Raw genomic sequence first — 142,404 nt, 5'->3', positions numbered from 1 at the left:
ACAAAACCTTTCAAATACTTTATTGTTGTGAGAAGTAATGCACATCTTACTTATGGTCACAAAAATCACAACGAAGCTGTCTCGTTATTAAATAATTGTTATTACATAGCAATGAACATGCTTTAGAATGAATAAAATGAATACCAAATTAAATAAATGAGATCTAACATCAAAAATCAGGCACCAAATTTGTCATATTTTTGGTGTCTTATCTGTAAATACATAAAGTTGATGATGTATGTAGCAAAGTAATGGCTGTGAAAATTTTTACAATCAGGAGTAAAATCATGCACAGACTTTCCTGTGGTGTTCAGAACTATTATCTCACCTCATCAATAGTCTAAGTGTTGATGCACTGAACCAGGTAATCCCTTGATAAACTTCTCCACAAGTGACTTTCTTGGCATTAGAATATTTTCTATATTATTCTCAGATGCCATCATTTGTTCACAACAGCATCCATTCTTTATTTCTGTCCGAAAATGACTGACTGCAACATAGACAGAAGTGTCAATATTTTCTTCATACTTTTCAATAAAGGCTCATCTGATCAGAAAACTTCCTAAACAATGTCTTATATTTCTAAAATATCCATCTACAGTACAAAAAATGTTTTTTCTTTTGAACAAAAAATTATGTTCTAGTGTGAACTACTGAAATAATAGGTCTCAACAGTAAAACTGAAGGAGAGGGAAGAAAACAGCCACCCATTTTGGTCCTGCATATAAACTAGATAAAGACACAAAGTACAACATTTTGAGATGTGATCCAGTAAGAAGGCTTCTGGGTAGAAGCTCATAAAGCTAAAATGAAATGGTGTGGCCATATTTAAAGTAAGAATTAAGCAGTATTAGCTACTTTCTGACAAATCTTTACAGAAATATATATCCTATTAATAAGTCATCTTGCCTAAGAGTGTTCCTGCAACTTTCTAGAAAAATTTGTGATGTGTCTTATAAATAAACCAGCGTGTTTTAATGGCAGACATTTGAATGCAAACTTAATGTTTATCTGAGAAAGAACTGGATCTCTTTTATATATGTCGGAATTTCATTTGGGAACTGTTGACAGTCTACAAGTGTTAAGAGAAATTTAACTTAAATGCATAGGGTGCTGTGGCAAGAATCACCCAACCAAGGCCAGAAATTTTGGCTCTTGACTCAGTGCTGGAGATGAACTTCAGTAACACTTTGGAGATCCTGTGTTGTCTTGTTCATCTACTACACCCTTTGCTTCATGCTGGTGATTTAATAATCATAATTATACTCACTGTGATAACTCCCAGTCTTATGATGAATCTATTTGTACGTAACCCTTAGGTTTTGCATAGTTATTGCTCAAAAGTAAAATCTAAATATTAGTGAGGAATAAAATTGTCCCCATTTGTTTCTACCTACTTGTTTCAGTTACTGTAAGCAGCAGAGGGTCTTTCATTAGTTAAAGCAAGCTAGACATCCCAGAAATAGCTTAGTCTTTTTTAAAAATCCTAATTTTTATCCTTCAGATAATTCCTGAAAAGATCCAATACACTCTTCTTTTTATCCAGCAATCTTCTGCTCAGTAAAGGCTTGCAGATTAAGCAGACACACAGGGCTATGAGTATTGCAAACACACTCATTCCATTGTCAGGACTAACTGTGGGTCCATTCCGTAACTCCTCAAACAGCTCCAGACAGCACCCATGATGTGCACCCACCCTTCCACAGCTACATCCTGCTGCAGTTTGGGAGATCTAGCACAGTGAGGACCATCTGCAGATCTGGGCTTGGTATTTTATATACAGTACACATTGGAAATGGCATGGTGGAAGCTGGATAAAGTTGGTTTTGGGTTGGGCTTTGTTTTGTTTTGTTTAGAAAAGCTTGTGATATTATTTACTATCAGTTTTTAATTGGAATAGAAAGTGGCATTTTAGTTTCTGCTAGGAAATGGCAGTGGCTCCCATTCTTTTCCAGCCTCAGTGTAACAATGCAAGGGGTCAGGCTGTAGTTTTCCTTGCCCTGCAGAATTACCACTAGGTCAAATGCCACAGTAGGAAAGTGCACAAGCTCCCAGCCTGCACCTGTGTGTCAGAGAGGCTCGTGGGGGTCTGGACCATCCTGTTATACAAAGTTCCAGCAGTGACTATAGAACAGCATAAAGGCATAATCAATAATGTGACACTTGTAACTGCTGCACACATCTTGGACTTGTTTCCAGCATTGAATGTTTTGAGTTGCAGTGAGTTGCAGTTCTGGGAATGAATGCTGGTGCTGGAACCTCTGCTGCCTCTCCACGGAGGAGATGTTATGAATGCCTCCTCTAAAAGTCAAACATTACATCAATTCTACAGCTTTCTTCACTTGAAAGACAACACCCAGCTTCCACTTTGTTTCTTTTTCCTAATGATCCAGCTAATACTGCCAAGGGATAGGGACTACTTGGCCTATGTCAGCACTTCTCTTAACACTGCAGAAAGCAGAGATTTGCACAACTAACATGTCCAAGTTCCTGTCTGATTTGAGCTACAGCTTTTCTTCCCTGAATGCAACCACTTTCTTTTCTACTGATGGCTGAAAATATTAAGTTTCTGTTTGGAGATTTCTCTTATAAAACTTTTGTCTTGGAAGGGCAGTCTTAATTACTTGAAGAATCAGCTTGTGCTTGCTCTCCTATTGAATGCTGACATAGCAAACTGTTGACATCTGACAGGGCTGGCTGACCCCCAGACAGACTGACTGTGTCTGATCAGTACTTGCTGAATTAAATCATGTTCAGCAAGGCTTCAGCATCTGCTCCTTCTACTTAAATAGCTAAATATCTCCAGTTTTGCATGTCTTAACTTAGAATTACTATACTGTAGCATGTCTCAGTTGTCTCACACAGGGATTTTGCTGTTCAGCAGTGAGTGATAAGGAAATCTCTCATGTGGAACTAAATCCCTCCTTGAATCAGTTTCTTTATTTGCAGTCTTCTGAATAGTGTCATCTACTGGAATTCTTCCAAAAGGATTGTGATCTAGTTGGGAGATTCCTCCATTTTTAAGGCCTGTTCAAGTAGTGAGATGATTTGGGAGGGAAATGTGTCCCTGGTGCATAGAAGACAAAGTGAGCCCAGTTCCACTTACACAAAGCACTAAGGGACCCAAAGAGTGATCAAATGCAGCCATAGGGGTAATATCTTTCTCCAGGTGCCTATGCTCAGCAGTTAAGAAAAAAAATCCTTTTAGTTCCCAGCAACACAATTTGTTCAATTACTGAGGTAAACCTGAAGTAATTGCATGGTGGGTGAAAATAAGAAATTTATAAAGTACTGATCAAATGTGCACAGCATATGTTATCAGAAGCACAGTTGATATGTTTGTGTCTCTTCCAAGTGGACTCTATCAGTAGTATAATCATCTTCTAGACCAGTAAGACTAGTCTTCCCATGATTCGTTAACGATGTTTTATGTGGTGCTTGATTGCATGTTTCTAACAGCACTTTAATTTTAGTGACTCTTTTAGAAAAGCTACTAATACAAAAAGCTTATAAGATATGTAAAGTAATCTACTGAACCATACAAATGAATCTGTGGGACTCAAATGTTGCCATCTTAGATAGGCCATGAGTCAGAATAAAATCTCGTACTACCAGATTTATTATTTTGCAAAGTGTCTATCTGAAAATTACTTTTGAGACTTCATTATACGCACATTTGTTTACCTGTGATCAGCTGAATGGGAAGAGGCAGAAGCCTGTGTTTCAAAAGTGTAGCTGAGACAAGAATCCTGAATCATGGCAGCAAAATGCCTGGCGTGAACCACACTAAACAGCACGACTTAAGGTGGCTCCATTTGGGAAGAGTTGATTCAAATCTCAGGGTCGAAAGATTTGGTCCTTGATGTCCAAATCTGCCACGGCTGTACCAGGAGGTTGTAACAAGCGGGGCCCACGCTCCTCACAGGCTGGCAGGGCAGAGGCTGTGCCCCTTTCCCCCTCAGCCTGCCCTGCCAGGGCTCTCCTGTTGGGACACGCTCAGCCGCTGCATATCTTGCGCACTCCCACTGGCGTTCTGAGCTTCACACCAGCACCTCCCTCCCACTCCAGGATGCTGCACATCACAGGGAATCCATGGGAAGGTGCCAACCAACAACATCCTGCAGCTCTGCTCCGCAGCCTCCTCCGTACGCAGGCCCTGCCAGGCCTCGGCATTGCGCGACCTGATGCGTGGCACGTTGCACAACGAGGCAGGAAAAGGCTGAGATATCATTCCCTCTCTTGCAGCAGCAGTAAATACCACAGCAATAAATAACCACTCTCTCAAGCCACAGTATTCCTTCACATCTCCTCAGCTTCCACATGGGATCAGAAGAATGGTGGCCAGGGGAGATATTGCCCAGCCAAAGCTGCCTGCTAAGTATCCTCTGCAGCACTTTTGAGTACAGATAAGACTCATTATTACATGTTTATGTGCATAATTAATGTGTTTGTCCTCTAGTGTCACTGTTGTAGATCCCATTAGGCTCTTGTGCTTGGTGTTCAACAGTCCTAAATCCTGGTCTTAAGGATTTGAAAGTGAAATTAGATGAGACTCCACACAGTAGAAGGTGCTAAGAAAGGGGCAAGAGAATGACAATCATGCTTGTTTACACAAGCTGATTATTTCTACATGGAATGATTAATTATTAGCATAGAAGGCAAATTACAATCCTGGCAATTCAGTAGAAAGAAAAGAATTTCAGGGTAGGAAAAAAGGAATCTTAATGACAATCATTTGCTGAGAGTTATGAAGTTATCACAATTAGAACAGACAGTTGTCAATTAATCCTGTCATAGCTGCTGTGCTGGTGAGATTCTTTGATGCTGACTGTCTGTGCATGAATAATTACACTTGCATCTTCCAGGGGGTGTGGCTTCCTTCCTGGGTATGTTTTGCTGTGGATCTTTGTGAGCAGGGCCCAGTAAAGTTGGGATTTCAATGCATCCAATTCTTTCTGTGGCACATCTGAATTTCTTATTTCCACTGAAGGGTCAGATTGGGATGACACGATTCCAGCACCCTTGAGGCATCCAGCAAAGATCTTTGTTGAATCCTGTAGAGCTCCAGGGCTTCAGGGCAAAGACAATTGGCCTGTTATCTCTACTGTCTGACAAGAGTGGGATGTGAAATAAGTCAGTTTATTTACTTGGACCACTTTGACCAAGATCTCTGCCCACAAATATGTCACCATTCACCACTGTTGTTTGGAAAGTTCTATATTCCAAGGACAGAAAACCAGAAATATGAGATGTTGCTAAAAATTACCATGCTACGTCAGTGCAAAGTCACACTCTGACTCTGTATGTTCAATAGCTTGAACCAGCAAAAACGCAGGAAATCTTGATAGATGGTCAAATAATTAGTAATTGTTTCCTTTCTCATGGTTTTATGGGACAGGACACGTAATCCTGCCAACTCTGAAAAAAAAGCTGGTTGGTGAACATGAAAAATCAGGTTGCTACAAGGTTTGTGATGGCTATCACAATTAAGCATTGCAATCAGTTATAAAATCATTGAAGCAGACTTAATGTATAGCAGCTAAACTTAAATATTAATTGCTTGGCTGAAATGTTCAGAAAAAGTGAGTGATTTCACGTATTAGCTTCCACAGTTTAACCTGAAACGTCATGGTAGAGTAAAAGGTGACTGGCATTTAATGAAAGTCAGCTCTTCTTATGGTCTATACAGTCAGTCATCAGGGAAGTGAGGCATTCAAAATTGGTCATGTCAGAATTGTGTTCACTGGATATTTAATTCGTATTTTTATTTATAATAATAATAATAATAATAATAATAATAAAGGGGGTGGGGAGAGAGAAAGGAGAATTGTTTGTGAGGAGATTAAAAAGTAACCATGAGGCCAGGCTTTCCTGATATTTGAAATACTACAGGGAGAGCTGATTGCAAAAGAGAACTTGGTGGATTAATTTCTCATGCACACATCTTCTGTGTCCAGTTCTGGACTCTGCAGTACAAGACAGACAAGGAGCTACTGCAGAGAGTCCAGCAGAGGCCACATCAGAAGACTGGAGCATCTCTTTTATGAGGAGACTGAGGAAGCTGGGCCTGTTCAGTCTAGAGAAAGATCAGAGGATATATCAATAATCCATAGCAGTGTCTCAAAGGTGGGCGTCAGAGGATGGTAATATCCAGCAACAGGAGCAAAGGCCATAAACTAAAACACCAAGTTTCACCTCAGCATGAAGAAGAACTTTTTTATGTTGAGGGTGGCAAAGCACTGGAACAGCTGCCCAGAAAGGTCTCCCTATCTGGAGACAGTCAAAACCCACCTGGATATGTCCCTCTGTCACCTGCTCCAGGTGACCCTGCCTTGGCAGGGGGGTTGGACTGGATGATCTCCAGATGCCCCTTCCAACCCTGACTATTCTGTGATTATGTGATCTCCAGCTGTCATCTCAACACACTGCTGAGACTCCTGAACTTACAGCGGATAGTCATGGCAAAGTAAAATCTCCATCAGGGCTGAAAAACTATCTCCTTGTTGTTTGCAATGTGCTTCTCCTAATGCTTTTTAGTGACAGAGTTGAAGCTTCTCCTTACTATCAGGATCTCAATGTGCAGGGATGAATGGATCTCCCAGGACACATCTGTTTGACAGCTCACACACCATCTCCGCAGCACAAGCACTGCTCTTCACACATTTTTCTTTTTGCAGCTGCTGCTGCACAGGAAATTGTACCCACTGAACCAGCCTGGAAGTGTGCAAAGCCTTGATGTCTCCTTATTCTTGAGTTGTTATTACAAGAACTAACGTGTGTAACAATTAAACTGAAAGTTTGAAATAGAAACCGGAAAATTTGTAATCTGCTGCTTACTATTGTGCTACTGAACACAGACAGAGCTTGGCTTGAAAAATGCTCCCAAAAAGCAAAAAACTCTATTAATTTGTGTAATTTGTGTATATAATTTGTGTAATGTAATTTCCACAGTTAACTTCTGGAAGGAACAAGATGTTAAGTCACAACAAGGAAAATGGTGAAAAGCAGTATTACACATTAAATTGGTATGTAAACTCTCTAGTGCTCAGGGATGTTGAACTGTATGCTTAGACAAAGCATTGGAGATACAAATCTCTCTCCCACTAAATCAATAATTTTGGATTTAATCAGAATTTTGTGCACACAATAGTAGCATTTCCAATAAAATATGAATTCTTGGCTTCATAAGAAGCTGCTAGCCATATTTTAATTTCTAGCACTTCTTTATTTATCTATCCACTGAATGGCAAACCAACAATCTTTCTAAAAGTTCATGGTTGGAAAAAACATCCCACCTCATCCATTTATCTATAAATCAGTTGATGTTATTTAGGCAGTAATCTTAAAAGGCTTCCTATTTATCTGAGGAAATATTAGGCCATCTCTCAGGGTGTTTATTACTGCAAATCAAGTTAGTATCAAGCTATTATTATGCTCGCATGTGACACATAGTGGGCTGCTGTATTGACAAATGAATTTAAGCCAACTAAAGTAAACATGGAGTTGCCCCATCACTGTTTGCTATGAACATATGGAATGCTGATTTTCCAGGGAGGTAGAAAATCTACTTGCAGAGATTTTTATTTTTTTTTCTGTTTACCAGACCCAAGAATACTAAAAATACTTTACAGGACATGTCAGATTCCAGGTCTTTCTTTAAGAAACTTACAGCCTAATTTTAGGTGAGCATTAATGAGCAAGAGCAGGAAATCAGTAGGGAAATAATGAGGAATGTAGAACTATAAGCAGAGAAATGGTAAGTTCCATATCCTTGCTTAGTTTGAGTGCTGGATTTAAGCCCAAAATTGTCAGATAAACCATGTCAAGGTTTAGTAAAACCATACAAGGAGTAGTACTTTGGGTTGTCCTATGCCCTTCCATAATGTTACTTGTGGAATAAGGAACTAGCAGGAAAGTATTGGGAGCTTTGGCAAAAGAACCATTGGGATATTGATTGGTAATAATGATAGCACCTCCCAGTTATTTTTCATAACTTCATTTTTTCAAAGCAGAACCTCCCTGAAATATAATCCTTCTCTCATTACCAAGCATTCATGATCTTCCATATTCTACCATGCAAACAGCACAGCCTTTTATGTCCTCCCACAAGCTTACCCTTCATCTTCACTTCCTCCCAGACCAGGTCTTTGTCTCCTACAACCACCCCTGGCGTTATGTCTCCTTTTGTGCTGCCCTCTTTGTTTGACACTACCAGGTGACTGGTATTTGCTTTCCTCATCCAAGAAAACTCTGCCTGCTGTACAAGGGGCTCAAGCCATTATGCTCCATGTTACAGTGTGCTGCTCCTCCAGGTTTCAGGAGTGCTGGTGCAGTCAGAGAGCTCTCAGCACCCAGTACCACCCAGGCCATGCATGGGGGGACCACAGTCCTTTTCATTCAGGTCCTGCTGATATAAACAAAACTTAGTTTAACCATCAACAGAAGCAATGGACTAATTACCGTTCCTTCTAATACTCCTCATTTTTCCCCTCTATATAAATTCAGAACAAACTCCATTATTTTCATACTTCAATCATACTTTCATACTTTCACAGAGGAAGAACAATACATTGCTCATTCTTTGGCTAGTGCTGCCTGTTCATTTCCACTTTTGGGCACCTCTACTCTTCTACCTTTCAAAGCCTTTAGCCTGTTCTCTGAGACTCTGCCTAGTGAAGTGAGGAAACATGATGTTAACTTTCTTACTTTCATAATTGAAGGTATATAGGTGAGAAACAGAACCTACTAAGTACTTATATAATTAAATGAAAGGCATGTTTACCCATTCACTGTAAAACCACTGACACTAATTAAAAAGAAGTCCAAAGCAGAAGATGGTTCATCCTGCCTTAACACCAACAGGTTCTGGTACCTCAGAGAACCCTGGCTGCCTTAGGCAGGTCCCTTAGTGCTCAGTTCTTTAGGGGTCATCTACCACGTGTGTCTGACCCAGGACCAGAACAGCAATGGGATCCCTGAGGATTATATATCTCACCAATGCAGCAGCAGGTTCTGACTGGTTTGGCTGGAAAGGACTCTTGAACCCACTTAGTATGGACAGTCAGGTTATTATTTAGCTGGGTGGTATTGTGGAGCTGTGGGTGTGAGTTTGTGTTTGTCAGAGACAGGTGAGAGTTACCAGCGTAGTCAGTGAAGGATTATATATAAAATACAGCCCATGCAGTCATGCTGCACAAGCTGTACATATCACTGGCAGGAGTGGACGACCTAGAACACTATGTCATAGCACAAATAGACTCTTCTTACAGGGTGTAAATAGCAGTCTTGCTTCCACAGATTTCCACAGCCGGCAAGGACAGAGGTGTCCTTCGGGTGGACTCATAAATAGTGCACCCTCCTCTATCCAAGGCAATATCCCTTTGGGAGAATGAGAAGGTCCAGAAACCCCCTCTGGCTTGGGCTATCTGGAAGAGGGCCCAAAATTAAGCTCTGGGTTTGAGTGTGAGAGGCCAGAGCAGAAGAGACAGAGCTGGCTTTACCAAAGCAGACTGAAATGCCTCCAGCCTAGATCCAGGGAGCTTCTTCAGCATGAGGTTTGCATAGACTCCTAGAGCAACCTGTTCTGGTTCCAGAACTCTGCCTTCTGGTGCAGCACCACGTTCACACGAGCTGTGCACAGCCACAAGGCCTTCTCCCTGCTCTGCTGCTCTGGGATGCCTCCTGTATGGGCACTTCCTTCGGGCCTGCTTGGGTCTCCTATATATTTTTTAAAGGGCCAAAGATCACAGGATCTGGAACACCAAAATGCATAAACAGCACTCAGTTCTTTAAACATTCAAAGCACTATATAAACATTAGTGAAGCCTCATAAGGTGAGGTAGGTAAGCATTATCTCCCTCTCTAGGTGTGGTAAAGTGACTTGGCTGAGGCGGGAGGCTGAGTCACTGGCAGAGCAAGGCTTACCATTCACATCTTTTTGAAATGGTGTCTCCTGGGCTGGCTGGTGAGAGCAGCATGTGGTCAGGCAGCGCAGGCAGCCTGGCACCTCCAACAACCAGCATCCCCACTGACACCATGGGGAGGCCGACTGTGGGGTTGCCATAATCCCCACTCTAAGGGGATTGCAGCTCACCCCAACAACATGGCTTGGAAACCTCTGTGAATTAGATTTCATTGCTAGACTGTCAAAGTTCAGGGTGTCCTCCTCCCTCCCTGTTGGCTGTCCAACATCTCTGAACATCAGAACTTTCCTCACGTTTTTCAGTTCTGGTTTCTTAGTCCAAGGACTTCCTTCCTTTCTTAGTCCTTCCTTTCTGAAACCGAGGTCGGGAACATTCAGGAGCACAAAGCACAAACCGGGAAGCTCTGGTGCTCCCAGCGCTGGCTCACCAGGACACCTGAGGAAACAGCAGCAGTGCTGTGGGATACTGGGGGAAGACAGGGCAAACCCAGCCACTCATGCACAGCAGGTGCTTTCTCGCATCATTTGCAAAAAAACCCCTGAAACCACACTCAAGAGAGTCAATCTGACAAGGAACACTTCCAGATTAGAAATGAGTACCTTCAGTAGGGCTGAGCATCACATGGCAATGCTGCAGCTCACCCAAGGATGTCGGAATGCTTTTATAGACTGTCTTCCCATCTCGGAGAACATTGGCCGGTGGGGAGGGAGAAGAAACCCGGCCCTGAATCCCGCGGAGGGCGGCAGGAGCGCGGCCCCGAGGCCGGCCCGGGAGCGACGCCATGCTCGCCAGGCGCGACGCCACAAACACGGATCCCGGGCCAGGCCGAGCGCTCACGCTGCGGCGGTGAAATCCCCCGGAGAACGTGACGTGCCGGTTTAAGGCTTTTTTTGTTTTGTTTTGTTGTTTTGTTTTCCAGGGCTGCCAGCCAGGCGAGGGGGGCCGGCGAGGGTGCGAGGGCAGGCGGCCCGTCAGCGGCAGCGCCTGTCGGGAGGGCGCAGGGTGGAGTCTCTTACTCACCCCCCGGAGCCACCTCCGGCTTCGGCGAAACCTGTCGAGCAGTTTCCCCCGGTGGCAGGGCGGAGGGCAGGAGGGCGGCGGGAGGAGAGAGGGCGGGAGGAAACGCGCCGCCTCGGAACAGGTTTGTCCTTCTCTACCTGCTGACGTTCGGCCGCCCCAGATGATGGCTGGAAACAAAACCGCCCCGTCAGTGCGAAGGCAGCCTGGAAAAACTGGTCGTGTGAGGGGCGAGGGCAGCATTCCTGGCCGCCGCGCAGGGGATGGCTCATCACCGCGAGGTACCGCGCGGGTATAAAGGGGCCCCGCACGGCCAGGCGCGGCAGAGCGGCGGCCGCGGCACACGGGCGGAGGGGAGAGACCGCGGGCGCCCGGCCCGGGCTGCCGCCGAGCTGCGGCCCCTCAGGAGAACGGCTGGTTTTGTTTCGTTTGTTCTTTTTAAACTTTTTTTTTTTTTTTTTTTTTGGTTGTTTTGCTTTTGGGTCTTTTTTTTTTTTTCTTCTTTCCACTTTGTAAAGAGAGCGTGTTGCCGTCAGGCTCTCTCCCAGCCCCGGCGCGAGGCCGGGGATGCTCGCGGGACGGTGGCCATCAGTAAGTGGCGGCGCTGAGCGAGGCGTGCGGGGCGGGCGTGCGGGGCCGGGCCGGGCGCTGTCCCCGGCCGGGCGCTGTCCCCGGGCGCTGTCGCCGCCCGCCCGCCAGTCCCGTGTGTTCTGTCTCGTCCCCAGGTCCGCCGCGGCGAAAGGAAGAGCCAAGCCCGGGGCAGGAGCGGGCGGAAAGCGCGCCCCCGCCCCGCTGCGCTCCCCGCGGACCCCTCAGCCTCCTTGGTGCAGTGGTTCTTAACAGTTCAACAGTTCTCTAGCATAATTGTGAAATGTTTAGGACCACTTGACCAGCGAGGCCCGGGCATCGGCCGGCAGCGGCGGAGACCTGCAGCGCCCGCGGAGAGAGGCCGGAGGAGCGGCCGGAGCCGGGACCGGGGCCGCAGCCCCTGGACGGGCGGCGGGCGAGGGACGGCCGGGCCCAGCACCGGCCGCGGGTCCCGCAACGGGGATGCAGGAAGGAGCAAAGACAGTGCAAGCGCTTAAAAAAAACATAACTCCCCCCAAAAAAGGTTATTGCGTGTCCTGTGGGAACCGAGGAGTTTAATAACTTAAAAGGAACAGGTAGGATAAATCCTCCTGCTGCTGCTGCTGCAGCTGCTGTCATCTGGCTGTGCTAGAAGTAGGCTGATAAACTTACTGCAAAACCATCTGTTCTCTCCTTTATTCGCACCATACACTCAGATGCACAGATTGAAAAAAAAAAATCAGATTGACTCTCTAGGCTGCATTCTCCAGAGGCTTTCCACTTTTCCTTTGGTAATAATATGCAAGATGTATTCAGTGATAGCATTTCTTTTGTCTTTGAGTGCCCTTTTACTTAGGGCAGCGTAGCCTTTGTCTTGTGCTGTTTTATACTGTATTTTCCGTATGTACACTTATTGCAGGCAGCCAAAGTACATCTGGACTTCGTGTCCTAACTTGGTTGAATTACTTCAGAGGATGTCTGCTTTTAGAACTGTGGCAATGATGGCCTGGCATGAAGGTCTGTGGACTTAATCAAATGGACCTTAGTGAAAATCCTGGATCTTTCAAAATACAGCTGCAGAATTTTGGTATTTTTAAAAGAAGAAGGAAAAAAGTCTGAAGGCTGCAGTTATACAAACAATTTATTTTTCTTATAGAAATGTAGCTTTGTAAATGAGAGGTTCTTCCTACCTTGTGCTCATTTTTCTGACCCGCATCCCAAGTATCAAATTGAAACTAGAAATGTAATAGGTGTATTTTTATTTTTCTTAACTTGCATTCAAATAAAAAAGGCAATAGACTAATTCATAAATTCGAATTTTACTGCTTTAAAATGGACCAGGAAAACTTGGTGGCCTGCCTATATGTATATTTTAAACCTTTAACCCTAACAGTTTGTATACTTGTATTCTCACCATCAGTTCTGTGGAATTCCATTTGCTCCAAAAATGTGCCATCTGGCATGAACATGAGGTGCACAAGTAAATTTGCAGGGGATTCTGCCCTCACTGAAGTCAAGAAGAGTTCTGGTGCCTGCAGTTGAGCTGTGATCTTCAGGAGAAGAGCTTCCAAGAGTAGCTGGAAATATTTGAAGAGTAGGCAGGTCTGATAGGTGAAAATGTTTCTTGGGTACAACTTAGAAAAAGCATGCTTTTTACCTGCTGCTGTAACTCAGAACAAGTTAGACAAGGTTAATTACAGCATAATAGGGTTTAATTTAGCTGGGAATGAGGGTATGGTGGCTGCTAGCAGTGTTTCTCAAACTGCAAGGCTGGCCTCCTTAGGCAAGCTTACACAAGCCCAAGGCAAATGGAAAAACACACTTTGTCTGGGACTTGGCAAATGTAGATCCCCCACATCTATTAATGATGAATTCTCATTTGCCAAGGCAAAAATTGAAATGCTCTCCCAAGGAAAAGATTAACGACCTGTCCCACTTAAGGGTCTGATGATTCAATACCACTCTCTGGGTTCTAATATATGGTGCTCATTATCACAGTGTCTGAGCACCTCCCAAATAGTTAAAAAGTAATACTAGTGTTCTGCACACACAGTTCTCATTAATTTCAGTGGGTGTTGTGGATGTTTAAACAGAGCAGAGCCCTGAAGAGTTGAAAATAGACTTGCAAAACACACTGTGAGTTAGATCCACAGCTGGCTTGAATCGGCACAGCCCTCTTAACTTCTGTGGAGTTACACTGATTTACACTAGCTGGGGTTTGACCCAGTGGTTTTTTTTCTCTCCTGCCTATCTGTAGTTGATAAGTCTGGTCCTCTCAGTTGGCTCTATCCAAGTTGTCCAATGGCTTCAGCAGGAACACTAGCTGTACAAAGTAGAATTTCCTGTTCTGAGGCGATCCTCTTCCCTCTTCTTAGTAGAGCTCAACATGATTGAAGTTTTTTCTCCTGTGTCTGAGTGCAATGTGCCATGAAAAAGTTTGGAAGAAACTTGTTTGATAGGTGTTAAGGAAAGAGTTTAGTTTTTTTAAGGATATTACTAATCATGCAAACCTTTGGGGAGGTTGTGCTTACACAAAGACAGGATTGTACTGGGTTGTCCATGTCCAGATGAACCTCTCCTGATTGCTTATGCAAGCTGATGTTTCATTGTAGTCCATTGCTAAAACTGGGGAGTGTCACAACATGACCAAAATGCCTCTTTTACATGTGCTTTATTCTGTGACATTTTTAAGGTATGGTATCAGATTGACTTCTAACCATTGTTTTTCCTCTCTCAGACTGGGTGAACTCCTGATGACAGGCTTGTAGTTTTCACAAACTGGCAGTAAGCCATGTGGATGAACAAACAAACAAACAAAAATCCCCAACAAATTCGCAATGAAAACCTCTGGGCAAGCAGCCCTTCCTTGTGATATTGTCTAAGCTAAGCAGAGGCCTGAGGGGATGAAGGGAGGAGACTTTTCTGCCAAACTTAGTAAAATGTTGCCCCGCAGTTGCAGAGCGTGCTTTTAGCTCTTACTATTAAAGTCCTAGACAATATTTCAGTTGCTTATCACTGGAATCTTGGCCTTTGGATAATAACACTTAATATTTTTTACTCCCTTTTAAAATGAATAGCAAAGGTATTATGACCAGACTGGAAGGATAGGTGGATTAAACCTTCTGGTTTTGGACTAACCTCTGGACTAAGGAGTAAGGCCTTTCTTACTGTTTGCTCTGCCCAAGAAGAGGAAGTAGCAGCACATTCCTCCCTCCCCACCCTTTTCTGTAGGCTGCTTAATGCTTTGGCAGCATCCAGGAGTTTCAGTGCACACACAAATATGTTGGGTGGGATGCTGATTGGTCAGAGATTCAGGTAGCAACACCGAGTAAAGTATGCATTCAAATCAAATGCACATTTGAATGTAAGAAAGAGCAACCTGGAACACACCTTTCTCGGTAATCTGCTGAATAATGCCCCTCTGCACAGAAGCAGTCTAGATACTGGTGCTACTAGCTCTTGAGTAATGCTGAAATCAGGGCATCCTGGGCACCATACTTAGGCATCATATTCTTGAACAAGACGAGTTGCATCTCTGAACAAGGTAGTTGCATTTCTAGATCTTTTTAAAAGTTCAACAGTAGAAGTTGTTTCATGAAAAACTAATACCAAATAAATAGTATATATAGATATCAACAATAAGCATTCATGGTGCGGGGTTTATGCTTAGCTTCCGGGATTGGACTTGTAGTGTTCACACAATAATTTTCATGCTGAGAGACCACCCATGTACCACTTTTAAGTATCAAAAATTCTTAGGCCTGATCTGACCATTTCCTTTATTGACCTGGGGGACACAAAAGGTTCACTCACTACTGAAGCTTCCAATCTCTAGGCATGAATTAATGACCATTCTTTCAGTCTGTATAAGTTGGTGTATTATCTCCTATTTCTGTGTAGCTCTAACAGCTTACCCCAACTAAGGCAGGTCTTGAAATTATTTCTGCCTGCGAGTAATTGCTCAAAACTGATGATGGAAAATGCAGATAATTTTTGAAAAATGTATTTTCCAAATACAGTTAATTGCCCATATCAACAGTAATAGCATCCTCATAAGATAAATGGGGTGACAAAGTCTGTGCTTGGTAACAATGAAGGCATGATTTCTTTGCTAACTGGTTTGGTTTTGGTTCTTTTCTTAAAGTAAAAAAACTGACAGCCTGTGATTTAGAATTTGCTTGATGCTAATTTTAAAGGTATTCATGGTATCCAGCAGTTTCTGAGAATAAATATTCAGTTTGTGGGAGTCCAGGGTGAGAGAGGTGGTCCTGGGTTAACAGTTGGATTTAATGGCCTCAAAGTCTTTTCCAACCTAAACAATTCTGTGATGATTTGAGTGCTGGTGATCATCTCCCTTAAGCTTACATGGCTTCATATAATCTTTTTTATGTTCTTAGATAGATCCAGCTCATAGATAATATTTTTGGGATGTTTTTAAATGGTATTTGGGAATACCAGTAAAGGAAATGGCTTTTGAAAGTACTAATTTCTGCTAAGCATATTGGCAAGGTGCAGTATCTACTGTTTGAGCTTGCTTTCTTCCCCTCCTTTTTTTGTGACATAGTTGAGACCCATGAGGTGAAGATGTAGCTGTGTTTGTAGCTGGGGTAGTGTTCTGCCAATTTACCTTTTATTGGACACTTGAATAATACCTGAAAAAAAAATTGTAAAAAAATTTTCTAGTTGCCCAAACTAATTATATGGTTAGTGCAGACAAATGGCTATTTTCATGTGTGATTCAACTCATCATCTTAAGCTGTGTGGCTGAACTAAGGGAGTCCCATTCTGCCCTAAAAGTACCTGTTTCTCTTAGTTTGCCAGAAAGTGGGGCAGCATCACTAAATCAGTTATAAGACTTACACACTGTGGACCATGGCAACTTAAACCCCCTGAGAGTCTCTCCTCAGCCTGAGTCCAGTACAAACCTTATAGCTGCTCTGCTCCATCAGTTATGTCCATCTAGTTCCTCAGCTGCCTGGGTTTATGTGAATCACCTTTTTTCTTGCTTCTTGGAGTGCAGCGGGAAGCAATTTTTAGAACAACAGGCTCTAAAATTAGAAATAATTCAGTGACACTTTTATAGTAGCCACATGCAGGAGTACTTGTTCCATAGTAGTTTAACCTTCGCAGTATCGTAAAACAGCTGTAGAGGTGGCTTTGGTGTCAAAATGAAATAAATTTATAATAATGTTTAGTTACCACATTTTGAGAGTCTTACACAGACCTATTCCTGCCAGTAGCATTTTTTTCTGACTCCATAAGATATCTGGACTGGGAGAGCTGGCACAAAACCAAAGCTTTTTTGGGGGGTGGGTTTTTGTTTGATTTTTTTTCCCTAGGAACATTGTGCATAATTGATCTGGGTTAATACCAAAAATGTAGTATGTTGGCCCTTTCTTCACTTCAGGCATTTTAAATCTGTTCTAGCAAATGTTATCTCTGGATTTTGCAGCACAGTCAACCTTATGAACCTGTTCAGTGTTGATGGTTCATTAATTGCTCTGGTATTTCATCCCAACTACCTTCTTAGCTTATTTTGTTAGATTTTTTTCCCCAAAGGCTGCAGCTTCAGGATTTGTGATTTAAAGACAATGAGAATCTTTATTTAAGACAGTCCCTAGCTCCCATTGTGGCAGAAGAGTCTGAAATAGTAATCTGACGACACAGAAATGCTCAGAAACTGGTAAACAAATGGAATTAAAGCCATTTTTACTCTCGTGATTTTTGTTGAAGGGTGGGGATGAATGATTCATTATGTCCTCTTTTTTTCTTTCATTTTCCTAATACTTGGAATCGACAATATTGCATTGTAATAAACCTCTAAAGATGTTCTCTATTAATATTATGACATCCAAACAGAAAGCCAAATCTTTTCTCTTTCACATGGGCTTAAACTCAGAAAAACACCAGTTATTTGTGTACACTGATGGAAGAGAATAAACAGACAGGAGATGCTAAAAATGCTACAATGATCTTTGGATTTGTCATTTCAGGTGAAACCAGGGTTTCCCAATCCCAGATTCTGTCTTGCCCAGTCTGTGTTTTGCTGATCTATTACCAGGTCAGAAGGCTTGGGAAGCTCAATTGATACATGGAAAAATTACTTTTGGTGAGCTATTGAGAAGGGCAGTTCAAATTCTGGCAGCAAGAGAGATGAAAAGTGGTTGCCTTGATGACTCTGTTGCCTGGAGGCAGAATTCATAAGCACCTGGCTCCAGGCAAAGGGGGATTTGTAGGAGGAATAAGTGGCTCTGTGCACCACAGCCTTTCTCTTTCCAATGTGTAGAGCTTCCTTCAGGATTTTTCTTCCCTGAAGATCAGCTTCCTCAGGAGTATGATGACTTCTGTGGATCATGTTCCCTTTAATCTCCCCAATAGATGGCTAAGACATAAAAGGTGGTATAGAACTAGGAGGAGGTCAGATAGGATTTATATTTCAGTTTGATCCTTCCCCCCTCACTGCAGCCTATATGTGAACTTGCCTCATCAGGCCATACTCCACTGTGCCACATTCACACAGCTTGGTGTGGACTCAGCAGAGCTGAGCAGGTTTCTTTGGGACCAGTTTTGGCTTCGTACCTCAGCAGGACAGTGCCAAGTACTAAAGGTCAAAGTCGTGGCATCCCAGGCTCCCTCTAACCAGATTCAGATGCACAATTGTAAAAGGCAGTTTTGTGCTCATGTCAAATTAAAGAATAGTGTTTTATTGTTTCATAGACTCAAAGTTTGTAAGGCCAGAAGAGGATATTCACATGACACCAATTTTAGATGGCATGTGTGAGAGGTTTATCTTCCCAGACATGTCCAAAGGGAGGGCAGAGGGCTGTAGGAAGGCTCCTTGACAGAATCTCCTTTGCTATGGAGGGAGTGTAGAAGACCTGCTTACACCAAATGCATGTCAAGAGGCAGCGTGAATGCCTTCCATTGGGATAATCTAGTTCCTTCTCTTTCATAACACTGCTAATAGGATGTCCTTGGAATATTTATGGTTTGGAGTGGAGCACATCTTTAACAAGGACGTGGTACAATTGAAAAAATAAGGCAATTTCCAGACTCTGTAAAATAAACAGGAGATTGATCACATATAATAATGCTATAGTTATCAGTGAACAGTATTTCTATCACAGAGCCTGTGGACATGGCTCCATGAAGTTATTTATTACTTATTGATCAATAGAAACAAATCCAGAATGTGTTTGCATAAAACTGTATTTATTTTTTTTTAATAGAAAAAGAACTAACCTGGCTTCAGGTGGCCTTCTACTGGGAGCACTTACCAATAGTCTTCTGGGGAGAGTACGTGCAACCTTATATAAACTGGGGTTGTTCCTGACTGTGTACTGGAAATTGAGCAAGATCTATTAAGGAGCTGAAAATAATAGGTTATTGTGGGGCCAGGAGAGCTGCTTTGTTGCCAGAGGAGCTGGAAGCTCTTGCTGTTTGTGGAGCTGATAAATGGTGTCCTGGCAGTGGGTGGATGGGTATCACTGCAGGATTGGTGTGGGGAGGTGCTGGCCTGAGAAAGCAGCCAAGCAATGTGTTTATTGTGCTGTACTCAGTTTGTGCTTGTGTCTGCTTGATAAAATAGATGAAAGGAAGGCAAGAAGGGGATGGATGCACTGGTTTGGGATTTAGGATGAATCTGTTAGGAAAAGGATAGAAAAGGAAGTGTCTTAGGTATTCATTTGTTTTGGGGTCTTTTCCAACAAAGGTTTATCTCTCTCCCCCAGTGAAGCATCCTCCTCTGTGTGGGAATGCTAACTTTTTGCCCTTCATCTTTGCTTCCTCTCTGTTTTTCTCTTTTCCTTCTTTCATCTTCATGCCTCTTCTTCCTAACTGCATTCCCCAAATCCCATTCCACTCTAACCTCTTCCTCTGCTCCCACCTGCCAGAAGAATCACCAGAGGAGAAAGTAACCTTTGTTGCCCAAATCTTTTGCTAGATTTTCCAGGTTAGACCCAGTTATTGTTTAGTTAGCAGAATCAGTGAACCAGAGAGATTGCCTCTCCCAGTTATTGTTTTAGTCTTCTGGAGATGTGTCTGAATTCTGTCCTTCCCCACTGGAAACAAACTTTTCCTTTGTTTGAGTGATCAATTTGCATCTGTTATGTGATGGACTGTTTGGTCTCGATGTGTTTAGCAGAGCCGGCTGAAAGCTTCTCAGTTATGCAGGAAAAAGAACCAAAATTTGACACGTTGTCCTATAAATAAGAATATTGGCCAGGTGTCTTCTGCAATAGGAAAGAAAAATACTGTGAGGGGAGATTCTGGCTTGATGTCCCTACAGCTGTGGAGGAAAAGTGCCTGTATGAGGGCAAAAAAGATCTTTCCTTTTCCACAACAGAATTCTTACCTTCTGGCCTGGCTTTCTAGAGCTTTGGCAAAGGGAATAGAGGCACTGGAGCTTGTGGTCATTCGGCCATGTCTGGTTGCCTGCTGCTCTGGACAACTGCTTGCTTTGTCAGTGGCTGTAGCAGGTCCTGCTCTTTATTTTCCCCCGTATATGTTGACTCCTGGCTCAGAATGGCCCAGAGATACATTGGTAAGCCCACAAGAGCCTCATGTGCCAGTATTTGTAGCTTGAAAATGTCTGGGTCGGAATGGGTACAGAGGGAATGCTTTTCCAGTTTAGGGAGTCATCTGTAGTTTGAACTGTCATATTTTGCAAGAACCTGTCATCACTTTTTGTGTCATAGGCTCTCCAGCAATGTTTTCCATGTGCAAGACTGATTCTCTCACACCCCCTTTCTGTCTTGTTTCACAGAAAACTGCATTGATTCTCCTTTTCTTTCTCAGGCTGTCAGCACCCTGACAGTGATTCAGGTCTTCACCCTTTCTATCCTAGGACAGAGAAAAGACAATATACAGCCAAAAATTCAGTGCCAAAATTTAATAATTAGAAAAAGAAGGGGTTTCTGAAGAAGATCACTCAATTAATTGATTAATTAATCTAGCCCTTGGTTTTAAAACTTCCTTTGTAAAGCACCTTCACGCAGGAGTGGGGTGAGGTGGGGAGAGAAAGAACTATTGATGGTCTGCTGCTTATTCATTGTGACATTGTGGATAGAGAACTGGCTGAATGGCAGGTCTCAAGAGGATTGTGATCAGTGGCACGGAAGATGCTGCTGTGTCCAGTTCTGGAATCCTCAGTACAGGGGAGACATGGAGCTCCTGGACTGGATCCAGTGGAGGGCAATGACAATATTTAAAGGACTGGAGCATCTCTCTTATGGGGAAAGGCTGAGGGAGCTGGGCCTGTTCAGCTTCAAGAAGAAATGACTGAGAGGGGACCTCACCAGTGTATGTAAATATCTGAAGGGAGGGTGTCAAGAGGATGTAGCCAGGCTCTTCTTGGTACTGCTGAGCCATAGGACGAGGTGCAGTGGGCAAAACCTGGAACACAGAAATTACCACCTGAACTTGAGGAATACTTGCACTTCTTTACTGTGCAGGTGACTGAACACTGGAACAGGCTTCCGAGAAAGGCTGTGGAATCGCCCTCACTGGAAATATTCAAAAGCTTTCTGAGCACAATCCTGAGTAACCTGCTCCAGGGGACCCTGCTTCATCAGGGGAGTTGGACCAGATGTCCTCCAGTGGCCGCTTCCAACCGAAACCGTTCTGTGATTCTGCGAAATGTGCTTTTTGTGGGGACCTTTTCTAACGTGCAGAGCGCACGGCTGCACTCCCGCAGTGCCATGCAGACGTTCCCGGTGTCCATCGTGCCGTGTCCCGGACCCCCGAGCGCCCGCGCCCCGCTCGGCGCGTCCCGGCCGGTTCCTGGCGGGGCAGCGCCACCTGCCGGGAGCGCCCTGCACCGGCCGCGGGCGGCCCGGGAACGCCGCGGGGGGAGGGAGGGAGGGAGGGATGGATGGATGGATGGATGGATGGATGGATGGATGGATGGATGGATGGACGGACGGACGGACGGACGGACGGACGGACGGACGGATGGATGGATGGACGGACGGACGGACGGACGGACGGACGGACGGATGGATGGATGGATGGATGGATGGATGGATGGAGGGACGGACGGACGGACGGACGGATGGACGGATGGATGGATGGATGGATGGATGGATGGATGGATGGATGGATGGACGGACGGATGGATAGATGGACGGACGGACGGATGGATAGATGGACGGACGGACGGACGGACGGATGGATGGATGGACGGACGGATGGATAGATGGACGGACGGACAGACGGACGGATGGATGGATGGACGGACGGATGGATACTCACATGTGTCTTTCCCTGGGTTTGGATATACAACACCTCTGGTGTAGTTCTCAAGATTACCACTGTCTTTCAATCCAAAAAGTTGCTACCTGTTGCAGCAAGTGGTATCTGCTCTGAGGAGCCACTTGGTTGATGAAACATAATCATCTGCCCTGTTCTGCACCTCACTGGTCTCTCTTTTTTGGTTGAGAGACACAAATTTCTCTTTTCAAATAAATATATTTTAAAATTTGATTGGGGAAATTGAATCCTTCTGCTTGGATTAATAAGGTGCTTGGCATTGGTTGGGGCCATTAGAAAAATGCACTCAAGACTTGATGTGGAAATAAAATGCACTCCTACTTGAGGTATGAAATAAACCCAGCAATTTCTCCAGTAAGAAAGCTCCACTAATGTGAGCTGAGAAGAGATACAAGATGAGGCTACAGGGAGCTCTCTGTAGCACATTTTTTGACTTTGTTGTTTAGGATATAATCTTCATTGTGTAGGAGAGGATAAGGCAGGGGAGGAAGCTTCACTTCCAGGCTATGCATGGCCAGCAAAGCTGAATCTTTCTGCTGTGGCTCCTTGAATATTCTCATGGTTTTTTGTGATGCTATTTTACCTTTGATGGAAATACGGTTGTGTAGATGCTTGCTTTTAAAGCGAGTCTTTTGTCACAAAGCAGACTGTCCCTGGAAATGCCTCTATGTGCGCCCTGCTGGGGAGATGGGGAACACTTTGATTAAGGCTAGAAGTCAGCGCTGATTTGTTCCCTTTTTCTTTGCCCTCGCCCCCTGCTTGAAGTCTTCCCTAGTTCTCATTTGCTGCCCGGAATTCTCACAGCCCCACGGGAGGGCTTCCCGGAGTCACTCTGCTAATGTGAGAAGGAGGAGGAGGAGGAGGAGGAGGAGACTTGGTCAATGCCAGTTCACGCCCCTTCAGCAGAGCCGAGTTAGCCCGTGGCACCCTGGACTTGGGCAGCGCGGAGATGCTGCCTTGTTAAAGGAACAGGTGATTTTCCTCGCTTCTCATGCTGTTGGTGTGGGCTCGGTAACACAAACCCGTCACGGGAGAGAGCAGAACAATCCTGAGCTCCACTTCTGCGGGAGCGTCCGTCTCCGCCAATCCCTCTGCCAAAGCCACAAGGACACGGAGTCACAGCACCCAGCTGCTGTCAAAAGCTCTTTTTTCTTTGACATCTGTCCCTCGCTGAGGCGGAGTCCTGCGGGCATCTTCTCTTCCCCCGCAGAGGGAGCGGCCGCTGGCGCGGGGCCGGAGCGGGGCCGCTCTCCAGGGTGCTGAACCCCGCCCGCAGCCCCGCTCCGGCCCCGGGAGACGCCGCGGGCTCCCGGCCCTGCCGGCAGCACGGAAAGGGGACCAGACTGGTGCCCGCCCTCCTGAGCTGCACAGCCGTGCCGGGGACTCCCCGGAAGCGTGTCCCGCACCGGGGGAAAAGGCGATTCTAAAGTGGCAGGCAGAGCACAGAAAAAGTATTCCTCACTCCTACCCTCCCCTTTAAAAACCACCCAACCAGACATTGAAAAGGCGGCAGTTGTGGGCTTCGGGATTTATCGCTTTGTTTTTTTGTTTGTTTCTTTGTTTTCCACTCTTCCTACGGGCTATGGCTGCTCAAATGCATCTGGACAGATGTCATTGGAATAGTATTAGAGCCCCAAATGTACAGTGCAAACAGGACACTGCTAATGTGCCTGGGCAGGGTGTTTCACAGAGGAGATGGTAGCTAGGGCTGAGCATAACAAACACGTAGGCAAGCAAGTGTGGGTTAAACTGGCATGATTAGGGTGACAAGAAATTAAACATGAGACCATGGATGGCATACTGTCTCTCTTTATGGCATGCAAATTAGAATGGAAATTAAAAAGCTCGAACACAGAGATCCCCACGCCTCCCAGACACGGACAACTGAGCAAAAGATTGTCTGTAACTGTGTTTCATTAAGCGGTGTCAGGCTTTCCTTCCCCTGACCTTCACCAGTTGTTTACAGGAGGGCTTTCCATCTCCCGTTGGAGAGCAGGGTCACGAAGAGGCAAGAGACCAAGACAGAGCAGACCCGAGACCAGCTCTGAGCTGCCAAGCCCAGGCAGGGACAGGAGGGCCCTTGCACCAAGCTGTTCTACCCAGCCTTCCCTACGAGGCAGGTCATGACTGGGGGCTTACTAAATCCCCTGCTTTGCTCCAGACTTGTGAGATCCACGTTGTGGACTGCATTGCCCTAAGTGCAGCTGGGACACGGTCTAGGCATGGCAGAGAGCCCCTTACTGTGGTGGGAACAGAAGGGGTTCTGTTGGCTGGGCTGGGCCCCGCAGGACAACAGGTGTGGTGAAGAAGAGCTGTTAAGATGAGCAGAGAGCAGAGCTCCAGAAACAGGCGCCCAAGCGCAGAGCTGGAAGGAGAGCTACCCAGAGGCAGGACGGAGCCGGCTAGTCCGACTCGCTTCGGGGACAGAGAGGAAATCTGCCTCCAGGGATGAATTTGGCCACTCTTCTCCGTGCGTTTCCCCGGTCCCTTCTGGTGCAGGCATATCCCTCCTGCGGAGTCACTGCTGAGCCATTGCAGAGCCACCCCGGAGCTGGTACTGGCATCCTCCTAACTGGTGACCAGGAGAGAGCCGGGGGCTTCTCCGAGCAGCTTCCCCCGGGCCCCAGGGGTGTCCCTGGCAGTCAGTCCAGCCCCGCAGCTTCAGCCGGGCATGCTCAGCTCCTGCGGGGTAGCCGCGTCCCCACCTGCGTGTGAACACGCGCGGGGGAAGGCGGGGGCCCGTGTCTGCCTTTCACCCCGGTTTCACCGATACCATCGTTATTTTCTCCGCAGTCTGCAGGGGCTGAAGTTTCCCTTGATGGTCTCAACTGCCCGCCCCGTAGATCAATTAAACCCGGAGCCGGCCTGATCAACATAAAGGGGAGGCCACACAGCAAACAAACAAACCAACCCAAAACAAACGGGCGCCCCCGCGGCTCCCAGGGCCCCCCCCGCGCCCACCGGGCAGCCCGCGGTGGAGAGCGCCCGGGAACGCCCCGAAACCGGCAGCGCCCCGCGGGGAAACAGCTCCCCTTTACCCGCAGGGAGCAGGTCTGGACACCCCCGGAGTCCCCCGGCTGCCCCGCGGGGGTCCCCGAGAGGGACGGGGCCGGGAAAAGCCTCCTCTGGGGCGGCGGGGATGGGGGTCCCCGAGGGGTCCTGCTGCCCGCTCTAAATTCCGGGCCCCGCTTGGTTTGCCTCGGGGCCGGCTTTGAATCGGGCTGCGCCCGCCTCCCCTGGCCTCCCTCCCAGCCCACTTCGCCACCGCTCTCTTTAAAGAACCACTCATTTATCGTGTTTTCCTAATTATGTTTTATTTAGCTATTAATGAGTTATTTGGTGTTCCACTGACTAGGGTTATTCCTGCTCTGCTTTCCTTTCCCTCCCTCCTCCTCTTCCCTCGCTTTGATGTCCTCTTGCATATTACACAAACAAGATCAAAAGGTACTTTTACCACCTCCGCCCACCTCACACAATATTTGTTACGGGAGAAAGTGTGTTTCGGGTCAAAACGCTGGCTTGTTGGAGAGGTGCTACTCAGCTGAAACCGGTGGGAGGGAGGGGAGAATGGGAAGGGGGGGCACAACATCAAGTACATGAACTTTAAAGTGAGCCCTATTACCACGTTATTTAAAGGTCTGATCGTGTCAGGTATAATACTGAAGAAAAATGTTATGTCGGACAAAATGCTTATATTTTCCTGGGATATTAATGAGAAGCTTGCCCTGGGCTATTTCCCCATCTCAGAGGGCAGCAGATGCAGAAAGTCCTTGGGGACTAGATCTTTGAAATTTCATCAGCATTCATGGGTGACCTAGCCTTTTCAAGCACAATGATAGACATGATAAATCATCTTTGCAACGAATTCTAATTATCCTTTATACGGCCAGGTTGCCTCTCAAAAAAAGCAGATATCTAACACTTTTCCATATTGCTTCCAGATTTCAGTGAGGATGTCGAAAGTCTTGTGCCATCCTTCTTCCCTGCTGCTGACCATGTTATGTGACATCAGCCCTAAACCCCTGAGTGTGCTGGAGTCAAACTACTCTATTAAGTTACACGCTTGCCTGTATTGAACTAAATTTAATTCCTTTCCTCTCTTATCCAATGAAATTATGTGGTGCAGTGTAAGATAGGATTAGAAGTATATCATTATAGCAATTAATACTATAATGCCTCCATGATTAGTGTGCTACATTGAATTTCATGGATTTTTGCTCACTCTTGCCTAGATTTCCCTTGGGTCCTCTAGCCCAAACCATTGTATTCTTAGTAAATTAAATGTGAAATCACAGCAATATACTTAATAAATCCACTATCACCTGTATGGTGCATTAATAAAGGGCTCCAGTGTAACCTGTACAGCGTCATCTTGCAGCTTGGGATGTGCACCCTGGGAAGGCCATTTCCCTCGAGGTGGGAGCTAGGAGGTGGGAGGGGTCCCTCCACGGGTCCCTCCCTTCCTGCCCAACTTTCTCTCTGCTTGCAGAGCAGGCCCAGGGGAGCAGGACTGTGGTAGCACAGCACTGCTCACCCCAAAGCAGGGCACAAGGCAGATGGATTGAGGCTTGTGGCTAGCAGGCAGAATGCCTTGCTCCATAGTTATCTGCGGAAGGGAATGCATTGCAATGCAGCAACCTCACACCATGCTTGGGGACTTGGATGAAATCCCCCACCCAGGGAGGTTCAAGCCTTTCCCCACCTCCCCTCAGGGAAGAGGCAGGGGTCTTTAAAGAAGAGCCTGTTTGAAGCAGCCTTGATGGAAATGGGGTTATTTCAGAGGTACAGTAATGGCTGTCTGGTTATCTGCAGCCAGGGCTCTGTGGCAGGGAGATAAGATATTTATTAAGAGACCCGTTTTAATGCTCAGGGATCGCTTTCAGAGGGCCCAAGAAAAATGGACTTTATCTAGTATATTATTATGTACAGTCACCCTGTTGATGTTTTACTTTAGTTTAGACACCATGAATAAAAGGTAATAACTTTCCCTTGAGCTTGTTTATCGGCAAGACACCTGAGGGCAGTGAGGTGGGGAGATATTTGCTTTAATAGGGGTTATTAAAGGGAGACTCTCCAGGATTAGGGGTGAGGTTGGGGTTGCACAGGGATCCTCAGTACCTGACATTCAGGGCATATTTTAGACCCAAACCTCCCTAGGGGCTTTGCCAAAAGTCAAGGAAGAAGGGACTGTGTTGGGGAAGGAAATCACGATGGGCTGTAGGTGGCATGAGGACAGGGAAGGCCTGGGATGTCTTTGAACATGGTGTGAGTGCTTTAAATTTGGTTGCTCTGAAAATGTGGGGGATGGAGACAGATGAGAGACCTTCTCCAGAGCAGGCAATAAGCCTTCCTGGTCTGGCTGAGTTTTTCTCTGCTGTTGAATGTTTCCAAGCCAAGTTGGGAAAGACTCCAGTGAATGGGAAATGACAATTCATGGTTCTGGTGATGGGCATTGCTCTACCTCACACTGAACACCTGAACTGAGTGCCTGGGTGGACACTTTTTATCTGGACTGTTGATGTCCATACCACCATTTTGCTCGAATAGTTTTTCCTTCTGCACGCCTCTTCACCCACTTCTTCCTACTCATTTGGGTATGTGAGACCTTCCAAGCACAGGGATCTTCCGTGGCAGGAGAACATCCCACTTGTGCAGGGGAGGGTTGTGGAAAACTTTGAATGCATAGTGGTGCACAGCAAGACAGGAGGCTGGGACAGAGTTGGTGAGGGGTGAGTCTGGGCAAGGCGGCTGTGGGTTGAGTCCCTGCAGACACCCTTCCCAGATGGGTTCAGGGATCAGCTAACATATTGGTATGTCTCTGGTCTGATAGCTGGACATGAGGAAGGAATGCAGTGAAGAGTCAAACAAATCCTTCCACCTTTGCTGTAAGCATGTCACCACTCCCACGCTCCTCTCCTCCCTCCCAGCATTACTTTAATGCCCGCCTGTTACATGTGTACACCTCCATCCTACAGAGACACCCATTAACCCACTTCCTTCATCTAACACACCGAATCATTGTGAGATGGGAAGACCAGAACAGACAACTGAGTAAATTCAGAATAAACTACGATGTCCTTTCATGGTCACAGAGACTTAAGACTTCTCTCTCTTCTCTCTTCTTTTCTCTGAATTTCCTTTTCTTCCCTCCCTCCCTTCCCCACCCCTCCCCCTTTCCCTCAACTCCGCTTCCCTCCCCACTCCTCATTTCTATCCCTCCTTTCCTCCTTCCCCCCCGCAGCAGCTCCCACCGTCCCGTAGCTCCCTCCCGACGTGCCGGGCTCGGGCAGAGGCAGGATCTCAGCCCTGTCCCGGACGCGGTTGCGGTGGGAGCAGCGGGTCCGGCTCCCCGCTCCCCGCCCAGCAGCAGCCGGCGCGGAGCCGCGATAAATAGATTATTCAACTCCCTTTCACTGCAGGCCATATGAAGCTGGATAATGCTTTTGTCAGGCGGGGATTATTTGTTTAGCGGGAAAATACGCGGGAAGGGATTAGCGCTTTGCCCGGAGCCACGTCCCCGCTTCCATCCATCCCGCCCGCCCCGACGGGACGGGCCGAGACTCAGCGGGGACCCGCGAGCCCTGCCCGGCCCCCAGGCTGGGACATGCGGGGGAGGCGGCGGCCGGAGAGGCGGCCTGCAAGGAGGAGTACCCGATCCGGGAGCAGCCATCGGGCACCTGTGTCTCGGCTCCTCGATGAGGAGGAGCTCGCTCCCTCCTGCCGTCCGCCCCCACTGCAAATACAATTAAGCAGTGGGGAGAAAAGAGGGAGAAGCTTTTTTGAGGAGTGAAAGGTTGCGTCCCTTCCGGAAAGTGCTTTACTCTGCTCCCTCAGGCTTTCCTTATTTTTTTTTTTAATTTTTATTTTTATTTTTTTCCATCTTCCCCTATTTTTTTCCTTTATTTTTGCGCGTCTTTCTTCTCTCCTAAACTGACTTCACTGGCAGCCTTTCCCTCCTTGCGCTCACCCCGGAGGAGGAGGAGAAGGAGAAGGAGGAGGGAAAAAACAACCCACCAACCCAGCCACTAAACCCACCCAGCAGTGGATGGGGGGAGGCAGGAGGCTCGCAGTGCGGGCTCCTGGCCAGCGGGCGGTGGGAGCCCCCTCGCTCGGCGAGCTGATGGCCGGCGGCGGGGGAGCAGGGCGCTGCCGGCCCCGGGCACCCAGCGCAGCGCCGGCCCCGGCCGCGGCCCCGGCGCCTGTGGGGCGCTGAGGGCTCCGCGCTCGCTCGTCAGGCAAGGTGCGCTGAGGGGGGATAAAACGGGAGGGAGAGCGGCGGAGAGCAGCAGAGAGAGGCAGGGAGACTGGCGGGTCTGCCCGGCTGCTGGCTACCTCACCCCGGCGGCGCATCCTGGCAGATGACGGAGTAACTCACCCGCGTCTGGCTTTTTTTTTTTTTTTTTTTCTCTACTCTTTTTCCTCCCCCCCTTCTTTTTTTAAGGGGTGGGAGGTGTCTGCTATTTTATCATTTTTTTCTTCTTCTTCTTCTTTTTTTTTCCCCCCTCTGTGTGCGTGTGTGTATACAAATACATCGCCTCCGCTCACGGAGCAGGATATTTCAAACCCCAAACTATGGCTTTTCAAAAATCGCCCGATACCTCCAACGCTACAAGGAAAAATCCCAGCCTCTTGGAGATAGGAGCCTTGTGCTTGGACTCGGAGATCATCTTCGGCTTCACCAGCCACCTCCTGCGGAGGAAAGGCCGGGTAAGGGGATCTTGCCGCGCTCCGGGAGAGCTGGGGTCCGGAAGGGGGTCGAGGGCCGGCTCACGGGAAGGGGGTGGCAAACTTGGCGGTGCGAAGTTGCGAGCGGCGGTGCCGGGCAGGTTTCAGCACCACGAACAGTCCTGGCGGCTCCGCGGAGCGGCGCGGAGAGGCGCGGGGGAACCGCGCTGCCGGACCCCTCCTGCGGCTTCCTCGTGGGGACCGCGGCACCTTATGTGACCCCGCTTTCAGATGGGGAGTGGTGGCACGGCATCTCGCTATTTCCAGAAGGGTTTTGTAGTTACTAAGAAAAGGAGATTGCTCAGCCCGGTAGCGAGGCTCAGCCCAGCGTCGGCCGGGGAGCCCACCCCTTTACCCCCCGCCCCGTCCAACCCGAGCCTCGGAGCCGCGGGAGGGTTTTGCAGACGTTGTTTGGGCACAGGAAATTTCGGAGCAACTTCCCTGAGAGCAGCAGCATTGCCCCGAGCGGGCGGGAGAAGGGAGCCGAGGCTCAGCGTCCTGGTGCGTGTCTGTGCCAGTCCCGGTTCCCCGCCAGCCCCAAGGGGGACACACGGCAGCTCCCGGGTCCCAGCCCTTGCTCGACGTGTCTCCGCTTTATTCCCGCACCCAAACTTTTCCCGGGCTGCCGGCGGGCGGTGCGGGCAGGCGGGGGGGACACGGTGCAGGGGGGCTCTCTCTGCCCGCGGTGCGGGGCGCGCCTCAGGGCTGTGCGTGTCCCCCACGGCCCCAGCCCTGCCCCAGGGCATGCACCCTTAGGGGTGGGGCCGGTGGGGGGCTTCACACACGTGCTCAGCAGAGCCGGAGGAGTTTAAGCGGCGGCGGAAAGGTGCCTCCTGGAGTGGGATTATTTTTTCCCCCCATATGTATGTGTTTCTCCACTTTTTGTGCTGGGCGATGCCCACTTCTCCACAGACCCTACCCCACGCGCCACCAGCACCCACTCTCGCGGTGGCGGGGAAGGCGCCCAGGGGCCGCCTTGGCATCTCCGGGGAAGCGGCCGCCGTCACCCGGCGCGGCCCCGCGGGGCTCCGGCTCCGGCTGGGGCTGCTCCGTCCCGGCGGGACCGCGGCTTGGCGGCGCCGGCAGGGGGCGCTCTGGTCACAGGGACGGCGGCGGCCGCACCGACCCCGCGGGGCCCGGGCACGTCCCGGCCCCGGCACCGCCGCCCCGGAGCGCGGGGCCGCTCCGTGACTGACAGCGGCGCGCACTCCGCTCCCCGGGGAAAAAAAAAAAAAAAAAACCAAACTAAAAAAAGGGAGTAAAGTGCTAAATATACGAGCTGGAGCGGCAGCCAAGTAGACAATTAGCTGCGAACGTTAATTTCTCCATCTGTCAGGTCAATTTTCGCGTGTAGGAGCATCCCGTCGCGCCCGCCGAGCGGCGCGAGAGTCGGCCCCTCGGGGCCTGTGCCCCGCGGCACCGCGCATCTGCCCGCGGAGGGTGGGCGCCGTATCCCAGCCAGTGCTGGAGTGCAGCAGCCGCGGGGCGCAGCGAGGGGAGCGGACCCCGGCCGGACCCTTGACCCCCGCTGGCAGCCGGTCCGCACCCCCAGCGCCGCTTTTCTGACTCCGCGCCCCGCAGCGGGACTGCACCCCGCGCCCGGCCCTTTTTTCCGACTCCCGAGGAACTTGGGTGTTAAGAGTGTGAAGGAAGCAATGAGTTAATCACACTGATTTTGGCACTATCCCGTAGGATCACTGCGAAATGGCATCTTTCTCTCGCCGCCGCTATCCGAAACCTAAACTCGAACCCCTGCCCGCCCCGGCCGAGGCTCCCCCGCCCCGCTTACTCCACCCCACCCGCCCCCGCCCAGCCCCTCCTCCCCTGCCCTCGGAGCACTTTTCCAGCTTTTTTTTGTCGACGTGCTCCCGTGCTCTGTGTCCTTCCCCGCGCCGCCGTGGGGAGCTCACTCCGCCTCCCTCTCCCATCCCAAACTTCGTTCCCGTCTCAACATGGGAGGCAACATCACGTAGAGCGGCAGCCCGGGCGGCGGGGACCCGGCGCGATCACTGTTGGCACCCCTGACCCCCGCCCCGCCATGGGCGGCCCGGGCCGGCCGCGCCGCCGGGCACCGTGCCGCCCGCACTAGCGGAGCGGGGCAGGGCAGCATCCATCCCCCGCGATCATGCTCGCGGCTGCCGGCAGGAAGGCTCTGGGACCTGATCCCCGGGCGCCGGGGGTAAGTTCCTTCAACGCTCATAACACACATCTCCTCCCCGCGGTTGAGCTTTTTTTTTTTTTTTTTTTTTTTTTTTTTTTTTTTTTTTTTTTTTTTTTTTTTTTTCCACGCGAGGAGGGTGGGAGCAGCTTTCCCTCCGCGTCCCGCGTTGCTGAGCTGCGCTGTCTCCGCAGGTGGCGGAGGGGAGCGCGGTGCGGGAGCTCTCCCCGCGGAAGAAGCCGCCGGCCGCCGCCGAGGAGGAGCGCTGCGCCAGCCGCCCGCCGCCCGAGGGAGCGGGAGCCGCCGCGGGGGCCGAGCCGCGGCCGCTGGAGCGGGTGGCGGCCGGGGGCTGGTGCCGGAGCTGCCAGGCGCAGCTGGCCGAGCTGAGGAGGCAGGCGGCCCGGCTGGCTGCCGGGGGCTGCCCGCCCAACGCCCCGCCGGTAAGTGCAGCGCCCGGCACGGCCGGGGGGTCGCGGGGAGGGAGTGGGGGGCATGGCAGCCTGTCCCCGGCCCGCACGGAGTCACCCGTACGGGTATCCCCAAAGCGCTTGGGAAGGGAGCCTTACGGCAAAGCCGGAGATTTCCGACCCAGGAGGGTTCTTTAAAAGTTCAAGGATTACTCGTCCCGGACTTTCATCAAAAGGCGAAACTGTGCGGCTGGATGCTCACCCGTTGTTACAGCCACAGGCTGACAGTTAAAAATAAAATAGGGAGTTTGGGAAAGAGCCGAGGAGTAGCCGTGCAGGTGCCGTCCGGGACGCGCCCTCGGGGCCGCCCCAGAGCCCCGGTGGCGGGGCAGCAGCTCCCCGTGGCCCTCCGCAGGAGCCGGGGCCGCCCAGCCCTGCTGACACCGCCCCGGGGATGCCGGCTCGGTGTTGCGACTGGGGTTTGCCTTCATCCTTCCAAAGAGAAGCCGCCGGCGGCAGGCGTTCAGCTCCTCCTTCCGAGAAGTGCAGCTGACAAACGAACACTTGTGTCTGTGGCGCTGGAGGAAACTCTGAGTGGGATGATCTTTGAGTGGGCTGTGCTTTTGCCCTCTGGGTGCTTGAACGTGCCTGCCTGGCTGATGGGCTCTCTCCTGTCCTTAATGCCCCTCGGGCAAGCACTGGCTGTGTCATTTTTCTCTAGTTTGTGCTGCACGGTGGCACTAAATAGCTGGTAGGGAATGGAGAAAGTGTTTGAAGATGCCAAGAGGTTCCCTCTAACACAGGATCAGCTTTATTAGCATGCGTTCTAATTGTCTGCACAGTTTTTCCTTTCCGTGTTTGCTTTCTACCTGTCAAGGACTTTATTATCCTTGTCCTTTTTCCTTTGTCAGAGCAGACAGAGCAAAGCTTTTGAAAGGTGAAAAAAAGACAGTCTTGATACAGAGTCTTGCCTAGACATCTGAGGAGATCCTGAGAATTAGCTGATAGGGCACAATGCAACAGAAGACCCTGAGATTCTGTTTCAGGACATACAAAACGTGTGTTGGGGTTTTGATAACATTTGGAAGTAATGTATTGTTTTCTAAACAATGCTTATCTGGATGTTTGCAAGAATGGGGGGGAGGGTCTGAAGAGGAAGCCAAACCCTACTGACCTTCGTTTTCATTCAAAGAGTTCCTGTATGATCTACAGAATTCCCATTGAATCTAAATATAGTTTTGTTTGGAAGTGCATTGTGGAACAGTGTCCGAATGCACAGTGAGGTTTGCATTTTCAGGCCAGATCCAAAGCCTTTTGGAATCGAAAAAGAGGAGTCTCTCTTTTGACTTGCTGGGCTTGGAGTAGGCTCTTATTTCTGTGGTGTAAAAGGTCACGTATCTTATCTCACTGGATTCAGGACTGCTGGACCTTTTGTTTTCTGGATTGCTGCAAATGGTGGAAAGAAGTTTAATTTCCCTGTGAAGTGCCTGAGGTAGGCTGCTTCAATGAGGAGCACAGAAACCCCTGTTCCTGTTGTTGGGGTGGGCCTCTGCCATAAAGAATTGGGTCCTATCTGTGAGCGGATCTCTGCCATGGGAAAAGAAATTCCCAGTGTAGGAGAGTCGGGGGCCTCAGCCAGGTGTTCAGGTGAGGAGACCTGTGAGCAAAAGCCCATTTGTGTGGTCTCCTTCCTGTAAGTCTCGGGGGGACTTCCTTGATAAGCACTTGATGATGGGTAAATTAATCCCCCTTTTCTGCAGGGTTTCAAAGCATGCCTAGGAACGTAATAAAATAGGAGTCACCACAGTGTCGGAACCTCGGCAGACCTGACCACGGAGTAACAGATACCTGGAGTTTACTCACTGTGCAGCATGCAGTAAGGGTTGACGGTTGAAATTTCTTGATAACTGCGTCCTCTGACACTTGTGAGACCTGCAGCCTAATTGCAAACTCAGATTCCCTCTAATCCTGGTGTGATGAGCAGCTCCTCAGGAAGGAGGATGCAATAAGCAGTTGTACTTACTACCTTGTGAGCGTGAAGTAGGTTTAGCAGGAGATGACAGTCAGGGGTTCGGCTACTCAGCTGCTGTGAATTGGCCTTGCAGTGGGAATCTGATGCAATATGCTGGCAGGGTGAGCACTGTGTAATGCTTGTGCCAAAAAGGCAGCTTGCTCGATCCCCCCCCCCCCCCCCCCCTTTCTTGTTTAATTATATAACAAGACATCTGAAAAAGCAGCTCCTCTCTGTAAGAGTTTCATGCCCATACAATTCAAGTCCAAAGTTTCCTACAAGCTCTTCTAATGCACTGTCAAACTAAGCAGCTACTGGATGAGTAAACACCAGAAGGCTGCTGCTTGGAGTATGCTGCTCTCAAAGGATTTACCTCCTTTGCCATAATAGTTAAGAGATCTTTCAGCACAGATTCAGAAAGGTTTCCACACCTGGTTGAAAACCCTTTGGAAAGGTGGGTGGGTGCCTCAGAGATGAAAGAAGGGCTAGTTTCCTGCTGTTGATATCTTTCCTGATGAAAGAGTGGAGGTGTATTCTCATGCGTGGGGCAGCTGACAAGGGATTGAATTCACATTAGAATAGAAAACCAACGTACTGTTTGCAGTCTGCAGGGATAACAAATCTAATTACTTGAGAGGGCTATGATTCATACAGTTTATGTTGCTATCCTTTCAATTAGATGTATTTAAAATATATAAATAATTTAAAGTTTCAGTGCTCAGATGATGTGCATTGATTATAGAATACTGTTAGTTGTTTGTGTCTCTTCAAAGTCCTCCACATCTCTGTGGACAGCTGATAAAAAGATAGACCTCTTTGCTTATGTTAAAACTCTTTAAACAGTCTCCCAAGCACAAGATTTACTGCATCCTACACTCTCAATTCCCTTCATTTTACTGCTGCTGCCTTTACAGTTTTCCACCACAGTGGGGCCTATGTGTGAATCAAAATGTGAGTTTCATTAAGTGTGGATGGAACCAAGCAAAGTTTAATCTGAAATTATCCCAGATTAACATTTTGGTATTGCAGTATTGGCATCAGTTACTGGGTCATGTACTGAACTAATGTAGGAGGGAAAAACAAGGTGTCTTGGTTTATCCATAATTGAAAGTTTTGCAGGCTGTGTCCCTGGACAGTTGGTAATGGGATACAGGATCTCCTACTGCCAGAGTTCTGGCTGGAGGGGAGAGCAGGTCGCTGTGCCTGGAAGTTGTTGCTGTTGGCAGCTGTGGGACCATCCACGGGAAATGAGTTGGTGGTCTGTGTTTCACTCCCTGTTGGCAAATAGCCTTTCACAAACCACAATTACCACTAATTGGCATCATTGTTGGCAGTTTCAGGGAGACACTGAGGACTGAATGGGATGTAGATTAAATTAGTAATAATATGACTTAGCACCTAAATTCTTCATTGTGCTTCACAAATGCTAATTAATCATTTGTGTGATTGCCCTTGTTAGGTAAAACCCAAACACGCTGTCATTTCTGAAGGAGTGTATGTTGGAGTGAGGTGTGTGTCTCCACAAGTAAGTGGAGAGGCAGGGACTGTTCAATGTGAGAGATGTGCTCCTGTAGCTGCATTTCTGGAAGTAAACTCTGCCTCTGGCACAGGCAATAGCCTTAAGGATATATAGCTACTGTAAAATGGTTTTAGCTAATCCCTTATGAGCAGAGGAAAAAAGCTCTCCTGGAGCTCTCCTGTGAGGAATGCACACATGGATGCAACTACATCCTCAGAAGGGATTTATACTAGTGTAAATATTTTGGTTGTAGAAAAGTAATGCTTGTGCCCAGGTCTACTGTATTAGAAGAATTTTTTTATCAGTATTGAAAGGAGGCCAGGACCAGCAGAAGTTCATTTTGAAAGTGATCAGCTTTGATGATCATCTTCCTCCCAGTCCAGGGATTCAGACACTGCATTTCACTTGTCCCCATGCCCCCTCAACCTCAGACACCCCCAGTCTGAGCAGTGTATCCTGCACTTATTGCCATTGGAAGCAGGTGCCAGAGACAACACTAAACAGGGCAGAAACATTCATTTTGTGTTATAGCTTGAGTTCAGGAAGTCCTTGCTGTCTTAGTTTTTAAGAGCTTTTTTTCTTCCCTGTTCTGTTGTTTTGTTTTAAATTTTTATCCCCATTGCATTATCTGCTTTGTGTGTTGTGTGAGGCACACCACTGAATGGCTTCCAAAGGCCCGAAGGACAGAGAAGAGAGTGTGGCTCTGTTGCTGGTGGGGTTGGCAATTTTTTTGTTCCTCAATAGCTAGAAAGTCCTGTATTCCCAGTTGCCAGGTAAGCTGGGTACAAAGGATCCCACTGCCAGCCCTGGTCTGCAGGGAGCCTCAGTGACCAGGACAGGTTGTGCCTTTGTTGCTGATGAACCATGAATCCTTTGAGGGAGCTAAGCAAGCCCTAGCCTGCTGTATCCTTGTCAGGGCTCAGTGTTACACCAGCCAGAGTTGGAGAAATCTCTGGCACTCTGGGAAAAAAGGGAAGATGGCTCTGGTTTAGATGTGCTGTTTACATGGATGTGTCTTACCTGTGCAAGTGCCAGGCAGTGCTGCTGGACTGACCTCCCATCACTCCTCCTTCTGGTCAAAGTGATGGTCTCGTGGTGGCACCGGCACACCTGTGTGTGCTGCTGGTTGCATCGCCTGCAGGGGAGATGAAGAACAGAGTTTTGGGATGAGCAGGCTCTTTCCTGTGGGTTTCTCCTATATGCTAAACAACTCCCCCATGTTTTCACCAGCAGCAGAGCTAGGGAGGGAAGGTTTGGTAGGATGGATGTTCACTGTGTTTGTTTTCCTCATTCTTCTGTATTAATCCCAGCTGTTCCCTCCTTGTCCCAGATGACTCCATAAGAGGCAGCGTCTTCTCTGCAGCTGCACACTGTTTGGTTGACAGTAAGCCAGTACTAGGACATCTGGCTTCTGCCAAACAACTCGTAACACATGGGTACTGCCCAATTTGTCTCATAGTTTGTGGCAGTTGTAGGGACTTGTTCTGAGCCTTCTGCCCCAATTTCAGATCACTTGACAGGTTCAAAAAGCTGTTAAGGAGGGCTGTCAGTAAGAAAGATGGAAAGAAGGACCATGCAGCAGTTCTTATGGCCTTGGAAAACCAGGCTGAGAGGATAGGTACGGGACCGAGGACTGTAGTCTTGATGTGTGAGAGTCAGGGATGCTTTGTAATCCCCAACTTGGCCACTCCTGTTATCAGCAGGAATAGAGGCAAGGAGAGCTGATGTGATCCCTGGCTGCCAGTATCTGTCTCCTCACTGTGCACTGTTGGGTGCTGCAGGAACCTGTGCTGCATGTGGAGGACCCTGGGAGAGGTCTCTGTGTCCTCAGTGTTTGTCTGCAGGCTCATGCTTCCCTGAAAGAACAAGGATTCAGGGCATATGGGGACTTCTTGCAACACTTGAGGTGCATGGGGAATCGGTCTAAGCTTTTAGGAGTAGTCCCTGGCTTCACTGAGTTTTCCTGCCTGTGCCCATTGTTTTCCGTTAGTGTGTCAGTCCTTGCTGCCTAAAACTGGGGAGTCACAATGGTGACACAGCTGAGTCTTGGCTAAGTTTGGGGTCCTCTGTTACTTAGGGGCTCTTCATGTTTTCATGGGAGGTCTTTTTGCAGCTGGGTTGATATGGGTAAGGGGAATTGAGTGGGAGAGCTGTCTCTTACAGATTGCTCTCTAGAGGAATCCAATTTTCATGGCTCTTTACAAGCACTAAATATGCCTTAAAATATTCTATTTTGAACATTTCAAAAAAGCATAAGTGGAAAAGCAATGTCTTCGCTAATAAATATGAAACTACGGGGCATTTTTTTAAGATGCACATTTAATATTTAATTTTGTGAGAGAGACTCTTGCAGAGACTTGGCTGTGGAGTGCTCCAGGCAATGAGCTCAGATGTGGATTTCAGGTAGGTGTGCAGTCTAATAACAGGGTTAGTGACAGCACTGTGTCAGATGTGTTGACACGAGCGGTTCCCAGTCGTTCCCCGTGTGACAGGACAGGCTGCGGAAACTAATTGTAATGAGTTTGCTTTAGATGCTCAGGATTTTCAAGCATGCCCTTTTAAAATACAGGTGAGAGGGATTATCTTGCAGTTTGGATGCTGGAGGCAAGAGACCTTCTCGCTGGGGGATCTGAGGTGGGGGAGTGGGGATTGCACAATTATGTGCAGGTACTGTGGTCTCCTGGGTAGCTGAGGGTAATTAGTGTTTCTCTGGCTCTTTCTCTGGCTAATTCCTTCAGCACCCTGCCCTATTAGGGGAAAGGGAGGAAACACATAAACCATTTCAAAATCCCAGGGGGTGGAAAAGAGCATCTGCTCCTAACATCTGAGGTTACTTTGAACCTGTTGAAATATGTAGTAGCTGCTTTATTGTTTTTGCCAAGAGCTTCCACCTACAGTGATCCCAACCTCTGACTTGTTAACAATGAGGTTGTTGGAGGCAGTAGTCATTCTCCTCCTCTTCCCTGGCTCACAGTAGTTGATAGTGGCTGCTGCTGTGGACCTGACACTGCAGGGTATAAGGAGTGGGGATGACTGAAAACACCAAGATTTTTTTTTTTTTCCCCAAAACCAGGATAACTCACCATCTTCACAGTTGCTACATGTGTCTCCTGCTGCTCAGGTACCCCAGAATAGCTGCTCTCTGTGGGCCTGAGTTGTCCTTGCCACAGTGAAGATGCTGATCTAGGGAAGAGCCAGTCAGTCCCTGGGTTTTCAGCTGGCAGATGAACATTTTTTCATGAAAAGTGAGCAGACATTTTGCTTCATTGTGGTTAGATGAGGAGAATCTCTCCAAAAGTATCTGCATGTCTTATGGAATATTTTTCCATGCCAATGCTGTTGCCTTTCTCAAAATCGGATTACCTTCAGGAACTGGATCTGTTTGGATATTGGTCACACTGAGTATGGCAGGCGGCTGTCCAGCTGAAAGTACTGTATCTGCTCTTTATAATTTACTGGAAATCAGTGGAATTTAACTTGTCTGGTTTTGTCTCCTTGTGCTCTGACTGCAGACCTGCAGCACTGAAATAACTGTTTTGTACTTATGTGTCCAGTATATCCCCAAGTGGAAGGCATCTTTAGGAAGGTGGGAATCCTGTCTATTGCTGGATATGCTTGTGATTGGGACCTGCCTGACTTCTTTTACAAGTGACATGGGGGAGAAAACTTGGGCCTTACTTCAAGGAGAATCATACCTCCTGCTGCCTGTGTTAACTGCAATTGTCCCAATGCAAAATCTGAATTAATCCCTGGCTCTATCACTGAGTTTGTGAGTTTGGGCCAGCAGTTTGATATCCATGGTCTTAATTTCTCCTTTGCTCAGCAAAGAGAAAATGCTTCCATCTTTTGTTCATTTCCAGTAAAAACTTTTTTTGTGGTGGGGACTCTTGCTTGTATGGCATTAAGCATCATCAACTGCTGTTAGTAGAGCTGACTGCTCCTGTAATGTGCATAAGAATATATAACACAGGGACACAGAAAATATTGGACTCTGTGCCTTGCAACTGAACTTTCAGGTCAGGTGTCAGAACGGGGGTCACTGCAACAGCAGAAAGAGCTAAAAAAGCTGGGGACTTCAGGTAAACTGTAAAGTTAGTAATAGGTAGTCCTGCAAATCTGCTAGTTCACCAGGAGGGGAGTGGTGAGGCTGTGGAAGGAGACTGAAGGTCTGTGGTGTGTCCAGTTGAAGTGAGGCTTCAGTAAGCAGCAGGCGTCAGATGAGCTCAGGAAGCAGGGGTTAGAGCTGTGCTGATGGTACCTTAACAGGTTTTATCTGCATACTGCAGAATGCCTCCCTGTGATGGAACTGGAAAGCTGCCTTGTGGAAGTGTGATGTAGCCCTGTAAACTGGGGGCTCTCAGTGGCTTTAGTCCCTCCTACTGCCATTGAAGTCTATGCCAAGTTGTAGTAATTATTAGTTTCTCATTAAAAATATTTTACTTTTAAATGGAAAGAAAGCCAAATTTTATAGAGGAACCTAAGAGCAAAGCTTTAAATTATTATTGCTTTCATTTGGAATATGGTGAGAATATGTCACTTAGCAGGAGTAATATATTCTTCTTTAGGATAAGCTAAGGGAAATGTAAATATTTGGCATGTAGTTCTTTGGATTGATTTTGCTTTGAAGCTGCTTGACCCTTTAAGACATAGCTGGCAGATGTTCATTCTCATGTCAGAGAAAAAATGTTTAGATAAATATATCCACATATTTTAGGCAGCACAGTGCCATTGTTGCGTGCTTGTTTTATCACCAAGAGTTTCACTGCTGTATACATCACCCTAACGTACAGTGAATCAGAGAAATCTCAGCTCTTGCTCACAAAAAGAGGCTTAGGTGAGTACAACCCTCCTCCTTTGAGTCAAGTCTTACAGTTTGCCTTTGATCAGCGTTCCTGGAGTTTGCAAGCTGTGCTGAGTTTCGGCTGGGGCTGGGCTGCTATTACCAAACATCAATACCTGTGCAGGATTGACTGGAGCACTGGGCAGCTGTGGGAAGATGATCAATTTTCGTTTAGCTCTTAGCAAATCTTCCCCTGATGCTGCTGAGGGATTTTACACTGCTGGGTGAATGGGATGGGAGGCCTTCTGTACAAGATTGAAATGTGATACTTCTGGCTAGGCTGGGCATTGACTTGGCTTTCAGCATGAACAGTGAAAGAGAAGCATTAGTCCTGGTTCTCACAGCATTCAAAAGGTTATGTTTAAATGTGTTTCCTGTTTTATTGCAACACACCATTTGTTAGAACATGGTTTGTGTTGCTGTCTGTGTATAAATTGATCAGTGCTGATTATACTGTAAATGGGCAGCATTTGGCTTTGTGTTTGAACTCATTTGGGATGTTAAATGTACTCAGTTTGTATTGTATTCTGTTTTTATTACCTTATGTTGTTCTCACTGTATTGTATGTTCTAGCAAGTATTTACTCCTTTTGGCATTGCTGCTTTTCTCCTAGATCTCAGACTACAGCAGTTTCCTACAGCTTGCATATGGCTTTATAAAGTAAAAATTTCTTTTCAGGGGTTGCCTGGTGCTTTGGCTTCTTATGTGATTCCTGAGGAGTTCAGGGATGTTGTCTAACCCAGGGTATGTCATGTGGCCTTCAGCAGAGTGATGCTGCTGAGTGTTTTGGAGGAGGTGAGACTGCTGAAGTGGTTGAGATCAATGGCACTATGCCAGACTGGTGGCACATGTCCAATTCCCACCCCAAAACAGGAGCTGTCTCCAGAGACTCTGTGGAATGTGGCAGTCTTTACAGTTGTCAGAAGCTTGAGGACTAACAAGTGGCTTGGATGATCAGGACATCTGGCCATCCTTGTTTTAATTGTTCTATTCCTTTTGGGTCACTCATGGTGTTCCCATACTGGTGCATGGCCCTGGGAAACATGGTTCCCAGGAAAGGCTCATCAATGATGAGAAATTTGCTCTACAAAATTTGGCCTTTGAAGGATGGAGGTGAGGGACAAATGTCTTTGCCACTTTAATTTCTGGGCAATACTTGGTGTCACTTCTGTGGTCAGTGAGCAAAAGATGGAAGGTTAGTTTGTCCAAAATTCCCTTTTTAGATGTGCCTTAGACTTAGTATGATCTACAGGTACTGCAGAGCTTTTATAAGCTATCTTGAAAACTGTGCTGTGGGCAAAACGTGGGGCAGGATTTGACCTATAACTATTTTGCCTGTTGCTTGAAATTCAAAGTTAAACCCAGAATCTGCTCTGAAAATGTTCAGGTGTTACTGTAACTCGTGTGACTGTACACTGTGAACTATTTGTTTCTTTCTGTGAAGATTTTGTTGCAAAGGCAGGCAAATACATTTGACATTCCTCCAACAAGCTCTCACAAGGGTAATTTTGTGTGGATGATTGAGTGGCATGGAAACACTGTAAGATACCTTCCTTTTGTGGATTTTGTAAAGAGGAGATACAGTTGAAATAATTCATAATAGGAACAGAATCTCAGCAGACTGCTGAGAGAGCTTCTTTCGGCAATTACCTGTAAGAGTAAAATAAAAAGCATTTATTATTGATATTCACTTTTTACATATGAAGAAATAGTTTTTCTGATACTTTTAATTTTTTATTTGTATGCTCCAAAGGGGCGTAGAGTAAGACAAATGGGTTCAAGGAAGAAAAATATATGAGTTAATACATTCAGTTTACATATTTTTCACTTGATGGATTTATGGTTTTTAATTACATCTTCATGTCTTGCATTGGGATCCCTGGGGGCCCTTTCTGAATTTCATACTTGTACTCTTGTACACATGAGATGCTTTAACCTACCACCTTGTGCAGTCTTACTGCTGCTTGACTGACCTCTGGTGAAGTTACTTGTTATTCGGGTTTAAAATCCGAGACGTCCACAAAGAGCTAAATGATTAGAAGAATATTTGTGCGGTTAAGAGAGTTTCTCATGCTGACGTGTTGTGAAACCCAGGCTGTGAATGGGTTTCTCTGATTTTTGTGTGGAAGGTGGAGTTTGTGCTCAGCATTTGCTCAGTTGATCACAAGGAGCAACACCCTGGCTCAGTTTTACTGGCTCCCTGAGGGCAGTTTGGCAGTGGGAAGTAGTCATGTCTTTGGTAACAACCCTTTGGGGAGCCATGGCTGGGTTTAGGGAAGAGTATTTTCAGCAATACGTCATCCTGAATGTACATCTCCTTACTTCTGTCTCCAGTTACATGCGACACTGGATTTTCATTTCATAGCAGTTTGCATCATGGTTCTTTCATTGAAGTGAAATCAATAACCTGTGTTAACAGGTGGAAAATGAAGCCTGTTTGCTCTGTGCAGTTTCAGTTGATTTACATGGGTGAATTGCAGAGGAAGCCAGACTGCAGAACTGGTCAATGTCTGTATTCCAAATCCATCTCTGTGTGTTGGTATCGTTACCTCTGTCTGCTTTTCTCCAGCACGTCCTCTTCATTTTTCTGTTCAGTGGGAAGATAATTACCTGTTTATGTGTATGTATGTGGAAATAATGCTAGGATCTATTTGTTATAAGTATGTTATTGCTTATTGAAGAGGCAAAACACCCTGGCTGACAACATTAAGGCTCTCCAAAAGAAACTTGCTTTTGGGACTTACAGGGAGTGTGAATATTCAGGCACAACTTGAGCTCCTGCTCTCAGATTTGTGCTGTGTGTCCTTTTATTATTCTGGTCATGACTGCTCATAAGTACATGCTGCTCAAAAGCAAAACAGCTCTGTTTGTGCTGTAAGAATTTAGTTGGGTTTCAGCTTCTTATTGCCAAGTCTTTTGATGACATGAAAGATGTGTTATATGCAGGGTTGGCTTTCCTGCCTGACTCACCCTGAGTTCTTCACTGAGTGTTTTATTCCTGTGGGAGGGTTTTGCTCTTGAGGATTTGGTGCAGTGAGAAGTGTGGAGTAGATAAAGAACTGAGATGCAGAACACTTAACCCTGGGAAGTGAGCACAAGTTAGAACACAAAGGCATTCTCCTCTGAGGTGATTAATTGGAACTTTTTTATTTTCTGTTTACAGTTTTTATTTAAATTTCTCTTGCTAGAATCATAGAATATCCTGAGTTGGAAGGGACCCACAAGTCCAAGTCCTGGCCCTGGACAGGACCACACCAAGAATCACACCACACTGGTTCAGGCTTAACCTGATTTTTCCTTCTTGTCACTGGAGCAACAGTCTTGTTTGCTAGTGTTAGAAAATTGTCCATGGAATTCTATCCTTCCAAGATAGATTGTGCTTTCTTTGGGAAAGCTGTCTCACTAAGCATAATGCTAAGAAATAGTTCACCTGCTGCTAAGGAAGTGAGCTGAAAAATGTCTGGTTATTCAATGAGAAAAAACATAGATTCACTGAGTGAAAAACATACTTCTTTCTGTGTCTGAACAGGATTCCTGAAGTCTGTGCAATAACAGAGAGTTCAGGTAACCCTGATCTTACAGAGTGAGTTAACCCAAGTGTTTTGTAGCTCAGCTGAGTACAGTGCAGGAGTGGCATCAGTGAGAGATTAGAATAAGCTTTGTTATCTTCAAAGACTGTTTACTCAGCGGTTGGAGAATCGCTGTGTTTGTAGGCAGAGGTAGGAAATGTCCTGGGGCAGGTGGGAGCTGACAGCATTACACAAAGCCTGAAGTGTTTCTCCTCATGCATCCCTGCATTGCCTCCCAACCTGCTGGCTGCCACTGCTTTTGTGTACACCACCCATACAGAGGTCTTTAAGAGATTGCCAAGGTTATTTTCGATGCTAAACACTGAAGCCAAGCAGTATTCTTAATTTCTACGGATCTTGGAACAGTATCACTTGTATGTTTCTTACATGTATGCATCTGTAAGTTTTCCTTAAAATATTGGTTAAAAATCTCATAGCTGAGTTCTGAGGATAGGTACCTACCCTTGGGTATTTCAGCTACTGCTTGTAGTTGAAGACAGTTTGGATTTGGGTTTTTGGAGGATTCTTGTGCAGCTCTTGGCTCTTTTCCGCAGAACTCCTTTTGACAGCAGTTAAGTTACATCTGATCTCCAGGAAGAGGACAACCTTATTTGCACACTGATGTATAAAAACTGCTATAAACTTAATTAAAAGCCCACTGGGATTCATGTCCCACATGCAAATGTTTTGCAAGTCCTTTTTTTCTCATGAAAACATCCCTGTAAAAGTGGTCTTGAAAGCAAAATTTTGCCTCACTGGCATTTTTCAAAAGACAAAACACAGTTGCAGTGTTCCAGGCAGATATATTTTGGTTCCCATCTGTTTTGAATGCTCATTTGATGTTAAGTCTTTGTTCAATCCAGTCCTGTGTCATTAATGACTCTGGAGTAAGTAGGTATGCAGAGCTGGAGGAAATCCTGTTTTATGCACTCCTATTCTAGGAGAGCCTCAGAAAGACCAACAATAATGCAGTTCAGTGAGGTAATGGGTAAACATAGTAAGAAATAAAACGTGCATGTTCCTTACTGAAGCAGAAAAATAGCTTATGAAGCATAATGTTGTCTTTGATAAGTGTAGATAATCTGACCTGCTTCAGTTTGTGGATTGAGACATTAACTGGGGAAGGTGAAACAGCTTCTCGTAAAGAACCCGCCCCTCTGGTTGCAAAGGAGGTGTCAGCAAATGTTAACCAGAATTAAAAAGGAGTAGGAGCCCAGTCATTACCCAGCAGAGTCACATGAAAGGCTCGCCCTGCCCTCAGTGGTCAGCAAATTCCCACTTGAGGTCGAGGGTTGTGCTGTGCAGCTCAGCCTTGCCCTGACTCCCAGGTGGGCGCTGCTTCCATTCCAGGGGTGTGTGGTGCAAAAAAAGGTCTGATGGAGTCTTGGATATGTGTGTGTCCTTTTCATGGTCCTCCCAAGATGCTGTGGGAAGGGGAAAATGGGAGCATCCCCCAGCTTTTCCTTCCCTCTGCTGAGTGAAGTTTAGAAGTGTTTGTTTTCAAGAGGAACCAGGATTCTTGTAGGAATTTCTTCATCAAGATCTTGAGGAAGTTAAGGCTGGATTTAGAGCTTTAGAGCTTTTCCTGGTCAGTAAAAAGAGAGAGCAGGTAAAAAAAAATAGGATAAAAGTTCGTGGACTTATTTTTTCTTGAGAAGAAAATGTAAAATTGTGTAGTTTTTCCGTCATCCAGCTTCCAGAGCAGCATGTGTGAGTACAGTGAAACATCTGAACTCCAGCCCACTCACGCTGTGCTGCAGGTCTCCCTAGGGGCCCAGGGCAATTCAGCTAGCATTACATTTTTAGATAAGCTTACCCCATTTAGCACATGCATTTTGATCAGCCTGCGATTACAGACTAGTGACTTGCATGCATATGTACCAGAGCCCTGGTGTTGGCGCTCCTCGGGCATGCACTGGTTTTATGAGCATCAATCTGGTCTGTGCACTTCAACTGTATTTCTGGTCCCTCTCTACCTTCATCTTTTTTGGCTGCAAAACAGCCGAGATCTGTTTCCTTTGAGTGAGTAGGCAGAATCATACTTGTGACATATTTTAAGACTGCTTAGAAGACATAAACTTACTTAAGTGCTTGTGATTTATCTGGTTTTGCTTTATTTGATTCTTAAAATGTCAGCCGCTCTGAAGAGTTCTAGGATTTTCCTCCTTTGTTTGGGAAGTGTCAGTTGATGAGAAGGCAGCTGATGTGCTGAAAGCATCACTCCCTTAGGAATTTGGTGTGTGAAGTGTTTAGCTGGGAAGAAAGCCCCGTGACAGTTACCCTTTTGTTTTTGTTTTCTTTTGCTTCCCCCCACCCCCTCCATAAAGCTTCGGTTTTGCCCGGCTGGTTTAATGGTTAAAGAATGCTGCAACTCTGTTCAGCTGTGCAATGCCTTTCAGGTAGTGAGAGGTATCTGAGGAATGAGAGGGATCCCATGGGAATAACTGGCTGGCACTTGGTTGACCCAACCTGAGGGATCTATACATAGTCCCAGTTCCTGCCAAGAGAGCATCTGATGCAGCAGCAGCTGCCGGGGCTGTGACCCCTTCTGGTACCTGGGGCCTGCGTGGGCATGTGCATCCCTACCTGTCTGGTGGGTGTGCCTGCCTCCAACACTCCCCTCCAACACTGCTCCTGGACAAGGCTTCTTCTCCCTTCAGGAGACCTCAGCCTGGCTGGAAGGAGCCCCGATGGCAGGAGGGAACTGGGATCCCTGAGCATATTTTCTGGAGAGGAGCAGCTGCTCTGGCGCCCTAATGCACACAGGGCTTCTTGGTGCACTCCCTTTAGGGAAAGGGAGTGAAGGGGTGGAAATGCATTTGGCATCACCAGTGTATAAATGTGGGAGGTGGCTTGAAGCATCTCCCTCTCCTAGACCCCACTGGCTGTGTTGCTGGCTCCAGGAGGGGCTCCAGGAAGGATGGAAACCATCCAGTGTGCTGCTGCTTTCCAGAAACACTTGAGATCAGAGTCTTACGAGTATGTATCAACTCTCATGTATCTTGCTTGTTTCGGGTTATGTTGTGATGGCAGTCCTGATCATTATCTCATTTTAATTTTTGAGAGCATGATGTATGTGGATACACCTACTGTGCTCAGAGATTTCACTGCGAGATTAGAGACATGTTTAGGAAATTAGTAATGAGAGAAAAACACGTAATTAAAAATGGTATCAGTTTGGAAGCTCATCCATCTTCAGCCAGCTTGCTGGAAGAGAAAGGAGTCTTACACAATACCTAGTGGTGGGAAAATGCATTTGGCTCTCCACATTTTAAACAGGAAGGAACTATTTAAATGACAGACTTACAATAGTAATTGGGGCATTTACTTGTGAATGCTGGATAACATATTGTAGCTGAATAATGTTGCAGTAATTCTGGATAAAGTTATGGCAGATCTTGTTGTATTTGTTTACTTTTAATGATGCCTTCACACAATTTTTTAAAACTTACTTGGAGCCTTTCTAAAACAATTGGGTAATTGTACTGAAAATGGCATTCAAACTTTGAGGTAGTCATATTTACATATGCCAAATATTGTCTGTAACGTTATGAGGATGCATACAGTTAACAATTAATTTGTTTCCTGAGATATGCAATTTTATGTGAAATGTCTTAAATTCAAAATCTGCAATAGATTTTTACCTCTTCATCCCCGATGACCATTATAAAGTTGCCATATGTCTTAAAATGTGCTCAGTGCAACTGCAATTGTTCAGACTGTGAATTTCCTCTCATTTTATGATGAAATCCTTAGTTTAGAATAATTTTATTCTTTAGTAGGAGAAACACCATTTGGTCATATATGGTTCATTATAAAATGTGGTAACTTTGAAGCATTTCAAGCACTTCATGTGCTTCATTTGAGTTTTTATGCCATTTTTCATGAACAATTAACAGCACCTTGTTGTCATTTTTGTCATGAAATGCCCATAAACTCAATTATCTTCCTGTTTGGTCCCACTTACAAACACAAAAAAACCCTAAGCAGATGTCAGAGCAATAACCAGGTGTGTGTTGTAGTGCTTTGCAAACTTTTAATTGCTGCAGGGATGTTTCCTAGTTAATGGCTGTGTTTATTAAGTGCTCCTATCTGTTGTGCCTTGTTCAGGAGTGTACCTTACATGTGGTGTGCTCAGGCTGGTTTATCCAGTGACAGCCTTGGAGTAACCTTGCAGAGGGATGTGCATTTTCAGTTTTGTTTGCAATGTAGTTAGCAAAACTGCTGAATTGCTTGTGGTGTCGGGTCCTGTGTAATCGAGTACTCCGTGATCTTTGGGTGAGTCTTGATGGTGGCTGTTGACTGTCCACCTCTCGAGAGGTGGTGAGGGTTGTTATCTGGGAGGATGGACAATAGGTGACGGTGGTGTGACCAAAATGACTCACCAAAGGTCAGTAGTTCTTGATGGTGCTTGAAGCAGGGAGCCCTTAGTTGGTGGCTGAGGAGAAGGTGGGCAGCTCCTTGTCATTCCTGTTGTGCTTACCTAGGGAGAACTGGCCTTCTGGAGGGGTGTGAGGGGAAGCACAGTCTTTCTTTACAGCCTCCTTGGGGTCTGTGCTGTTGTGCATGAATGGGGAGATAGAGATATGGGCTGAGGATATCTCCAGTTGCTCTGTGTTCACTGCCCAGAAGCAATGGCAGCAGAGGAAATGGAGACCCTTGATTCATGACCCTGTGCAGTCCTGCAGATTTGTGCCCAGCCCAGGCCAGAGTGCTAGGGTTAGTTCTGAGATATATTATGTATTGATGAAACAATGAGAGAGACCATCTTTTCCCAGGAATTAAATAATTGCTTCCTGGATGAAAGGACCCAACATCTGGCTCTTGGGTTTCATGCATTTTATCATGTAGATGTAAGTGTTTGCTTTGTTTCTGCAATAATGTTAACCTACTAATGTATGAAGCTGTTTCAGGTCAGTGAAAAACTGCATATAAATCTTGATTACATGCAGTTGATTGTCTTTAACTCTTTGTAAGATATAATTAGCACCCAGTAATCATATTGCGGTGCTGTTTCTGTGATTACCCTGGTAGTTAGTGTGCAGTGCAATCCTGGTTTTATAGACTGGAGCTGCTGTTAATTTGATTGGAATAAAGGGCAAACATTGGCCTGTGTTGCTGGCCAGGTAATTTTCTCACCTTTCTGCTGCCCAGTTCCATTTCCTCCTGCAGTTCTGAGATGTGGCTTCTGATTTAAAAAGCCATGATCTTCAGAATGTGGTGCTTCAGGCTGAAGTGGGGCTACTTTCAGCAATGGTGTCTGTGATGGGAGGGAAGAGGAGGGTTGTGGCAGGTCTTCAAGGATGGTAACTTGGCAAAGGACTAGTGCCTAGAAATGTTTTGATCCCATTGTAATGAATAGCTGCTAGTTCCTGTTGTTGTTTCTGTTTTGATTGAGTGCCCAGCTGGTGTGTGGTGCAGATAGGATGTTGGGGCAGGGAAAGGAAGTAACTGTCAAAAGTGCATCTCCCTCAGGAAAGCAAGAATGTGGAGGCATGGTAGAATTGGGGTTTAAATAGCACTTTCTTTTCCTTGGTTTTCGTAGTTCACCGACCGTATGCAATTTTCCACATGCTGGGTAATGGAAAATTGGCCCCAGAGGAAGTCACTTTGTAAGTCAAGTTTGGGATTATGAAATCAATCACTCTTGGGTCACTAATTGATGTGGAAGATAGGAATTTCCTATACTGTATGATAAGTCCATTGGTTTTCTGGCAGGGTGTGTACAGTGCACTGTTTAGCCAACGATACTCTTTCCTGATTCTGTTGTTAACTCAGGAAAAGCATCAGGTCATTTACAGCTACACCCAAATTGTGGGTTTGTTTCTAAGTAGTAAGGGGAGGGTGGAGGGAGTTTCTCATGTAGGATCTACATGTGTTTTATGAAGTTTGTTTTCATCTCTTTGTGGTATAATAGCGAAGCTTGGCAGCCATGTGGGAATCCTGAAGATTGATTGCTCTTGGTGTTAAGCATCTCGTATCTCTGAGTTTATATCAACACTACTCTTCTTCCAGCAGGAGCATCTGGCTCATTGGCAAGCTCTGAGGACAGTTGTTTTGACTGCTCTGGAGATGCCTCTGGCTGTCATGTGGCTGCTGCCTTGGCCGTGGTGCTTTGTTATTCTAGCTCGTCCCATTTTCATTTGTTTAGTTTTTGGCTTACCTTTGATTCTGATCAATTGCTCCAGAGACTGTAGTCTTGAATAAATCTTGCCTAACACGCTCATGAAGGGCATTCTATGAGATGCTGATGTTAATTTATTTCAGTGACTGTTTGCTGATGGAGCTTGGAGCAGTAACATCCCAGCCTGTGCCTTCTGTGTAGGTTTTCCCTGTGAATCACAGCATCAGGCATGTGGAGGAAAACACACATCTCGGAGCATATCCTGCATAATGGCTTTCTCTGAGACTGGAGCTGCAAGCATACATCAAATATTAACAGTGCACAGTCAGTGGCTGTAATGGTGCTGAGAGTCCTGGAATCAGCCTCTTGGATTTTTCAAGTTGACCATTGGGAGCAGAGTTTCTGGCCCTGGTGATATAAACTGTCACAGGAGCAAAGAGTAGTGTCTGTCAGTTCTGGATTTATATCCTCAATTGCTGTCCCTACCTGCTTGATTGTGGTTTTTTTATTCATATACTGTGTACTTTAAAAACATTATTTTTTTCAGAAGTACTATGGGTTTGGAAGACACATGGGCTTAAATAAACGTGAATGTTCTTAAAATATTAAAGCATCTATTTTCATTAAAGAAGCCTGTCAGGGTCACTGCTTTTCATGGTTGAAATTATCAGAGCTGTGATGTGCAGAAGGTGGGACAAGGTCCTTACCTTCACTGCCCTTTAGCTCTGATGTTAACTCTTTAACTCTGCTAACTCTGGAACTGCTTCAGTCCTGTCCACAGTGGGGGCTATTTGACAGGCTGTCAGATTTTATAAAGATGTTAGCAAGGCATGATTGCACAAACTGGTTTTAAATGTGTATTTACATCTGTAATGATAATACTGAGGCAACTTGAGTGGCAGGGGGTTTTTTAGTAATTCACTGCAAATTTGACATTTAATGCCAGAAAAACTTGTTTTTAAAAGAATGGAGAAATTTTCACACCAAGATGTAACTTAAGTCATCACCCAGCAACTATAAACATGCATTTCATGGGCATTTTATGCAATGAGAGGCAGGTTGGTGAAAGAGTTCACTGCTAATTTGAAATTAGGAACAGGGATGTTTCAATTTAGAGGGGGATATAATGAGTTTGCATTCAGTATGAATGTTACCATGGATTTCTTTAGGGCCTTGGTCTCACTCTAGGGCTATAATTTCCATGCTTAAAAGAACCCTTTCTTCTTCTGTACTTGCCCTTTTCCAGCAGGTGATGAGGCAGCTTCTTTTCCAAGGTCCCAGAACACAAATTAAAATAAAAACATCCTTTTATGTAGTACCTTCAATTGAACGGAAACATAAATGTATCCTATGATGTTAGGCATTGTCTACAGTTGTGGAATTTCTATAGAGGTAACGTTAGATACAGTAAATGTTTTAGAGCCTTGTTAAGTGTGACTGGTAGGACAAGCTAGTGCCTTTCATCTCTTAGTTGCTGGTTTTAATAGGATCTGGCTTGAAGGGTTTTGAAAGTTGTTGCCAGGTATTTGATTGCTTCTGTGTCTCTGGAGACAAGGCTTGTTTTGTGTGTGTGTGAGGAGCCTGAAAGTTTGCAGAGGTATTTTTGCCAGTCATCTGTGGGCATGTGTACGTGTGTGTGTGTTATAGGCAGACATAAGCTCACTTTACCCATGGGTTTAATATGTTTATATCCTGTGCCTTAGCAGACTTTATAAACCCTATTAACATGGTTTTGAGATACTTTGAGCATGGGCAGTGTGGCTTTTTGTCTGCCTGTGGGCATAGCCCCATGGATTTATGTTTGTAGAAGACAAACCTTGGGCAAAGGGAGCTGCTCCTCTTTGATTACACCAGTCCTTGGGATAGTGAGAAGTTGCACATCTTGCAGTTTTCACAGGGCCACTGCAGAGTTTCCTAACAAGAGGGTTACAGGTGAATATTGATCACCAGACTGTTGTCATTCCACTCATGTAAGTGTGACTTTTTGGGCTGATAAAGGCAATTCCTACCCAAGCCCTTCTTCTGAGAGCTGCTCTCAGTCTGTTTATCCTCAGCCTGGATTGGTTCTGGGGCTTGTCCTGACCCAAGTGCAGCACCAGCACTTGGTCTTGTTAAATCTCATGAGATTGCCATTGAATGGAGCTTGTCCAGCTCTCTCTGGATGGCATCTCACCCTCCAGGTGTGTCAGCTGCTCCACTCAGCTTGGCATCACCTGCAAATCTGCTGAGGCTTCCCTTGATCGACCTTAATGAAGATGTTGGTAACATTGGTCCCAATATGGACCCTGGGGGACACCACTTGTACCTGATGTCCATTGAGATGGACAGATAGGAGAAGCTGGACTTTGCACCTTCTAGTTGAGGCATCTCATTTGGGTTCTGAAAGCTGGTCCCTGAAGCTGTATGGATCAAAATGCAGCTATTCTATGCTTCATAAAGGAAGATTGAAAGTGGGATATACAATGTAGCATAATTAATGATAGAAGAAAATTTTGGGTGTGGTGATGATGGGCTGTATTTGACAGAAGAATTTTTCAAAGTGTATAGAGGGTCACACCTAGGACAAGAGGGATGAAATTAATATAGAAATGATAAAGTTGGAGAACTTGCTGTGAGCAAGATAATGTAGGTTACTAATAGTAACTAACAGTTATCTAAGTAGAGCAGTATTTTGAAGTCTGTGGCACTTGGACCCAAGCAGCAAGTCTGTGCACAAATAACAAGATTTCTCAACACCATTCTGTAATAATTGCCAATGCTCAGTTGCCTTTGATAATTTTTCTTGAGTTACCTTTGCTTAAAAGTAGAATGATTTCCTTTCCTTACCCAAGTGGATCTAGAAAGCAGTTTGTCACCAGTCTCTTTGTAACCACTTTTTGTACTGGAGGACTCTGATTACTTTTCACCCTTCTAAACTAAATAAACCAAACTCTTCTCACTTCCTACAACATTCTTGTTTTTTAAACTGCTATTTGTCCTGTAGACACTCCTCAAATGTCTGTATCCAGCGGTGCTTTATCACTTGATTCTTTGGGCAGTGTTCTCCTCCTGCAGATATCCCTTGGAGTCTGCATATTTATCTTTTCTTTCTAGTGTAAGTTGGGGTGAGCAGAACGAGATCAGTTACTTCTATGCCCTGGCATCCTATCTGAAACTGAGGGACAGCAATGGACTTCCATCCTAGTCCAGAGATACTGAAGACACAGGACCAACAGGTAGCTGATGGTGGATTTGTGAATTTTCTTGCTGAAGTTGTGCTGCTGAAGAGTGGTATTGAAAAAAGCCACCCAAGAACCCACTTTAAAGAGCTGCTGGATGAACAGCTTGGGAGAGGGAGGTGGTGTCTCATACATGCCACCTAGTAAGCAAAGGAACTGCAGCAGACTCTTCAGGCAGTGTGTGGCCAGCTTGTGGTTGAGGAGTTGCAAATGCTCTTCATCATTCCTTGACTATTCACCCCTGTTGGACTTTTTTCCTTTTTCTTTTTTTTTTTTTTTCCTTTTCATTGATTAAGTCCAGGCAAGGAGAAAAGTTAAAACTCAACTCCACTACAGTACTCCCTAAATTCTGATGAGAACCCAAAATTTTTCAGCCACAGAGATTTTTTTTTTGTGAAGCAGTCAAACTGAGGCAGTAGAACTTAATTAAGATGAAGAATGAGTGAAATCCACGTTTGTAATCATAAAAGCTGCATGGTATGCTAACTGTGCACTGTATGCAGTAATTTGTAGCTTGCAAGGGAGTGCACAATGGGCAGCCTTTTGGTTGTGAAGGCTAAATCGCTTCTGTACAGACTTCAAGTATTCATTTACCAAATAATTGATAAAACGAGCAAGTGAATGAGACACTAAGAGAGTGTGATCCAATGCCAAGTGCTGGTTTCCATAGTTGATTTTAAATCTACATTATGCTAATGATGTTCATTTGGAAAATGTGTCCACTCCCTAACTTCTGCCGCTGAGTGTTCTGTTAATTGGATTCAGATGGTTGGACTGAAACAGCGGTAGGGTTCGTATACAGAGGAGTGTTCCAAGCACTTTTTTTTTTTTCCTATGTAATCTTTCTAAGCTAGAGTTGCTTTCACTGTGGCTGGTATCCAGCTTTTCTTGAACTCCCTCATCAAAGATCTGTCTGATACGAATGGGCATGGCTCTACTGGGACAAAAAGAAGTTATCACTTAAACATGATGAAGATCTCATCTGGAGCGTGACTCCTCTCCCAGTCCATTGGGCTGGCTGGGCTGGGTTTCTGCTCAGAGTTCGTCAGTGAGGGAGTCTGTTTCATCAGGCTCTCGGTGCAATTTGTAATTCTGGAAACACAGGCTGTTGACAAATTCTAATAGCAGGAACAGCCTTTTGTTTCCCATAAAATAATATTAAGAGTTGGTGTTTCTGAGGCATTTTGACAAGGCAGCATGTTTCTGTGTAGTGGTGCTGTGCTCTCATTTTCATCCTTAGGCAGAAATTCAGAGCTATTCTATGATCTGGGCAGCTTCACTGAACTCAAACTGTATGTGGAGTTGGTGGCATTCAATATGACGACATCAGACAGCATAATTTTCCCAAGTAGCTGTTCTAACCCATGAGCACTTGGTTTGCTTTGAAGAGGAGGGAGAAGTTGTGACTTTTTATGCAGCTGCGACTCTAATAGGCAGAGTTTTTATAGTCTGATTTACTGTGCTCATAGGCTAACCAAAATCTATTCCCTGGTTTCAAGGAAAAAATAATTAGCGATGGAAAGTTCTTTATCTTTTAAACAAAAGTGTCTAATTTCTGTAGGAGGTTTTTGCCTGAATTTCTTAAAGTCAGCTTCATCCAAGTGTCTATTTCTGAAAGTAGAATCAAACAAAGGCTTTTCAGACACCAAGTATTGTGTGGTGATAGATATGCAACTATTTCTACACATACTTGCTTGCTGTTCCAAGTGATAATATTTTCCTGAAGGTTTATAAAAGAAATGAGAGGGAAATAACGTGTGTTGGAAGATGGTGTTTTCACATGAACAAAATCAGTACTGAATTTACATTGTGAAGTTATAGTAAGACTCAGACCCAAGAGGGAAAATTAAAAGATTACTTAAAACCAACAATAAACATGCAAATTAAAAGTCATAAATTTTAAATGAAGTCATACACTATTAAAAATAAGCATAAAATTGCATACTAGTTTGGATGTGTAGTTTATAGAACACACCAAATGTTAAAATTGGATGAAATTAAGAAAAACATTTTCCAAAGGCAAGTAAAATATCTGTTTAATTAGATTGTAAAGAAAGAAGATTAAAAGTAATATTTTGTGAAACAGTAATTACTGTTTTTCAGGAGTAGTCAGGTTCCTGTGTGTTGATCTAAATTTACCGGTGATAGCAGATCTCTTTGGGGTCTTTTGTTTTGTTTGTGTCTTTTAATTAATTTAAATGGCAACCACTACCTTTATTTTGTTTTCTTTGCACTGAACACACTGCATGGCTGTTTGCTCCTGTACTCTGCCAGCTCAGGAAAGCAAATCTGGGAGATCAGCTCATCCCCTCTGGTTCTGAGAGGTTAAAAGCCAACTCATTGCAGGGGACTATACAGCAAGATAACAGGAAAGGCAGCTGAAGCCATTGGGAGGTGGGTTGAGGTGCTGATGGGAGCCTGAGATGTAAATAAACCAGATTGCTCTCATTTCCTCTTTCCACTGTATTATGCATTCCAATAGCACTATTCATCTTTATGACAGACACCTATTGCTTTAACTTTACTGCAGGCCACTGAAGTACATTAAAGTGGGCAGGAAATGGAAATAAATAGAGTTCAGTGGAGCTGCCGAATAACTAAACACGGAGCAGTCATTTTTAGTGTGGGGTCATGTGGTTCTGAGCAGATTTATCGTATTGCTTGGCTTTTGTTAGAAAGATGGGCACTGTTTAAAAGAGACACCATGTAATTTTTTTTCTTTTTATAAGTAAGAAAATGTGTGTTTTTTTTTTTTTTTTAAAACTTTTTGAGATGCCAGAGATTAAAAGAAATTAGGTTGAGTCTCATCTGGGTAGAGTCAAGGGAATATATCTGTGTCCACTACCTCAGGTTGTGGCTGGAAACAGAATAATGGGATTGGAGATTGGAAGAAATCCTTCTAGGAGATAGAAGATAGAATGGGAGGAGGGCCACAGTCCATTGGCTTAAATTAACCTTCCACCTAAAGGCAGTGAGACATTACTATAAAGAGCCCGAATGGAATTTGGCCCTAAAAATGTATCTACTTTTTTCCTAATGCCTGCACGTTTTGCTCACTTTGGGAATGTGGATTACCCTCTTGCTTGTTCAGAGGAATGTTTTCAAGGACAGTGAAGTTACACTGCAAGTTCCAGATACATTAACCCGCAGGAGATGGGACTTCAGGTGAATTCTGTTTTTGTGAAAGCTTCATATATTTGTTTTTCCTTGATTGTTTATATTCTGATGAGATGAGGTCAGTGACTGAATGAATTCACAACATGCATTACTTGAAGACTTAAAGCTCATATTTTCACTCCCTTGAGATTAGTCAGATAGTTGGAAACTTTTCCTAAAAAAAATCATTAACACTCTTTTTTTCCCCCTTGATTACATTGAACACTCTCTGGGTTTGCTGAATATAGTGATTGCTTTTTTTTTGTTTGTTTGTTTTCACCATGACTGCTATATAGTTGAGAGCAGGCATTAACCTTCAAGGTATTTGTCAATATAGAAGATATTAGGGGATATTTCACAATGTCAGGTAAGATAAAAACTAATTTGTAAGCAGCGCGGCAGAGATCTGGAAGGACAATTAAGACAAAAAATCATTAACATTGATTCTTTCGCACTGGGATGGTACATTCCTTCCTCCAAAAGCATCCTTTTAAAATGCTGTTCACCTCAGTCTGCCTTTAATGATATATTTCTAGTGCGACATTCAGTGCTGCTACTTTCTCTTAAATTATATTTATATCAAGACTTTAATTTCATTCAGTTCAGAGTACTGCTCCGGATACACTCGCACTGCAGAAACCAGTGCCAGGCAAAATTGTGGGTAATTACTGAGGACGGTTGCTGGCAATTTGACTTTTCATCATTTGTTCGTCATCGTTTGTTCGCACTCTGTGCACAGTTCCTCGCTGAAAGGATTAGGTTACAGATGGGTGGGTATTACTTCAGGGACTTCTTAAGTGGGAATCCAGATGCTTTTCTGCCTCCTCTCCTCTTGCTTAGTTTGGGAGTTAGAAGTCAGTAGCTGCAGGTAAGATTCAAAACTTGTATCTTTGTTTCTCTTTTGCAATGGAAAATAAAAGCTCTCTATTCTTTCTTGTTAGAGGAACAGAAAATCTAACTGCAAACTCTAAGTACCTGGGAAATTACAGGTTGAGCTATAATTTCAAAATAATCTAATTTAAGTGCTGTTATCACCGACAAACTGCTTCAAATTTTCAGAATAGTTCCGGTCTAGGAAGGTAATTTGGTGTTTCATGCTTTGAAAACCTTGTGCTGTGATTGCTGGGACTGGTGTCTAAGCTGTAGCATGGATTTTTGGAGATACTGGCCTTTGGCTACATCCCAGTTGCTTTGAGTTATGTCTGTAGTTTCAGGGGCAGTGGTCTGGGGGTGTAGTACTTTACAGTTGTGCAATGTGGGTTTGTTTGTGTGCCCCACATGCAGCACGTGGTGTTACCCCAATAGCTGAGACCCTGCTCGGTCCTCACTTGCTTTCCGTGTGGAGGCAGCAGAGCTGAGCTGGTACATCAGAGGGGGAAACCTGAATTACAGAGACTGTTTCCTTCTTGCTGTTGCAAGCTGCTGGATGTGCTTTCAAATCTGTGCTCCTTTTCCCTTGTCCTGGTTTCAGAGGTAAAGCCTGAAGGCAGGCTTCAGGCTAAATGCTCCCGTGCTGAAGGAAATGGGTGTTTTGCCGTGTGTTCTAGCAGGGGCACAATCCTGGTTTGCCAAGTTTACCATCCTGCCCAGCTGAAGTTGCAGACCATTTCTGTGAGCTCCTCTCATGTGGGCAGTTTGCATGTGTGTGTTTAATCTCCCAGCAGCAGCTGGCAAAGCTGGCTTGTGCCTGTAAGAACTGCTTGCTGAAAAGCAGTGGTAAATTCAAGCATTCAGAAAATTTGTCCTCATATCAGAACATGTAATTATCTCATGCCCTGACCTTGCTGGGGGCTGCTGGGCTCCTCAGTTCCTAGTGGGACCATTTATTTTACAATTCTAACAGTCTGTGATGTTTGAAGATCTAAAATTTGTATGCAAAAGTTAACAAGCTGAGTCTGAAATCGGGTTTCTGGTTTCTGCAGTGGGAGGGGGAGCTGTGAATGTTACAGCATCACAGTATTCTCCTTATCCTGCTTGTTCAGGAGGAAAGAAGAGCATTTGGAAACTAGGTGTGACAAAGACAGCATACTTTATTTACGCTGTGGAGGAACAAAAGAGTCATGTTCTTTGTAGCACAGCAGACCAAAGAGGTTTTGGAGCATTGTTTGGAACAGAGGCTTGTGTGCTGTACGTTTAATTTTTGTGCCATTGCCCTCAGCGATTTGCATACTCCCTTTGTTAGGCTTGCCTGTCTGCTGCTGGAGCTGTAGCAAGGATGACTTTGGCTGCTTCACCCCTCCCACGTGTGTGTCACACATTTGGTCACTCAAGTTTTATTTCTTCCCTCCGTTAAACACGAGAGTGTAACTTCCACCCCAGCCGTGTTAGGGTGCCAGCTGCCCAAGCAGGGGCTCCCAGGACCAGGCATTGTCACCGGGCAGTAAAACCTCTTTAAAGGGGCTGGCTAAACTTTTAAATTATGGTTAACGCTTTTAACAGTAACTTGTGTTTCCTCTGGCCTTCACGCCCAACCATTAGCCAGGTGTTTTTGTCTCTCAGAGTGGAAAAATAAAAGTAATCTGGCTATCCAGCTGGGCCCTCCCTGAGGTGCTGGAGAAGGCTGGACACAATGCAAACTGGGGGTCACAGAGGCTGGATGTGTGGGTTAAGAGGCTCCTTGTAAAGCTTGGCAAAATATAAGCATTGAAAATGAGATGCCTTTTTTTTTTTTTTTTTTTTTTTTTGTAATACTGTAAGTAAGTTATGGGGTTTAAATTTGGCATGCTATGTACCTATAAGCTTTGCTCTGTGTAATTTTCTAAATATATATATTTTTTAAATTTATTTTTGTTCCCCCCTTTAATATGACATCCACTTGATTTCTTTGTAACTGCGAGACAGACCTGACTCTGATCTGCCTTATGCTGTAAACTGTGTTTATGGAGCTAGAATTGGGGTCATTAATTTTCTTTACATCAAAAGAAGTAATTTCTTTTAAATGAGAAGCCTGTTTCACCTAGTAATTCGCTTTAATTGCTTATTTGAAACTTTTGACATTTGATAGCAATTTAAACATTGCCAGATGAGGCTCATGCAGTTGGGAACGTGCAGGTGCTTCCTTGTGTGCCCAAGTTGGATCAAAGGAGCGAGCCCAGGGATGTGCCTGGCCGCAGACAGGGCACACAGTGCTGGAAGGTGCTGTGCTTTTGGGGCTGTTTGAATAGATGCTGTGTGTCAGCCTCGGCAAGTATTTGCTCAGAGGGCTCTCCCTTGGAGAAGTTTCTGAGGAGCACTGAGCACGGTGCTGTTTGTTTTTCTTGGGAGATAGACTGCATGGCCTTTGTTTAGCCCGAGGCTAAATCTTGCAGCACTGAGTCTGTGTTCTTTTTTTTCTTTTTAGTCTAACCAATAGCACTTTCTGCTGAAGATATAGGAAAAAAGTTTCTAAAATATTAATCAATTTTTTTTTCTGACTAATATCTCTTAATTTAGTATTACCATCTTTTGGGAGGTTTGGTGGGAAAGAATTTTCTTCCTCATGAGGGTAAGCAAATGGTGCAACTTCAAAGGCATTTTTAGCAGGATCTAAGCCTCAATAAAGAGAAGAGACAAAAATGAAACAGTGTCTTTCCCCTCACTTTTTTTGCTGGTTCCCTAATGTGAATCAATTTTTTATTCAGTCAGTGGCAGGAGTAGCTTTTCTTAGCCTGAAAAGTATTTTTTATTTTAAGTCAATAAAAAATAATTTAGATTTTTAGAGTTTTGCTTAATGGCTTTTGGCTGTGGAATTATGTGATGCTAGATATACTTACAGTGGTTTCTATCAACGCTGTACTGTGTCTCATGAGAGATGAAGGCTATTGCAGGAGTAGTCCAACAGCTAAACATGAGATAAATTCTGTGCTGCTGCTGCAGAAGTTAAGCAGTATTTTAGTATTTTCTGAATTCAGAGCAAAGCCAAAGTACCAGTGCCAAGACTTCTTTAAAGAGTTTTATTGATGTGCATTGTAATTAAATCCAGAATTAGTTTTCTAATAGGACATTCATTTTCTAGAGAGCAATTGCAGCTTGGCATAAAATAATACATTTTTAAAAACAAGTGCCAATCTGGGGATATTCCCAGCATATGTTGGATGGCTGATTTTCCAGCTCTGTGTGTCCTACTTATTAACAAGAAAATTAAATATTTTCATTTAAAATAATTATACAAATAAACCTTTGGCTGTGCTGTGATTTCATTAAAACCTTAATTGTTTAGAGAGCTCTATGAGAGTGCATGAAGTTGGGTCAGTTTTACTGCCTGGTGTTACTCTTGAGAGCAGATTTACGACGGGGCTGGATTTAATCTCTTGACTAATCTTTACAGTAGCAGGCCTGGGATGGGAAGGTGTTTGTGTTTTTCAGGAGATAGGTAACTCTATCTCTGAAGTGGAAACATGGTGCTGAGTTTTAAAACGTCTTAGCAGCCTTTAAATGAACCGAGGGGTGGTGGGGAATTGCTCTGTGGAAACAAAATTGGTGTTGCTTTTAAATCAGGGTCTTGTGTGCACATTGTCACACCTTCACACATGGCTGTAGGCTCAAATCTATTTCTCATTAAAGCAACTGTAGCAGAAGGGAGTATTGTGACCATCTGGGTTGCAAAGATCAGAAATAACAGTCCTGTGGGCAGAACCATGTAAACTGACTTTTATGCCACTTGATTAATCATTTCTGAGGGTAAGGGCAGCAAGATGTTTACCAGGTCACGCATTAATTTTTTAAAACACTTTAAAGTCTAATTTTCCTGGGTTTCTGATGGTGGTATGCCTTTGAATCAAGTTACGGTATTTGTAGGTTCAGCATCTCAACTACCATTGTTCCTGAGCATGGGAAACACGGGCGCCTTAGATGTCTCCAGAGGAGAGTTAATTAGAAGAATGAGCAGTTATCAAGAAACACTGCAGCTCCACTGTTTAATTCTGATGATAATTTTCATGCTGGGTCTAATACAAATGAATTCACTTATGGTTTATTAATCCACTGCGGGCCTGTTGGGGTATTCAGTGGGAAAAATGAAAGTTACCAGGACAGATTTAAAATACTTCTGTGAGTGGAGAGCAAATCAGAGAACTTTATTTTTTCCTCTTTCTGCACCACTTTGACTGAGTATGGTGTTTTTCCCCTCTTTTTTTGCTTCTTTAGGACCCACGATTATCAGCTTTAATTTTTGACAAGCTTCAAGTGCCTGACTATTTACAGAAAAACAGGAATGAAGGAGAGAGCAGATGCGAGACTTGTGCCACTCACTTGAATCAGCTGAAGCAGGAAGCCATTCAGATGATGCACACCCTCAGCCAAACCAGCTACCCAGAGATGCCCGACCTCGCGCCCGGTGCCGGGGCAGTGACCAGCATGGTACCCAGGATGGTCACTGTCTCTTCCCAGAGAGACCTGCCACTCATTGCTGGGCAGGTGGGCAGGCAGCCTGGAAAGTCACCCAATAATCTCTTCTCTGCGGCAGAGAGGAAGAAAGGACTCGGATGGTCTCAAGGCGTGGGCAGTTTTCCCAACTCCAGCGTCCAAGTGACAGTGGCCCCCAGCGGTCTCAGCGGTGCCCTGAGCTCTGTCACCATCCAGGCTCAGCAGTACCTCGAGGGCATGTGGAGTATCTCCAGGGTGAACAGCTTCCTGCCTCAGGCTTGTCTAGTAAGTAGTGATAATTCAGCTGCTTGAGTTTTGTTTGTGTGTGTGTGGACATACAGAGAGGTGCAGATACAATTTGAGATCTATACATATTTATCTTTGTGGGAATCAGCTAATGGTATTCTAAGCCATACTTCAAGAGCTGAAGAGTTAAAGAGCTTTGAAAGATGTTCTGTCAGATGTCATGAGCTTTCTTATCTCACATGGTGAGATCTCCTTTTCTCAGATGTTTTTTTGCATCTGTTTTAGCTGCATGTATGCAGGTGATGTTGTTTGCCTGTCACATACCTGTTAACCCCTTTAGAAAAGCACAAAAGGCCAAGTTTGTCACATGTGAAACTCTGGGAGCTTCATGGGATTATATCAAAGATGAACTTGACCCTCAAGTCTAGTGCTGAGCTTCTAACGCTGTGTGCAGTTCAGCAGTTGCTGTTGATGGACTGTGATGCACAGGATTAATCTGCAGCTTGGATGTTTTGCTAAACAGTTTGCTGCTGAGGAAGGGGCTCAGGAGGTTGCTTCAGAGCCACATGCCTGTAAATGTCACTGCACTTGGATTTTAAACCTTGATGTTGTTTTTCTGTATTCTGCGTGCATTTTACAAACTCTTGTGGGAAATTGAAAAGCTTTCTAGAGGTGCATGTTACCTTTAAAAGCAAGTTCATTATGTGGCTATCTATGGAACTGTGCTAAGAAAAAGGATGCAATATGTGACTGGTTTTGACTAAGATTTATTCCTGACCAGTTTTCAGGTAGTGAAGGGGGGAGTGTATGTAATAATAAGACATGTACAATTTGAAGTCATGGTTTTCACTTAAAGATGACATAGCAGATCTTGTGAGATCAGGTCTTTTGGTGCCAAGCAGCTTTATATTTAACATAATTTCTTATGTACTGCTGTATGTAAACACTACCTAATATTGCTTGGTAGCTTCAGCTGGTTGAGCTCCAAGATCATCAGAGATAAATATTTGAGTGTTGCTGTGTAACATTACTTTTTCAGGCTGACTTGTTTTTCCTTCCAAAAAAGGCTTGGAGACTTGATTCCTCCCTCCCATACTTTTCTCTCTTAAGGAAATTTGTGAATTCTCATACATTCCATCTCTGAGAGGTTCCCATTTAAATCCAGTGAATCTCCACTGACATCAGGTCATTCACTGAGAAAAGGGAAAGTAGCCCATTCAGCTCTTCATAGTTTATAAGGAACTTCTGCTATGAGAGCTTTTCTCTAAAATGTTGCTTCATGCATTAGGGATCAATTTGGCCATGTATGGTGTATGATGTTACCTTTAAATTGCCTTTTAAGTTTTTTTTATATCACAGAAATAGAGAAGGAAAAATGGGAAAGCTGCTGGGCTAAGAAGCCTGCACTCTGAAAGCAGAAGTATTTCCATTTGTCTGCTCATTCTTTGTCTGCCCTTATTCTTGTCCTGAATAATTCAGTAACAGCCAGCTACAGATTTCTTCCTGCTTAACCATGCTGACTGATAGATGTGGTCTTCCCTAACCACTCTGCTATTCTAAGATAAAACTGTTGCCTCATTTAACCCCTGTGAAGGAAAAATGTGTATAATGCAGCAGAGCTTAAGTGTGATTTAGAAATGTGCAAAGAAACTCAGTAGCCTGGAAAGCACTGACCTTTAATGAGAGGACAAACACTGTGAGTGTTGGAGGCAGCTTGGATGTGATCCAGTCATCTGCAGGAATCGTTTAGATTTATAAGCAGTTTTTGGAGAGAAGCTAGTATTAAGGTTGTTTTATCTCTCCTCTCTCTATTTATTTTATTCATTTAAACCCAAATGTAGTTATTGAAGACTGTGAGTGCATCTCTTTCCAGATGGTGCTTCTTGTGTCTGTCGGAATTCTTCCACTGCCTTTTGTATTGTTGAGAGCCTTGTGTCTGATGAAGTTGTTTGGGTGGTGCTTCCCCTACGCTCTTCCCCTGAGGAATCACAGGTGTTGAAGGAAATAGAATTGGAGAGATTTCAGGAAACAGCTAGTCTAGCCCTTGTCTAGGACAGTATCCACATGGACATTCTTGTCCAATGCTTATTTTACATCATTTTACAATTTTTCAAAGACTGAGATTTTCTGAGTTCTATTGATTCTCACATCTGAACTTCCTTCCCATCTGAACTTCCTTCCCTCTTAGAAAGGTTTATTTGATTTACCTACCTTGGTGGTTTTTTTTGTTTTTTTGTTTTTTTTTTTTTTTTTTTTTTTAAACTGGCTAGGGAGATAATTTTGTCTTTTCTTTCCTGAAGTTAGAGACAGAGTTTAGGTTTCAGATTAACCCAGAAGAGAGCATTGCATATACATACTCATAGTGATGTATGTCTTTAGTAATACTTAATATTTCCTGTCTTGTGGAGCAAAGCTGGTCTGGCTAGAGGAATTCTGGAGCAAGACCACTGCAGTAGGAAAAACAGCATTGAATGTACTATTTATTATGTGTGACTCGATTTTTAAGACTTCAGCCCCATTCTGCACAAACGCAGAAGAAAAAGATGGCTCTTTTCCCAGGGAGTTTCCACTCTTGGTTGTGGCACCAGTTATTTTGATCACCCTGTAAATACTCCTGTTTCTCTGGGAATCTGTATTAATGTCTTTTCTCCTTAACAAAGGATACTTGAAACAGGTGCTGAACTCCCTGGTGGGAGGCTCCTACCCAATGTCAACCCTCCCAATGATTTCACTCGCTGCTGCATATGAAGTGGGCAGGATTAATTTTACAGATTTGGGAAGACAAAGGTTAAGGCTGGGATTCATCTCAAGTATTTTTAATTGCCAAACCCTCAAGTATTTATTATAGCATAATTACTGAGGCTTCCTTTGTGGCTGTGGAAGACCAACAGGCACTTCCAAGAGATTCTCTGTCCTTCTCATCTTGGATGTCTGTCTTGGCCTGCCTCGCCCATCAACAGTGCCTGTGCTGGTAGAGCCCAGGTAGGTCATGAAGAGCGAATCCTTTTTTGGATGCAGGCTCTTGTGTCTCCAGTGCCTTCTGGGTGTGAAAATACACCCCAGTGTACATCTGCCAGACCTCAGGAGACCTTGCAGCCGCACACATTTCTCCAGGAGCGGTATTTTTTGTTCATGGTTAGTTCTAATAGTGGCGGTAGTGGAATTGTCTGTAGAGGGGAAAAAAAAAGATTTGATTTCTGCTCCTCTCATCTCCCTCCCCAAACTCGCATGTATTACCTTGTAATGTCACTTATGGTTGTGAAAACACTTCTGGGCTGAATGTTGGGGGTCAGAAGTGCAGGACATCGTAAATTTTTAATATGTGTTTGGAGTTCAAGTGTGAAAAATCCATTATATAGATTATAAATTTTTTGAACAGGAACGTGTGTTTGAAGCAGAGTGTGGGTGCTGCTCAAACCAAAATAATAACCATGGGCTTTGGGAGCTGTGAAGAGGAACAGTAATTAAGGATCTGGAGGAAGGTTCAGGGAGGGGAAGGCTAGGATTGCAATCAAGGTGCAAAAGGTGAAGATGTAATCAGCTGCTTTACCCAAGTGGCCTGTTATGAAAAATTACAAAAAAAATAATCATCAGTAGCAGTGATAAGTTGTCTGAGCAGACAGTGAACACAGTGGATAGGAGGGAGCTGGTGTAGCTCTGGGTAAGGCAGCTGATTTGTGCTGGACACTTGACAACTATAATTAATAAATAGTTTTATATTGATGCTTTTAGTTCTAGACCTGACAAGTGAACTACTGAACCTGACAAGACTCAAATGAAAAAAAAAAACCCAAACAAACCCCACTAGCAGTGCTCAGCACTGCCACCCAGTTTAATGCAAAAGGAGAAGACTGAGGGGAGTTTGGGCTTCCCAGGTGTGCTGGAATCTGGCTGAGAGGTAGAATAATAAAACCACTGAAAATACCTGGTATGCCTATTAGAAGTATCTGCGTTTATTGTGTATTGTAGGAAAAAAGAGGTCGTACTGTATATTTTAAATTGACTGTGTTATTATTATGCAGTGTTATGTACTGCATAAAAGTGCTAAAGTAGCCATGCCACGTGATATAAAGACATCTCAGTGAAACAGAGCTTATTTGCAAATTACTTTTTCTTTCATCTCACGCAAAATGAAATCCTGGTCACACTGTGTTTCTTACTTGAATATATACAACTGGCACTGGTTATAAGGCAAAGCTTTGTGGCTCCTTGAATACCTACCAGTTTATAGATGGATTGAAAAGTATGTTAAAAAATGCGCCATCAAGAAATTGAAAGAATTTGGAGCACTAAAAAATTTGAAGTGCCTTAAGTAAAGCTTTTAAAGCCTATGTATGCGAAATTGTAAAATTATCAAATGTTCAATGTATGTTCCTGAGAGTATTCACAAATTTAAACTTAGGTATGAGTGTATTGATTGGATCTGTGAGGTTCAGAGAGGGAAGGTTCACCCACAGCACAGCACATGTAAATGGGTGCATAGACTCTAAAGTTAAAAACTTATGTTTATTTGTCTTAGGTGAAAAATCTGTGAGTTATTTTAGTCACAATTCAAGCTTTCTTGTAGTTTGAGTCAGTCTTCTGCTTACCCTAATCTAAACCAGATGGATTTGTCTGAGAGCATTTCAGCCTCTGTTGACTTTCCTTAAAGCCTCTTTGTTTGTTTATAGCAAGGGTGACTTACATTTTGTTTAAAAGATGCAATAAAAAAGCTGACTGTGGAAAACAGAACAATGACAAGATTTACTTTCCAGCATTTACTTTTTTACTTTGATAAATGTCGTGCCAAATGGATTTCTAAATTAATTTTTAAAACCCTTCTTGATAGCTTTCTCAGTGACCTTTTATTAATACAATGTGGGAAATATATTTTGTAATGAAACAATTAAAATACAGTGCATTGACCATAAATCTTGTCCGTGAGACATATGGGTGTCTTTGAGCTTTGGGACATTTCTCAGACTCCACATATAACATCTTGATCCTGAAGAAGTCAATGTTAGACAGATGGTGAGGCAGGGACTGCATATTGGCTTTTCTGTTTTCCCTTTAGCTCCAGTAGTGTTGATGTCACTGCTCCTGTAGAGGAAGTACATAAAAGAAAGGGGATGGCAAAAAACCCACTTATTTTCAAAGTTAGTGTTGGTCACCCTCCATAAAAAGTCTCAACAGCAGAAGGAAACTTTTTGGTCCAAGTTACTAAATGCTTTCTCATACTAACCTAACCAGTATTCCCATGGAAAAGACCTTTGCTATGACTGCTGCATGTCAGCTGGGCAGTCATGCCTTGCTTTGAGCTTTGTTTCCTTGGCTAATGCAGAGGGAGGGGTGTGATGTGCGAAGAAAACTCTGCCACTGTCAGTGAGACCCTGCCCCAGCAGCCCGGGAGCAAACTGCCTTAGAAAGAGTGGGTTGGAAATTCAGCCTTAAACGTGCAGCTGAAAGTGTAGCTCTCTGTTTTGTGTAGTTGATGGGACCTTTGTGCTCTTTTATTCTGTATTGTTCCCAGTGTAGGGTGCTGAAAGTGTAAACGATGTTACTTTTTAATGTATTTCCAAGTATCAGAGTGATATAGGGAAAATATTAAGAGTTAACAGAAAGGTTGTTTACTACAACATGGAAATGAACATTTTCTTGGGTGAGGGTGTGGATTTTCTTGGGTGAGGATGTGGATTGCATTTCTTTTTATTGTGTTTGATACTTCCACCATGGCATTGGTTTTATGGTTGTGGGACAGGGTAACTATTTGAGGACTCAGACCCTCTTGTGGCTCAAATTACCACCTGAAACCAGTTCTTTTGATCTTTCACCCCTCCAGGCTAAACAGTTGCTATTACAGCTCTCATGAGGAAACAAGTCCATGCTTGCCTCTGTTGACAATTGAAGCCAACAGGCAATAATAAGGAATGTTTGCCCAGACTTCACCTGTAGCTCATCAGAGACAGATTTAGGACAAGCAGATTTTAGAGATTATGTGGAAATTATAATCCATTGGATTTACCTTTGGTCCACAGTCCACTCTCTCATCTGACAAGTGCATCATAAGCTACATTAAATACCCCAAATATTTAAATTTTCTGCTCTTGCCTTTCAACTTGTTTCTTTGGCTTTTTCTGTTCACTTTGCTCCCTTCAGCTTCTTTTTCTTCCTGCTCGTCCATTTATACTCTGAATTTTCTCCACTCTAAATCCTCCAGTGAGCTGATAACCAATGCATCCCATGCCACCCCAGCACTAGAAGTCACTGTACAAGGAAGGTTCATATTTTTTGGCTGAAGCTTAGAAGTGATTGAGAAAGAAGTGATTGAGAAGTTCTTGAGAAAGAGCAGCTTTTATGAAGCTACTGTTGCATGGCCTACATGGGTTAAGGGTGGGCTGCAGAAGAATAATACCCTTTGGCTTCAGAAGTTAATGCAGCAGAGAAACCAAATGAATTCAGGCTAAGCTCAGACCTTAGTTGTGCGCAGGCTGGTGGAGGAAAAACTCTTGCAGTGGTGTCTGTATAGCAGATGAAAGGAATTGATTTGCACAGCTGTATGCAGGTAGGATTGCCCTGTTGTGCTGCTTGTGTAGAATAGTATATGAACATCATCTGCGTTGGGTTTGTTTTTTTGGAAAGTGCTTTGAATTTGACATTTTCTTTCTCAGCAGGCTGTTTACTGGAATGATGGCATGTTGAGGGTGTGGGCCTTCAGATAGTTGAGCTGTGCACAGTATGAGCATTGCTGAAAGCATCTCCCTTTGTTTTGTGGCATGAGTGCCTGAGCACGGGGCAAAAATTGCTGCTCTTTGTTGCTTGCAACTAGAGTCACTGAAGTGCCCTGCCTGGTAACTTTTGACATGACGTTTAAAAAGCATCAATAGAAAATGATGTGTCTATTTTTGTGTTTCAGCACTTAGGAGAGGATTTATGATGTATGGATAGAGTTCATAGATATTTCAAGCATTTCATATGTGTGTGTTTAATGAAATGGATTGCCACTTTGGTGAATATAGCATCAAATCAGCTCTGTTAATTGAAAAAGATTTTTCACATTATTGCTAATGATGTGACACAGTTTTGTTAGAGATGGTGCATAAAATAGTGCTACTTCGAGTGACATTAATGTATGCATTTAAATTCCTTTTTTTCCCCATTTACGTGCATTATTGATTTTATTTCATTGTTGAGCAGCTAATGGATTTATAATTTGAATACAGTCACTGTAATCAATGATGGGATTATTAGACTTATAAATAGAACTTTAAAACTACGATGAGATAATTTCACAGTGACATAGAGAGTGGGCTGCCCAACCAGGAAGATTGTGGATGAGGTCCTCCAAAGACAGATAGGAACAACCTCATGTTCAGAAGTCCTGGTCCTCATGAGGGACTTCAACCACTCTGATACCTGTTGGAGAGACAACACAGCAGGGCGTAAGCAATCTAGGAGATTCCTGGAATGTGTTTATGATAATTTTCCTCTCCAAATGACAGAAGAGCAAACGAGGAGAGGTGCTATGCTGGACTTTGGTTGTGATCAGTGATGCAGAGTCTACTTGGAGCCCTGTAGCCAATGGTGTTCCCCAGGAGTCTGTGCTGATTCAAGTTTAGCTCATTGTATTCATCAATGCTCTGGGTGGAGGGACAGAGTGCAGCCTTGGGAAGTTTGCTGAGGAGGAATGGCTGGTACCACAAAGTGCTGTGCTGCCATCCAGCAAGACCTGGACAGGCTGGAAATGTGGATAGAGGTGAACATAATGAAATTCAACCAGAGCAAGCGTGGGGTTCTGCAGCAGGGGAGGATTAACCCCACGTATCAGTACAGAATTGACCTCCTGGAAAGTAGCTCTGGGTGGACAACAAAGTAACCAGGAGCCAGCTCTGTCCCTGTGAACAAGATGGCCAATGGTATTCAGGGCTGCCTTAGGAAGAGCATTGCCAGCAGCTTGAGGGGGGTGATCCTGCACCTCTTCTCAGCCCTAGCTGAGACCACGTCTGGATGCTGTGTCCAGTTTTGGGCTCCTCTGTTCAAGAAGGACACAGAGCTCCTGGAGAGGGTTCTGTAGAGGGGCTGTGATGATGATGAGGGGACTGGAGCATCTCATTAGAAAAGGCTGAGGGAGCTAGGCTTGTTTAGCCTGGAGAAGAGACAACTGAGTTAATTCCTCTGGATTTGCATGGCTGCTACTATTTCAGATCTAGATGTGTTTTTTCTTTTGTGGTACCTTATGCGAAGGAGGAATCTGAAAGTTGCTGTAGGCATGAGCCTGTTGCTGTGGTTTTGGTGTTGTTGGGCAAAGATAATGGATCTGCCATTCAGAACTGTCCCTGTTGTGCTTCTCAGAAAAGAAGGTGATGAAGTTGTGCAAGGGTGATGAAGTTGTACAAGGCTTTTTTAGGGGTCAGGTGGCAGTGGAAGGATAAAGAAGGGGAGAGTGGCCCTTGTGATGCCTGGCTTGGGAAAGGTCTAGGTTTAGTTTGTTCATGCAAAGTAGCTGTGTTGACATCCCCTTGAGCCCTGTCAGCCTCTGCTGATGACTCTGAAATACTGATGGGGGATATGGGAATAGCACAGCCTCCTGTTGCTAGTTATGCTGAGGTTCTCTTGAAAAGATTGAATGGGAGTGATAAGAACATTAGTAATATCCTGCTGAGTCTCAGCTGCAGCCTGTCTAGCCCAGGGCTGTCTCCAGCAGTGAAGCTGGAAATGGTATTTAGGGAGAGCTGTGGAGCCTGGCTGCTTTCTGCAGTCTGCTCATACTCCCCAGCATGCTCAGTTGGAGAATTCACAGGGACACATACCTGTCTGTTCCCTTTAGGATCTGTTTAAGGACCTGCTGTTCAGGAATCTATCCAAACCCTCTCTGACCCTGAAACACACTCTAACTCCACAGCCTTCTTGATGCTAGCAGGTTTCATGAGTTCACTACCCCAGTGCAAAGGAGTACTCTCAGTTTATTCTGTGCCTCCATGACTTTGTAAACCTCAGTGAGGCTGTCCTCAATCTTCCCTTCTCCAAGCAAGAGTCTGAGCCTCTTTCATCTCTCCTCCTGGGGCAGCTGCTTTACCTTCTTGGCTATTTACTTGCTTGTCTCTGTCATTTCCCTAACTCCACTACCCTGTCTTGAGATGCAGTACTAGACTCAGTATGTGGACACTCTCCTTGTTCTTTGTGCCCTGCATTGTGATGTCCAGAATTTGCTTACTGTTTTTTTTTTTTTCTTTTTCTTTTTTTTTTTTTCTGCTACTACATCTTGAATTAGAGGAACTATCAATGGCCCTTAGATCTTCCAAGTTGTAGCTGCAGGTTTTGAGTTAAGTATTGTTGAGGAGTCATTTAGGTTGTTTTACCCCTTTTATGTGGGGTTATCTATGTCAAATCTTGCGTGACACTTCTTTGCACAGTCACACTTGGAAATTTCTTCTGGAATTCCATATTATTTGCATTGGTTACTTGAAAGAGCTTTGGGAAATCTGCAGTCTTGCAGATTTCATTCTAGTCATGCTGAATCATGTCTGGGTTACATGGCCTCAACACTGGGAGCAAACCCACAAGAAAAAGAGTGTCATCTGCACAGCTCTATCCCTAATTTGGGACATCAGTGTCCTTCAACAATGATCCCAATGATCACAGCTGTCCTTGTCCTTGTAAACTCAATGGGGCTTCATGAGCTTGCCTTGATAACTGAACCTTGATCTCTAAATATGGGTGAAATAAAGAGACAGCTTTCCCTTCAGATAAAGAGAGCTTGTACCTCTTCAAGTGAGCTACTAGTCAGTGGGTGCCTTCCATGTGGTAGCTGTCAGGCAAATTGATCCCAAGGGATGTTCTTTTTAAAGCAGCTACATCTAATATATAAGCAGTTCAAGTGTGATTGAGGTAGAAATTAGGTATGACAATCTCCGTCCACCTTTGCTTTATTTGATGACATTGTATGTCAATCATTACAACAATACAATGATTTTAATGAAATTGGGAACATGGTAATTTCTTTTGCTGAATAGAGAGTAATCAAGATACAGTGAGATTTTTGTTGCGTTGCCCAAATCATTGAGAAATGCTGTTGTGGAGTCAGGAAGGCGACACAAGTTCTCCCAATTCAAAGCTCTCCATGTCTCCTGTGTTTAGTGGCTGTCAGAAGTCTGGCCTATGGAAGTCAGTCATAATGGAAAAGCATTTGTCTTCTTGTAGGAAACAAAATCCTAAAGTGACAGAAATTTGCATTATTACGAGCCTGTTAATGAATTCCTTTGCTTGCCCTTGTCAGCCTTTGACAAAAAGCAGGAATTTTTATTGTATGTTTGTCCATTTGAATAAATACCCAGAGAAGTTCACAGCTAGATTTTTTTTGGCTTTGGAGACTGTAGCTATTGTAGTAGAAGTCAACAGGGAGGGCTCTGGGCAACACTTTCGGATGCTTGCCTAGAGGCATTATAAGAAACAGTTCCTCTAGCCTGGCTGTTTTAAATCCACTGCACATGAAAAATCCTGATTTGAGAGTGTTAATGTGCAGCAGGATCTGTGTCCTTGTTGGTAGCCCATGTCAGGACATCCTGAGTTTCCAGGTGGTGGGTTTACATGTGCAGACAGGAGGGTGTTGTTCACATGACTGGCAGTCAGATTACTGTGAAGAAGGAAAGAAAAAAAAGAGCATTGCTTGCTGTGTCTTTTGGTCTGGAGTCTGAATAGCTGAAATGTGAAAGAATTGGTCTCTCACTGTTTGCTGACATCTTTGCACTACCAGAGCCCTGCCTGCAGGGATTGCCCACATTCTCAATCTGAAAAAAGGAAAGATGTTTCTTTTTGTAGATTGAGGCCTGCCCAGAACGCTAATAAAAATTTCAAGAACCATGTAGCATGGTTTAGGAGAGATCTGTGTCAGATTGTGACCAAACCCTTGGTCAGAAGGGAGAAGCTGCTGATTCTCCATCCTGGTACTGCCAAGGACGCCAGTGCTGAATGTAGCTGGGTGTGAGCCCTGCCCAAAGGGATGAGATCCTTTCTGCATGGAGCACGGCCTGCTAATGACTTTTGGTGGTAAAGATCCAAACCTTAAACCTACTTCAGTCATTCAGATACTATTTCAAAAAGCAAGCACTCTGAGGTTGCCTTTGGATCGCCTGTATTACTTTCCAGTCTGTGACAGCAGATGGGCCTCCTATTTCTATTTAATTCTACTTCTCTATAATTTTTCTCCTTCTGCCTCATCTTCAGAGATTGATCATAAGCCAGGCATTAGCAACTCTTGTAGCTGAAAAACCTTTTTTGAGAGAAGGGATATTATGCTCTGCATTTGATTTACACTGAACACGAGATGCATATAAAAGTCTGAAACTACAGGTTCAGGCATTCTTGTTACCACATCACAGCTGCAGGTTATAAATGACTACAGTAGCGTATTGTAGTTATAAAATGCCCTACTTATTTTATAATGAGCCCTGGCAGAAACAATGCCAAATGGCAGTAAAAAGTTTATCCAGAACACGTTTCACTTGAGCCTGGCATATGCTGCCCTGTTAACTTTATGTAATGCTCGTCAGTCAGGAGGAGACGTTTCTCACAGGAGCTGCATGCAGGACTTATCCACGCTTATGGGAAAGAAGGTTTATAGTGCGAGCATTATCCAGCTCCAGATTTACGTCACATTTGTTCCAGTCACTGCTAGTAGGTCATGAGAGTCTTTGCGTGAATCATTTAAGTGGAAAATTATTGTTTTATCATATATAAACAGTAGGTTTAATATTTTGCAAAATCATTGCATCAAGAGATTTTTTTACAAATTAATTGACTGTGATGTTCTAGTCAGAAAGGGGAAAATAGTAAGTTAGAACAAATCCTCAAAATTCTCTGTCTGCCTGCTAGTCAGAAAGGAGTAAAAATGGTTAGAAAAAGAAAATCACCAGTACAGACTCAGGCTGTACCAGAGCACTTAGTGCTTCTCCTGCCCTACCCTGTTAAGTGCTTTCATTACGGGACCAGTTTTTTGAAGTAAAATAAATTACATTGAATTGTGATTCTGACAAACTGATGTGTGTCATATTTGTAGAGGCTCTTGTAATTTTCTTCATTCCCTCATTAGTGATTCTATCCAGCCTTCTGGTTTTCTTTTGCCATGGCAGTATTATCCTGGGGCTGATCTATTTTTCTATAGGTTTTTATAGTCCTGTGTTTTTCTTGCCTGTTTCCAGATACATATTTTGCATGCATTTCAGAGACCAAGTGGCATGACCTCGTTTGGCTTTTTTGGATTCCTGGACATTCTCTGGACAAAGGTCAATGTCCAGAGAATGGAAATACTCAGAAAGCTGGAAACATTATGGCTTAGTTTTTGGCTGTGCACTTCAAATGTGTAAAGAATTAGTTTGAATTGTAATTGTCCTTTGGATGGTAACGGCCTGACAGAGTCCTGTGTATCTGGAAATTTCATCTAGGGCCAACTTGTTTATAGTGTAATTTTGGACTAGTCTGACTTGTTTAAGCCTGGGCAGATGTTTCCTGCCTTCTAGTCACAACAGTGAGCCTGTGTGCTGGGAATCAGGGAAGGGACAGGGGGTGCCCCTTTTCTGCTCAGCACACCACCTCTGTAGTCTGTCAGGCCACCTCCATCTCATCCTGCCCTTTCCCCCAGCCCTTGGCCTTCTTTACTGGGAACAGCTCATGCTGTAGCTGCTTGCTGTGGCCCTGCCAACTTCAGCTGTGTGAGTGGATGCTGCCAGCTGGGAATACAGTGTGACTAACCTGCCCCCATGTCCTTAGGATGGGTGCTGGGACCTGGTCCCAAAACCCTCCTGTCCATGACGCAGGTGCTGACATGAAGCACCAAGACATTGCTCATTCCTGCACATGCAGAATGACATTTTCAAATGTCATTTCTGCTCTTCTCTTACTGGTGCCAGTTTTCATGTGCTTTTGGAGGGAGTAGAAGGAAGGGATCCTATAGAGCAGTTTTGGAAAGCCTTCCTTTGAGGTTTAGCATCTTTCCAGAGGGTTTTTGGTTTTTTTTTTTCCAATGGCTTTTGTCCAGCAAGTATTTTCTTAAAAAATTGAAGCAAACATTACTCTCTGGATGTAGAGCCCTATGACATTTTAAATATTCAGTGCAGCTAGCAACACTTTATAATGACAAGGTTGTGCTTTCTGCATTTGATCATTAATGATTTATGAAAATTCATTAAATGGAGAAGCACAGTTCCCACTCAGCTGCAGTCTGGAGCTTTCTCTCTGTACAGACTTGAATGCTTGGAAAAGTCAAAAGTTGCTCAAATTCCTCTAAAGAATTCTGGTTTCCACACAGAGTCCTCAGAAAAGTATTTGTTGAGGAGATGCATCTAGTTAAAATGAAGAAAAAAAATTTTTGTTTTTGTTTTGTTTTTTTGTTTTGGGGTTTTTTTTTTTTTGGTTTTTTTTTTTTTTTTGGTGATGTGGCAGACTGAAGTTTCCAGGCCCAGAAGGGTCCCATTACTTGTCTTTAGTCTCAAGGTAAATGACCTGGACCTGACAAAATTCCTCATACCTGAGCCTTCCTCATCACCTGAGAGAGGTAGCTTCTCAGGGAGACCAGCATATGGCTGTGCTGGAAAATCTCATCCCTTTGGATGGTGCAAACAGTCCCTGAAATTAATCCTAAGCTTGGAAGAAATTTTGTTGTTTTTCAGCTTTTCACCATGCATCAAAACTGATGTTACATCTGTGTGTAATATTAATTGGGTAGTTGAAGACAGTGAAGCTGATACAGGTTGTCTTTTGCAGTACTCTTCTGATGATTTTATCTTGTAGATCTTCATTTTTTGTTCCTTTACAAGAATCAGTGCCTTCTCACTGGCTTCTCCTCATCCTCTTATGTTCACACAGAACTGAGAATAAAACCTACAGAAACAGAAATTACAGACTTGAGTTTTCAAACGCGTTTAATGTGGGAACAGCAATTTTTCCAACTTAGATATGTTGGTTTGGAAAGTACATTAACCATCTGCCATCTGAAATATCAGGTTTGATTTGGATATTTCAAGTTACATGCTTGATATTTCCACAATCATTGGTCTCCTAGAAAAGTAGCCTTTTAACTTCTCATAGAAATAAAGAAGTGGTGTAAAAGGAATGTGTGTTACACATGTCTTATATTTTAAGTGTGAATAGCTTTTACATGAATTGATCTGTTAACAGATTCCAGTCAGTTCTTACAAGTCTGTTACACTTTGCTGTAAAATTCAATGAAGTTTTGTGCTAACTCTACAGATTTCATATTTAGCTTCAGATCATGCCATCATTTAGAGTATACATTAATTAATGTGATTGGTTAGAAACATGATGCTACTCCCGTCTTTTTTTTCCAAATGTTGCTTAAACACAAAATTTTCTTTGTGACAAGATTTGTTGTCAGGTATAGCCCCAGTAGAAAGTGAGTGAAAAAATACATCTTGGGAATTTGACTTGAGCCTGTAATTTTTAATCTGAGACTGCAGCTTCTGTGGCAGAGGGTCACGGTTGTTTTCCTGACAGCACACGGGGGAGTATTCAGACACAGCTGTTTTCCTGCCAGGGTTTGCAGGTTGGGTCCTCCTCTTTCTGGCCATCATGCCACTGCTGCTGAGCATGGCAGTCCCTGGTGTGCCACTCTGGGGGCTCCACATGCTGGCTCCAGAGGCTGTGGTGTAGATTTTTTTAGATTATAAATTGCTGACTCTGTATAAGCCCCACTTGCATCAGCACTTTGTGTCAGTTCATGTAACTCCCAAGTTCAGGTGTCACACTGGATTTTACCCATCTGCATGTTGTTCCACTTGCCATATTCCTTGTGTGACTGGTATAGGTCAAGACCACACATTTGTTGCTTCAGTGCATTAATGATCAAATACCTGCTTTATTGACCCCCTCAAGGTTCATTACTCCATCACTTAGTTATAAGCAATTAACCACATGAGTGGATCTGATCCTTCTCCAAGCTTCTCTGTTCCTGGCTGTCATTGCCAGTAGATCATGTCGGACGGACAGACAAGCTCCTTTTTTAAAGTACTTTTTCCAGGCACACCGTTTCTTTGTGTTGATCTTGATCTCTAGCAGTGCTTGATCTTTGTGCTTTCATCGCAGAGAAATCTGATCTCATGAGATTTCTGAGTTACAAAGTGAAGGGTTTTGCAGAGGGTTGTTCAAAGTTTCCAGTTTGGCTTCTAGCGTGAGTAGCTTCACTAGGATTAAATTAATCTGCATTAATATTATTGTGTGTCTCAGCTTCGGATGTCTTTTCGGTGAGCTCTATAAAAATACTTTCTTGTGTAGCACTCTGTGGTAAAGGATTAGTCAGCCACTCCATAATACTGATAATAGTACTAATCTTGAAAGAGCAGACCTTCAAAAGAGCTGGGTGCACTTTCTTCTTGTTGTCTTCTGCTGGGAGCTGGGAATCTAACACTCAACCTATAGGAATGAGTCCAGATGAAACTCCAGACAGGCTTTCATGCACTAGTTGAGCGCTACTTGATTGGCAAAGTTTTTTTCCTTGGTTCCTAATAACCAGGTTGCCTCAGTTCTCATGAGAAAATCTCTATTTGTATTGTCAGGGTATGAGAAAATTGAGGGTGTGTATGTAACTGGGAGTGCCCTATTGCCATGTCTGCGTATCTGTAGTTGTAAAACATGATCTATGGCAGCTCAAAATTTAAAATTTGGTGGCATCCCAGGAAGTACCTAATTGTGCTTGTGCTTCGTTACAAGGCTGTCTTCTTTCCTGGAATCTATTTTAGCTAATTAATTGGAAATGTCAAAGTAGTATTTCAGATGACAGAAACATCATATATTATCATACATGAAGCAATTAACTCTTTTGACAAATATTTATTGTGGTGTCATCTTTAATTAAATCTTCAGGACTCCCAGACAGAGAGCAGGTTCTTCCAAAAAGGAGCCTTCCCAGCATTGTCAATGAGCATTTGACTGATGGGGCTTAATTGAACTCGGTACTTGAAAGGGTTGGTGGCCTAAACATAAAGGTATAGACCTGATAAAATTTCACAATACAGATGTCTAAAATTCTGGCAAAATCTCAAAACAATTGCCTCGTTCCAAACTGTGTCTCAGACACTGAAAATGCTTTATGCTGGATAAGATGCATCTCCAGTCTCTCCTGTTCTTCCACTGGAACAATTTGCAGGAGAAAAGTGTTGTACGCTTGTGCTGCTAAGAAAGATAATACTGAAAACCAGGGCTGTATATATGTTTCTAAAAAAATCAATTTTCTTTTATTTACTTCTTGGGGTTATTCATGTGGAAACATATTACAAGTGTGACTGTTTGGTTAGTTCCTCTTAAACGGGTAGGTCTTGTAGGTGATGTGCCACTGAGAAATAATTCCTGACAGTCATAACTGAACCAGATAAACAGTTCTGCCAGCTCCCAAATAACACTGTAAAACAAAAGGGTTCTGCTTATCGTTTTCCATTTCTTCATACCTGTCAAACTATTTAACTGTGCATTACTCCTCACAAAGGTTCTGTGCGTTTTTCTGCTCCTCCCCTGTGGTTATGGTTTTTACTTTCTCTGTGGCTGAACCTACTGTGGTACACTTGTCCACCTGTATCACCCCTCACCTGCCGCTAGTCTTCGCCTTCACCCTTGCAAGGACTGTCTTTGAAGTGCTGTGTGATATTTTCCCCTGTCATGGCCATGTGTACTGACCTGTAGGTGTGTTTTTCTTTTAGCAGGCAGAAGCAGCACCAGAAGGTGGCCGAGATGTTGCCAGTGCTCAGACCAGCTCAGGGCAGCAGGGCTCGGAGCCCGCCGGCGGCGCGGCGGCCACACAGAGCGCGGTGGCTCCAGCCGGGGTCTCGGCAGGTGCCTCAGCTGCAGCTTCCTTCTTCATAAGGTACTTCCTCTTCCTTCTGGTTTCCATCACTGCTCGTGGGTCTTCAGACAGTTGGGAAATGCTATTGAGTGCTGGTTGATGAAGGGTGGAGTTGGTCACCTGGTCATGGTGCCACTAGAGAGCAGGGATGGGGTGGGGACACCCCAGTTATCTCTCTGGAGGCCTGGAACCTCTGGCCTGGACCAAACCCCAAGAAAACATATCTAGACCATGGCTTTGTCTAGACCTAAATGGCCATCTTCACCGCAAGTCTGCTATTCTGTAGGTTTCCTTGGAGACCAAGCTGAAGTAACAAGTCTTTTTCACTCAGATACAGATAAAAAAATAAAGGCATTTTTTATCCAGTAACATGGCCTATGTGTCCAAATAAAAGTTTTTCCATGGTTGGTAGAAACAGTTAAAACACTTTGACATTGTTCATTTAGCAATAGCCCAGAACAATACTTTTTTTTCCATTCTGTTATCTTATAACAAAAATATGTTAGTTTTGTTTGGATGTTTGTTGTAATTAGCAATGTTGATTAAATGTAATATGCTGTCAAGCAGATGGTATTTAAAACAACAAAACTCAGGGCTTTGTACTTGCATTCCAGCTCCTCTTTTAATTCAGAACTGAACATATTTTGAGACAATATTGAAAAGCGTATGTCTGTGAATGGCACTAAAGTAAAATTTATGCGCTGAGAATCCCTCATGGAATGTAATCACAATGGTAATTGTATTGTTTCCTTTTCATTGGTCTTCAGCATGTTTTGTACCATTAAACGAATGATGTTTACTATAAGTTACAATCTGACCTCAGAAAGTGCTTGACTTTCTGTTTTTTTTCACAAGAACACAGTACAGTGATTTGAAGTGTCAAATGCCTGTGTATCAGGTGTGTCTATGCACAAGAGACTGGGAAATGACTGCCCCAAGAGCTTTATATGTAACTTAGTGGATTGTCTCAGTGCTGTGGGTTTAAAGTCAACACAGAGAAATGGTGGCCTGCAGAGCATGATTTGTTTCATTCAAATACAGGTATCTCAAATAATCAGTGGGAATGGAGAGGAAAGGTAAAGGGAGGATCTCAGGTGTTTCTTTTCTTGTTTAGTTACCTAAGCAAGGACAGATGCAACATTTACAAAGTATTTAGATGGGACTGCAGCTATATTTCATATGGTGGGTATGATTTTAGCTTAATCTCCTTTGGATTTATTTCAGTGTTAATCTCTATGTTATAAGCAAATGCAGAGATTTTTCCCTTTCACTGGGGAGGCCAGAAAATAAAATATATTCCTGTAAACTGAGAAAAAAATCAGTGCCTAATAGTATATAATAAGACTCAAAATATTTTCTCTCAGTGATGCTTTTGTCACTGGTCACCAAAACACAGTTCTGTTTTTATTGTGAAGTGGGTGTCATTGGCTTAATTCAAAGATTCTTCAAGTCAGCAGCAAGACTGCAAACGACATCATTGTATGTTGGATCAGGCCCTAATTGCCTCTCATGAATCTGTCTTTGCCTTGAGTGAATCAGAATTTTATAGCTTTAGCAGCTCTGTGCTAGCTAAAACATTTTAAAACCCCATTAGTACATTGCTTATTCCCTACACATGTTTCATATATTCAAAATTGATTCTCTTGAATTTTTAAACTGATGGACAGAGCTGATGGAAATTTTTGTGCACAAAGCACTTTCGTTTCTTATTCTGTTGTTGCTGAAAGACAAGGAAAAAAAATCTCACGAAGATTTTTGTAGGGGAGAGAGATCCCTCATTGATCCCTGGTACCTGTAAATAGGTTGAGCAGATCTTCAGGTGGTGGGTACAAAGTCCAGGCCACGCTGCTCCCCCAGCTTTGGCATTAACCTCAGGAGAGGCTCACTCTGCCATTGCTCCTTTGTTTGACTCTTCTGCCATTGGGACCTTAATGGATCAGAGTTTCCATGCTGAGTCCTCCACCCTGAAACCATGCAGTCCTTTCAGCAGGAGGGGAAAGGAAGAGGAGGAAATCCTCAGGGATGAGTGAGAAAGGGCACAGATACTGGCAGAAACAGCTTATCCAGGAACCACAAATATCACCTTTTTTTTTTTTTTTTTTTTTTTTTTTTTTTTTTTTTTTTTTTTTTTTTAATTAAATGGACTCTCAGGCTTCCTTGCTTCATACCTTCCACTCCTGTCTGCTTCCCTTTGCACCATCCAGCCTTGAACATGTTGAGGAATAAGGTCATCCCTGCTTTGACTCTTCTGCAGCAGCATTCACTTGTCTCTCCTTCATCTCTCTGTTCAGCTAATCCTCTCTCAGGAAGCACCTGGAGATGAAAGAAGAGTCATGGCTGTAGTGTCATGCTGTAGTCCCCATTCATTACATTTGCTGATTTTTTTTCCCAACTGAAACTCCTCAGCCACTTGAAATCTGAATTTCGTAGCAAGGCCAGTGTGCATTATGCAGAGCCTGGCAGATTTTGTTCTTGTTCTCTACTGGAATAAATGCAGCTAATATATTGACAATGACACAGATGCACACATATCTTTATTTTTTTTGCAAATCATTGGCCTCTCTTTTACCAAGTCTACTGAGGACCTTTAACTTTTTACATGAGCTTTATTTAAGAGGAGCTGTGGTTGGAACTTTGGCTTCTTAAAAGGCCTGCTTTCCCTTAGGAATAAAGTTAGGCAAAAAGATGCATATATATTAATGTCCAGTGAGTTTGGGTGCAGGATTAATTACTTTGGAAGACAAAGCCTTCATAGGGTGCTCATGGAAACTGCATCTGTGATTTCCTGAGCCACAGCAACACTAGATACATTTTTTTTTTTCACATGAATCAATCTTATTTTTCATGCAACAGCATTCACTGTGTTTGTACAGGTCCTAGAACAATTAGCTTTTGGGTTGTGACATGATTTCTTGGCCACATATAAATGCCTTTTCACATTAAAACTGAAGTTTCTATTTGCTGAAATAACATCCTTACACTCCTGCTTGTGGACTGTTTTGTGCCTGGGAAGGGAGATCTGTGCTGGATTTTTTTGGTTGGTTGTTTTGTTTTTTTACTCCGATTTGTTCCCTGATGAGAATCAGTTTTATGTTTGTAAAGTCACAAACTCTGAAGACAGGACAGATAGTTCATATCCTCACCTGGAAAGTGATAGCTAAGAGATGCAACAAAAAGGATACCTGGTCATAAGAGGTCCCCACGGTTAAAATGAGTATCTTTAAGATATTCTTTGCAGGGAATGCATTGATTTTGTTAAACATATGTGCAGCCCAAATCTACATATTCATCCAAAGCTTTCTCATTTGAATGTCATATTTAATTTCTTCAAGCTTAATTATGTTCTGCTTTTTTTAAAAAAAGTATTTTATTCATTACCAAGAAATGCAGAGAAGCGCTAAGTATTCGAAATCAAAGCCAAATATTAAAGACAGCAGACAGAAGCGTATTAAGAAATTAAATCAGTTTTAAGCTTTTTTCCTCACTGTGATCTGTCACAGAAGGAGGAAAGCTTTGATTAACATCTGACTGTGTCACGCAAGCAAATTGCCAGACATTACTCAGTGGTCGTGTTACCAGAGGACCAGAGGATTTAGCAGAAAATGGAGCTTCTCAGCAGGTCACTGGCAGAATGAGAAAGCCAGGGCAAAAAGCACAGCCTATGTTCATGGATGGCTGTGAAGAGACTCCCAGTTCACCCTTACATTTCAAGGGAAGTTTATTCTTTCATTCTTCAGATTTAAGAAGAATGCAGCTGGCTTTGTCCCTTGGTGTGGCATGAGCTGTGCCTCGCCTATTGCTCCACTTTTTTTACCAGTTTCCAGGTGGGTTTTTTGTATAAGGAACCTGAACAAACTTTATATTTCTAAGGGAAAATATGTGAGATAGTTGTAGGACCCTTCTGTGGGCTATGCTTGCGGCTAAGTAAATATTGGCATATTTTGTTATAAAACTGTAATAAGGTTTATAACAACGTTTGATTTTCTTGTCACGTGAATAGTGGGGGAAGAGAGGAAATGGTGTTTCCAAGATCAGGCAGGAGAAGGGCAGCAAGGAGAGTGGGCACGCTCTTGGGAAGACGTTAATGGGCTCTCTGACAAAAAAGAAAATACCACTCCCTTGGGAGAAGACTCAAGACCCCCAATAAATCGAAGCTGTCACCATTAACGTGCCATTTCCTGTTGGTGGCTGGTGACAATGGTGGCAGCAGTGCCTGTGCAGCTGGGCAGGGGTGTGGTGTTTGGAGAACAGGGGTTTCTGCCCTTGGTGCACAAGCTGCAAGGAAGATTAGAGCAGTGATAGAGCAGCAAGAAGGAATCAAAACTCTTTAGAAGAAAATATGTTTCTAAGCAAGCAACCCCAAGCTGCAATGAGCAGAAGACAAACTGCATTACGTCCCTCTTCTAAAATTCTCATCTTGTTTGGTGTTGTTGATCTTTTCAAACTGGTTTGCTTACAGGGTTGCATTTGCTGCTTGGGACTGCTGCCTTTGAAGTGGGGAAACAACTGTATAGTTGCAACTCCTTTCCCTTGTATCCACCTGCTTTTGTTTGAAAAATTAATCTTCCAAACATAGCACTCACTGGTTTTCAGGTTTCTAAATTATTTGCGAGGTTGCTGGGCTTTGCTAGATTAAAACCACTTAGATAATAAATCTGGAGAATCACAGTGGTGAATCACACCCATTATCTTTCCACTCTCGTCATCCTCCTGCTTGTTTGGGAAAGCTGTGTCAATTTAGGCATGATATAAAACATTGCACATTATATGCTTTTTGCAAGCAGATTTTTTAAACAAAATATACAATCTCTGAGTAATGTAATTGAACATCTGAAGAGTTAAAATAAGCGTAGTTGTCTTGTTATAGAGTCAGGATATTCCATCATATTTTAATGCCTGTGAATTTGGATTAAAGAATCTAATTATTCACTAATGAGCAGTAATGGTACATATAAACTAAGGGTCACTATCCTATTACAGGCACCTGATGGTTCACTGATAAGCATTTGGTCATTAGATTGACCATAAAATATAGTCAATAATTGAGGTTGCTCATAGAGCAGACACCTTATCAGCTTTAGGCATGGTGGGACAGCTTGTCAGTACTCTGTGTCCTGATTGTGCTGTGACTGAGCATATGATTAGGGTATTGAAGCAGTCTGTATCTAATGAAACTGCAGGAAAGGCATAGCAATATTAGCACAACCACTAAATGACTAATGTGTTTTTGTTCCAAGCCTTAGACACTTCAATTAGTTCCAATAAACTCTGATCTAGTGTAGTGGTAGGCAGAGAATTCAGATTTTTTTTATACAAGCTTTTATTACAGTAGTCAAAACTTGTAACATTTAGGGGACAGATGAAATCTATATGGCTTTGGATAAAAAATGGTGGAAATAATAAAGCCTGTCATTACTGGTTTTACTTCATTTTTTTTCAGTTTTAGTTTTGCATCTTTTAAATTTAGAATACTGAAACAATGCCTTGTGCCTGATTTAAAAGATGAAGCTGATAGCAGCAAATTAGACGTCTACATTTTGCTTTTAAGTCCATTCATGCAGTTCATATAGGCTTGTGCATATAGATCTAAACTTAGACTGTGTTCTTTAGCATTTTATACCATATGGAACATTAGTCAAATAGTCTCATCTTGAAAGCTTTTGTGGAGATATTGATTTTGCTGAGCTTCAAACTGTTGCAAAGAAAATAACCTCAGAATCTATTCTTTTATGATTTTTTTTTCCTTGAGGATGCCTTAACTTTCATAAATTATTTAATATGGAGAAGGATGCAAAATGCCTTTTGTCTTTCTGAACTGCTGTTCAGGCTTCTCTGATGCGACCTTGGAAAGTAACCATAGAAACATGTTAAAAGCATCAACTGAAAATCAGTAGTTCAGTTTGACAGTGATGCAAATTCTTTGAAAGAAGATTATGATGTATTAGGAACACTTGAGGCATATATTACTGCTAACCTGTTAAACCTGATTATTCCATGACTATCAGTACTTTCAGAATTTAATGCAGAGGAAAAAAGCAAAGAAAAAGGAGAAACATATTTTTTTTAATAAGTTGTCATGTTTAAGATGTTTCTAGGTAAATCACTTCAGCCTGTCATTCTCTGTCCTGTTAAAAGCAAGAATTATATTTCTGCTAAGCTCATAATGTAGTTCAAAATTCCCTGTATTTAGTAGCTGTAAACTTCTGCCCCGTACCCCGCTGGGGTGCACGGGTATCCTGCTTTGTGCAGAGCTGACACAAATTAAATCTCTTTGACAGGTAATATGAATAACTGGGTTATGAATAAGTAGTAGTTCATCAAAAGGTGAAGCAAGTCTGTGATTCATTGGATCCTGAGTTAGAGATTTTTGTGCTGACCTGTGATAGTTAAACTAGTCTGTGAGGCTGAAGCAGAAATCCCTGCTATAGTTGCAGGTAACCACAGTAAATTCTTGATGAATCACGGGTCAAGAGAAGAAGCAAAGTCACGTGTTAAAGCTTCCACAATAGGTGTAACCCACACCCAAGGAATCCTGTGTTGATGTGACATGGGAAAATTTAATTTGAACTCGTTACCTCAGAAAGTGGAGTACAAGCCCTTCCTGATTAGGGCTGCTTTGCTGGCAGGTACATTCAGACCCCGTGTGTGGTTTGTCCCTATTTCACAGTGCCGTAGCAATATGATAGGAGCTGCAAGGCTCCTCAGGGATGTGATGGCTTGCTGGCATTAATGCAGCCCAGCAGCTCCTCAGTGCACCATCCCTTCTTTGTTAAATGCCCCCAAACCCCCCACTTTCTCTTGCTACCATTTGGTCACTGCTCAGGACCAGTAGCTGAGAAATTTGCAGCTTGAGGGAGAGCTGTGGATGTGCCAATGAAGTGGAGCATCCAGCTGTTTGGAGGGCAACCAGATACATAATTAATATTTTCTCCTTAATGAGTCTCTACTCTGGATTTAGAGTGGAAGACTGGTGCAGCCTGATCCCTGGAGTGTCCTCCCCACTGCATGGGGCTGGAGAGGGCATGCCCTCCTGTCCCTCTTTTCCTCTCTGCATGGAGCAAGGGAGAGGAAGACAGCCCTCATGCAGATGTGCAAATGGAGATGGAGCAGGTGTCACCAGGGGCTTGTCTTGTCTCGCCAGTGCCGTGCCATGCTGCTGGAATGTGGCTGCTCCCGATCCCCAGAGAGCAAACGTGACCCTCACATATCACAGGGGGGACAGGGGATGGGGGAGGGTGTGAGCCTTTGTGCAGTATCTTGTATCACTTAGTGCAGCTTAAGCTTTCCTAGTTGCTGTGGCAGCATAATACTGCCTATAATTAAGGACAAACAAAGAGTGTGTGCTTTAGGTATATCCCATTTCATGTTAGCCCGTGAGGAGGATAAATTAGGAGATAAGCCTGAATTTATTAGGCTTTGTTCTTGGAAGCACAAATGACTCTGAGGACAGCATGTTTAACAGCAGAACATCGTTCCTGGTATCACTGCTAATACAGCATCACGCATTTACACACTGCATTGTTGGCGTGTGGTGAGCCAGGCTCCCTGCTAGGAACAGCTCATCTGTGAGACTGGTGGGGCAGAGAGGAGACACTGAGCTGTAGTTCAGCAATGGGGAGGAAACTGGGAGTAGCTGAGAGAAGAGGCAAAGTGGAGTTTGGAAATGAATAGTGCTGAGTTAGAACACTGCACAAAGCATGGAAAGGTCCTAGAGGCCAGCAGATCTGTGGTCAAGGTATGCCTGTTGATTTAGGGAGGTGAGGGACTGAATGATCAGCCAAGGTGGAGAGCCCGTGGTGAGGGTTTGACAGTCTCAGAGGGAACTGGGTGGTGACCAGACAAAGCAGCACTGGGCATCTGGGAGTCATTGCCATGGAAGACAGAGCACCTGTATGGAGTGTTAGGGATCATGGTATGGGAGACATCATGCAAGACAGCAGTGTCAGGGAGCTGTTTGGAAGGAGAAGCCTCTGTTGGATAGCACAGGCTGTAGGACTTGTGTGGGAGCAGGTTGGACTGTGCAGGAGGTGGCCGAATAAAAAGCAGGAGGGAACCTGGTGCCAACCAGATTGGCAAGAAATAAGAAAAGGAAGAGGCAGTGGATGAGGGGGGAAAATAGATCTAGTAATGTGAGGACCGCATGATGAGGTCAGGATTTTGGAGAGGATGTTCTAGGTCTTAATTCTAGCTTGAGAATAGAAGCAGAATTGAGGCACAACAAAACACTTCCAGTGTTTTCTGCTGACCAAATACCTTAAAGATATTTATACTTTGAGGCCACGCCTGAGGAGGACTGATTTTTGTCAGCCCTGAGTGCCTTGATGAGTGATAATACAAGAGGTTCTGGAGTAGCAGAGGCAGCCCTCCTGGGAGATGTGGTGACTTTTTGAACTGCTGTAGGTGGTTCAGTGCAGTTGAGTCTTGGATTAGGTCTATATACTGAAGCATTCTTGATGCCCATGAGAAAGAGAAAAGAAGAATAATTTAAAGGAGATGTGCCCACAAGTAGAGGACAATCTATGCCTTCAGAGCTACCAAGGTTTGCTTTTATTTATGGAGGTAAATAGTGGTCAATGAGTTTTAAACTAGGAAAGGTCTGAAGTGCTTTACTGGAGCCATTTCTTTGATATTTCTTCTTACTCTGTCTTCTCTTGGATCTTCTGCTCACCTGGACTTAATATTTTCTCCCTTAATTTTTTTTTCCTGTATGACCCTTTCTTCATTTTCTCCTTCCTCCCTAGCTGAATGCACTTGATTATTTTGTTTTCCTGAGTGTATGGAATTTCACAGCTGCCTAGCTACCAGAGTCTCTCTTTCCCCTTGGATTTTTCCTTTCTTTCTGCCCTTCCTAGCTTGTCAAGAGGAGCACTTCTCCTGCCTCCCCCTCAGCCCAGCCCTCCCAGTCTGCCTGCTTTTTTGGTTCCTGGACTCCTGAACAGCAGCGCTTGCTCTGACTCCGTTATTTGGGGATTCTCAGCTTGGCAGCAGTGGCAGCTGCACTGGTGGTTTTTCTGCAGTGGGAACGGAGCATTCCATAGGTAAAATGATAATGGTGACTTTCCTGTGGGGATGTAATTTGACAGTTTGCACCTGTTTTGCAACTTTATTAGTGACTTTCAGACTCTTCCAATAACATATTTAACTATTTTAATGCCATTGTTAAGACAGACAGACTTAGCAGGTGAAATAGTTTTAAATCAGAGTGATAGTTAATTGAATATTTAGTTTTCGTGGCTAATCTGGAGTCACTCTAACATTCAGTTTATGGTGTGCAGGATGTGGTTTGCAGGGCAGATGGACTTTGAAGTAGCACTGTCTCTTTTTAGAGCTAAACTGCTTTGCTTGCTTGTGCTTGTCACAAAACAAGACATCCCACATTATCATTTATTGCAAAAATAAAATGTCAAGCCAAAGAAATGCACCAGCACTAAAGCTGCAGTGCTTGATCAACTGCAGGATTATTCTGATGCTACTTTCTAATTATCTATGAAATACTGAATTTTGGCTTTTTAAAACTTCCTTCATCCTTCATGCTGGAGTATGGAAGATGTTTCTTTTGGCAGGACATTTCAAAGAGCTTAGCCTTTGAATCTCACTCATCGTTGGTTAGTGCCGCTATTGGGTTTGCTTTCTGCTTTGTTTGGCTTTTTGTGTCCTCAGTGTTGGAGCTCACTTATTAAGAACACTTGCCCTCTGGATGAAAGGACTCAATGGATGTTAATCAGCATATAATAAATATAATCGAAGTGTTATTAGTGAAGCTTTCTGGACTTCAGGGCAAGCTTCAGAATATAATTTGCTAATGTGTCTCAAGCAGGTCTTCAGGAGTTGCTCTTTTACTGAAATTTGAAGTTACCATCTTTGGGTCAGAAATAGTCAGATCTCTCCATCTGCAGTGATGGAAAAACACGCATCTCAAATTTTCCTTCTAAGTGTTATTTTAAAGGGCGCTGCAGTATCAGCCTGTTATACCTCTGAGAAGTATCACTTCAGAACTGATGTCAGTTAAATAAATCATAGTAACCCTGGGTTTAGAAGCCCATGTGTCCCTCCTCTGTTTAAAAATACTCATTGTGTAGGCATACCACTTCTGTACTTGGATGATTTCCACTGCATCATTTAGTGCTGTCAGTGACCATTTAACTCACTAACAGTAGGAATAAGTAAATGCTCCCCTGAGAAGTTATTTGCTTGGCAGTATAGGTGTCAAGCTTTTGACTAAGCATCTGAAATAAAATCCAGCTGAAGTGGGAATGGATCCTCTGTGGATTTTCTAGGTGTGCAATAAAATATGGAACCGAGGGAGCTGGAATTGATGAGAAAGTGGGGATGGTGTGTTGAGTCAAAGGAAGACAACAGGAGAATGTAACCCATCTCAGAGCTTTTATTGTAAAGAAGGCATTATATTCAAGATATAACTTGTATTCAGGCTGCTATATGCAATCAGGAACATGGAAATACTGAATTTCCCCCTCATTTGGTCCTTCTCTTTCCTGTCAGATATTTGTCTGAATCTGGTGTTTCAGACAAACCCTTGTTAGCCATGTCATGTGTTTTACAAATACATCTACGTCTTCCCTGGAAACACATCTACCTCATCGCTGGCGCTGCTTGAATGAGCAGAATGATTTTTGTACACCAGGAGCTGATACTACAAAGCAAAATTTTAAGTAAAAAAGCAAAAAGTTTAAGTGTTACTTCAGTAGTGCAGGACTAGTTAGCACCATTGTTTCAGTTGCATTACTTTGTGGTTTTAAAAATGTCTCTCTTACTTCTTCTTGACAGAATAAAAATGGGACTAGAATTCTATTTTGCTCTACCTGACTGTTTCATGCATGTGTCTTGCTGGCAAATAGTCCAACTTTTTTTTTTGCCCAAGGAGTGAGCTCAGATTGATGTGGTTCTGCCTGCTTTAGCTCAGTTAGCTCGTGAAAAGGAGTGGGGAAATATTGCTGGCATTCAGGTAGCTGTATTTTCAGTACATAGCTATCCATGCAGTGTGCAGCCTGGGAACTGACATATTTCTATATTAGGTGTTGACAGTCTTGCTTACTTAAAGATTAATCTACACAGGTTTTCAGCAGTTTGTCATATGGTACAGTTGTAAACAGCGAGTGTGGAAGTGCAGCAATATGTTCATCTGCTCTTGCTTTGTTTAACATCATTAGTGAGCAGAGCTGGAAATGGTGTGTGGCAGGCTGCTGTGACTAGCTGTTATTCTTATATATATATATAAGTCAGTTCCTGAACACTGGTTCTGGCTGTTGAAGCAATGTTCTTTGGCCAGAAAAATGTCTTGAATCTACAAGCTCAAGAAAATGTGGAAGTGACAATTTTGTAGCAGCTCTGAAGCTGCTGGTTTGGGAGAGCAGGAAAAATGGTTGGAGGGCAATTGTTAGTGCTCATGGGGATCTGCCCTTGGATGTTTCTTACTCTTGGGGAAAAATTACAGAGAAGTGTGGTGAAAATTTCCTCTTGGATACCTGTATGAAAATTTCTTGAATGCTTGAAGATGGGCTACATTAGTTGCTTCTGTTAAATTAATAAACAGCTGAGTGCAGGGACCATCTCTTGAGTCTCTACAGAATGAGGGAGCTCTTCTGATGTCAGGAGTTTTAGCTTTGTTTTCAGCTTTGTTTTAGCTTCTCATCTTCTGGAGATTGTTTTGAGTTTATCCCAAAGTGGCTTTGCCTGGCCTTTCTGTACTGCGCCTGAATTCAGGCGAGCCTTGATTGTTGCTCACTGGTGCACAAAGTCTTTATTCCATAGTTTATGAAGTTGTGAATACAGTTGGGGGCAAGCAACAAGGATGGTCAGAAATCAAGGAAACTTGACCTGTGAGGAGAGGGTTGGAGAGATTGGGGCTTCTTAATTTGAAAAGAGGAGACTGACTAGGCTGTGGTAATGGTTTTTGTCCAGGTAGCAGCTGCTGTGGAGAAGGAAATAAGCTCCTCTGCATGTTTGCTGGTGAGGTGGTGGGGGGGGGAAACAAGGAATGAGAGACATGAGATGTGAATTTTCTAAGAGTAAGTGTAGTTGAAAACTGTCTAGTAAAAAACTGTGAGATTATGATGTTCCTAATATGTCAACACTGCTGATTTTTATTTCTGCCTTGCTGATTTTAATAAGAGATAGTAACAGAAAATTACAAGGTCAAAGTGAGAGGCTGAAATTCAAGTCTGAATTGCAAGATTATGCTATGTGCATGAGGCAAGCCATGAACTTTGCCTTGAATTGGAGATGCTTGCTCTCACAGTGTTGGTGAGGTAACATCCTCAAAATATCAAATGTGGTTTAACATTTTGGAACGTTTCAGAATAATGGGTTTCTATTGAAAATTTATTACCCTCACCCATTATAAAAATGCCATTGTTTGAGACTGTGCATTGTAATCCAGATGAACTAATTATTTATTGAGGAAGTCAAAACACAGAAATAAGGAACATTAATTGTTTGTTCTTCCTGGCAGTGCTTCTCAGCAGCATTGCTGGGACAGCTAAGCAAACAAGGGTTTGGTTCAAAACTTGTGTAATGGTACGGAGTGGGGAAAGTGTTTATGTCCTCCAGAAGTTGTACATCCATCACAGGAACCTGGTAAGCTTGGGGGAGGAAGAGACCATACCCTCCAAGTTTATCATATGCTTTATAAGTGGCTCCTTGGACAAAGCTTACTCTAGAGATACAGATGGTGCCTGTCCTTTCCAAACCTTCATGATGTATTTAGACATTCCTCTTTTTCTGTTTAAAAATGTGGGTTTTTTGATCACATTTTGTTTTCCAAGGCGAATGCTGTTAGTAGAAACAGATATCTTGTTGGTTTTAAATTTTGCTTGGGGTTTTGGGTGGCAACTGCATTTTTTTCATTATGCTACCTTTCTAATATTTGAACCACAGATCAAACAGCAGTAGCAATAACAAAAATAATAATGCCAACCAAGTTTATCCTGTGAGTTGTGGAAGGCTTGGGACAGGGTGCTGGAGGATGTGTTGTAGGACATCCGTCTATTTGTTGCCTGTTTTGATGAGTGATTAAGGAAACAATAACTGGAACTGCAGATAGGATGACAGGCTGTGACTTTCCCACTGCTTCCTTTGGAACTGTTGGCATAGAAAAAGACTGGGATATTGGTTATGTGGAGGGGATTTACACCTTGCTGAGCTGAGAACTGGGAAGGTTTGGGAAAGCTTTGCTTTAAGGTTGACTGATCCACTGTGTAAGCTTGCATCCATAATTTTCCAAACTTAGGGCATGGCTCAGAATCAGGATAAAAATCACTTCTGTGATGTCTGTCAAGGTCAAACCAAAAGTCTTGAGTAAGCATACTTTTGTGTAAAGTCCAAAGTTCAGGATATTTAAGGCTTGGACTGTATGCTTCTTTGGCCTTGACCCTTTCAGTGAAGCCCTTTATCATTCTCACAATATGAATAATGATAGTGATCTCTGAAAGATAAGACTGGCTAATAACACTAAAACTGTTAATATTTAATGAGTCATGTTGAAATGAATGTGCAGAAGTTTTCTTTTATTGTTCTTGTCAGTGGAGCTTAATAATGGGAAGCAAGACTCCCAGTTCTATTTCTGACTTGTGGTAGTTTGTCCATAAATGTACTGTGTCCATGAAGTCCTCTGCTGGTATCTCAGTTGACCCAGTTATAGTATGTGTGCCAAAGTATATTTCATAGCTCTCTTCCTTCTGAAGGTTAATAAAATTCACAGAGTTTCAAGCAAATATTTTATAACTTTGCATAGTTATGAAAGTTTCAAATCTAATTTTCTTTTTTGTGGAGAAATTATGCTCAGAAGGAGTGCTTTAGGGATTGAAATTGTGCTGTTTACTTTCTCAGCTGTAATGTGCAGAATGTGTGCAGGGAGTGTAAGCTAGAAGCAGCTTGCTGTACATCAGAATATCTGAAATGTCATGCTATCAACACAGGCAGAATTTAAAATTAAAAATGGCACGGCTTTTTCAATGAGCAGGCTTTGTAGCTACTATTGTTGCACAGTCCTGTTCCCTAGGTGCTGAGCATTATGTAATTGATCTGGCTGTGGTTTTCCTCACTGGTCTCATCCATGCGTGGCAGAAAACCTAGTAATCTGTAAATTGTGTGGGGGAAAGAGCAGGTTAGAGACTGTCCCTTGTCATTTGATATTTGAGTGCCCCTGCATGTGCCATATATTAGTTTTATTTTCTACTGTGACGCCTAGCTATGAGGAAAGAACTCTCCAGAGCGTCTTAAAAGACATCTTCTATTAAAGAGGGAAAGAGTTAAACAAAATGCAGACAGTAGATCTCACAGCTGGAGATAAAAGCAATATACATGGATGTGTCTCATGCTTTAATTGGAACAGAAGAGTAAGAGCATGGGGCTTAGTTTCTCTTCTAAGTGTTTGGTAGAAGACTGGTTGTGAAGGCTGGATGGGGAAAGAGAAGATAGGTGGAAAGTGTAAAACTCTGTCAGAGCTATGACAATTGTTTGGCGCATGCCTAGAAAAACAAATGACTGTAATGCCTCAGTTTTGTGCAGCATTCCCTAAGGGTCACAATTTTCCCTGTGAGGAAACAGAGACTGATACTGAAGAAGGTCAGACAGCCCATTGTGGTGCTGAAGGTGCCTGGGAGGGCTCCTGTGCAAGAGTAAATTTGAGAAAAACAAGTGAGGCAATGGACATGGCACCAAATTAGGCTCCCTACAGAAAGTGATCTGGTATGAGCTTGAGTTCTGTCTTTCTGGTGCTAGGCAAAAAGGGCCCAGTTTGGGAGTGCTTTTCCAACCCTGTCTCCACAGAACAAATTCCCCCCAAGAAAAGGAATTCTGGAGAAAATACACAATTGACAACTTAAGTGTAAATTTAGAAATATGTTGTTGGATAAGAACTACAGCAAGTCCAGCACCCTGTGTCTCGGGGCTGTCTCCATGCAAATGCATCCTCTCATGAATTTAACTGAAGAGGTTTCTGAAGTTAGATTTTATTTGATTTATTTGGGCCCATGTCCAGACCAGCATGGCCTATATTTTGGCCTAATGAGTAGGTGGCTGGGATGTCACCAAGTGTATTGTTTGTTCTGCAAGAAGCACATAGGGATTGATGCGTGTTTCTGTTGTGCTCTTTGCCTGGACCTGTGCAGGAGCCCAAGCAAAGCATGTGAAAGGGGCTGCCCAACTGGCCTTTTGTTAAAGAACTGACTGCTTTTATAGGAGCTGGGGATGACGATTACTTGAATTCATATTCAAAGTCTACAGTTCGATAGTGATGCTTTGTTTTGCCTAAATTGCCCTATGCTTTCAATTAGATCCTTACCCTTTCCCTTTTAGAAAAAAAACCCCCAAACAATAAACAAAATCAAACCCAGCAAGCTGTTTGATACTGCTTTTACAAGTTGTCTGTGGTGTTCCAACTCCAGAAATAACCTTGTTTTAATGACAGGCAAAGCCATTCTTGCATTCAAATACAGAGAGGTTGTAATTAAGCTTCGTGCACTGTTACCTGACAAGAGATGCTTTTTGAGTGTGAACCACACACATCATTATTAGTGCAGTTGGCTGACTGCCCATCAAAGCACTGATTATTTTCTACAACAGCTACTCCAGTTCCCCTGCTTTCAGCTTCCTGTTATCTCACATGGACATCAACATCCCTTTGCCAAATTTCTTAGTAAAATCATCGCCCTCCAGACTCACAGGAAGAGGATTTATCAGCACTACAGCAGTTAATTGCTTTAGGTAGCATGTGCCACTGTCCTTTGAACAGTGGAGGTGCAGGAAGGTTACACATACTGTCAAAGGGAACCAGTTTGCAAGTCTTGGTGGAGAAGTTAAGGCAATTAGTATCAGATTCAGTATCTTGGATCTGCTTATCAGAATATCTCAGAAATGTGCTACTGAGGTATTTTGAGAAATGCTATACTTCTAAAAAGTGGCATTTTCTGTTCATCCTTTATATGTTTGCTTAGCTTGGCCTATTGTGGAGCAGTTACTCATTGAGTGCTTGTGCTCAGTTAGCTGCTTGAACACACAGTTCCTGAGTAAATTTGTCCTTTGTATCTCATTCTCTTTCATGTATGTTTCCCAGAGGAGCTCCTTCAGCCAGATCCATTGCAGGAGTAATTATTTCATCAGGATTTAATGTATATCTTGATTGCGCTTTGAAGACATTCTCTTGAGGAGTTTTTATAATTTCAACAAGGGATCATAGCATGTAAACAAGAAAATAAACATTATCTTTCATATTAATCAACAAGACGATTAAATAATAAGCAGGATTGTTAATTGGTACTTGGAGATACATGCTAATGACTGTCTTGAGTTCCACAATGACGGTACCAACAGGTAGAGACTCTTTTCTGCACAGTAAAGCTGCACATAATTTAGGAGGCATTACGGTTTTAATGTGCAGCTGCAACCACAGTGAAGTTGTGCAACTGTGCTCCTGGTGTCCTATTTCAGCATATGTTTTCATACTGAATGAAGTATTAGCAAGGGGATTTGAGACTTAGGCAGTTAAATCAGTTCTCATTGCCACCAAACCCTTGAGGTTTTGTATAAACCCATGCTTGTGGTATTTGACTTTGCTGTGGGATGCAGTTCCTGCTGGTTTCAGGATGCAGTAGGAGTCAAAAGCTGCTTCTTTCCTCAGAGGCAAACGTCCAACTTGTTCCCCAAAAGACAGTGCTTTTGGGCTCCCTCTGAGTTTGGAACTACTAGAGCCTCATTTTTTCATCACATGAATCTTTGTCTTTTTCTAAATACTGTAGTGTTTGTAGAGGGAGAAGGAAGCATGTAGGGGGTCTGCATCCCTAGAAGTTGAAAGGTTCAGGAGTTCACCACACAAGTTTTGGAATTTAGAGAAAAGGACTGGAAATTTTGGAGATCTGTACTGAGAGTCCTGCTGTTGTACTAACTAGCTGTCTAATTTTGACTCACGTGTCCAGTTTTGCTGCTCAGACACAGCCAGTTCTTTGTACTGTTGCTCATTTGAAGCCAATAGTGCAGCTGGAAGAAACTGTGCAGCCCTTCTGCTCTTGGTGATAATTTTTATTTCTAACCTACAATAAATGTAAGCAAAGGAAGAGTTTGCCTCTCTGATCAGCTTACTGAAGCTGATTAAGCCTGAGGCTGCCTGACAATGGTCACAAGATTTGTAGCAAGGTTGGGGTTCTAGATTTACCCTTGATTTGTTATGACAGCAGAACACTGCCTTGGTTTCTCCATGGGTCTGTTGCTTATATGCTGCATGGATTCTAGTGCCAGTTTGACCTCACTGAAATGTACTTGGAGGTCTTGGGCTGAAAGACATGATTAAAATGTAAAGTAGTCATTTTAGAAAGATACTTACTAACTTGTTCAATGCGACAAGCCCTTATATTGCAAGCATGGACCCAAAAGAGCTGCTGGCATCAGGAGTGTGGTCTCAGCATGTCCAAAGATGCTGGCAGTGGCACGCCTTATGCTTTTGCTGCCCCAACAGTCATTCAAAGTAATGCTAAAAGGTAACAATTTGAATGCTTTTATGACATTTATCTATGGATGGACTGTATACTGACAGTCTCAGGGTTGGATCACACATGTCTTTTTCAGATGTAAAGCTCTCCTTTACTTTGAGGAACTGAGATTTCACCTTCATTTCCATGTCCAGTTGCTCAGCATGTGCTTGCTAGCATATGTATTTTATTCTGCTTAAAATAATTACTCTGCAGGGTGAATTTTATTTTCCCGTGTGGGTTTTGATGTAAGGAAGAGTTTCTGTTTTGGTTTCTTGCTGTATTGTTTGGTGCTGCTGATGGGGAATAGCAGAAAAAACAGATTTTGTTCCTATTTTTATTCACAAGGAAGAATGTTGCAATTTTAATTGTATGTTCTAATTTTTCCTCCTTCTTCATCTTTTATGTTTTGAAATTATACATTTCAAAAGCAGGATCATTATCATTCAGCACATTAAAGCGTGTCTTTTTAATAGCTTTCCATTTTAATGTGAAAGAATGGAATTGGGGAGGAAAAACCAATCTGTCTTGAAGGAAATTTTCTGTTATCTAAGGATTTTCTGTGCAGCCAACAGGAGAGGATCTTGAGCTCAGCTGACTTAGAGTACTATCCTCTGCCTTGAGTAACTTGTAGGGTACAAAGAACCACTTTCATAATGTTATCACCAGCAAAGTCCATCTGGTTCTGCCAGAGACAAGGGGATTATTTCAGCTTTTTATTACATCAGTGAGATGTTAGTTTTTTAGGATTCAGATGTCAGGCTGTTGGGGGAAAGAAGGGCGAGTTAGATTATAATTGAAATTCTGTTTGTGGAGAAATTAACTGAATATTTTGCCAGTAATTTTTCTACCCATATTTCCTTTATTAATGTCATGATGGCTTGTCCTTATGAAATCAGATTAGAATGCAGTGACTTAGTTTGTTAAGCAGGCAGTGATGACAATGAGCATCTGTTTGTCTGCTTCAGATTCCTGTTAACACCTAAGTAACATTGTCCTTTCTTGCTATTACTTTTATACAGAGCAGCACAGAAGCTTAACCTGTCTTCGAAGAGAAAGAAATACCATCCACCCCTGCCACACACACATGACTTCTCTATTTATGCTACTAATTTTAGTGGCATCCTGCAGCTCTGTCCTCCCCCAGCACCACCCTGCCTTCTGAGAGCTGTGTCCAAAATCAAGGACAACCCTGGCATTGGAAAGGTAACTTTGGATTTCAATATTTTAAAGTATTTTTCTAGACAAATCTTAACTGGGCTGGAAGCTTCTGGCCTAGAACAGAGCTGGACAGACTCAAGAAAAGGGTCTTGGGATAGAGAGAGAGCCATGTCAATTTGAATGTGCCTGAATGCTGTTACCTCCTGTGGACTTTGCAAAGGGTAAGAGACAACATTTCCTTTGACATTCAAACCCACTGGTCCAAACCCAGTGCCCATACAGGTTTCTGCTGTGGAAGGAGTAGTCTCTGTGTTGCCAGCAGGACTCAGGCACTGGTGCTGTCTCTCTGCTGAGGTTAAGGAGATATGCTGAGGGGGCTTTCTTTCCTTTTGCTTCACATGTCGTTTTAAGAGTACAGAAATGGAGTAGCAGTCTTGCCAACTTAGGAAATGCAGCACCTTTGAAATTTAAAAATTCGTGCTAAGTTCATCTAAAATTAATTAAAATACAACCCAATTACTTAGAGCTTTATTCATATTTATAACTGTTTAATCACCCACACAACAGAGTCTGAATACTTATTTACATAGGCTACAAGAGATTAGTGTTTGAAGATAGAATTGAAGTATGTAATGTGCACAGGAGAGCTAAAATATGCAACTAGAGTAACTATACAAATCAGCATTAACATAAAGAGTTTGTCAGCCTGAATACCTGGAGCTGACACTTGCTCACAGAGAATATTCTGTATTTCCTGAGTTTGTGCTTAATGGAAAATCAAGAAGTAATTTGGGGTATTTTAAGCAGATGGAAAGTCACAGAGGAACATAGATTGTTGTTTTTTTTTTTTTTTTTTTTTCTCCTGCTTTTCCAGCCTCTTAGAAGAGGATGTAATGATGGAATACAGTAAACCTGGAACAGTAATTTAGACATTCCCAGGTGGAGGAGGGTTTGCTAAGGAATGTCCTTTCTATGTATGAGTTTTAACAAAACCCATTTGTTGTGCCTGATTTTTTTTTTTTTCTGTGAGACAGTACTTGGCCACGGCACCAGGAATAGCAGGGAGCATGGCATTTCTGAGGCACTTTGCCTTGGGAAGGCCTTTAAAGTATGACTGTATATCCTTGTGCCTACAGTTCAATAAAACTGTCTCTCCACGTGTGTTGCCTGCAGCTAAGTGTCGCCAAGAGACCACAGCCTTTTTCCTGTGCTTTGAGGGTGGCTGGTGGAACTTCCCAGCATGACTTTTACCTCATGGAAAGCACTGGTTTACCTGGTGTCTTCAAATGGATTAACAAAATCTGTGATCAGGTGCATGATTCCAGAGGGCAGGAGATAACATGCCTTGGGTCATGTGCTCTACCTACTGTTTTCATTAGTGAGTAGAGTGGAGAATTTTCCAAGGGAAAAGCTCCACCAGAATTCCAAGGATATGGCATACCCATATCAGCTCAGCTGTGGGGGTGGGTACAGAGGGTTAAGCAGCTGGTGGGGTGGCCTTTTCCTCCCTCACCTCTAAGGAGAAGTTGTTGTGTGAGAATGAAAAATAGAAGTAACAAACTGGAAATGCATGCTGTGTCCAGGATACATCAAGGAGAGGAATGTGCCTCCCTTTATGAAAAAAATGAAGAGATGAATGATATGCCAACTGTGCCAAAATAGTATTTATTCTACATGAGTAGTGCCTGAACACTACAGTGACTAATTATTGTTTGTACTGACACATTCTGTACAATCCCATTTCTCTCATAAACCCACTTGGAGGCTTAGAGTAAAATGCATGTTGAAGCATTTACAATGGTAAATATGACTGGCTTTCTGTATTGTCTCTGCAGTTGTAATTCTTAACAATTTTTCTGTCCGCTAATACTCAAGGTTGGTTCAACACATTGTAAGGGATACAGAAACAATGTGGAAAATGTGATAGAATTTTGGGAGCCAAAAGAGAAATAAGAGTTATTCTGAACTGGGTGATGGTGATGGGACAGTTGAATCTAAGGAACTGACTGAAAGTAGTATCGGAGTATCTTGTGTTCTTCTGTGGTGTCAGGAACAGAACAGATCCTGCCACTGGTTGTGGGACCTTGTCTTGAACATTTGAGCACAACAGACATTTGGGGTAAGGAAGAGGCTTGAGTTCTCACTTTTCATAGGCTGCATGGCTGCAGCAAATGCAGTTACTGTGTATTGTGAGCACTGCTGAGTGAGACGGGAGTGTGGAGAGATCGTGATGGCCAGTTCTTGGCCTTGCACTCAGTTATTGATTATTGGAGCTCAAGATCCAAATTTATTCTTAATTTCACATCATCTTCTCCATGCATATCATCCAGTTCTTCTGCAGTGAAATTGTTATACAGCTTTTATGGTTGAATACATTTGTTATTAGAGATTTACTGCAGGAGAGAGCCCTTACATATCTTTTGCAATTTGTGTTTATAATTTCTCACTGTTTCAAGCATTCTTCTGGAAGGTGTGAAACAAATGTCTTATTAATTTCTTTTACATTTCAGAAGTACCATTTTTTTTCTGCTTATAATAATTTCAACAGCAGTGTGTAGTGTGATACAAATCTTTAATTAAGCCTTTTGCTTAATTTTCTTTGGTAAGATTGAAAAATGTTATACACTCTCACAGGTGCTTGCAGGGGTTGTCAACATGCAGGAATACCAAGCAGGGAAAAGTTGAAAAAAAAGCACAACAATTTAGAACAGCATCTCTGCCTGGGACCTGTGTTTCGTATAATCAACAGTAATCAAACTCATGCACAAAGGAAGATCCCACTATCAATTCAAACTAGATACTGAAAGGAATTTTGCACACTACTGATAAATGTTACGCAGCAAAATTCATACCTTTCTCTTGAATGTGCCAAAGGCATCAGAGTCCAAACCATTTAGTTGAATCCTGCTTAAAAGGCAATGATCCAGTGCACTATGATTCTTGTAACTGAATCATTTTTGTGGTCTCTCTGGGTGTTATTAAATTTAATGTCAGAATAGTAGGAAAGACGTCTGAAAGCCATTTAATATTGTCACTGGAAAGAAGTTAGATTATGCTCAATTTCTGACATTAATGTGCTACTTAAGATAATTTATCATATTGTGGTATTAAGAAAGACATCCTTTTTACAGTGGCTGCTGTATAGCATTCTAATGTGCTATTTTTCTTTAGCATGGTGGGAAGCCTTTTTCATGCAAAATGTTATTTTCTGGGGTTCTATTCAGCTCATTTTTTATAATACTGCATCACTTACAACAGCAACTTTAAGTGCTTGTCTCTTCCAAGGATTCTGTCAATTTTTTTTTTTACGTTAGAATGACAGAATGCTCCTATGTGAGACAATTGAAGTGGAGCATTTAAAGAGAACCTGAACTGTCAGACATGTTGCTTGGAGAGGTATATGGATACCGCTCTTCATTTATGAGTTTTAGACATTCACTTCCATTTATGCTTTACTAAGCCATAGCTAAGGTACTGCTAATATGATTTACTGATCATACAGGGTTGTCTTAAGTGTGCTGTGTGTCCCATTCACTGGTTCTTACGATGGTTTGATGACGGATAACAAATAGGTACTTAATTTTGTCATCTTTACTGCTCCTTGTTCCCTAATGACTGGAGCGTTATTTCTGATGTAAGTCATGTATCACACTAAGTACTTGCCTATTGATGTAGGTGGCACTGTATCACCCAAGGTGCTTGCATGCCTGCCAAAACACCTTGAGCTGCTTAAACAAAAATGTGGAAAAGAGAAATAAAATTACATAAGTTCTTGTACTTTTTTTTCACCTTGAAAAAATGAAATATTTCCCTTCACGTTTTCTGGGAGTACAGAATCAATTATTTTTTAGCAGAGTACAGTATAGAAGTGGGTTTTTTTTTCTTTTTTGTTTTAGATTTTCCCAGGGGTGCTAGCTGGTCTATACTAGCATGGCAATTTTGCATATAAATTTGCCATCCATTGGTAGTGGCAGTATATGAAAGACTTGTAAGAACCATCCATGGTAAACCAATTTAGCAAGGGTTATATATCTGTCAGTTACAATTAAATCCATGAAAAATATTGGCTCTGAACTAGGACTTTTATAATTTGTTTTACACTGTATTTGAAAAATAAGTGATTTCATTGGAAAATGGTCTTTATTCAGCAAAATGTGAATTCTTTGTAATTTCTTGGTGAGAAATCCTAATTCAGAATGGTGGGTGTCTAAACATAGTTATTTAATTAACCTGCTGTTATACGCCATTTTGTGAACATTGGACAAAATTAACTTCCTGGCTGCATGATGCTTGTCAAGGATGCATGTTTCTAGGGAATATTTAGTGTCCATTCAAATTTGTTATAATGACATTTATTACTAAAGACCAAATTGCTTGCTCATTTAGGGATTATGATACTGCTGTAATGCAGAATATGACCAGCATTTTTAAAATGGATTCCAGTATAGCGCCAGCACCTTCCCAAAATACAGAGTTTATTTTAGTAAAAGAGGTTTGAGCACATGTATTTTAAAAATTTACATGCTTTTTAATCCATTCCTTTTATTTTTTTTCCTTCTCATTATGTCTAATGTGAAACTTGACAACGATATAAGCATCAGATGCTAACAAAGCATCACTACAAAAACATAAACACTGTACATCCATTGATTTCAAAGGAGGTACCATATGTTACAGTTATGCCTGTGCTAACATACTTGGCTGGGTCAGGATCCTAATTTCCTCAACATTCAAAATGCCATGAAGTCTAGTCATTACCTAGTGAATTAGTGGAGTCTTCTCTGTCTATGAGTCTGTCCCTAATTAAACTCTGTAGAGTGTTTGGCACCCTCCACTGAAGGATGAATGACCAATTTTCCAAGATATATATATAGATACAGATATATATATAATGTATGTATATATGAAAATATTTTTTGCATTTGTTGTCTAAAACAAGTAGTACAGGTCCATGATAGTCTTAGGAACAGAATTCAAATAATTTGATTCTTTAAGTGTGAGGTAGTCCTTCTCCTTTCTCTGGTTTCAGAGTTTAAATCCTTTTCCATCTCTCTTGCTTATGGGGTAATAATCTGTGAGGACCTGATTGTCACTCTCCTGGCTGTTTCTATCTAGAATTATGTGGGATTGTGTCATCTCTGTTGATCAGTGGCTCTTTTCTCTGCAAATTAAGGCTTGAACATGATTTTTTCTGGGACAACACATGCCTCACTGGTCTTAGAATTTGGTATTCTTTGATGTGTAGCTTTGCGATAGCTCCATTCAGTTCAGATCCAAAATACATGGGCCTTACTAGATAAAATTGCTAGCTTGCCTCTGACCATCAGTCTCACCTTCAGCTGTCAGTTGCTTCAAATTTTGGGTTTCACAGGTTTTTGGTCTGTCTCCTTCCAGACCTGCTTTCTGGCACTGACATACTCGTGATGCTCTGCGCTGTCTTGTCGAGTCCTGAAGCCAGCCCATTGTTTTGGTTGGTGTGACTCCTCTGTCCTGCTCTGCTTAACTCCAGCTGGTTCAGTGTGTTGGGGAGATCTAGAAATTATGAGCCCACACCCAGAGGTCACATGGCAGTGCTGGAAAGGGTCACAGCATGGGAACAGTGACTCCACATGCCAGTGGGGCAGAAGGTCTCTCCTGTGACCCTTTAGTGTGAAATGGGGTTGCCAGTATCAAAGGAGGACCAGTGCTGCAAGGAGAGGAAGGGCTGATGCCAGCCAGGATGAACAGTTTCTGAGATATTTTGGTGTTTAGGTGAAAACTGTTAAATATCCATCTAGATTTGACTTTCATAAAGGTCTCAAAGTCTACAGTTTTGTCTCAGGACTCCAACAGGTTACTGATATGAGTGGATCTGAGATTCTCTAGTGATCTCATCAGATGTTTCTAAAGCTTCATGGGGTTTGCCCCCAGAATCCTACACATAGCCTTGTGTTCCACACAGAGAATTTTTGGGTTTTCCCCTCATATATTATTTTTTTAGACATCTACCCTTTTGCCAGTTTATCTCCTTAAAATCCTATATGTTTGCATAAAACTGCTGTGATTTTTGTTTTTATGCTTCAGCATCCATCCCTTAGGTTTGCCTTTGCCTATCTGGAGCAAATGAATTCTAGTGGCTGTTTTCTGGTGTTGTCTTTTTTTTGCCCTGACTTCCACTGTAGGCTGACAGATAAACTTTAAAAAAAAATAAAATTCTTTGATTGCTCAGAAACTCTCTCACCCTTGCCCAGTGAAGGTTAAAATTACACCCACTGTTGTGCTGGGTGAGGGCCTCTGACCTTATGCCACACATTTCTGGAGCTTTTCCAAATTAGGGTTTGTTTATATATTTTTCCAAATTAGGTTGTTTATTTATTTTTTGAATTATTTATCTTGTAATGACATATTCAAGATATATTTACCATCTTCTTTTCCCAAGCACTTTTGATTTTAATAGTATTTCTTTCAGCAATTCTGCTGACCTCCTGGTTTCTGCATATACATGAATCTGGAAAAGTTCAGTAATGGAGTGTGAACCACCAGTGTACAACCCCCACCAGATTAGAGTCAGTTAATTAATGAGATACTTCAGTTGTTTCTATGATTTAGGCTGCCTTCAGGCACTGAGAAAAATGTTAATAATGTGCAAATATTGTGATATTTATGTTTCTTTTATTTTTACTTGTAGAAATTGAACTCAAATACGAACCTAGCCTCTTTTTCTATCAACATCCTCATTAAAATAGAGCCTCTATCCAGTATTCAAAACCTGAATGAATGCCTAAATAAGAAATCTTATATCCTTCATAATTATAAACTTTCACTTGTAATTCTTTTTTACTTTGTGTTGTTCTCTGTATTGAAGAAGAAACAACAAAAGGGGGGAAATAGGTAGTAATAATATCAACTTTCAGCAAAAAGGGTCATTCCTATCACAAGATGGATGTCTGTGTTAGCTCTCCATAAGGAATATAAAAGTTGTGGGGTGCCCTGAGTCTGAGATGACTTTTCTGAAATCACCAAATTTGTATTGTCTTTCCTTTTGTGTGTTCTCTCTCTCTCTCTCTCTCTCTCCCCTCACTCCCAGTCCTTTTAGCTCTCATTGATTCCTCTCCCTCCAACCTGTTCTTTTCCCTTTACACCTGTCTTATTCCTCCATTTCTTTATTCATTCTCCTCTAAATTTCTTTTCTTTTGTTTCCTTGCTTTGTACAAATGTTAGCAGTAGCTGGTACCACCGCAGTTGGAGTTGACTCCAGAAACCTGGACATATTGCCAAATAATGGCCCACTAAAGGTGTGATCTTGAGCGGGCTGGAAATTAATTGTGCTTAACTCTAATAATTCATTTTCATAAGCAAATAAAAGCAGTAGAGTGCAGTCATTGCTGATTTGCTTTCTAGTTATGGGCCAGAGTTACTTTCAAATTTACAGGCCCTGTGTTGTCCTGAATCCTCCCCTCCCTGCATGCCCTTGTTTCTGGATGATTTCCTGCACCACATATTGCTGTCTCTACAGGTGAGCATGCCTTTTGTATGAGAGCTAGATAAGGGGACCCAGGAGAATCTGCAGTTAAAGTGATCCTAAGGCAAGGGCCGTGCTGGCTCTATAGTACTCATCCTATACTGTTTTCCTGCAGTATTAACTCCAGAAGAACACTGGGATGAACTTCGGAGCTGAGAATATAAACCTGTCACTTAAGATTGGTCCTCACCCACAGGCATGCAGGAAGTGTGAGAAGAATAAACAGTATTACACTAAACCTTTCCTTTATACACACTGAAGCATGTGCATGCACTTGGGATCTGCCTGCTATTAGTTTTTGCTTTTGTGAAAGGATATGTTTGAGTAATCTTTGTGCTTGATGGTACTTCCATGAGCATTTCTGCTTTATTTCTGAGTGAAATCAGTCTGGCTCAGCATCATGAATGAGTGTGGCACATTATTAACTCTGCAATTACTGATAGATATCACTTACAGATATATTTAGTGGGCAGGGAAACTAAAGCTGAAATCAGTGTTTTTCTACTCTGCAAATCAGCTTTTATACACAGAACACTAAAAGAAGATGTCCCTCAAGTTGCTTTTCTCTCTCCCTTCACATTTGTATTGAAAGCTCATTTCCATTGTAAAAATGTAGATGACACTTGAGATCTGTTAAGTCTGAGATCTGGTTCATTATGGGAAGCTATTTTAGTACATTTCTCCTTCAGAGAGGTGGTCTTAAAAAGCTAATTTGTCACACAGGGATTTTCTGTGGGTGAAGCCATCACTCTGTTTAGGGGGAGCAATGCTCTGATGGGTAACTTGCTGTTTAGGTCAGTAGTAAACCAATTTTCCTCTTATCCAAGCTCTGGCTGCTATAATCTAATAATAGATGGGAGAACAGAAAGGACTGTTTAGATAAGTGCTTTGAAAACAACATATATTTTAAAATTCACTTTAATCAAGTGACCCTGAAGTGGGCATTTATATTTACATATATTTATATATTTAGTTTTTTTTTTTTTTTTTTTTTTTTTCCTTTTTTCCTGAGGGAGGTTATTTTTTATGAGCACCTTGGTAGCATGTCAAGGTTGAGCTAGCAGGCTAATACACAAAGCTGGCTTCATGCAGCTTTTATGGGGGAACAGCCTTGAGTGTGTCACCTCTGATGCACTTTGCTTTTGAGGCAGCTGTTACATTTATTTTAAGGTTTGCTTGTTTCCTGTGACTTTATTTTCATATTTATATTATTGTGAAAGGCAAAAGAAAAGAAAGTGTTGAATCAGGGGACAGGTGTCAACAGGTGGAAGAATTTGCTGCTGTTTGGTGGAGCCTCCTACAGTGTTTATGGGAAGGGTTGGTTGTTTCTTAACCTCTTTGTTTGGAAGAAATGTTAGGGAAATCCTTTTAGAGCTGCTTTTTGGAAAATACTTCCTTTGAGGGGCTTGGGGGATTGTTTAGGGATGCCTGTGTGCAGCTTTGCCCCCATAGAGAGAAGGAGATGAAAGAATGGGATAGTTGAGAACTTCAGTGTTTGAATTAGCTGCTCTCCCCAGCTGGTAAAGGCAGGGACAGTTCAGCATGGTGCTTCCTGCTGCTCCCACATCTGCTGTGGATCATCCTGGCTTGGCCACTGCATTTCACTGCACACACTGGGTGTAGATGTGTCTGCTGTCACCTTTTCATCTTGTCTGGTACGAGGGGCAGTTCCTGAGGGTGGCTCAGCCTGGTCTCTGCCTGTTGCCTGCATTTCACATGCTGTGCTTTGCTGAAGTAGGTTTTCAGCTTTGGTTCTTCCTTTGCCAGTATCTCTGTGGACACAGAAGTGATGGGGAAGTGCTGACTGCAAAGTCCATTTTTTTTTGTAAAGACACAAAGAATGTGTTCATGGAATAAGTGCACACCATTTTAATGACATAATGTTCTTGAAACAAGTAGGAATCAAATTGTTCTGGCACATTTAAGGTTACATTTAGAAAAAAAATTACTGAAATGGAGATTCATTCTTTGTCAGAGGCAAGTGCTTTTGATGCAGCTTCTACATGCAATATCCAGCTCAGGGCTAAAAGTGAACCTGACTCATAGAACCATAGAATTGTTTAGGTTGGAAAGGATCTTCAAGATCAAGTCTAGCTGTTAACCAGCGCTGTCAAGGCCACCACTAAACCATGTGCTTTAACAGGAGTGGGTGTTTCATGGCTCAGTATCTGTGTTGGAGAAGATGAAGGTGCTGATGGGTGCTGTGGACAGAGCATGTGTAAATTGTTCCAGCTGTGGTATATCCCAGCCATTGAGGCTCTTCAGCCACCTGGTTAACTCTGCTGCTGTGAGAGTTGTCTGGCAGTTGAATAAGGAGATTATACTGTTGTTCAGCTTGTTACTGAAACATGTCATACACCGTGGAAAAAGTAATTCTCACTGAATTTTGCTGTTCTCTGAAGTCTGATCTGCGGGGCAGTTCAGAGTTGAAGTTGCACCTGTAATAGTAATTTACTTCAGTGCAAGGTGTATAAAACATGCTGGTTCTGACATGGGAGCATTTCATAAGGATAAATGATTGTAAGTGGGTGTGAGGCAGTATTTCACAGGTTTTTGAAGTAAGAGTATGTTTTCCAGGAAGCTTAAGAGAAGCAAGTGTGCAGCTGTTGCTGGATTTTCCTGAGACCCAGTCACTTGGCTCCCATAAGGTGCTTTGGAAATGACAGCTAACATGTTGGAGCTTTCTAAAGATACTGCCTTAAAAACCTGTGTGTAGGGTATCATAATTTGTAGCACTGCAATAGAAATGTACCTTGTGAGAAGTTTCTTTTCAAGCTTTTTGACCTTTTAGTGGCTTGTGGTTTGGTTTTTTTCCCTTCTTTTTTTTCTCCCCATTAAATGTGCAACTAACCACTGAAGAGCCTGGCAATGACAGCATAAAGGCAACTGCCTGGGACAGCTGTAAGAGAAACACCTTTTTATTAGAGTAGCATGACTGAGAAATTGAAAGTTTCTAGACTTATTTCAAATGCAGTAGCTGTCTGAGACTTGTATTATTCAGCTGGTTTTCAGTGTCCTTTCAGTCACACTGAGTACTTGAAAGGCAGGAGACTAGAATTTTCTTTTCTTTGGCATTGTGTTACACCTACAGTGGATCATACTTGCAGATCAGACATTGATAAATTGAATTGGTAAATCTGGAACAGCATTAACTGAACAGACAAAGTGCACCTTTGAAACCTAATTAGTTCAGTGAAGACCCCAGGCTGGAATATCTGGCTCTGTTTTTGTCCCACGGTTGTTCTGACACACCTAAACATCACAAACTCATCATGGGAAGGGGAGTGGGTTTGGGAGGAATGCTTTGCATGTGTTTGCTGGGAATTAAGTTGTTGCTTTCTTCTGAATGCTTGCAGGTGAAAGTGATGGTAAGGATTTGTTCCTCTCAAGGAGCACATGAAACGTCTGAGTCCATGTCCTTCCTAAAGGTAGACCCACGAAAAAAGCAAATCACATTCTATGATCCAGCATCGACTGGGCCTTCCAGCGCAGGTCACAGAAGAGGTGTTGTTGCTGTCCCAAAGATGTTTGCCTTTGATGCAGTTTTCCCCCAAGATGCTTCACAGGTACTGGAGTCACTCATGTAAACCTCTTGAAGTCATATAAACCTCTCTTGGCCACTGCATTTGATTCCCTGAAGAGTTTCTTCTGTTTCTGGGGAATTTTATTTAACCCTTATTGCCTGGAAAAAACATGGCAGTTAATAGACAGTTGGGTAAATTCTTACATCTTCTGTTTAGCTGAGATGTAAAATTAAGGAATAATAGCTGGGGACAGAGATAGGTTTGCTCACTAAATTACCTTCTTGTGTATTCTCTTGGTAAAGAAAGGCACACAACCAGCTTGAAATCCAGTTTTCCGTCCAGCTAGGTTTTAACCCATTTGATGGAACTGAAATAAGGTCCTTCCCCACAGCTTTCAATGGTAGAGAAATGTGCTTAATGTTAAATTAAATGCTGTTAGGAGGAAAGATAACCCCTTGGGATTGTTATACTGGAACAGGGAGTTTTTATATTATCTGCACCTTTTCCAGTTTGTTTATACTTTGGTTTTGACTGATTATTTTATGTTGATGGTTCTACTGATGGTGGTGCATATCTTTCTTTTGGCCTGCAAAAGGGAGCATTTATTCAGTAGTAGCCTCAGACCTGAAATCTGCTACACAGATAGGATGGCTGGTATTTGAGAGGATTTGGGTTGGCAGTATGTTCAGTGATGTTGCACTTAACTGGTAATTCCTTCTGTGAAAAATCTTTGGTTCAGAAAATAAAATCCTAGAATAGCTTTAAAAAGAGCTAATTCAACAGCATTTGAAGAACTACACTAAGTCTGAAGAGCTGAAAAAAATTAGGGTGAAAAATATGGCACAAAGAATCCAGGGTGGAAATAGTTCTATTAATGTTGAGAAAATATGACAAGGTCTAGTTAGTAATCCCCTCCTCAGATCTTCTTCTAGGGTTTTGTTTAATCTTTTGTGTCCCAGTCTGTAGATAGGAAAATATCTATTAAGTCTAAGTTCTAGACAAGCACTAAAGATGGAGAATGACTTCTCACACACATCAGTGCCCAAAGCACAGGTAACCACATTCAAAAGCTGTTTTCAGATCCTGCCTAAGTTCAAACAGTGTTTTTGTGCAGAAGGACGCAGCAACGATCTCGACATTAGTCAAGAACTGGAAGTGAGATTTTCTGACTTGTGCTGCCAGCCCTGCTGCAAGGTGGCTGGTCACAGCCTGCCTGTCTGCTGGTTTTGGCACCAATCCTTCAGCCTGTTGACCCCTGGTTTGGGATGGCTTTTCAGTTCCTTGTAGCAGGCCTGTTAGGTGGCCTGTTGTGACGTTTTTGGGTGACGTTGGCGGCTGCAGCTCGTCCTGTGGAGGCGTTATTGCTGGAGGCAAGCTTGCTGCAAACAGCACCTGCAAACAGAGCCTTATCATTTCACTGTAGTTACATATTTACAGCAGGCCCCGACCCTGCCCCCAGCTGCTGTACTTAATAGATCATCTTATTGTGTATTTGAAACCTTCCCTGACGTGGATAAACTGGTTTTAGCACAATCAAGTATTTTAGCAAGTTCTCTTTATTGATGATGATGTTTCCACTGGAAGAGGAAAATGTGATACTATGAAATCTTATTCAGGGATCTTAATGCATTTTCTCCAGTATGGATGTCTTTTTAATTCCTGTTAGCACTCCTGAGTAGCTTAATTTCAATGGAGTTGCTACTATTACTGAATAGCCTTGGCTAAGCTATTATACCAGCAGGAAACCTGGTTGGATAGCATTCAGTTTGCTACATTAGTCATAGAATCAATATTCCAAGAGAATAGGTTTAATAGAATTGAAAACTATTTTAGGCTGTAGTAGCATATTTTATTATTTTTTAAGATAGGATAGTTACTAAAATAATAGAACTGATGCCATAAAAATGGGGAGAATATTGCACCTCAAAAATATTGAGTCATTCATTTCATTACAGAAGAATAGTAAAAACCACAGCAGTATATGCTCTTTCACTTGTTTGTCTCCAATTTTTCTTTTAGGCTGAGGTATGCTCTGGAACAGTAGCAGAAGTAATCCAGTCTGTTGTGAATGGTGCAGATGGTTGCATATTTTGCTTTGGTCACGTCAAGCTTGGTGAGCTCCCAAATTCGTTACAGTTAATTACTATGTCAGTCTGGTAATTACATGCTGTCAGCTCCTGGAACAATAAACCTGGAGTATATGAATAGATTAGAATTTCTTTTTAATTAGCTTTGCAAACTTATCACGGTTTATTTCTACACTGTGATTGTAAGTTTTAATTTGAAAAGGTAAAATGTAGCATCAGATTAGCTTATTCAAGAGCAAGTTTATGTAAGCGCATTGTGATGAAAATCAAAAGATCAGAAATGCTTTTAACATTAATTTGCTGTGGGTCTGGCTTACAAAACTTGCAAACCTAATTGAATAAATAGGAATGGATTATTAATTACATACTTTGAATTTTTTCGCCTCTTCTTTCCCTTATTTGTGCAGCACATGGCATTACATGTAATGTACTCTGGTGATATCAGGTGGCAATATGAAGACACACTGCCTTGTACAAGAAAGGCTAATTCTAATTATGTTTCTCTTTTTGTTCTAGGAAAATCTTTTACCATGATTGGGAAAGATAACTCCACACAAAGCCTTGGTATCATCCCCTGTGCAATTTCTTGGCTCTTCAAATTGATCAATGAACGTAAAGAAAAAACTGGAACTCGTTTCTCTATTAGAGTATCTGCTGTAGAGATCAGTGGCAAAGATGAAAACCTTAAGGATTTGTTAGCTGAAGTAGCCACTGGCAGCCTTCAGGATGGCCAGTCTCCTGGGGTTTATTTGAGAGAAGATCCAATATGTGGAACTCAGGTATAATGAATATCACAACATAGATTTTTCTGAGCCTGACTTTCTTCTACTTTTTATTTCCTTTTATCTGACAACAAATATGACAACTTTTAAGCCAGTAAAAAAAAATTATTGCTTTTAATTTATAAGCCTTTCTCCCATGGTGTACATATTTGTTTCTCTTAGTGCCCTGGAGATTTAGCATGTTCAGCAAAAAATAATAAAAAAAATGCCCCTGTGCTAATTAGTCATTTTCTTGTTTATATTCAAGCTTCAAAACCAAAGTGAGCTAAGGGCCCCGACAGCAGAGAAAGCTGCCTTTTTCCTTGATGCTGCAATTGCTGCCAGAAGCACCAGCAAGCCTGAATGTGAGGAGGAAGATAGGAGGAATTCCCACATGCTCTTTACTCTTCACATATACCAGTATCGTATGGAGAAGAGCGGCAAAGGAGGAAGTATGAATGTTCTTACCATATTGTTTATTTTTAAATGATGTGGTCTTGCATGAGTTTTAATAATAATTTGCAATTACTTAAAAAGGAAAAAAAAAACCCCACGAAAACTCTCAAGCCAGTTGAGTCACCTTTAACTTTTTTAGCTGTGACTAATATCTGGTTTCCTTATAATTAAATATTAATTTGGTCATTATCCCATGCTGTATTCATTATTCTCCTCATTTGAATGCCTTTTGAATACCCGGTTTGGCTTGAGTCCATTGCAAGAACGTGATGTACAACTCTTTTTCCCCTTTTTGTTTTAGTGTCTGGAGGACGCAGTCGTTTGCATCTCATTGATCTTGGGAGCTGTGAAAAAGTGCTGAGCAAGAGCCGAGATGGAGGAGGCTCTCTCTGTCTCTCTCTCTCTGCCCTGGGCAACGTAATTTTGGCCTTAATTAATGGTGCTAAGCATGTGCCATATAAGTAAGTGAATTCTAGTCTGCCTTATCTTAAATTTGTTGGTGGTGTTACCTGAGAAATGGATTGCATCAACAATTTACTCTTTACCTAGAATGAAGTTAAAGGAAATTCTGTCAGAGAGGAGTCTGTCTTCTTTTAAGGCCACTCCTACAGATGCATGTATCTGTTCATCAACTTGTCCGTATTAACATGCACACAGGTTTTTACATGTTCAAGTAACATGAAATTCTTAGTTAGATGGCCAAAAGTGGTATATTGGTATATACTGAATTTGGGTGAAGAGTTGGGGGGGGGGGCTTTGATTGTTGAAAAACGTGAGGGAAAAATGAGTAAGATGTTTTCTTTCCTTGTCTCTCCTCTTTGTTTCCTGGATTTGGAATTTTTGGCTGATCTCAGCCAGCTGAACATTAGTGAATAATTGACCCCAAATTTCATAGGATTTTCTTTTCTTTTTGCAAATGCAAAAATTGTACTGAAAATCTGGAAAATATTTAATTGTGTACTGACCAAGTATGGTCATCAAGGGTTGTTATTTCTGTGTCTTTTTGGATGATACATCTTTTCAATTAAAAAAAAAAAAAAAAAACCAGAACACTGTATTGCACATTAGTTTAGCAGAAGTGAATGTTTTGGTGTGTTTCTTTGTGGAGTGTCTGTGACAACAATTTTGTGTCAAACGCACCTGTGGGGAGCCCAGCTTAAAGACAACAGTCACACTGTAAGCACCCTTACCAGAGCTTGGCCTTCAGTCCTTAAATTAATTTGCGGCTTGTCTTACCAACAGCACAGTTATAATGCATTATCAATCATGTCATTTCACATATTTATCTAGTGATGCATCTCAAACAGGTGGTATTTTTTTTCTTTCTGCATTAGGCAGAGAGATATTTTCCTCAGGCTACTTGCTAGGTTTGTGTATGGAGTACAGGATGGATGGGTTAGAGTAGGGATGGCAGATCCTCAACTTGGTCACCTACTGTGGTTTAGTGACCAGACATGACAGGAGTTCCCTCAGGTTGGAACTGCTCAGGGAGGGCAGTACGAAGCAGGGAGCTTCCCATTCCATGGAGATGTGGGGAAAGATGTCTTGGAGACCAGTAAAGGACAAAATGTCTCTTGTCTTGTCAGTTTACTGTCCACAGTGGAGGCTTTGCATCACCAGGAAAGCCTGCAGAGATAAATTCTGCTTCCATTTTTCTATGTCAGAACAGACCACAGGTGGCAGAATGGAAAATAGATTAACTGACACTTGTATTTCTGGTATCTAACATTGTTATACCTGTTTACAGATTTCTTACCATTTCTGTTGACTTCTTTTATTACTGCTATAAGTGTTTGCATAGAGCTCACAGAGTGTAACTATGCTGGTACTACTTCTGTTCAGCTAAAAATACAGCACTCATGAGCTCTTTTGGGTAGTATGACCTAAATCTGAGAAAAGTAGTTATCAGTCAATTGGTTTACAGTTTTCTAAGCAACAAAATGACAAAATGACTTACCATACTGTAAATACACAGGCAGATAAATTAAAATATTGGTACCTTTGTATGTGTACATTTAGACACATTTTTAGTGTGGTTAATAACAGGGGCATATTTCCTATCTACATGTACCGTGCATGCACGAGAGTGAAAGCACAGCTTTTGTGGTGTAAAATTCTGCCAAAAAAATGGTGGTTTCTTTAAATAATCCTGGTGTTTTCATTTTTTTGCACAGGGACAACAAGTTGACAATGTTGTTGAGGGAATCTCTTGGGAACATCAACTGCAGGACTACTATGATTGCACACATTTCTGACTCCCCAGCCAATTATGCAGAGACTCTCACCACTGTTCAGCTCGCATCGCGAATCCACCGCATGAGAAAGAAGAAATCCAAGGTTGGTTCACAAACAAGCAGAAATGAATTCATTTGAAAATGAGTTTTCCTAACCTCTCAGCAGGGGAACATGAGATTTCTTGATGGTAGGAAGTAATACAAAATGCATAAAATCTCAGGAGAGGAGCTGACAAATGACTTGGCACTGAGCCATCATACTGTCCCCAATCCTTAATCCTGATATTCCCTTCTTTTTGTTTCTAACACGTGTTCTTTCTTTGCTTATATGTGAAACTATCTCACAAGCTTCTATCAGTATTAATTAAAAATCAATAGAGGAGGAGCAGAAAACTACTGAGGAGAAAAAAAAGCATAATATTTAATAAAAATTATCTGAAAAGTTGTGATTGTTGTACTATTACTACTACAGTAAAATATATGTAGCATGTTGATTTATCCTCCCCTCTAATATTTTCCCACTAGCTGTAGTTGTGATAGTATACACAAAGCATAGAGTATATTGCAACCTGACCTTTAAATCACTTACTGTGCATGTATATACTTATTTATCAATTGATGCTAATAACTTTCCCATCACTTGTCATTTGCAGTATGCATCCAGCTCCTCTGGAGGAGAGAGTTCATGTGAAGAAGGACATGTCCGGAGACCGCCCCATTTGCGACCATTCCACCCACGAACTGTTGCCCTTGACCCTGACCTCCCTGTACTGAACATATCCAGTGATCCTGATTATTCTTCCAGCAGTGAACAGTCTTGTGATACTGTCATCTATGTTGGTCCCAACGGTGCAGCTTTGTCTGACAGGGAATTGACAGATAATGAAGGTCCACCAGAGTTTGTTCCCATCATCCCATCCCTTAATAAGAAGAGAAATAAAGACAATTCTGCTATTGGTAGGAGTTCTGACAAGGACCATTTCAAATGCAACACTTTCGCTGAACTGCAGGAAAGGTTAGAGTGCATTGATGGAAGTGAAGAACCCATGAAATTTGCTTGTGGAGAAATCTCTGTTGGGTCCAATTGTAGTCCTGTTCCTGGAAGTACAGAAAATGCACAGTCTAAGTTGATAAAGGAAAAAGTATCCTCTCCTTCTGGAGGATTTAAGAAACCGATTCCACAAGAAACTGCATCTCCCAAAAAGGGACATAACCTTCCTTTCCAGGCTGTTGCACCAAGGGGTGGCAATGGCAACTGTCAAGAAAATAGCACACCTCACTTGAAAGCAGAGCTTTCCAAGCTGCAGAGCAGAGCTGACAGCAAAATAATAGACTCTGTCCTGGAGGGGGAGAGAGAGACAATCACTGATTCCCTGCAGACTTCAAGGTGTAGCCCTTCGAGGAATCCAGAGCAGAATAAGGTCACAGCTGAATGTGTCTCTAAGGAAAAGTCCTTGTACATGAAGAGACCTTTGCCAAGCCCAGCACCTCCCCCTCCACAGCAGAGAGAACACTCCCCAGGCTCCAAAGCTGAGAATTTGGAGCTGGACAATAGCAATGCAGTTCGGACTCCTCCTGTGGGAATGAGCAAACAGATGGGAAACAAGCCTGAGCAAAACCCTTTAGGAAGCACATTCCTTGTTGGTAGCAACACCCAGAGTCAGTCAGGTGCTATAGAGGTACACAGCTTCAGGTCAGCCTTCAGAGGGAAATGTTTTGATCGGGATATACTGACCACCACAGTGACTTTGCAGCAGCCTGTTGAGCTGAATGGAGAGGATGAGCTTGTTTTCACAGTGGTGGAAGAGCTCTCTATTAGTGGAATTATGGACAATGGGAGACCTTCCAGTATCATTAGCTTTAACAGTGACTGCTCCCTTCAGGCCCTTGCCTCAGGTTCGAGGCCGGTCAGTATTATCAGCAGCATAAATGATGAGTTTGATGCTTATACCTCACAGGAGACTTCCACTGGTGTAAATATTGATATTGTTGTGCCCTTTGCTAAGGACCCCTTTACTAGCAGCAGACGTTCCTCCATCAGTTCATGGCTTAGTGAAGTCAGCATTTGTACAATTGAAAGTGATGGGGCCCAGTCTAGTGACAGTTTTGTCGCACAGTCATCTTTCAGCTGTAGTAAGTCTGAGGAACCCTTCAGCTTGGACTCATCCCATTTATGTGTCCCCCTGAAAAGTGCTCTGAATGACAGTGGATTTTGCTTCTCTGAGCTGGAGAGTGAGAGCTTGAATTCCAGCAAGCTTTCCTCAGGCATCAACAAAAGCCCTCAAACCTCTGAAATTACCAAAGCATCTCAGATAAAAAGTGCTTTTTGTGTCACTGATCAGCCAGTAAAAATTAAATTTAGTAATTCTCGTGATGCACCTGTGATAGAAACAATACATTCTAGTCTTCCTAGGAAAACAAAAACTACCTCTTCTCCAATCCACAATAATACTGTCCTCAGCTATAAAGAGCTGCAGAATCCACATGGCATATTTGAAGATCCTTGGCTGTTACGCACTGATTATCACTTGGAAGCAAAACCTGCAGAGTCGCTGCTCTCTCCAAAACCTCACACGTTTGGTACTGAGAAGCAGCCAGAAAAAGCTGCCCAGTGTTTTGGCACAGCATCCAGGCCAACGAAGTCACAGACTATGCTTGCCTGTTCGCAGAGGGTTGTGGATGGTTGTGAAATGGCCTGCAAATCCTCCAACGGAGCTGCAAAGAAGTCAGAAGTGGCAATGAAGATGCCACAGCTGAAGAGAGGAGCCACCACACTGGGAGTGATGCCAGTGTCACATGCTAACAGTACTTTGCCAGAGTCTGGGACCCGAGGGAATTTGGATGCTCCCTTGGGCACTGGTAGCTTGAAATCGTCCCTGGGAAGGAAGAGCACACCACAGAAATCAACCATGTTGCCCAGACCAGGTGGGCCAACACCTCCAACACCTCCTGTACGTAAATCGAGCCTGGAGCAGAGACCTGTTGGTCTGGGTAACAGTGGGGGAAAAGCCTCTGGCCTGGATTTTGCCAGGGCTGCCACGCCAAAGGCTGAAGATGAAGCAGATCTGCGGTTGAAAGCTGGCTCTTACTTTAGTGAAAGTTCCAGCTGCAAAATGAACTTGAAGGGTGACCACTCTTTGCCCAAGATGACATCCAGTTTGAAGGTGAAGGCATCAAAGAGTGAAACTGTGCACCGATACGGGAGCCACATGTCCCTGGAGAGGTGTGACAGCCTGACATCTGTTGGATCCAAAGCAAGTGTTGTGAGGGACAGTGGGAGCACTGGCAACAGCCGGGCAGGGCGCTCTGTCCCTAGGCTGGGGGTCCCTACAGTTGGGTCCAGTATGGGTTTACCACTGCCCTTCACTGCCCCTGCACCTGGTAAAAACAGCCAGGCAAAACCCACCACTAACCAGAAGGTGCAAGCCAACGGGAATAAAACCAGAGGACTCTCTGCCAGTGGGTCAAAGTCTCTCAGCTCCTCTGTGAAGTCCCTGGCACAGCCTGCAGGGAAGGGCTCTGGCATGGCCCCTGGTGGGAAGGCAGCCCCCCGTTCTGTGCAGCCCGTCAGCGGCAAACCCGGCCGCGGGACCATCATGGGCACCAAGCAGGCCATGAGGGCGGCCAACAGCCGCGTCAACGAGCTGGTGTCGGGCAGCTCTGCCAAGGCAGGACACTTCCGAGGCTCCACCGACTCTGACAGTGGCAATGACAGTGGCATCAACCTCAGCGACGAGAAGTCACAGCTGCCAGTGCTGCCGTCTCCCTACAGCAAGATCACAGCCCCGCGGCGGCCACAGCGCTACAGCAGCGGGCACGGCAGTGACAACAGCAGCGTCCTGAGCGGGGAGCTGCCGCCAGCCATGGGGAGGACAGCTCTGTTCTACCACAGCGGGGGCAGCAGTGGCTATGAGAGTATGATTCGGGACAGCGAGGCCACCGGCAGCGCCTCCTCAGCACACGACTCCATGAGCGAGAGTGGGATGTCGTCGCCAGGTCGGATGAGGAGCCTCAAATCCCCCAAGAAACGGTCAACAGGTAAGACGAGAAGGGGCAGGTGGCCAGGTGTTCGCTGGTGCTGCACTGCATCTTGAGGATGGAGGCCTTTTGTGGCATCTCGGACGGAGTGGAGAGGAAGTTTGGAGGGAACTCGAAGTAGGGAGGTGAACTGACTGCATGCACTTGTGTGTGCATGTGTATTGCTGTGACAGCAGCTACTTGTCATTTATTTTACTTCAAAGCTGCAGGTGTGACACAGGTGCTGTGGTGGAGAGGGCAGGAGAGGTGTGGGTGCCCTGGGGTGCCGACAGCCTCTCTGTGAAGGGAGAAGGCAGCAGGTGGCTGCCGGCAGATGTGGGACATACCTTCCTCCCTCAGCAGGGCCAGGACCAGGGTGGCCCAAATAGGAAGGTGTGAGTTGGTAAAAATGAGGTGAGTTCTGATGGGGTTTTGTGAGGATTGAAAGAGTGATCATGGAAGACTGGTGAGAGAAGGGCAGTGAAGAGAGGAGGAGCTCTGCTGCTAGGTGTCTGTGAGGGAATACCAGAGAGATTGGTTAGGACTGTAGTTTAGAAACAAAGGAATGGACTGGGAGGGGAGAAGAGTGTTTGTGAATTAATGAGGATTGCTAAATGTGTGTTAGATTACCCAAAGATAAGGCTTAGAGCAGTAGGGCAGGTGCATAAAATGCAGCAACTCCTGGGTTAATCCTACCAGCTAATCACAGTGTTATTGTATTGCACTCTAACAGTATTCACAGTAAGAAATTTTAGGGGGGGTGGGTGTATCCTATAAGCAGTAGGACATTGACTGGGAGAGTTGCTTGGAAGGGGCAACTCTGGCTCAGAGTGTCTGAGCGCGCCAAGCAAAGGTGGGCGTGTGGGGGCCAGGTCTCCTTTCCTTCCCACTGGTGCCTTTCCATATTGCCTTCACTGCTCGTGCTCATATAAGTGCAGCTGCAGAGTCAAGTGTATTTGTTGTCAGCTTTAAAACCTGGCTCATGTAATTGGTGTTACAGTGTTCATTTCTCAGATCTAGGTTGAGGTCCTGTGGTATTGTAAAGAATCCATGGCAACCAGTGCCATATAGATCATGACCAGTAGCCTCCTTCAGCAACCTGGGCATACTGACTTTTGGAAATATAGTAGGAACTAAGATCAGCAATGTGCTGGATCTGAAGTTCTGGTTGGAAAGTGGCAATTGTTGCAATCTCTGTAGATACCCACAATGCTCAGTTCTGGCAGTAAAACCAAATGAATGAAGTTGATCTCATGGTGCTTTCTGGTCAAGGACAGTGAGTTCCTCCAGCAAGCGATAAATCATTTTGGAAACTAAGTGCAACATTTGCTGCGCTTCTCTTTCCATAGCATATCAGCCTCTTAAACCTTTCCTACAAATCAATATTAACAGCGGTATAAGTTGCACACATATTGAGAAGGCATTACCCACTGATGGATTTGTATTTGGTTTTGCCCCAGGAAATACTTATATGGTCTTTTAAAATGACAAACTATTTCTTTTTCCAGTTGTAATTGCTCTGTATCAGTAAATTATGTATTACTTTTTTGGAGTGCTGTAGACTTTGAGAAAATAATGTGTTTCATGCATGAAATGTGATTTACCAGGAAGTGCATCAAATATTTCTTACGAGAAATGTTTGGTTCAGACCTATTATTTTTCTAAAATGATTGTAACCTTTGCACATTATTAGATATTCTTGGAGTAGCTTATGTAACACCAGACTATGTTGGAGTCTTTGGATTTAAGGACAGATCCTACTCCCATGTATGTCACTGTAAACCTGTCCTCTTATCCTGTAACTTCATTCTTGAAGAAATGATGTTGACTCTGGCTTGTACAGTGGAAGGAGTTGAAGTTTGCCTGCTTATTGCATGTGTTTGACCACATCTGTTTGGTGTCCTCCTCAGAGGGATCTCCTGTCCCCAAAGCAGTTACCAGATCAGGGTTACAGTGTGTGGCTTTGTCTGACAGGACTGTAATAGTGTTTCAGGCTGAATGGATTTGGGTTGTGAGAAGGGTTTTGTAGAAGTAGAATCAAGTCTTCCCCTTCTGAAAACATTCCCATTTTATTCTTGTTACTTGGAAATCAGCAAGGATGCAATTAAGAATATTCTTTTCTTAATAATATATAAAGCAGGTAACTTTCCAGGGTATCAGTGGAGGTGTGTTGCTTTGGGGATGCCTGCTGTAATTTTGTCTTCATGTTGCAGGTCTTGACAGGGTTTATCTGACAGCCTTAACTTGCACTTACCTCTCCTGTAGAGGTCTTAGCCCAGGAGTTATTTTGGCAGCACTGTCCTTTGAGCAGAGCTGCGTTATCTGTTTGATGTGCTCCCTTTTGTGAGAGCATAGGAAACAAGAGTCTTCATTTCTAAGTTAGCTTTCCATAAGAGGAGGCAGTTGAGTACTTAATGTATTGTCACCAGTCACCTAAAGCCAGTTTATACTTACTGCTAGCTTGTGTTATTTCAGCTTGTTTCTGGTGGCCTTCAGCCCTCTTCTTCTGAGGGATTGGACTACAGGCTTGTTAATGTTGCCTGACCAGCTCTGTGCATGTACTCATGCTTGAGACATGTACTATAAAGCTCAGATTTTTAGAGAATGGTAAGAGAATTAATAATCACTAAAAAAAGCACTGGACACACCAGAGTGCCATCTCTTGCAATCAAAAGCATCAGCATTTTTCAAGGATATAACTCAGTCTCTGCTTCATGAAACTTGAACCTTAGGAGAAGCATAATGAAGCAGTATGATTTTCTTGGAAAATATGGGAGCATTCTTTTGAAGGCTCCCAGAATTAGTGAGTTTTGTCATGCACTGAGCTCATGGGTGCTGGTGCAAAGGTGTGAGATGTCTCAGCTTCAGAGGTGCTCAAGTTGCAGCTTGGTTGATGCCTTCTGTGAATGCCTCTCAATCCCACTAAGTCACTTCTGGTATTTAGCACCCTAAAATAGCAGTAGTAGTTCTGGAGGGAACTGTTTGAGCTTTGCAAAGATGTAGTGCAGTGACAGGGATCTTAGATAAGCTTGCTTGGCTTTAACTGGGGGAGCAGAAGATTTCCAGATAAGTTAGCCATTATCAGTATCAGTTTTAGATTATTCACTATCTCACGGCCTTTGCAAGGTAATGAATACCATTGTAGTCCACCAAAGAAAAATCAATCCAGGCAAAATATTTCTGCTAGGAGAGAATAAAGAACTGATGTTCAGACATCTGCTCTGGGAGAGGAACTGCTGTTGCTCCCATCTGGGAACCAAGTGAAACCCACTTTGTCAAGGCAGTAACTCAATTAGCAGCCTGAGGGTATTTTACTAAAAGGAAAATATAAAGAAAAGCATTTCTTCCTAAGTATGCTGAGAACCTAGATCTTTCTTTAATTCACTGCAGTATGTTCTCCAGTGTGTTAGTCTCTCAGAGCCTGAGGAATGTTTGTTTTTGTGTTTTAGGTCTCCAGCGTCGCAGACTGATTCCTGCACCATTGCCAGATGCTGCCTCCTTAGGAAGAAAACCCAGTGTCACTGGCCAATGGGTTGATCTACCACCTTTGCCAGGCACTTTGAAAGAGCCATTTGAAATTAAAGTTTATGAGATTGATGATGTGGAACGATTACAGCGACACAGACAAGAGGAAACTGAGGTCAGCACATATTTTACAAGTGTAGACAACTTAAATTACAATATACAGACAAAGTCCTTGCTTGAATGCCAGAATGGTGTTCAGGAAATTGAGTGCAATTAAAGTACTATAATTATTAATTTTACAATTCATATGTTGGGGTACCCTTAACACAGAAAATGAAAATTATTACTGTCTAAAATTAATTGTGTCTAACATGACTGATGGTGTAAATGGAAGTTACCAATGAATACATTATGAGAAGACTTCATAATCCTAGCCTGGCTGGTGGAACCTTACAGCCTCCCTCAATGATAGGATCATTAACTCTTTATGTAAATGACAGGACTCTATTAAATCAGGGATATACTGAGTTTAGCTTACATGTAATTGGAAAACACTTCAGCTAGTCCTATTTTAGAGACCAGAATTCTATCTTCTACTGATGCCTTTTTCCCCTTTCTTTTGTAATAGCCTTTCCAGGATGTTGAGAAGGTAGGAATGCTTTTTAGAAAATAAGAATTCATGTTTTAGTATTCACTGTAACTCTGACATTATCATTAGGCTGTGTTTATCATTATCACTACTGGAAAAAAATTATCTACAAACAGTAGTAATTTCAGAATGTATTAAGAGATGTTCACTAATTCAGAGAAGTGCAACCAATGCTCAAGTGGTGTAGCTTGCAGTTCCTCTAGATTAGAATTCATTAATGTAAACTTCAAATAAAAAGACCCCTGAAAACCCTCTAAAAATCCCACCAACCCCACAACCAAATGAAACAACCCAGCTGATCACTCTTACGTGAGCTGGGAGCAATTTTTGTCAGACTGTTATGGGCCAGCTCAAAACAGGAGAATTCATGGAATGGTCTTTCTGTGTCTTAAAAGGGTCTGATGTATTTCCATACCAAGCTGAAGATACTAGAGAGGCGCCAACAGCGAATCAGAGAAATAAAGGCAAAGCACGAATGTTTGAAGGAAGAGTTGGAAGAGACAAAGTGCAGGTTGATGATGGATCCAAATAAATGGAAGGAAGACTGTAAGTATTTTGCAAAAACAGCAGTATGATCAGCTTCTAACAGATTTTCAGCATGTCAGCAGTCCCACTGAAAAACTTAATCACTTGCTAAGATATTTTGCTGAATTGAGTCCTAAAATACTCTATGACTCAAAACTCTGTGTTTGTGTAATATGCTATTTGAACAAAAAACATTCAAACCAACCAGAAGAGAACATACAAATGGTGCAGTTAATATTAAATGTGATGTTTGTTAATATTAAATATATACTCTTTTATTATTCTTCTTTCCAAAGAAGGAAAAAATTGTTTCCATATCCATTATAGCTTGGAAAATTGAGGCATGAGATTTGTCCCCAGACTAAGTGCTGTGCATAACTGGAACCTTAAGGCAGAGTTTTGCATCTGCTGAACAAAGGGGAAAAAAAATCTTAGTTCAAGAAGAACTAAATTCTACCCTACCATATTGGCTCCTTTGTGATAGAATCATGTTTTATGAGTATGGTTATTGTATTTGGGAGGCTGAAATAACGACGTGACTCCAATCTTCTTGGAGTCATAAGGTTTATTAAAAGCACACCGTTTTTATACGCTGCTCCGATACAGTCGGACATGATTGGTCATTCAGACCAACACCTCTTTGTAAACATCTTTTCAAGTAAACAAGATGGAAAAACAGCAGGTGCAAATATTAAAAATTGTTTGGAATGTCTTCTCCCAGGTCCTCCAGAGCAATGCCTGGGAAAGTCTATCTGACTTGCTTTCTCACAGGCTCTACTGCTGCCTGATGCCTAAAAATTTTTTTTTGGCCAGGCTATCAGCATCCACATTATGATAAGCTGTTTCTCTTACTCAGTCCTTTTTTGTCTGACAGTTGAAGTGGATCCTGATCTTGATAAGGAGTCACAGGAGTACCTGGAGGCACTGGAACAAGTGACAGAAGAACTGGAGCAGTGTGTTAATCTGTGCAAGTCACATATCATGATCGTGACGTGTTTTGATATCGGGATAACTGACGCGCCGGATGGAGTGAGGGAGGTGGAGGTTTGAAGAGAGGCTTTTCAAGGGACTGAAGGAAGTGAAGCTGGGTCGTCTGACATGAAGAAGAAAAGGGATAAAGTAGCTGAGAAATGAAGGAGGAAAGGTGAAGACTAAAAAGCAACAGTGAATGTTGTAAGAGAAAGAAACAGCTGAGGAATGGGAATGTTCATAAATCATTTGGTGCCTCAACGTGACCTGAGCTGTACAAAGATAAAAGTAGGATCAAGTGTTGCTTCTACCAGAGGGAGGTGAAGAAATTTAGTACAAACCCTGATGTTAATTAACAAACAAATGAACAAACGTGAAATGGAAGTGCCTTTAAAGTTCATTTGATTTTCATTTTTGTATTTGGTGCTACAATTAAAGCCAGCAAACCTAAGCAGACCACAAAATGTATTCCTACAAAATATTTTATACTGTATAGTGTATTTATGACTATATGTAAAAAACAAACAACATTGTAGCAAAAGCAATAAGTAAATTATGTTTTCATACCTGAACTTGCCTTCTTGTTTCATAGAAAAGCTGTTTTATGTAGCAGAATTGAAATTGTATTATAATTGTTTTCTTGGTTAGGGTTCAAGATATTTTTATGAACATTTATCTATTGAAAAGGAGTATTATGGCATTTTGAGATGATTGTTTTACCTTCAGGTTTTGTATTATTACTTTTTCAGATCAAAATAAATGTTTGTTTTCCATTTTATATATACATATATAGATATATATTAACTGCTTACCTACTTCCTTGGTTACTAACCTCACTTTTCATACACCTGGTCTTTTTTGGAGTCGTAAATTTAATGTGAGGAAGTCTACAAAAGACACTGTGGTTTGTTTTGGCTTTCTTTTTTCCTCTCTGACTGCAGGAATTGAGAATTATGTTTATTACCAAAACCATAAAACAAGCAAAAAAAAGGAGCAAAAAGTTTTTGTAAATGTTAAGTTAGGTCCATATTTTTATATAGTTTTGACTATAAATATAGCATTTGCATTTTGAACTTTTAAGACAAATAGTATATCTTTTTACAGTTTTTCTAAGGAAGGCAAACCCTCAGGATCAAGTTTATACATGCTGCATGAGATTTGTGCTTTTTTGAAGGAGGCCACTTAAGTGTGGAAACTATTGATAAATTGTTGCCAAACAAATACTTTTGAAAAGGTTTAATAGTGTATGTAATGCCACATTTCATAATGAATCATATTTTCTAATCATCTTCCTTTTTATGGTTTTTCAAATCCTTTGTATAAATATGTATTATAACAGCTTGCTTCAGTTTTTATCTGTGAATAAAAGATACATCTATTGTTACAAGCGCTTTTTGCTGTGTATGTGATTTTAATATTCAGAAGAGGGAGGATGGTGTCTGGTACACTGTTTTAAATGTCACAATTGCATTGTCTCTGCCCAAGAGGTGCATAACTGGGAACAGAGTCCTGACATTCGTCATCATAAACCAATCAGGAAAGGGAGACAAAACACGAAAGGGTGAAATAAATAGCAGTGATAATAATTATATTCTCTTAGCACTTGATGGTTTACAGAACAAAGACCTGCGGCTCACATACTTGTTCTCCCTGATGAGAAAAAGCAATTAAAAATGGTTCTGAAACCACAAGAAAACTAGGAAGTGAAATCAAGCCCTGGGCCCCACAGGTCCATCCTGGCAAACTGCAACATTCATTTCTCTGTGACACTGCTGTGTTTGCTCCCTGGCTGGACAGCAGCTGTGCCTGGTCCTCAGCTCCTGGTGCTGCCTGGAGCCTCTCTAGGCAGGGTTAATGGAAAGCTTGTGCTTCTAGTGGCACCATCTCCAGTGTTTTCCAGCCATTTGGCCAAAAAGCCAATAGGTGTGAAGTTTTCCCCTCCCTCTTTTTTCTCTCCTTAGGTAGGCATGGCATCCATGCACTGTTTTCTTACCCTCACAAGAGGCCAGTGAGGTGGGGTAAATTCCTTCCTCCTCGCTCTGCAGCTGGAGAAGTGGGAGAGTCAGAGCAAGAGTTTGATGATTAGGTAGCTTTTTGACTGCATGGGTTACAAAGAGTGCCCTTCTCTATCCTGATTTATCCCTTCTGATTTATGGAAAAGGGTGTACCATGTTTGTTTACTGATATTTGGCACTGTGTCTGGTTGTGTGCAAGGGAATATGGCATCTAGAATTTCTGGAGGATCCCTTTGCTGATACCCTTAAATACCATCTATATTTACTAACTTGTAAATTCCGTCTATATTTACTTTCTGTGTGCACAAAGTCACAGTTCTTCAAATATAGAATCAAAACCATGTAGTGATTCAGTACATTGGGAGTTTTTCAGAGCAAGGATTAGATAAATAAAAACAAAATGAAAAAAGGAGCAGCATGCTGAGGAACAAATATTTATTAGCAAAAGGGAAATCCTCCACAAACATGATGGCAAAAAGAGAATGTATTCATGAGGAGCTCTGCACTTGGTGTTGGGTTCTGCACTGGTGCCATTGCAGTGGCTGGACATGCACTCTTTTTCAAGGTAGCCACTAACATCATCTTGAATGGATCCAAGGGGGTTTGTTTCTTTTATTTATTTGCCAGCCACCTCATTATCTCCTTGGAGGTCTTCATTGTTTCTCCCCGACGCTGGCAATATTACCATCCTCTGAAATAAAAATCAAGCTGCTAATCATCCATCCCAGTTTTCATAAATCTAATAATTTGTTTAAATATTCCCCTGTATAGTGTTTGCTGATCAGACTTGCATCCTTTGGTATTTTCTCCTTTGTTTCTAACTATGGTTGTATTTGCCTCAAAGAGACAAACGAGACATTTCAGGGCTACTGAGTTCCATGTCAACATGGCAATAATATTCATATTAAATGCATTTAGCCTCTGGCTTGGTGGCACAAAGCAAGCCTGAGATGCAAAATAAGGTGAGGCACTGATGGATGAATTTTTTTTTTTTTTCCTTATGCAAATACTGTTCCTTACTGGTAGTTGGGGGTAGTAAATTGTCTTTCATATCTCAAGACCTGAGATAATATTTTAGCTTACTGTTTTAGCTGTTGCAGTTCTGTCCAGCTAAAACTTATACAAATGTATACTTGGTTTATTATTTGAGTCCATTTTATAAAGACTTATATACATCAGATTGCAGATGATAACTTCAAAATTAAACTGGGTGGTTTATTTTATTCCTTGTTTATTTAAATGTGATTATTTAAAATAGCCATTAAATTGCACTTAAGCACCTGATTGTGTTGAGCTTGTTACAGTATCAAATCAAACTTTAGAAACCCACTGGCTTTGGAGAGCTGCCTGAATAACTTTTGGCAGGGATAGTTCACACTGGAATTCTTTTGCCTTTGCTTGCAGTTCTTCCTGTGAAATCCCTCATCTTCTCCTTGCTGGGGCAACACTTTCTAGGTCCCTTGATGGTCCAGTTTATCAAGCAGCTCACATCACACCTATTTCCCAACAACAGGAAAAGAAATATTGACATCTTCTGGGATTTTTGGAACCAGTGCAATGGTGATTCAAAGTTTAAAGATTAAATTTCAGGGACAGAAATTCCATTTTCCTCAAAGTTCATGTCTCAGTAGGTTTCATAAGGAGGCCAGAGGTGAGCCTGCCTGTGTGTGAGGGACAAGAAGAGGAGAGGTCCCCACATGATCAGGCCTGTTTCAAGAGGACATGGAGTAAGGACTGGAATAGAAATTAAGTGAGAAAGCAGGACGCCCATCTGATGACCAGGGATTGGAGAAAGTGAGGAGGAACTTGTGTTCTGGACATGGCCTCCAAGGTTACTTTGGCCTTTTTCCATTCAGTGGTTGTGGATTAATACATAAAACTATTCCTAAGAGATGAGCTTTCAGCTGGGGACATTGCTACAAGTGTTTGGAATTGTAATTAGTACAAATATAGATTCCCTGTAGAGAAAGAAAATGCTCTGAAGAAAAAAACTTGTTTAATGTATGTGTAAACCCTTTTCCCATACAGTGCTTCTGAACTAACCAGTTCCAGCCAGGGCAGTTCTAGGACACTGTAACTGCAGCATTGAAACATTAGTACAAAAAGATAATGCAGTAGAAATATAAGATTGTGAGTTCTTTTCTAAGCAGAAAATGTTTCATTTATTTCTATTTTGAGGTACCCTTGTATTCTCTTTCTAGCTATAAACCCACATTTTCCAGTCACTTACATTTTATTTTTAAAGTTATATGTGGAACATAACTCCACAGGCAGCTGTTCTATAGTGTGACTATAGGCACAGTTTAAGACAAAAATGTTAGCTATAAGATGACCTCTGTATCAGATGTCCAAGCCGGCAGAAGTGGACATAAATAAAAAATGCTTACATATTTGGGACCCAGTTCACTACAGCATTTAGGCACCTGTTTAAGCAAGCAAGTAAATCTGGTTTGTATCCAGCAAAACACTCCAATTTTGGCTTATATCCCATTGACTTTGACTTTTTTTTTTTTTTTGCTCCAGGGCTTCAGATGGTGTAAATTCTTTTAGCAGTGGTTCAGCAGAGCTACCCTGATTTTCACCAGATGAAAATCCTGCTAAAAACTTTTCATTTATCAGTGGTATTTAGAAGAAAGGAAAGAATGGTTCAGTTGATGTGCAGTGCTATCACAAGTGCAAATTAGAAAGTAGAAACTGCCTTCCAGGGTGCTCCTGTATGTAGCGTCTCATGGCTTCATGCAGAATTTGACTTGCAGAAATATGCTTGTGGAATACAGAGAATAAGACATAACCCTTGACAGTGTAAATGCTCAGAGATTTATTATCAGACCTGAGGGGAACTGCGGGATGATGGGGTGTGTTTGGCATGACGGTGACCTTAGAGCAGCTTACAGGGGAGCCAGTGGCTTCTCTCCTTGTTTCCCCTTCCCAAGAGCCTCCCCACAAGCGGAGGGTGGGTGGGACAGCTGGAGCCAAGAGGAGGGGAGTATTTCAGAGCAACCCACATTGGCACTCTGTGTGATGCACTCCCTCAGCAGCCTGTTTTTAACCTTGTTTATATGTCTTTTGCTTCTGAATTTAGCTTGAGACAGGTCATTTCTGGTTTTAGTATTTTCCTGGGACAGGGGGGCAGGTATCCCTAGACTGCACCTCGCTGGGGGTGGAGAGTAAAGGGATGCTTTTACAGCAGGCACAGATAACATCTCTGCCATCTCTCTACTGCATCAACACTTATTCAGTAGCATAATTCACTTGCTGCACTTTTTATATTAATATTCTCCCTTGAGACTAGGACCTTTCAAATCTTGGTTATACGGGGGGTCTCTCTGATACAGGTTTTTTTTGTTTGCTTTGTCTTCCCAGTGGACAGCCTAGGCCCTGGTGTGAACCAGTACAGCTTCACTCCACCAAGGTTTTACTTCATTTATTTCTTTAATATAAACATTTCTTTGAGAGCTTTCTATCAGGTCTGGAAAAGGACGGCAGCAGCTCCTTTCCTGCTTGGACTCACTGGGACAGCTAAAAGAGCTTTCCCTGACTTTTGGAATACTAGGTTTTGGAATTCTGCTGTTGGCTTCAGTAGGAAAAGAACCAGGTCATCAGTTAACTCCTGGCATCTCTGGTATTAAAGCAATATTAGCTGACCAGAAGGAGCAAAGCCTTCAGTCCCAGGGCAGGGAAAAAGCAGGTCCCGCCTCCTTGTTATCTGGCTTTCCTACCCGGGATCAGCAGATTGTCTGAGGCTCTGCCCTTCAGTGTGTCAGGGATCTAATCAGACTCTGGAGTTCCTGCACACAGCTCGCGTGACTCTATTTAAAGCACATTTTAATTGATCTGACCTTGTATAGGAAATACCTTTGGAGTCCTCCTGTGCTGCTCTCTGGGAAGCAGGCACAGTGCTTCAGGGCATAGCCAGTAGAGAAATAAGCAGACATTTTAGAATTTGGCCTTTGACTGGAAAAACTGACTTTTAAATATTGTCTCACCGAGACCTTTCCCTTTGCCTGCAACCATGACCCTCCATTTGTCAGTGCCTGGTAGAGATACACTTACAACTGCTGCTTGTTTTGAAGAGTGCCACTCATTTTGTTGTACATTACCATTTAAATGAGCTACATTTGTACCTAAAGGTTTCAGTCTCATGGGGCAAAGTGCTGTACAAACACAATTTTTTAGCCTAAATAGGCAGGGAACGAGAGGGAAGGACAAAGTGGACTACTGTATTTGCCTTCAAATTGAGCACATAAAAGTTCTTAAAAATATGTCTCTTCCAATGTCCTTGGCTGAATACAGAACAAAACACTCAGCTGTGGCAGCTGAAACCCTGCAGACAGGCTCCAATGGGATGCCATTTTCAAACTGCTCAGTTTTCAAAGTGAAGATAATGTTATTTATTTATGCAACAGGAAATGAGGGACAGCTTCAATTCGGCTTTTGGGGAGAGAAACAGAAGGAGGAAAATGTAATAATGTATACAAATAGATCCATGATGGAAGAAAATGCCAGTTCATGGATTGTGCACTTCTTTGCAAAGCTGTGCATTCTGGGCAAGCACATGGGAGTGGAGGAGATTGAGGGCAGCTGTGTGTTGCTCCCCCTGTTTGTATCCTTGGTCACATTTCTGCTCATACCAACCAAATCATTCTCAACCCCATTGTGTATAGCTTTGATGTAGAAATTTTCTAAACCACTATTGCAAACACAAGGTTTCCCTGTTTTCTCCTTTTCCCAGTTTTTAAGTGTTTGGTGGGACATTGTCAATTCTCACTGTTGCCTCTTTGGATGTCTCACTTGGTCTCTGATCTGCTCCTTAGAATGTAAAGGATTGCTCTCCCTTTTCATCCTGCTCCTTACTAATACTCCTGTTGTAAATGCTGTTTACTATTAGGTGTTGTGCAGTGGTAATGAAGTTACTTGATGGGGTTGTCCTTGACAGACAGGTGACCCAACACAAACCAAGCTTTGAAATAGCATCAAAGCATTAAACATCAATGAAATGTCTCCCTTATTTTTCCTCCAAAATCAGAACTAGAAAATCTATCCATGTCTAGGTAAGGAAGGTCTTCCGATATACTGACTTGTTTACCATAGCAACTAAAGATCCCTTTTCAGGAGTGTAAATTGTAAATACAGGGTAGAAAGTTTTTATAAAATTAACATGGTATGGATGTGCTGTTTGAATCACTGATGTTATAAAATTCATTAATATAATAGGTAGGTCTGTACATGTTGGGAATATGGCCAGGAATCTTGTCTCTGTGTGCACAAGCCATGCAGTCTACAGTCCTCTCCCCATTAGCAGTGTTAATGACCAGGCTGGAAAGGAGCACAGCAGTCTGACAGCACTGTATGCAAACTATCTGTGAGCCTTTGGAAATGCCAGTGCCCTGCCTCCCTCTCCCTGGCAAAACCTCTCTCTGCTCTTTTCATGAATGCAGCTGGTTACGAGTTTTCCAGCTGATGGTGACTGAGATGCAAGGCTGCTGGCAGCACTCGAGGACCCATGAAAAGTTGTTGCATGCATTTCAAGTAGCTGCCACTTGTGTTGCTGCTTGCACAGACCCCCTGATGCACTGCAGGGGGTGATTTAGCTGCAGCCTACCCCAGCAACACGATGCAGTAGCTTTGCTTTTTTCCCTGGACTTTTTGTTTTTTGTATGTAGGCTTGAAATGTGGCAATACTTCAACAAAGCCAGCGTGGCTCTGTGTTTACAAAGGTGTTGCATCAGCCTTGCCTTTGTTGTGCTATCATCTTATCGGAGTGAATGAGTGATGAGTTTGCCAGCCTGCAGCGCACTCACATGAACTCCTCTAAAGAACCTGCTGCTCCTTTTCCTTTCTGAAGTGACCCACGTGGGCTGGGGAGGGTCAGTGCATGACTGAGCAGCTTCACTGGTTACAGAAATACCTGTGACAACCAGACTATAACTCAAGTTCTCCTTCTAGCTCCCAGTCTTTGGGAAGTTCCTGGTCTAGTTTAGCAATGTCACAGATGTCAGTGCCAGCACGGCAGAACCCTGTAGGCCACCTTAAACCTGCCAGTTTTTGTCATTACTACACTGCATTTGCCGTTTTATAGGTTTAAAACAACTTGATGTTCAAGATGGGAGTTTTGTTAGCATTTACATGCATCGGATGATGAGCACTCCCATTGCCCAGGGGGATGCGAGACTGGTGAAGAAATAACAGATTTCCCTGTGCATTTGGAAAAAGGAGTGAAAAGGCTGTAGTCTTTATTTGCACGCAGAGAGGGGAGTGGTGACCATGTGGAAGGACTCAGCTTTGTACTGCAGCCAGCTAAAGTGACAACTTGACAGCCCTGGCAGTGTGCTGGTGACTCACCACACCTATCAATCCAACAAGGGCTGGAGATTTGCTCTGTATAGTAAAAGCTGCTCTTTTTATTTGCTTTATGTTGATTTTTGCCTCTTCTAAGATGTATGATGAATCAAGGACAGTGGTAAGATGTTTCATACCTTAGCAAACAAGTACCAATTTTGTCTAAAGCTGAACTTGTCCAGTGGCCTTTGAATAGAAAAACAGTTTGCTTTTTATCTTGGGTGTTTCAGACATGTCCTGACTCCATCATAAAATGACAGTAGGAAAACTGTAGAGCACTAGAGCAGAAGAGAACCTGTGGCTATTAGAGTTGGTTGTTCTTCACTAGACCAGCACCATTCCCACACACACTGGTAATAGACTCAATATTAGTATTAAAGCAAGACAGCTTTGTCTCATGGTTTGCACTTCAGGCTCTGCATTGTATCTGGCAGTAGGAGCAGTTTTTTATGGACTCAAAACCCCTCCCCCTAAATTTGACCTCCTGACATACTCCCAGTGACAGTTCCAGCAGACAAAAGGCAGTGTGTGCCTTGGCTAGTGCAGAGCAAATTGTGTGCTGGCTGCCTGGCCAATTGCTGCCACAGGGATAGCGAGATGTCTGACTTGCCTCCCCTTGGTGGAGGAGTAAATTTCCTCCTCTATCTCACTGCCAGTTTTCATGAAACCCTGTGGGAACGTAATTATCACTGAGATTTCTGTCCTTGATCAGATTTGTTTGATGTTGGCCAACCCTTCTCCCAGTTACTGAAAGGGGGAGAGTGGTGAGCTATACAGTGCTACTGAATAATATGGCTGAGCAGTTCGATGCATTCCTATGTGCAGCATGTATCTAAATAATTTGCTTTCAGAGCTGAGCATGGTAATAGAACAGAAAAATACACAATGAAGCTACACAGTCCTGAGTGATTCAGTGACTTCTTGTCCTAAACCTGAGGTCATCTGCCTATAATGAGATCTACCTATAATGAGATACATCTGAAATAAGGTTTTGCTTTTCTCAGTAAATAACACCTTTCTCTGCATTATTCCCAGGAATGAATTGTAAGTAGCTGAGAAGAGAGAATGTCAGTGCAGCCAGTGGATCTGTGCTCTATGGAGTTAGAAAAGCTGATAACAGCACTGTCCTGGCATTTGCTTAGGAGGATTTCCAACAGCTCCAGATTCTGGTTACAGATTACACTGGCACAGGTTTACCTGGGAGTACATTCAGGTAAGTGCAGTTTGTTAGAACTTACATCAGTATTGATGAAAGGAGGATTTGGTCCTCAGTCCTTTGTTTAGGAAATCACCTGTGTTCTAGAAAGGATGCTCATACACTGCCTTAGCTCCCTGCCATGCTTCAGGAGGCACTTCTCTAATTTACGGGCTTCGTGCACATTATTGAATGGTACCGAATTAACTGGAGGTGAAAACAATTCTAGCACATTTCTTCAGCTGCTGGCAATACATGTAACTCCATTGTCTTTAATAACAAGTGCTAATTTTACACCTGTTAAGGACTTGATAAAGAGCGGCTTGGCAGTGCTGTGCCTTCTGGGGTAGATAATGAGCCATTTTGTATCTCTCAGTCCTGGCTTTCTCACTTGCTTGTGCTGGCTGGAGTGCTGTGAGGGTGAGATGTGGATTTTGTTTGCTGCCAAGGCTCTTGTGTTATTATTCTGCCTCTCCCTTGCTGCTCGTAGCCATATGGGTTACTCTTCTGGGAACGTGTGGGCACTGTATTTTGACTTACAATCCTGTGTGAATGGTTTTCTTGACCGGCATGATAAGCCTAAATATGAGGAGAACATTTGAAAATAGTCTTGACTTGCACATACCTTTGTCTCGAAAAGTGAGAGGAGCTTTGGAGGAGTTCTAGTGAGAATTTTTTGAAGTCAGTAATTGTATGGGCCATCTGCTGTGAGGAGGAGAGCTGAAAAATGGTAGGTATTGTCTTAAGTGTGCGTAATCCAATTTTTTTTGTGAATGCAGCCTTTAATCACCACTCTTGCAAAGTGAGGCATCTGCTTCTGAATTTATGTAGCTGAGACTAATCAGACTAATTCAAGTCTTTCTGCAACAGGCACAATTGATCAACCTAATATCTTTGGAAAAAAAAAAAAAAGAGAATAGTTGTTTATTTATGTTACTCTTTACAATAATGAAGATGAATCTTTTAATCACTTTGCAGTGTAGTCTTAAAAGTTGATATAGAAATTTGTTTACAAAATACACCTGTTCTTATTTGTTGCTACTTCAAAGCCTGCACTGTGCTTAAAGGGATAAGAAAGTGCTGATATGTGTACTTCCTACTGGAGTCCTCTTATTTTTGTCATAGTGCAGAAAGTTATGTTAGTTTGAAATACAACTTAGCCTGAAGTGGGTGTGAAGTATTCCAATGCAAATTGCTAATTTTGTACTGAAGTACTTAGTCTGAGGAGTTTTCAGTTAAGCCTTTTCTCATGTTTGTATGTCATGCCAAAACACTTTTGAGAGCTGAACACTCTGCTGTGAAATAATTTGTGTATGTATTTACATGCACAGGACATGCATTTGGTATGTTTTGCAAAAATTATTAGAAGAATGCTATTGAGGGTAAACTGAGGAAAAGCAAAGGCACATGAGTTAGCGAGGCAAATGTATCTTGGCTCCTTATTCCTCACTCTGGTTGTTGGAAGACACACCAAATCCCACAGCTTCCAGTGTAATATTGCCTGGACCTGCCCAAAAGTTTTTGAATCAAATACAGAAATGTTATTTACAGGACAAAAATGCACTTCTGAGAAAAGGGTGCTTATCACTGTAACACTAACAAATCTGAATTCTCCTCAACTTGCCTCAGGTAGGAATTCACTGATATTTTTACAATTGGATATTGTCACATTCCTGGAGAAAGTTGATGTGGATGAAATGATTAATTTTATTATACACATAGACATACATTCAGGCAGAAAATTGTGGCAGCAACAACATTGCATTACTGTGCTTTGTAATCTTGTTAAAATAAGGTGTTTTATTTGCTGGTGTTGAAAGCTAGGACAGACACCCCCCCCCCCCCCCCCCTTATAGCTTCAGATAAATCCTGACATTTCACACAGACCTCAACCCTGGGCAGATTATTAACCCTTGAGTGAGGTCTAATGCATAGTGAAAGTTATTCATATACCTAAGTCTTTATCTTAATTATTGTTTGCCTACTGTATTAGGGAATGGCTTAATGTGCCAAGGGCAAAAAAGCCCTCTGCATTTCAATTCAGCAAGTGCCCATGGCACCAGAACCTCTTTTTAAAGGTATAGAGAATAACTCTCCTCCCACTGTCCTTGTGATGGTAACACAAAAAGAGAGGAAACCATGGTATTGCACATAGCAATAAAATAATGCCTATTGGTTTGTAAGGCTGTAGTGGAGAATAATCAAGGGAAATGGGAAGAATAAGCCAGTGAGAGTTAGTTTAGAAAAACCTGGCAATATACAAAGTCAGAAATATATGAAAGCTTCCAGCTTGCTTTATTTCACTTAGTTAATGTTTTGCAGAGTATTTGCATGCGTGATGCTAATCTGAACTAAGATCTAGTCTGTGTAAGTTTTTCATAAGGTAAACAAACCAACATCCTCCAAAGAATATTTAAGCATAGATAATCACCTTGGCTTAATATGTCATGAACATTTATTATAAATGTCCTCATCCTTTCCCCTCCTATCTTTTATAAAACCATCCTAATAACATTTGTAGGATGCATCTGGAATGTTTCTTAACTCCCAGAAGTTGTGGCACAAATATTTTTACTAAATGATGTTACTTGAACAGTATTTTTGACCTGTTCTTTTGTTTGATGTAGGCAGGAAGCACATTGCTATTTCTGCAGAGCTAGAAAGGGATACCTTGATCTCACAGGTGTTGTCACAGCCCAAGATGTATTTCATCACTTCAAAAAATTATGTCTTGGGACAGTCTTGGTCATAGTCCTGGTGCTTTCAAGTGGTTTGCTGTTCTATTGGTGGTGGTATTGGAAGTCTATTACATTGTCATGCTGGAAGGAATTTTTACTCTCAAGTGTCTCATCTATTAATAAGCATTGATCCAGCTCTGTTTAACATCTCATCAGTGTTCAGGATCGGGGGATCGAGGGCATCCTCAGTCAGCTTGGTGATGACACCAAGTTGGGTGGGAGTGTTGAACTGCTGGAGGGCAGGGAGGCTCTGCAGAGGAACCTGGACAGGCAAGATTGATGGGCCCAAGGCCAGATGTGTGGGGCTCAACAAGGTGAGGTGCCAGGTCCTGTCTTTGGGTCACAGCAACCCCCTGCAGTGCTACAGGCTGGGGGAAGAGTGGCTGGAACATGACAAAGGACCTGGGGTGCTTTTGGCATGAGCTAGCAGTGTGTGCAAGTGGCCAAAAAGGCCAGTGGCATCCTGGCCTCTATCAGGAATAGTGTGGCCTCGGGACCAGGACAGCGATTGTCCCCCTGCACTCAGCACTGGTGGGGCCATACCCCGAGTGCTGTGTCTAGTTCTGGGCCCCTTATTTCAACAAAGACATTGAGATGCTGGAACAAGTCCAGAGAAAGGCAATGCAGCTGGAGAAGGGTCTGGAGGCCACTGTCTGAAGCAGCTGAGGGAGCTGGGAGTGTTTAGCCAGGAGAAAAGGAGGCTCAGGGGGACCTTATCACCCTCCAAAACTGTCCAAAAGGAGGGTGTAGCAAGGTGGCCTCTTCTTCCAGCCAACAAGCAATAGAATTAGAGGAAAATGCCAGAAGTTATGCCAGGGAAAATTTAGATTGGATGTCAGGAAAAATTTCTTCACAGGAGGGGTTATGAAGAATTAGAATGGGCTGCTGAGGAAAATGGTGGAGTAACCATCCCTGGAGGTATTTAGAGGATGCGTGGATGTCGTGCTTAAGGACATGGCTTGACAATGCTGCGTGATGGTTGGACTGAATGATCTTTTCCTACCTGGATGATTCTATGATCTAGAGAAATTTGTTAAATCAAATGTTTGTTGTGTTGTTACCAGAGGCTGCTTGGGCACTGGGCTGGAGTTGGAACCAGTGATTATGATGGGCCCCTTCCAGCTTGGCCTAGTCTATGATTCTAGGGGCTGTTTTAGGCAGGGGGCTCCTTATAAGTTGAGGGTCTCAGAAGGGCTTTTCTGAAAAACACAGGGCCTGGACAGCCAGGGAGTTTTTCTTTCTTCTGCATAGGCAGTGGCAGAAAGGTAAGGAAACTGTTGTGAAAGTGAAGGAGAATTTGGAGAGGTGAATGAGGCCAGACTGTACCAAAGATGTTACTGTCAAGTAGTGGGATTGCATGGATAGCAACTATTGGGAACAGTATCTGTCTTGCTATTTGGTTGCAGTCTCTATCATGATATAATTTTAAATTTTTTTACTGGAGAGTGGCTATGAACAGGATTCTTTAATAATTGAGAAGACCCTTCCCACTCTCAGTCTGATGTTACCGTCCTTTCTGAAGAGGAGATCATTGTATTCCCCTCATCTGAGCAGGAGGTAAGAAGTTATTTTCACTCTGAATAAATGATGATGTGGTTTGAAAGTCAGCTCTGACTAAACTTAAAATTTTCTGTCTTCTGGTGTCCAGTCACCTGCTGCAAAGAAACAACATTTGAGAGACAGAAGGTATGAGACTTCCTAGAAATGACATGCAATATAGTCCTGTTCTACTTTAATACTTGTTTCATAATCTTTCAAGGCCCAGTTCTGATCTCTCATCCAGAACTGCCAAGATTGGAGTAATGCTGGTATTTTGAGAATAGAAGCAGTTTTATACTGATAATTCTCTTGTAGAGATTTTTGTCATCTCCAGTAAAATGATTTCAGGTTGCTGTGTGTCTCTAGAAAAAGTGAGCTGCTGTTTAAAATGAAGGTAAGTTTTGATTTTTGGTGAAATAAGTAGGCTTGCATGGTTGATTCAGGCTTATTCATCTGCAAACATCTGGAGTGATTTAACTTTACAGGAAAGATATATTTACTCTGTATCCTCTGTTGTGGATGTGATTAATTTAAGGGTCTTTCTCTCCCTTCTCCACACTTCAAATTCAGGTCTATCTGAGTCAAGCCTAACAGATTTGAAAGAAGCATTTAAAACCCTGCTCTACTAAATTCTGTTTTGAGGAAGCTGTAATCTCAGCATTGCTTCATAAATGTGGTACTGTTTGTAAGAGTTCATGAGGTTCTTCTTGCATATGCTTTTGCTCATGCACCATTTAGTTAGGGTGTTGCAAACAAAACCTGCATACCTGCATGGTGATTGAAAGAGGCTGCATTGTCCATTCACTTTTGTCCATATCTTGCGATTTTCCTTGCTGGTTAAATCCATTCCCTGTGCTAGTAGTTCAAGTCTACAAAGCCTAAAGTAGTTCATGTGTGCTTAAAGCCAAGATTGCTTCTTTCACATTCTATCCAGGTTAACCCATTTCAGCCAAATTTGTTAGCTAAGGCATTTAGAATCCCTCCCTTATAGAGCACCATTTGATTCTGGAAATGTCTTTGTAGGTATTCTGATAGATGAGTATCTAGTTAAGAGATAAAGGGAGATAAAGATACCCTTAAAACAGTTTTGGGGATTCCTTATGTTGGAATAGTTCTGGTGTTGAAAAGCTTTGAGACCATTAGACCAAATGGGGAAGAACTGGGATGTGAGGACACATAATTGTGGTTGTTTTATTGGTTTGTGGGGTTTTTTTTCTGAACACAGACGCTTCCTTAGATTTTCCTTTATGGGAGAGATGTAGATACTTAGGCAATATCCTTATTGAAGGTAAAGCAGTGAGGTTTTACTGAAGTTAGACTGATACTGCCTCTATTTGAGCTTTCTTAACTTGAAGTCTTTTTCATCAGTTTTCAGAGTAAAAAAAATGTAGTTTCTTCTAAAAGACATTATGTTCTCTGTGGAGTTTCAGTGCTGAGCAAAGAGAAGTCTTTCCATTTAAATAACTGTAATTTATATTGATAATAATATGCTGAATTCTGTAACCCCTTCCATCTCTCAGAAGGATCTTAATACATCCTTGAGTTTTGGGACACTGTTTCATCTGGATGTAGTAGATGGATGTTGATGTCATGGGGTCTTTAATTTTCACTCTTTAGATTCAGTTCCCTTCTTTCTGATTAATTTCTCTGTGGGGTGTCTGCGTTTTACATCACAGCAAATGGAGTGCCGGGGGGAGGGAGATGTAATGTTTTATCAGCAGCCTCTGTTTAATGTAACTGTGCTAGTCCTGTGAACTAAATATGCTATCAAATGTAATTCCCCTGAGATGAACAGACTTTGTGGTACTGGGAGAGCTGCAGAAGAACATATACAGAAAAGCTTGAAAAGCCAAATCTTTTCCTCTACCTTTTTTCTAAGCCTGACCCAGAGGTCTTTTCTGTTAATCTTAAATTCTTCTTTCTAGACAAGGAAAGGTATTTCAATGTATAGCATGTATTTGACAGCTGATTGAAAGAAAAGGTTGAAGCTAATGTGTGATATGTACTGAAGTAGCCTTGGGAAAGTATCAAAGACAGGCTGAAAACAAAACAGTGTATTAGGAGCCCACATGCATGAGGTGTGTTCTCTTATTAAGCAAGTTTTTGAATAAGTCAGCTGATACCACCAAACTGAAGGAATTGTGGAGTCAAAGCCAAGATCCCTCTGTTACATCTCTGCTTTCACATCTTTAGTCCAGTAAGACTAAGATCCATATTGCTGCTTCTGTAGATTGTTTCCCATTAGTGTGAGATGGGGTGGTGGCACTGCTGCTAAAGCACACGGGAATTAATATTTATCCTAAAGCTCCTCTCTGCTGAGTCCCACCAGCATTTACAAGTCTTCCTACAGAGCCTTCTGTGTATTTCCTCGTGTGTCCCAATGCCTCTGCTGCCAAGAAACAGCTGCACACTCACCAAGGGGTGTAGGACCATCCACATGGCACTGATAGGCACAAGCAGCGAGTCATGATGTGAGGTTAGAGTGCACTAGCACAAACTTGCCCGTATTCTTGGGGCTCCCGAACTGCCTTGATGTGAAATAATTTTCTACTTTGAAAGGATAGGTGGAATAAGATGCTTTATGTACCTGCAGTGGAGGTGGTATGTAATCTCCTTGGATTAACCTGTGCTTTAGTTCCTATTGTCTAGGACTAAGCAGTTGGGAAATAAAAGAGGAATTATTTTCCCCTTCTTACATATGAAAAACAACATTACTGCACAAACAGTACTGGCCTGGGCTGTGCGTGGCTGGGTTACTTTGCTTTCTGTATTTTTCTAACTCCTGTTTAATTAGTTTCACCCACTATGTACTAAGGATGAACCTGGAAATATTTGGAAGCATGCCAGACACAAAACAAAAGGTGTATGGGAAAGAAGTGACTTCAGATCTCCCAAGTATCAATCTGGTGCTTAGCTATTAAACTGCCTTCCTTTTCTTTGCTGTAAAGAACACTTTGAACCTGCCACAGACTATTTAAGGGATCTGAGGGCAAGATACTTGGTTTCTCAATCTCTGTTTATTTCTGCAGTGGTACAGTAATAGTAAGTGGAATATGATGAAGCTTGTGGTGATTAATAAGCATCCTTGAGAAACCCAGTTGCAATACAGCATAGCAATGATGTAATACTGGTATCTCTACTGATCAAAAGGTGATAAATTTTAATGTATTATAACTAGACTAAGTTTTTGTAGCCAGTACCAGCAGAGTTCATTGCCCAGAGACTTTCCTGCGCTATAAACCAACAGTTAGGATGCTACAGTCACAAGCCAAATTTATATTAACTAGAAGTATATTTAAGGACTTAACACATCCCTAGTCATGTGTAAAGAAGTGTTTTAAAAAGAAGGTGGCATTCTATGAAGAGCTAGGAATTTTTCTAGTATCTCTTTTCCAGCTAGAAGAAGGGGAAAGTAATGCATAGAACTGTAACTTCCAACTGAAACTTTGAAATTTAGGTTCTGCATTTGATGTTGGAGCTAAGCAAGTGACCTTTTGATGCATACCTATCTCTCATGACAAATGTACCAGTAAAACACCCTGCTTCCATCAGTGATTTTACACCATGGCTTACACTGATCTCAGCTTTCCTGAACCCCCTGCTGTGATGGCATTGTGGTCAGTAGGGAAGCAATTCTCTGATCAGCACAGTTCTATCACAAAAAGGCCCGATTCTCAGATAGCCTTTTGCTGGGGTTGTTACAGGCATTCTGCAGAAAAGCTACTGTCATGCAGAGGCATCTGTGGTCACTGACAGTTCCACTTGGTTTTTGCACTGTGTCTGGTTTTCATTCTTGTAATTTTTGTCTGCATTTGTTGTCTCAGGCATTAAAGCAAAAAGCCAGGAAAAACTTTGGAAGAATTGTTTTCTCTCACATGCTGGGATTTCTTTCTCGGTGGATGGTGTTTCTTAGGCCTCAAGTGTCCACAGAACCCACTTCTGATTTATTGTTGATGTTCCTCCTGGAAAGGCTGAGGGGACTTTTGATGCTTGATTTCCACTATTTTTAGAGTTGAAGAAATGAGTGCACCTTCTCCTGGAGTCAGACTGCTGTTCTGTTGCCTTGGGGGACATATCGATTGATCTTCACAATAGCTTTGCCTGTGACAAAAGTTTGGACGTAAATCTGAAGTCATGTTTAGTAGCTGTGTGCTTTGGAATAGCACCTCCTGATACACCCTACAGGGAATGCTTGTTTCACGTGGGACTGTCCACCCAGCTGGCAGAATTGAACCCGTAGTTCTTGTGTACCCACCCTTAAAGCTACAAGGTCATGCGCTGCCTTTTTTTTCCCCCTGTTATGACAATGTAAGGCACAAAAGTCACCAGGTTTAAGCAGTGAGGGTTTGCAGTGGTGACCTGTTTGGGTGGGTCATGAATTGTTCTGTGATGGTGACCTTTGCTGCCATTCACTTCTGTGGCAGCTGAAAAAGTGGGCACTCACTGTGGGCCAAAACCTCAGCCACTTAATATGTGTGGTTTTCCTGCTCAAACACATTTAAACAAGAAATATTTCTTAATGAAAGACTGATGGTGCCCCCTAGACCTTCTGTGCTACCCATCACCTCACTGGGGTAATTTTGACTGAAAATAAGGCAAGTTAAGACTGGAGAGTGGACACAATACGTGCTTTATTTAAGAAAAAAGTCAAACCACAACCCAGAAAGTCCCATGACATTGTTTGTGTATATGTGTCCCTTTTCTTGATGCCAAAATTAGTGTTCAGAAATGTGTATAATTTAGTAAGAAATGAGATAAAATTCTCCTGACTTGTGAGTGTTTCTGATGACAAGCAGAAAGGTTAAAGCTGGTAAACGTGTTTTAAAAGCATGCTC

The 142,404-nt window shown here is 42.9% G+C and overlaps 1 protein-coding gene across 1 annotated transcript; it reads left to right on the top strand.

Moving 5' to 3' along the window:
- The first annotated feature begins 31,410 nt into the window (after nt 1-31,410).
- Nucleotides 31,411-124,095, top strand: KIF26A (kinesin family member 26A). The gene is made up of 15 exons (XM_066321680.1): nt 31,411-31,680; nt 31,854-32,099; nt 61,628-62,131; nt 78,775-78,935; nt 97,417-97,600; nt 108,413-108,622; nt 110,600-110,693; nt 111,184-111,446; nt 111,697-111,880; nt 112,186-112,345; nt 114,059-114,221; nt 114,772-118,156; nt 121,585-121,775; nt 122,645-122,795; nt 123,649-124,095. Exons 1-15 carry the CDS (start codon nt 31,627-31,629, stop codon nt 123,822-123,824), a joined length of 6,126 nt encoding a protein of 2,041 aa, XP_066177777.1. The 5' UTR covers nt 31,411-31,626; the 3' UTR covers nt 123,825-124,095.
- The last annotated feature ends 18,309 nt before the right edge of the window (nt 124,096-142,404 follow it).

This window comes from Sylvia atricapilla, chromosome 6 (assembly GCF_009819655.1).
Source record: "Sylvia atricapilla isolate bSylAtr1 chromosome 6, bSylAtr1.pri, whole genome shotgun sequence".
NCBI lineage: Eukaryota > Metazoa > Chordata > Aves > Passeriformes > Sylviidae > Sylvia > Sylvia atricapilla.
This window is presented reverse-complemented; position numbering and strand designations above follow the sequence as displayed.

Bases quoted from the DNA above. Each gene is read 5' to 3' on its own strand.
- KIF26A (XM_066321680.1), top strand. From the start codon at position 31,627: ATGCTCGCGGCTGCCGGCAGGAAGGCTCTGGGACCTGATCCCCGGGCG. The intron at 32,100-61,627 runs GTAAGTGCAGCG...TTGCTTCTTTAG, and splicing joins GCCCGCCCAACGCCCCGCCG to GACCCACGATTATCAGCTTT. The intron at 110,694-111,183 runs GTGAGCTCCCAA...TTTTTGTTCTAG, and splicing joins CTTTGGTCACGTCAAGCTTG to GAAAATCTTTTACCATGATT.